Source organism: Platalea leucorodia (genome assembly GCF_965183815.1).
Source record: "Platalea leucorodia genome assembly, chromosome: 2".
NCBI classification, from domain to species: domain Eukaryota; kingdom Metazoa; phylum Chordata; class Aves; order Pelecaniformes; family Threskiornithidae; genus Platalea; species Platalea leucorodia.
Window position 1 is genome coordinate 27,585,879 of NC_138824.1, and position 144,179 is coordinate 27,730,057.

The 144,179-nt window shown below is 39.1% G+C and overlaps 1 protein-coding gene across 1 annotated transcript; it reads right to left on the reverse strand.

Moving 5' to 3' along the window:
* Positions 1-17,969: 17,969 nt before the first annotated feature.
* On the reverse strand, positions 17,970-113,471 carry TRPC4 (transient receptor potential cation channel subfamily C member 4; the record flags this gene model as incomplete). The annotated part of the gene is made up of 10 exons (XM_082337954.1): positions 17,970-18,686; positions 21,251-21,340; positions 23,163-23,204; positions 30,761-30,955; positions 32,411-32,606; positions 34,800-35,113; positions 42,662-42,801; positions 60,196-60,532; positions 89,552-90,070; positions 113,094-113,471. 10 exons carry the CDS (start codon positions 113,469-113,471, stop codon positions 17,970-17,972), a joined length of 2,928 nt encoding a protein of 975 aa, XP_082194080.1.
* Positions 113,472-144,179: the final 30,708 nt, after the last annotated feature.

Below are 144,179 nucleotides of genomic sequence, written 5' to 3' on the forward strand. Positions count from 1 at the left end.
GAGCTTCCTGTCCACCAGGACCCCCAGGTCCCTTTCCACAGAGCTGCTCTCTAGCCAGGTGGATCCCAGCCTGAGCTGCACTCCTGGATTATGTTTTCCCAAGTGCAAGACCTTACACTTGTCTTTGTCAAACTTCATAAGGTTCTTGTTAGCCCACTCTTCCAGCCTATCCAGATCTTCCTGCAGGATGGCCCTCCCTTCCAGAGTGTCTACTTCCCCACTCGGTTTGGTGACATCTGCAAACTTCATCAGGCCTACACTTGATCACGTTATCCAGATCACTTATGAAGATATTGAATAGCGTTGGGCCCTATATTGATCCCTGGGGGACCTCACTTGTGACGGGTTGCCAGTTTGAAAAAGAGCCATTTACCACCACCCTTTGGGTGCGTCCCGCCAGCCAATTCCTCACCCATTGCACAGACCACTTGTCCAGGCCATAACGCGTCAATTTCTCCAGGAAGAGGCTGTGGGGAACCGTATTGAAAGCCTTGGAGAAGTCCAGGTAGACAATGTCGACGGCTCTCCCCATGTCAAAGCTTACTGGCTAGGTAAATAACCCCTATTCTGAGTGAATGACCCCTAAAATGCAAAGATGTTTGACAGCAAAATAAAGTAAATAAAAGATAGAAGATTATTTGTGGTATTCTTACTATTCAAGACTAACCGCAGTCTTACCAGCATCAAAAGAAAACACAAACTAAAGTTAATGAGTTCTTCTATTCAATAAGAAGTGTTGATGTGGTTGCAACAAGTTCACCTCCTTGTGTGACTAAAACATTTTTGTCTTCTTATACTAGATATAGAATTGGAGGTGCTAAATGGAGCTCACTGTCTGAGTTCAAAGTCAGTTCTTCCAGGGATGGCCAAACATTCCTGTCCTAGGAAGCATCAAGGGACTGCAAAGAACAGCAACCAGACAGATCTGCTGCCATTACTCTTACTGCCCTCAGAATAAAAGCTGTGGCTGAGGAGCTATGTCTGTGGCGAGCTGTATTCAGATTATGTTGCTTAGCCCTTTGGGACTACTGAGAACTGATGAAGCTGCCCTTCCTTGAGTCTGGGCCAGTGTTATGGCTTGGGATCAGGAAATTATAAATGGAAACTGAATGCAACAGTTCAATCAGATGTCTTGCATTTACCCTTTATCTAACTGCTGTCATTCATAAGTGTTGATAAGTGTCATGGAAAGAAGGATACAAATCTGAAGATGAACCTAATACACAAACCAAAAGGGTTTGTGAGAGAAGTGAGAGGAGTTCCTTTTGTCATTACCAAAAAATTAAGTCTAGCGGCAGTTTGATATGAGTTGAATGGAAAATAAGGAAGCCTCATGGTTAAATATTTTATGCTTGAGTATTTTTAAATTATTTTCAGATAAACACCCCTAAATTTAGCAAAAAGTTTTTTTTAAATATAAACTAACTTATTTTGCTCTTCAGCTTTATATCTGAGTCGTAGTTTACTCAGATTAAAAATAAGTGACCACACATAAACATTAAAAAGTAATTTCAAACCTACTCTACTAAAGAAAGTTATGTTCCAGAACAGACAGTTTTCCTTCATTTGTTTTATACATTATAGCCTTAACAAGTTACTGATTGGCTAAGTAAACATTTCTCTAAGGACTGCAGACACTGGAATGAGAGTAATGACTCAAAGAAAAGCTACAGTTAACTGTGGCAGGGGTCCTCTAGAAAGTGAATAAGTGTCCTCTGACATAATAAATAGTAAGAGTTTTAAATGAGTCATTGCACTTTTTGTAAAGTAAATAATAGTTACTTTAACAAACATGTTACTATATAATTGTCCATGGCAATGATTACAGATTATCTGGAAAATATAGTCTGTTGCAATAGAAATACCACGGAGTTTAAAACCTTTGTATGCATCTTAACCTCCTCAGATGCACAAAATTGTTTCTATGCCCACCCTCCTTATCATAAAAAGCACATGTCAATCTAAAAGAGGATCCCACAGGACAGAGGAATCAGGTACTTTTCTACCCTCCCTTCCTCCCTCCCCCATCTCCAGTATTCAGGGCTTGTTCTCAGGGAGGGAGAGTTGTTCACATTGGATAAAGACCTCTCAAGGATGGATGGGTTTCAGCATGTGGAGAAGCTTAGGACTGGTCATGTGGCTTCCCTGACCTGAGAGGTACATTCTGTATACTCTGTTCAGGGGTACATTGCAAGCTTTACCCCCTGGTGTCGTTTGCCACAAAGTAGTCTGCATCGCCAGGCTTTATCCAGTTCTCATTGCAGGTGGACAAATGATGTGAGAACTTAACTCCCAGGCGGTCTACAAGCAAACTCCTCAATTTTTCAAGTTTTCCTTCTTGGAGACTTCCAGGAACTCACTGCATTGCAAATCTAAAAAATCAGTAATGAAATTGTCAGTGGAGTGGATATATTCATGTAGCAGTACTTCCAGCTGTAGTGTTCAAATTTCAAGCTCTTCATATTTAAAAGAATAGAGCTAGAAAAGAATGAGGCAGGAAAGCACCTCTGGAGATTGCCTCATCCAGTCCCTTGACCAGAGCAGAGTCAGCTAGAGCAGGTTGCTCAGACCTGCGTCCAGTCAGGTTTTGAGTACATCCAGGAATGGAGACTCCACAACGTCTCTGGGAAACCTGTTCCAGTGTTTGACCACCCTCACAGTGAAATGTTTTTTTCTTATGTTTAAATGGAACTTCCTCTATTTCAGTTTTTGCTCATTGCCTCTTGTCTATTCACTAGATATCACTGAATATCTGTTGTCTTTACGCCCTCCCATTAGATATATGGCTTTTTAAAAAATAGTTATCTAAGTTCTTTCCAAAAATATCTATAGAGACTCAGCTGACTCTCGTGTAGAGGAGAATGTGATTTTTCTTGTTTCTGTGAACTGATGAGCCAGGGATGTAAAAGTTCAACGATCATTTTGTTATTAAATAAATGGCAACAGAACCCCAGAGATTTGAGCATGATAACTTATCTGCGTGAAGCATTTCAGCCATTATTCTTGGTGCTTGGCAGCTTTAAGCCCAATGCCATATTGCTATAAGGCCTGTAATGGACCTTTTATTCCCCCTTACAGATGTAGCAAAGGGCACTTCACATAAAACTCCCTTTGAACTCTGGATATAAAAACATAAACCTTCAGCTAGGATAATTGATCCTATAATGGTTCAATTTCAAGTGTTTTAAATTGGCCTTCTGTTATTGCAGACTCCAGCTTCTTACATACAGAGTCGGTCAAAATGAAATTGTGTTTTAAGCAAGTTTAATTTGTGGTGGCTTTTTTTTGTGTTACTTCTACATAATCTTTTTCTAAACCCAAAGAGCAGGCATGGATCTTAAGCTAAACCAAAATACATTCCAATAAATAAGTACTAGAATGATCTGAACACTTTTTTGAAAAACAAAATCAAAGCCAACAAAGTTAAAAGAATTTGTTTCCAATGAACTATTAAAACAGACTCACTAAAATACTTTGTAGATGTGAACGAACTTTAAAAGCTGCTTGGAACACTTTGACTGCTTTTCCTTAGATAGGTGAAAGCTTAACAAGGATCAACCACTATGAATCTTGTGTGATTCATCAAAGCTAATAAAGATCAGACAGTTCAGCTTTGGATATTGAGTACACAGAAGAAACTGCTTATATACAATCTACAGCCCAAACTGTGTTCACCAGATTTAGTAACCTGGTTAATTTTAAATAAGTTAACAGGAAATGTATGTCCTGAGCAATAAGGGAAATAGTCACGTAAGTATGTGTTATGAATTATAATTACAAGGTAAATTAATACGCCCATGTTAAAAAGCTCATGTAAACTGGTAAAAGCTCAATTCAAAGTCCATGTTATGTTTTAAAAAACAAATCCTATGGAGTCATCTAAATCTGTCTTTCTTCTCAACTCAGTACTTTTAGAGGGTGTATTTTTAAACTAGGATCTCACCTGCTCTGGCTTTCTAGGGCATGGTTGTCCCAAAAACTTATAACAGTTCAGACAGTGCCTGATGAACAGACAGTAATATTTTAACTGTATCACTCAGAAACACTATAGATTCCTTTTTTTCCCTTACCACTGTCATACAGGGGAACTGATAGTCTAATAGATTCCTACAAAAATTCCCTGAAATCCTTTTCCTGACTGTAATGACTTTTTCCACACCTATGACATGTAATGACTGTCATGGAGACATTATTGTAATAATGTCTTCTTGTTCTCCTCATTTTAACAGTAGGATCAGCCTGTGGTAAGCCCTATATTTGGCAGTTACAGGGTTGTACTCATGTCTTTACTCACAATGGGAACCAAATATAATTAAAATATACAAGGGTGATTGTTTGGTGTGCATAGTATAGTGTAGTTTTCTCTGCAATCTCTTACACAAAACTAAATCAGTGATCAGAAGAAAGCAAATAACAAACAAAAAAGAACCCAACTGGGAAATTTCACCAACTTGCTTTTCTTATACGTAAGGAAAGCTGTAAATGTTATCATAACATGTGAGGATTATTGGAAATACTTATTCCAGAAGAAGAGGTAGATGCTGAGCTCAAATCTAGAGTCATCCTTAATATTGTCCCAATATTGGTGTCCCAGATAATTTCCTTGTAAGCTGAGAGGGAAGTATAAATAGAGAAGAAGGAAATGGATAAAAAAATAGTGTTGCTAAAAGCTGAAATATTGCATCTATGTATTTGCAACATAGAGCAGTACAGGGCATTCACACTGTTGATATTATTTTCGATGCACAGCATATTGGATCTAAAGATGAATTCCGAGCAGGGACTGTGGATGGATCTTGTTTTACTTTAACAGCTACCTAAAAGTAGGCCCTGAGGAAGAAGCAGAATTCTGTGCAACGCAACATAAACAAAAAAGAGCCCAAATCACCGTCATTCTAGACACCTACATGTCCCTAGGGATATGAGACCTACCTAATACATTATGAAGAATTTCGTTGTAAAGGTACATGTGCTAGTTTTGACAGGGATAGAGTTAATTTTTTCCATAGTAGCTTCTATGGGACTATGTTTTGGATTTGTGCCGAAAACAGTGTGGATAATTCAGGGATGTTTTAGTTACTGCTGAGCAATGCTTGCACAGAGTCAAGGCCTTTTCTACTTCTCACACCACCTCGCCAGCGAGCAGGCTGGGAGTGCACAAGAAGCTGGGAGGGGACACAACCGGGACAGCTGACACCAACTGACCAAGGGGATATTCCATACCATATGATGTCAGGCTCAGTATATAAAGTTGGGGGAAAAACAAGGAAGGGAGGGACATTCAGAGTGATGGCATTTGTCTTCCCAAGTAACCATTAAGTGTGATGGAGCCCTGGTTTCCTGGAGATGGCTGAACGCCTGCCCGCCAATGGGAAGTAGTGAATGAATTCCTTGTTTTGCTTTGCTTGTGTGTGTGGCTTTTGCTTTACCTATTAAACTGTCTTTATCTCAACCCACGAGTTTTCTCCCTTTTACTGTTCTGATTCTCTCCCCTGTCCCACTGTGAGGGAGTGAGCGAGCAGCTGTGTGGTGCTTAGTTGCTGGCTGGGGTTAAACCACAACAGTAGAATCAAGTCCTTGTAGTCAGAAAGTACAAATAGAACAGCATTCAGAAACTTCTGCAGCCTTTTCTGTAAAGATTGACTATATTTCACATTCCTGACTTTCCTCAGAGGCTTGGGGAGCACTTTGTGCTAAAGGAAAAAACTCAGAAACATCACAACAAACTAGCACAAATCCATGACAGCCTCTGAGTGTCAGAGCTGAAGCCTCTAGCTTTCTATCAAAACTCTGGGCAATTTTTGAGGGGAAATATTCCCTCTGAGTTTCGTAAAGCAAAGTATTTTTGAGATTTAAAGTGTTCTGTGTTTGAGTACATGAGGCTAAATCATGTTACTCTCTTGACATGAGAAACTAATAATAATGTACTGCCCTTTTCTTGAAGATTCTAGTATTTTTCAAGCCAATCAGCTGAGCAGTTGATACCACCCTGCATCAGAGTGCAGAGAGACTTCTGTTGCTTCATTGACTGATTAGTGTCACCATACCAATATAAAAATGAAAGAAGATCAGCCATTATGCAAGGGGAAGCTGCATGTATACATTTAATCCATAGTTCAATCCAGCTTCAGTTTCAGTGGGAGTACTTGTATGTGCAAAGCTAAGCACAGTGGTGTTTGTAGATTAAGGACTGTTTACTCTTGGTAAGAGTAAGCTCCTTTCAAGAACAGAAAAAAAACTTTTTACCAAAAGTTTTTTGAAATAACAGAGCTCTCTGAAATAAATGTGAGTCAGTAAGAGTAGAAGTTACAAATTTTTTTTTTTTTTTTTTTTAATAAAGAGAAGACATATTTTCCAAGTTAAGTTATTCCAAGTATGGAAAGTCAAACTTATTTTTCTGTTTGTGTCCTAAAACTGTTTTGGAAATAGGTCTTAGACTTCCAAGTTTGTTGGCCTCAGACCTATAAAGCTACTCCAATGCTTCAGTTTTTGTTTTTGTTTTTGTTTTTGTTTTATTTTTTCCCCTGGAGCTGCCATTTTAGGTATGTAAAAAACATTTATTTGAATTTATAACCTTTTTTATCCTATCTGATTTTAAAGATTTCCTCTATTGTGAACATACTCAAGACTGTTAGATGTTCTCAAAGGTTTCCTTATTTACCATAATGTTACCTGGGGTCTGTACATTCTCTACGAAGGTCTGAAAATTCAGTCTGAGCTTTTACAACACTGAAGTGATAAAAATAGGTAAGAAGTAGTTCTTGATAAGCATCAAGACTAAATAAGTCATCAAAAACTAATGGAAAACTGAAAAATGAATGAAGCAGTAGCTAGTCACCAAAATCTCTTCCTAGATTTGTTTTTTTCAAGGCAAGTTCAAGCCAATAATATAATACTGCAAACACCAGCTCCTTCTGTCTCACAGAATATTAGACATCAATCCCTTGAATTTGTTCAAGACAGAAACAAGGACAAGGGAGAAATGATTTTAAGCCACCACTTAGCTTTTTTGCTATGGGATTCAAATCAATGCTCAGCATCTGACATATTTGTGTTCCCAGGGATTTAGTGGGTGGGGCTGGGAGGCTTCCAGAAATACTTGCGGGCTCAAGTTCATGGTGGAGGTGCTGCTGACGAAGTCAGAGCAGCTGTTTTGTGGCTGCCTTTCTTTGCAAAGGAAGAATCCTCTGCAGTCTGGGCTAAGGTGCAGCTTCAAGTCCATTGTGCCAGAGGGACACAAGCACTTGGCAAGCCAAGAATTTTCCCTGCTAGGTCTGGGTTACACTTAGCCTTTCATACGAGAATAGGTTAATGCTGAGAAAACTCCAGTAGTCTGGGGGGACACCTGGATACTTGATGATGATGATACCATGATAAAGTCTCAACAGAGACAGTGTATTGTAGCCGGGACGAATGACGGGACGACCAGACTATTTTATATTAATAAGCATCTTTCTTAGGTTCTCCTGTTAGACTTGTTCTAATTTATAAGTATCTTTTTTTGATAAGAAGAAATGGAGAAACTGTTCAGGGTGCTTAGCTGGGATTTGGGACATCTAGGCTTCTTTTACAGTATATATTTCACCTAAGAGTGGGAAGCTTCCTCCAGGCTACCTAAGATCCTTGAGATATGGACAATCTTTTTGTAGATGTGCACCTCAGAGACAGCAAGAATTGGAACATGTTCTTCTGAGCTGAGTGTCCTTTAAAATAGGTCTATCAATATTTTGGAAAGAGGACCAGTTCTCTTCTCACCTAGGAGTCTAAGCCAGAGGGAAAAAACTCCTTCCCTTTTGCCTCCTCAGTTTTCCCCAGAGTAGCTGAAGTGACTTGATACTTAGAGTTTTTTTTTTTTCTAATCCTCAAAAATTATGAAGGAAGCTTTGGTGCTAAACAAAGGGATAGCAAAGTATCTACATTTTTAATAGAAATGCCTAAGTCTGCTTCCAGGTATAGCAGTGAAGTATTTAATTATAAATATTTAGTTAACAAGGTCATAGTGCAATAAAGCAAATGTTAGCTTCTCCTCTTGTGATCATTTCAAGAACCTCTGTGAAAAGAGATGGTCTAGGCATTAGGAAGCATGCTTGGACATTAAAAATATATGCTTGTTCACTGCCTTGATGCCAAATCAAAAGCACATCCTAAACATGTCCAAACTGGAAAAATACAAAGATCACAAGGTCACGATTAGCAAACAAAACATGATTAAGAGCAGAAAATACACTACTAAAATACAAGACATTCCCAGGGAGTGGAAGGATAGAACATTTCTGGGAAAGAGCTGAAAAACAAAAACTTTGTTTCATAGCCAATAAACAAAGTACGAAACTTAAAAAAAAGAGTAGGTTATTTCAATTCATTTTTTCAAATTTGTTTGTATTTAAAAAGGTTAAAAAAGAAACAAAGATCAGTTAGCAGATTTTCCTGCAAATGGTGGGAATGCTTTAGTCATCTCCATGTTCACTTCCTCCTTCCATTAACTGAAATGCTTCTGACTGAAAGCATCAGTATGAACCTCAGATAGGAAGGCATAAAACACAAAATAGGCCCCAAGCTGGAAATTAGAATGATGAAATATAATCCTAAATCCTCATTGCTTATCATCATTAAAAACCAGATGTCCTTATTGTGTGAGTAGGCGTATTAGACTAATGTCTTAACCAAACTGTGTTGGAGGTAAATTCCAACTGCAGTTTCAGCTGAATATGGTTTTCACTCTCAGCTTAAGATTTTAGAGTACTCTTCAGTATTTGCGGTGTCAGTTTAATGCATCATGATCCAAAGTCAGCTGAAAAAAGGTCATGTGGTATGATGATCCCTTGACACAAAAAGCATTCTTTGGTGTTCTGCCTCATGCTTAATACTGATAAACGATTAAAAAAATTGTTTTGGGTTACACAACATGTGAGACAAAGAAGAGATTAATCAGGTTAAAAGACTAGTTGCATTTTTTTGTGATATATGAAGAGTAAATATACTAGTTCAGAAATTGTGTGTGATTGAATGACTTGACTGAGTGAAAATCAAGAACAGAGGAAGGAAAGAAAGTATGCAAAAAGACTAGGAGATGTGAGAACAGGGAAAAGAATGATGGAAGAGGAAGACATACTGAAGGACTGAATTTAGAAGGATGGAAAGTCAATAGTAAATACAGATAGAAACAGAAGGGAATTTGGAATATCAGAGAGAAGCCTGGAAAAGAAGGAACCAAAGTGAACATAGACGTATGTATGTTGTTCATCTATGTCATTTATTGATTGATTTGATTTTGAAGAATCATTGACTGAATGATTTTGTGTGATTCCTGAAGCAGGTGCTGAGGACATGACTTAGCATGCTGTGTTTTCATCATAAATTCTGTTCATTATGTCTATTCCCACTCACATGGCATGGGAACTGAGGTATAGCCCTCCTATTCACACCATGCAGTTCAGCCTTGCATCAGACTGCAGCAGCTGCAGATATAAATATTTCCAATAGGCAGCAGTCTTGGCCTGTAGATGCAGCAATAATACATAGTAATATTGTCGTAATTTACTTCTAAAGTTTCCAGCACATGTATTAGCTTACACAGATGTAGAGAGAGAAGTTATTCCATCTTGCTCTGCAACGTACCTGTCTCTGGGATGAATCATTATCTCTGTTTAATGGGATAGTTACTCTCGTCTGAAGTATAAGGATGTGAACTAAATAAAGTCTTTCTTCCAATTGTATTCCTCCTCTGTTTTTCAAACTAAGAAACAGAGTAGAGAGGAAATAAGCCAAAATAAAGCCTGAAATGTTGCTCCTAGTTTGAAGAATCACTTTGAAACAGTCAGGAGGTAACACAGGTCAATGTTATTATGCTTTCTCTGACACTGATGACAGTGTCATGGAAGATCAGTAAGAAAATCCCAGGTGAGGTTTCAGAAGCTGACTAATGTGAATACTTCAAATGAGATTTTTAATACTGTCTTTATGTGGAAAATTGATTTCCCAGGGAAATTGTGTTTTTCCTAGTTTCTTATAAAAACTTTTGTATTTTGCAATACTAACAGCCAGTTTCAGGTTTATAATTGCTTTCACTTGGTCTTTCACCACTTACTTATCCTGACCATGCTGGATAAATCTTGGCTCAGTATCATACATCTGGTTATCTCTTCATCAGCCCCAGGGTGTGAGTGTGTGGGAATATTTCAGGTTTCAGAGGTTATTCATGTTCAGCAGAAATAGAAAATAAACAAAAAAACAAAGAAGTAGCTCCCAAAATGAAGTGCTCTTTCCCCACCATACATGGTCCTTAATGAATAAACTTTTTCAGTATTCATTTCTCTGGGGAAACTTGGGCCAGATTTGGGTTTGAGTGTGACTTTCTAAAGTCTGGATGTTTGGACTGATGTTTTGAGTTGGCCTGTTTTAGACAGAAGTCAGCTGCTTAAATACTGAAACGTGGATTATTCTCTCTGTTTTTCCAACATATATTGTGTGCTTCTATTTTTTGTATTATTGTTATTATTCTTTAGACATGACTGGTAAATGACTATAAATCATACCCAATGGGCCTCTCTCCTGAAAGCAAATAATTATTGCAGACTCTTAAAATGAGCAGAGCATGTTTCTCTGAGGCTGAAATCCTGACGCTTCCTCCATGTGGATCTGATTTCAGACCAAAGCCATGTAATTCAAGGACTGTAAATTCCTTTGGGAAATTGTTAGGGAGTTTTATATCTTGGGAAGTTACAATCCTGTAAAAATAAAATCAGTAGAACCAGTCCTCAGATGAGGTCTCCCTTAATAGTCTCCCGATTTACAGTCTCTCAGTTAATGAAATTCTTATTAATTATTAAATACAAAGTCTGGGTGTCTTGCGAAACAAACCAAGGAGGCAACTCTATAATTTAAAAAATGGATGCTGAAAACCTGAAACCTTTAATTTTGCTTAAGAAAAGTGAAGGGAACTAAGGGTAACAACAAACACTACACTAAGCCTAAATTAATAAAAAAGTATCTCGTTCAATTTTCTTTTTTTCTGCTTACTTCTTTTTCTTGGGGTAGAACTGGATGCAGTTAAATTAGTCATGGAGAAAGATTACTTCCATGCATTGGTAGCTGGATATGGGTATTCATGTTTGTGATATGGCTGAATGATATCTCTCAGTACCACATGCAATTCATGCAAACAAAACTATTTATAGTATTCCCTAGTAAACTATCCTGTAATCCTAGGGACACAAGGTCCCAGGTTATACTCCAGATGATGCAACATAAAATATTGCACTATTGGGTCTTACTGTCTAATTTTAGAAACACATAGGAGAAAAGTGCAAGATATCTGTCTTTATTGGGGAAGCAACACATTCTCTGTAAAAACAAATAATCAAATAGGCAAGACAAGAGGAAGAAAAAGGAATGAAAATTATTGCGGAAATGAGCATTTGTGTAGGACTTTATGAGTTTCTCTGAATGTGTATGAATACTGACTATATTTGTTTTAAGACATATTTGACACTTTCAGAAAATGGTGATGTATGCATCTCCCATCTTGTAAATTGCATTTTGTGTACTAAAAACATTAGTCATTAATGAGAATGAGTTATTTTGTCGTTACTATTCTCACTTGGCCACATTTAAAGAGCAATCTATGCTGTCCATTAAATTTACGAAAGGTAAGCTCAATGCTTTCAGATATTCTTAGGGAACTAATTATACTAAGAAAACCCATGAATCTCCGAAGTTTGAAAAATCTGTGTATTTTTGTTTGGTATTTTGGGGTTTGTTTTGTTTTGTTTTGTTTTGTTTTAAATGGGGACTGGAGTTTTAGGATACAGTATTTCAATCTGTAAAAATTTTCTATTACAGGAGAAAAAAGTCTTTTCATTAAGCTTCTAAATTGAAACACATGGATTTCTAGAAGGTTATTTTATCTTCCTCACTAACCATGGACTTTTATTGCCTGTTTAAACATTCATGGAATAATTTTATTGTGAATGCCTTTTTAAAAAAAAAAAAAAAGTTGAGCACATGAAACAAATACAGATGGGGCTATTCTTGCTTTTTCAGTTCCATTTAATAAAACGTACGCAAGCTCTTATGAATTAGCTCTTGATTCCATGCAGTGGAAGAGTTTCCCATGAGTTCTGCATGTGTGAGGTTCCATTACTAATTTCCAGACTAGAAAGCATTAGTAATGGTAATTAGTAATTAATAATTAGAAAGCATTAGCATCTTTAGAGGCTCAGTCTTTCTGAAAGCTCTTATTTTACATCTTGAATACTTCCTCTGTCCCTGTTGCAAGCACAGCTCTGATACTCGTAAATGAAGTAGTGAGTATGTTGCCTTAAAGAGACTGCATTCTCAACAAGGTCATCATCAATTGCATTATCAAAGAAGAGAGGTGAGAGAAAAGATACTGAAGAAGCACCATGTGGAACTGGTATTCATTTCATCTATCAGCTATTGGAAAGCTAGGTTTCTACTCATAGATAGCTATCGAAACTCCCTCTAAAATGTACAAAGGAGGTAAGGATCTCCGTCAAAGACAATCTAATGGTGACAGCGTTTGAAATGGAAAGATGCATTGGCCTCTGAATGTACCAATTTAGTTCCACAGTAGAAGGGTATTGGATTACAAAGAACTAAAGGTCAGACTGACAAGGCCATAGCAGTACTTAACAGTGCAACACCTAATGCTACACAGCACTTGACTGTAACTATGACAGTCAACTAAAGAGAGCAGACAGTTTTAGCTAAAGTAGAAATAGCATAATTGGTTTAGACTCCACCCAAAGAAACCCAAGGCTGAAGGAGGAAGCTTACAGTCAGAAGAACAAACATTAGTCAGAGAAAAGCTATAGAGTTAAAAGATAGTGACTGCCCAAAGGATACAAATGTAAACAGTTGAAATGATTCGTGTGTACAAACTTTTCATAACTATATTTAACAACAGCAGAGGATTTGATTGATTTAGGAAGAGAATTATGTGATGGAGGGACCTCTGATAAAACCGAGGTATATTGTATGACTGAGTTCTCTTTGTTCATGAAGGCTGAAGGCTGCAACTTTTTTTGGTTGTTTTAATGTTAACAAGAAGCCATCTCTGCTCCATTTTTTACACGTATACAAATAAGGCAACTTCTCAAGTACTAAATCAGTGGTTAGTGAACTTGATTTGTTGTCGTTCAATGGGTTCAATTCCTTTTCATATCTGGAGGGTTCAAACTCATCCTTAACTGCAGCATTTTATTTTGGAGTACGTCCAACTACTTAACCATAAACTGTCTCAAAGGATCTCTAATCTGCTCCTGCTGCAGTGAATGTAGGGTCCATAACTAAAGCGTCAGCTAGTCAAAGAGTTGAAATACAGAGAAGTAAGATTTTTAGTCTAGAGATTAGAGTACTTACATTGGAGGACAGCTGTCCCCAAGGATAGCTTACTGGTGTTATTGAATGGTTGCTCGACATGGAAAACAAGCAAACTTTAGAGCAGGGATTAGAACTGAGGAGTTCTACTTCCCAGGGGTAAATGCATAGGATTGCTATTATTACACTTACATTTACTACTATTACTACTACTACTACTACTACTATTACTGCAGTCATTACCACTACCATTACCATTACCAGTACTATTGTTTTTGTGAGGTTGCCCTACTCACTAAAGCTGTTGGTATCTCTTAAGAGACTTTAAAATGAAGATGGATTATGTCATTGTCCAAGTTGTACCTCTATATTCCCAGAAGAAAAATTGATACCAAATGCTTGGAACTGTATTTGAAAGTTCATTGCCTCATCACAACCTTTAAGCATGATCTGCTTCTTTTCTCTTTCATGCTACTTCCCAGAACCTGATTAAATATTCATCTGAGGTTTAGAGAGGAAATGGGATGTTATAGCCTGCAATACATATACAGCAGGATTTGAGACAGACATATAATAATTTCTTTGTGTCTTCTGTCTATGCTTTATTCCTGTGAGGAAGATATACACAAAAATTGTCCTCCTGACAGATCAGTCCAAGGATGCTGTGAAGGAAGACATTCTTGTTTCAAACATTCTGTTGAAGAACTTTTGGGTGCCCAAATACCAGAAATTTCTTCAGCTTTTACAGCTCTCAACAGTTATAGCTATGATGAAGATATACATTCTCCTGGAACTAGACACTACTTATTCACAGAGAAACTCAGATTAGGAAAGTCGTAGAATTTCTCATTAAATCCTGACCTATCAAAAAAAAAAAAAAAGTGCTGTGTTCCAAATGCCTCATACAAACAGTATGTGTGAGGTGTCTGGCCCACACAAGTCAAAATGTAATGGTCTCAATCTACAGACCAAAAAAAAAAAAATTAAAACCAGTTGCAGAGCCATGGTTCCTCCCTGAAAGGCACCTGCCTGGCTCACTCTCTGGTGATATTGTACCACATACAAGTAGCACAGCGGCCTGTGGCCAGCTCACAGGGTCCTGCAGTCTGAACTCTCTGAAGGATGGCTCTCACCTCTGCAGTGCCTTTGAGGGCCAGCAAGCATGCAGAGTCAGAAGTAGTTTTTGCAATTTTCTTTTGAATATATAGCACACAGTTCTTGCATCACTGACCTGTGACTGTGAATCAATGTGTAGCCTCAGGAGAGTGGAAGTCAAACCAACCTTTATAAAGATACTCACTATCCAGTCTGTTTTGGCTCAGACCCGCTGTGCTTGCAAGGACTGGGTTGCAAGAATTCAAGCAGGCTCCTGCCCAGCTGTGCCAGGGTAGAAGAGTCCTGCACTCCTTCTGTTTTTCCAGGAGCTGATGAAAATGCAAAGGGCAGTCAGGTTTTGTCCTTAATACAAAAAAAAAAAAAAAAAAAAAAAAAAAAAAGTTTAAATTTAAAAAATGTTTTCTGAATGATTTGAACAACCTAATATTGGGATTAAACCCCTTTGTATTTAGACAATTTTCTAACTAACTCCTTGAAACATTTCATGACTTTAAGCTCTGCTTCAAAAGACTGTCTTTTATAGGGGTTTATATCCTGGGTTTTTTGTGTTCCTCCTATATTGATGCTAATGAAAGCTGCAGGCAGGGATGGGTAAGTTTGAACCTTTTATTTCTCTTGAGGAGAAAGTGTGCTCAGCTTTGCAAAGCTTAATAACACCTCCGCTGTGGTGTTACAAATCTTGCTCTGTGCACCTCTAAATCTTTCTTGGCACAGATGTCCTCTTGGAAGCATCCAATGAGAAGGGTTTTTTTGGCTATCATCTGCAAAGCAATAAAAGTCCACCACCATTTCAAATTTGGACATATTTTGGGCTTTTATCTGTTTTCACAGCATGAGGTGCTTATTTACCATTAAATTTAAATGGAACGGGATCAGGTCCTTATTGGTGTCAGGCTTCGATGCCTAAGAATCACATAAAAATAGAGCAAATGTTGATTTGAAGTCAGCTTTATTTAATAGACCTTCATTTCAATATTTGGTTGTAAAAGAAAGAAAAAAGACAGCAAAAGACTGACCACCTATTGCTATGCAATACAATGTCATGGTCCTGTGCCTAAGTATCTTGCCCACTTGCGCTGTCTTTGCTTTTCTATCTTGTATCTATTCCAAGACTTAGACTGACTCCCAGCACAGGGGGGTCATGATGTGACGGCATGGCTGATGTTTCAGGTTAACTGTCCTGTGTTTTTGCCCTGCTGGGGGGAGAAACAGGCTCTTATGATGGCAGAATAATATGCAGAGCTCTTAGACCTGTGGCGGTTAACTTGTTCTGATAATGGTGCTGGTGGCATTATAAATACCCTGCTCAGGCACGTTTTGTCTAGAATGAAAATGCGTGGCTGGAATGCACTGAAAGCTCTTTGGACCAAGGACTGTTTGTTTTGAATTTGGTTAGTGAAAGGGAAGTAAGCTTAGGACTCCAAAATGTTACAAACCATGATGAAGAATGAGAAAGTGAAGTCAGTGGTGGAGAAGGACTGTTAACTGGGATACAGAGAATTTTGTAAAAACATGTGACACATTGGCTTTATGTCATTCTTAGCACACATGTTAGTAGAAAAGAGAACTCTCTAAAAGAGTTGACCTAGTAAAAATGATATGAAGGTATTACACCATTATTATTATTATTTATTTCTTGTTATGCTTGTAATAACTCAGGTGCTTTCCAAACAGAAAAGCTACAGGCCCTGCCCCGAGGAGCTCACAATCTAAAGGTGGACAAGGAGAGAGACGTGAAGGAGAGGGGGTCCACAGAGAAGTCAAGAGGCCAAGATAGAAATCAACCATATCTTATCAATCAAATGTGGTTTGTACACATTGTTGCAAAGCTATACAAACTATTTTCCAATTACTGCTCATATGTTCCACTTTGGTTCAACTAATTCACTCCTAGCTGCCATGGCACAGATAGATGTGCAGGAAGGAAGCTTTAAATATGTGAGCTCAGAGAGACTAGCAGATGTGTGAAGTAGAGCTGGAAAACCCACCTAGAAGTATAGAGATGACAGGGGTTTATCTGGATTTTCAAAACTCAGTTCAGTACCAGGATAGTTTAGATCCAGAATGGTATGGCTTTTGGTCAGGTCCTACAAGGTGGGAGTTACATGTGATGGATTCTGTCTGGAATGTAAGTGTATTCTGTGCCTCTGGAGGTTCCTTAATACAGGCTAATATGAACTACAAAATCTATCATGGCAGAGCTAGGGAAATTAAGAATGAAATGACCACACTCATGTGGTATATTCATGTGTTTCCAAGGGAGGAGAAGGATGGTCCTGAGAATTCGAGGGTGGTCATTCTTAGGTCAGTTGTAAAATTACATTTTTAATAATGTAGGACACCAGTCACTGATTAAAAAGAAACAGACTGTTTAATTTAAAAAATACTGGTTTTGACTAAGACAATAAGTCACTCATCAATTATGAAAAATACTATTAGGTTTTCTTTATACATTTAAATGTCTAAGTATTTTTTTATAAAACCTCCAATCAGGTTCCCCCAAACTCTGAAATTGTCAAAGAAACTCTCTTAAGGCTGGCCTTTAAAAATATCTCAACAAATTGCCATATTTTTCCAAGTACTCAGGGGATCATTGTATGTTTTTTTATTCCTGAAGTATCTGTCTCTTAGCAAACATGAGTGTATCGTGAAGGCAAAAGCTAATAAGCAGTTGAATATTAAAGTGCATAGGTTGTCCACATTTGGAAAAATAAATGGTTAAAGAAGCAGTAGGTGGTGTGATTACACATTTCCAGGGAGCAATCCATCATCAGTTTTTAGCAAGCCACAGGTATTTCTTTTACTATAAGAATAATTTTTTTACAGTCTTCAAATCCTGCAAATGCATGTCTAACAATGGTATCAGGACAGTGATAATCCTCTTGCTGGGAGGGAGAAGCTGCAATTAAATAATCAAATAGACTGATCTTTCATAATTTACAGGTATTCATATTCATTCAATAAATAAAAGAATATACTTTATCTTTTGATTGTGTATAGCTTTTGAAACAAATCAAGTTTCTAGCAATTTAAATAAATTATTCTAATAGCTTGACATGAATTACGCTGACAGGAGCCGCTTGTGATTATTATGGTGCCCAGAACCTTTTAAGAACCTACAAAGTTAAATAAAGGCTTACAAGTCTCTTAAGCTACTTTTATTTGCATAGAAAAATATTTATCATAGGAGTCAACTATCATATGAGAGAAATTGCATTTGTTGTAATTGAAAAAGATAGCTAAAAAGTTTCTGTGGGTTATTGCAACAGTACAAGAATACAAGATGCTTCCATTTATTAAAAAATGTAAAACAAATCGTGAAAGCTAAAGCAGGCTACAAAACAGAAGGTTCCCGTATTATCTTTCTGTTGACTACTATGTTACAAGATCATGTGCCACAGTTGAGTACTATAAAGTGTAATTCTGCATTTGCTAATATAATTCTTAAAACATTCCCCCCAAAAAGCACTATGCAAAATATATATATTTGTAAATGCTTCCTCCTGTAAGCATCACAACCTTGTTATCACATAATCACCCTGATCAATTGTTTCCTGTTTCCCATCACAGTCAATGCTAATGTCCAAATCCTTGTCCAGATGATCCTGCGGTGTGGCTGGTTCTGAGTTCTGTAACTCCATTTTCTCCATTTCTGAAGCACAAATACTTCCCTCTTCCTGTGAATCTGAAGAGTTGCCATTATTTTGTGACTCAGCTAACACACATTTTTCATCAGGACTTTGGATGTTTAATTCACAGTTCATGGTCAGTTCTCCCTCTTCCAGTTCAGCAGTTTTCTCACATTGTTCTTCTGCCTGTTGACGGGAAACTTCTTCAGAAACGGTGTATATTTTATTTGTACTCTGCTCCACAGAGTTTGTTTTTGATCGTCTGTGAAATAACCCAAAATTTTTTATGTCTGTTACAAAATTCACACGCTTTTGTTTCTCCTTAGTGGACTCTGACACCATCATTGCTGAGCCATTGCTTACATTATGTGCTTCAGAGGCAATAGTGGCTGATCTTGGGTGAATCATCGTTGTTATGTCAAAAAGGCTGAAGGTCTTTTTCTTTCCTTTCTTGTTTCCTTCACTATCACTATTTTCTTCATTTTCTGACAGAGAGGCAGCATCTTTGTTCATCTTTGCGGTCTGCAAATTAGATAGCTTGCTTCCTTTTAACAAACCCAGGACTTCAAAACGAAAGCTGGAAATATCTTGTTTTAACTCCTAAAAATTAGGAGGAAAGATGAAACATCAGATCATGAAAGCTAATTTGACTTTTCCTCTTGTAATTAAAAAAAGAAAAAAAAAGGCTTATGCTAGGGATCAGTAATAAACTTCACCATCTGGATAATACCTGGCATCTTCAAGGTGCTTTGCAGGCTGTCTAATGGACTTTCCAGGTGAGACAGAAAAGTGATCAGCAATTTTGTCAGAGGAAACATCAGAGGAAATGTGCCTTAGCCTAGACTACTCATAGAAATCACTGACAGTGGTGGTGGAAGGAGCATGGACAACTTGAAGACCTACAGCCAATCTGCTAGACAGTAGTATCCCATCATAATAACAGCATTTTGATCAGCCCTTAACATCATCCCTTGCACACGCACACATGGGGACACATGCACGCGCAAGACACACATGTGTGAACACTTCCCTGTGAGTAGCAGTGCAGGTAGGACTTCATGCATTTCCACCAAATGTTTGGCAGCTGGCAGCTGAGTCAGAGCTAATCATTGCAGGCTGCTTTCAGCCAGTGCAACCTCTGTCTCCTAAAGGCCTGTCACAGCAGAAGACACCTTGCCTTCAGGAGGTCCCTGTTTCTCTTCATTTTCTCTACAGGGATAATCATAGAATCATAGAATCATTTGGGATGGAAAAGACCTTTAAGATCATCAAGTCCGACTGTTAACCTAGCACTACCAAGTCCACCACTAAACCATGTCCCTAAGCACCACATCTACATGTCTTTTAAATACCTCCAGGGATGGGGACTTCACCACTTCCCTGGGAAGCCTGTTCCAGCAGTTGACAACCCTTTTGGTGAAGAAATTTTTCCTAATATCCAATCTAAACCTCCCCTGGCACAACTTGAGGCCATTTCCTCTCGTCCTGTCACCTGTTACTTCAGAGAAGAGACTGACCTCCATCTTGCTACAACCTCTTTTTAGGTAGTTCAATATAGCAATAAAGTCTCCCCTCAGCCTCCTTTTCTCCAGGCTAAACAAACAACCCCACTTCCCTCAGCTGCTCCTCATAAGACTTGCACTCTAGACCCTTCACCAGCTTCGTTGCTCTTCTTTGGACACACTCCAGCACCTCAATGTCTTTCCTGAAGTGAGGGGCCCAACACTGAATACAGTATTTGAGCTGTGGCCTCACCAGTGCCAAGTACAGGGGGACAAGCACTTCACAAGTCCTGCTGGCCATACTATTTCAGATATAGCCAGGATGCTATTGGCCTTCTTGGCCACCTGGGCACACTGCTTGCTCATATTCAGCCAGCTGTCAACAAACACCCACAGGTCCTTTTCTGTCGGGCAGCTTTGCCACCACTCCTCCCCAAGCCTGTAGCATTGCATGGGGTTGTTGTGACCCAAGTGCAGGACCCGGCACTTGGCCTTGTTGAACCTCATACAGTTGGCCTCAGACCATGGATCCAGCCTGTCCAGATCCCTCTGTAGAGCCTTCCTACCCTCCAGCAGATCAACACTCCCGCCCAACTTGGTGTTGCCTGCAAACTTCTTGAGGGTGCACTCAATCCCCTTGTCCAGATCATTGATTAAGCTAATGATAATGATAAGATGATAAACAGAACTGGCCCCAATACTGAGCCCTGGGGAACACCACTTGTGACCAGCCGCCAACTGCATTTAATTACATTCACCACAACTCTTTGGGCCAGGCCATCCAGCCAGTTTTTTACCCAGTGAAACGTATGCCCGTCCAAGACATGAGCAGCCAGTTTCCCCAGGAGAATGCTGTGGGAAACTGTCAAAGGCTTTACTAAAATCCAGGTAGACAACATCCACAGCCTTCACCTCATCCACTAAGTGGGTCACCTTGTCATAGAAGGAGACCAGGTTAGTCAAGCAGGACGTGCCTTTCATAAACCCATGCTGACTGGGCCTGTTCACTGGTTGCCCTGTATGTGCCATGTGATAGCACTCAAAATGATCTAAATGAAGCAATAATGAATCAGTTAACTCAGGTTCTAGCTGTATCTTCTGCATGTGTAAGCTAAGGCAGATGAATATCATTTTGAATGTTTGGAGTTTGAGGTGCCAATAGTAACAAAAATGTTTGATGCTAGAAATACACATTGATGGATGTAAGCATTATAATATACATGGCCCTGTTCACTTCATCTGTGTCAAAGGATTTTAATATTTGACGGCTTATTTAAGTTTTCCATCTTTTAAGTCATATAAAAGGTGTTCTGTACACAAATAAATGAACAACACTCTATAGCAGAAAAGTTCTGTTTCCTAAGGTGCTGAAATTATTTGCATCTTGCTTTAGCAAATATGTTATTATACACACTTAATCCCACTTTGGTGTCCCCTTACATGGGCACAATTCAAACTAGCTGATAAAACTCCATCTAAAGAAAGAAGGAGACTTGCTGGAGTCCATGTACAATACTATCTGTGTGTGGTCCATCGGGACACAGACACCGCTCTAGAAAGCAAGTTATATGCTACCTGAACAACTGGAGATTTTGAAAAACATGCTTCACAGGCTTATAATATCTTACTAAAACACCTATAAATATATAAATTATCACATACCTTAAAATTTTCTTCTGTCAGTCCTTCCTCAGTTTTGGCATCCCTTATCATTGCTGCAACATATCTCTTAACCAGATTTCTCATAACTTCCTAAAAATATAAAATACCGTGTTAGCTTTCTTGGTATTAGTTACTAAACCTACACTCACTGGGCCTGCTTGGACTTCTTTGTGCTTTAGGAACATGACAAAAAAATGTATAAACTTCAGATCTGGCTGAAAATTTGTTCTGCTTTTCAGTGGAAAGTGGTGATATTAATTATCCTGAGAACGGTTGTATTGGGTTTCACCAAAGGTATGTCTCATGCTGGTAGCATGACAGTGAGCAGTTGCTGATGCCTCATAAGGAGTGTAAGTCTAGTGCAATTGTATAATGTTATTTCCAGCTATACTCTCCCAAGCCTCCTGCAATGTGAGATTTGGAGAATTTCTGAATCAGAAATGATAGCTCTAGGTTTAATGCGCTGTGACAGATTTTCCTATGTGTTTTGAACTCATGTAAACTTTCAGCATCCACAAATCCGCTGCCAATGAATTCCACAGTATAGCTGGAATAATATTCCATCTGTGGTTTTGTTTGTTTTTAACTTGCTTTCTGATGATAGTTTCCATTGTTGCTTTCTAAGGATCCTAAAATTGTTTAGGTTGGAAGGGATGCCTGGAGGCTGGCTGATCTAGCTCAGGGCCATGTCCAGTCAAGTGCTGAATATGTTGAAGGGTGAAGATGTTGCAGCCTCCCTGAGCAACTTTTTCCAGTTCTTTACTACCCTCACTGTGATGATGATTTTCCTTACAGAATTTCTGTTCCTACAACTTGTGTCCATTAACTCATGTTCTTTTGCTGTGCACCTCCAAGAAAAATCTATCTCCTCCTTCTCTCTAACCACCCACTATGTTATTGATGACAGCAATTAGATCCCCCTTAACCTACTCCAGGCTGAAATCCAAGCTTCTCCTTTTATGTCAGCCCTCTAACCATCCTGGTGGCCCTTTACTGGATCCCTTCCAGTTTGTTAACCTCTCTCTTGTAGTGGGGGGCCCAAAACAGGACACACTGCTCCAGATAGAGTCTTACAAGTGTGGGCTGGAGGAGAATAATCACTTCCCTCAAAACGCTACCTACAGCCTTACTAATGCAGCCTAATATGTGTCTGGTATTCAGTTTGCGGATAGATGGTGAACAGCTGCTCTGTGTTCACCTTCCCCATGATTTTATAGATCCCTGTTGTATTTCCCACAGCTGTCTCTTTTGCAGGTTGGAAAAGTCCTAGTTTACCTAGTCATTTCCCATACGGAATCCATTAATTACCAAACCTACAAGTGTACAGCCCACGTCTTGTTTAACTTGCAGCCCTTTTAACACAACAAAAATTGAAAATAAATCTGCAAATTATTCCTTGTGCTACAATAATCTCAAAAAATCAGAGGCTGAAGCAGGAAGGATGGAGAAGAACAGCTTACAGGGGATCTAGGTAGAGGGGTTATTAAGGGACAGGAAGTTATCTACTGGGGACTAGAACTGGAGAGATGGAGAGCAGGATCTGGTGGAGCATGTCAGTGAGGTGCACATATGATCCTGATGAAACCCAGCAGGGAGGTGGGACTATGTGCTTGCTTTTCTAAAGGCAATCCATATTACAGTGGGCAAAATACTGGTTAATATATTATTGCTCTAGGAAATATCCTTTTGCACCCCAAAAAGTAGACAACCCTACTTCTCAAATGCTGTTGTTTGAATACCAAAAATACTATGTTCGTTTGCTGAGGATGAAATGAGTATGCATTTTGTCGTTTTTTCCTTTCTTTTTTAATTTTTTTTTCCTGCTTTCTCATGAAATTCTTCCTTTTCTTCCATCTTGACCTTTTGGAGGCATAGAGAAATAATTTCTCAAAAAATAAACATGGGCCTGTACCTGGTATTGATGATGTCTTCTCAGATTGTCAGCTGCACGCCTCTGAAAAAAGAAAAGAACAAAAAAACATGAATCCCTGTCTGGTAGTAAAATACTTACAGCATAGCAAAACAGCAGGTCTGTGCAATATGTGGTATCTAGCAAGCTGAGAGAGATGGTTTAAAGTCTGTTGAAAAATGGTAGTGTTGGAGCAAAGTCTGTCATTAGCTTCCCAGAAGGAAGAATGTTGTAATTGGGAAGGCAAAATGGATTTTCTACATTTTTATCAATGTGCTGCTATTCCAGCATTAGCATGGATGTGGTGGGGCAGCCAGGTCTCTGCTTGTAGAGCCTCAAGTCACTGATCTGAGACAGAAGGAGAACAATGTGATCGTGTCACTCGCTTGCCCAGACTGAAGTGTATTTTACTGAATTGAGAAAAGCTTGACATATATAAATATGGTGTTAGCGAGACACTTGCTGCGGTTCCTAATGTCTCATTTAAGATAGAGCTAACCAAAACCTCCACTATAAAAACATATTAAAGAGAAAATTTCTTGCTTAGTTCCCTGTTAAAAACACTTGGTCACATAGAGGGGTATGGAAGAAAGAAACTCAGCTTGCAATGCAGAGTTTGGTGTTGATAAGGAGGGAGGGTACGAGGGATAGTAACTCTGAAGAGGAACAGCAAAAAGAAGCGTGGTAGGATGATAGCATGGTACAGGCTTCAAGCAAGTGCTGCATTAGATTATACTGCCATATCTAAGGCTGTCCAGAAGAAGATGTGGAGAAAAAAGGCCTGAATTACTTAGTCCTTGAATTACTGTTGTCCTCAATAGCATACTGAGTCACATCTCCTTATTCTCTACTTTAATTAACCCTGACTGGTAAAAGAAAGACTTACAAATTTAACTTAGGTTCTTATATCTGCTGCTGGTGAGAAAAGAAGGTGTCTGACCATTGACTGAATTTCTACAAAACAGAACACTTACAGTATCTTAAAACAGGATAAAAGGACATCTAAGGGACTTGTTAAAATTGACCTCAGTTGCATAATGAGGCAGGCACAGTAAGGTATTTTGTCATCTTCTTTTACTTGAAACCGATTCGCAATTTATGATTAAAAATTTCCCTGTACTCAGAATCAGTTTACACTTTAGGGTTGATTTCTTGTTTCTAATTAATTTGAGGGATGCAGTAGCTGTGTGGTTGGGCTTGGCAAAAAATAATAGAAAGGGGAAAATCATTATTTCCTAATTACTCTGAACAGACACTGTGGGGTAGGGCTTTATACATAAGCATCTTCTATTCAGTCTTTTTCCAGATTGTGTTTCTGTATCTATGCCTCATCCAAAGAGAAGATGGAAATTCCTTGTGTTTAAGGGTGGAGGGATGGGTGAGCCTGCCCACGGCTGGGGCCAGAGGGGGCAAGGCAGCTGTGGGAAGGCCAATACCCTCCCACCACCTGTCTTTAGATGTTTTTTAGAAAAAAAAAAAAAAAAAAAGTACTGATTTTTCACAGTTGACCACATGATGGAGCTGTTTCATTCCTCCTGAGAGAGCACTACAGGAGTCCGTGGCAGAGAGCTCTCAACAACAGATCTGACTCACAGGTAAAGGGAAAAACACTTTAAGGTGTAACTGAAAGGCACTTCAGTTCAGGTAAAGGTAATAACTTCTATAAATAAAACAAATGTTGGACCTTGTTTCACAGACTACTTTCTGCAGTTGCTGTCTGCTCTGCATTATTTTACAGCGAAATGAGAAATAAATGCATAGGTTTAATTCTGTACCCATAACAAGAAATAGCTAAATCAGGTTTATTCTTTTTTTTGCAACCGATTCAGAAACTCCCAGAAACAGGGATTGTGGCTTTTCCACTCAATCCAATGTCAAAAAGTGCAATTTGGGATGACCATGTAAACAAATTTATTTGTGTAGTAACATGTCCAGAACAGTTCTACTGCACTTAACAACAGTTTTCAATCCATACCACTGAGAAGCTGAAAGATAATGCATTTAATGGTGTGTTTTTATACACAGACACATACATACTGCACAGGCATATATACATACACATAACCTATCAAAGTTATTAACCCCATCAGTTCTCTATCTCCTGTTTAAATGTTTGCATTCAGTTTCCAGTTCATAATCGCCTTTTGATTCCTTCTGAAAGCAGAATGAATCTTTGCTTAAACACATCTGAAAATCAAGCTATTCACTATAAATAAAATGGCATTAACACTCATATTGTCCATCCTTAGTTCTCAGCCAGCCTGCTTTTCTCTACCTGGCTGTAGTCTAATTTGTGGTTGTTCAAAATTTGTTTCAAGTAACTGCTGTGCTATGTGCATGAAGAAGTGTTGAAAACTATGGCGGGCAAAGGGTTAAAAGTTAAATATGACTAAAAATAGCAACAGGAGAAGAAACACTCTTCTAATGACAATGTTGTATGAGATCATGAAATTGAAGGGGATAGTTTTATCACTTTCCAAAGAGAGCACCAATATCCTCTAGGAAGCTTTAATAATAGTTCTACTAGTAGTGATAAACATTTTGGTCTTCCTGCTTATTCCATTCCTACTAATTTGCATTGTTTGGAAGAAAAATCTTTTTAGCAATCAAAAATTTGATAGTGTTAAATTACTTCTTTTGAACTGTTTTATCAAAATTATATCTTTTATAAAGCAGGAATTCAAATTTGTTTAGTGATAAAAGTCTAATACATAACGGTTGTCTGAAGTCATGGGATATATTCCTTATTTTGAATAGAAGCATCCCATAAAAAGGGTAAGAACTTATCTGTGTTGACAAAGAGGTTTCCCCATGAGATGGTCCTTGGCTATAAAACAAACAATCCAGATTACTGATGTCCATTCCAGGTGGAAGGTGTTATTTCTTTGCTCAACTTTCAATAACACACATTACAGAGAAAATACAAAATACTTATATTGACTTAGGAGTTGCATCATTTTCCACTTGGAGAACAAAGACTAGGAGAAGGGGAAGGAGATTTTCTCTGACAAATATCATGTAGGTTGCTTGGAAAAATGGCATAAAAATCTGGATAACTAGAAAAGAGGTAACTTTTTTTCTAAACATCAGATGCACAAAAAAAACCCCTGAAGATCGCCCTGACAATTCTTTCCATTTTCTCCTCTGAAATACTTAAAATTATAGGTAAAACGCTTTTTGGTGACTGACCAGCCATAAAGTGGAACGTAATTTGAGGAAAATAGTACAATTTATTCCAGTGGGATTGGGGTTTCTTTTCTTACATCTCTTCTATTTTGAAATAGCAATGGATTTCAGATGGCCAACAGGAATATCCTTGAGACACCCAAAAGCCTTGGGCAGTCAGAAAAACTTCAGCGTAATCAATAGAGTTACATTACTAATCTGGCTTTTGCAAAGGCAAGCTGACAACGTTAACAGAACTGCTATATATATATATAAAGAGCAGTTCACACTGTTATTTCAGTTTTAAGTGTAGGAGATACTTTGTGATAATAGCTAAAGAGAATGCTGCATACCTGGTTTATGTCAAAATGACAGAAAATTAAAATGTGCTGAAGTCTGAAAGGTAAAAGATCTTTGTCTGATTGATAGCAGAGCTGAAGTACTAGTAAACCACATGTAAGCATCCTGGCCTTCCTTCAGGTGTAGCTGTGGCTAGAGAAGCTGCCACCAGCATGGCTGATCACCATGTTGCTTTGGAGAAAAATCCAGTCCCTTGAAAAAGCTCCCCTTGACTCCACCATCCACTGTTTCAGCTGTCCCAGTACAACAAAGGACAGCAGAGCCACAAAACTGACATTCAAGGAGAAGCAAATTAATCATCACTCTTCAGAGGCACCTCACTTCCCTGCAGACCCTGCTCTTTCCCATGATAGCTTTGTTATAAGCAGCACAGTAGATGGTCCTCCCAAACAACCATGCCATACTTATTTCTACTGACATTTTTGTTCTTCATATGAGCCAGATAAATCCTTTCACTAGCACATCTGCTGTAAGCTATCCTGACCCTGAACCCTTTCTTTATGACTTCTGCCTGCATATAATGAACTTTCAAGTGTACACGTATATATATTTTTACAGTGGATTGTTGGTGACACATTTAACACATCCTTGATTCATTCATAGTTCATAATTCCTGGCTTTTTGGTACTAAGGCTTCTTATGCAGATATCATGCCTGATCCTTGAAAAATGCTGGCTTTAACAAGCCGGCTGCATTCTGTCTATCATCTGTTTTGTATCCTCTAACACTGACTCAGGCTTTGGATGCACACTATCCCTTTTTCTACTGGAAAACACCATAGTACGTCACCGCTGATTAGAGCTTCCTAATAAGAAAGTTAGCATTTAGAGGTTTCAGAACAAAATATTTTGAAATGTGAGTTCTGCCTTATAGACAACATGGCATCCATACATTCATACAGCCAAGAAAATAAGCCTGAAACTGAGTGTATAGTGTTTTTTTCCCCATTACTGGTCATAGAGAAGGAATCAGAGTTCGTAATGCAGTACTCAGTGACAAGAAGTAGGTCCCAACAAAGCTCATAGTTTTCTGAGATGCCCAGATGTGTGGACTCAATCTGCCTGGTCAGCCACAGCCACTCACTTTTTCCAGACAGCTGGAAGTGTTGTTGCCATGATGGCTCTGCTGGTGAGCCCTCTGCTTCAGAGGGGTTCCAGCTATACTTGCAGCTAAGTGCCTATTCTGTAGTGGAAACTAGTGATGGATATGGCCCTGTTGTCTCACAGACTTTGGGATTTCCACTTTTTCTCATCAAACATTTTCTTTTAATTTACTCTACAGAAATTAACTAAAAATATCCTACATCTCTTCCTCACTTATGTCCTCCACTCCCAAACAGTTCAGTAATTAGTGGTTCATATTCAAATTATAGGGAAGCCAGGTTCAGCTCCTTCTCTTCTGTTCTCCCAAGAGAGCACTTTCCCTGCCCCGCCCCCCCACCCCCCCCAGGGTCTTAATGATTTTGAGATGGAAATCTCTTCTGTCAGAGCTGTTCTGCTTGGGGTAAATAATTAAATATCCACTGGAGAAGAGAAGTGAACCTGGGTTTCCCTTAGCCCAAGCTATTTGCTTTACTTGGCACCTGCTGCTTCTCTCTCCAAACAGAAATTCCATCCTGAAGCTGAAAAGTCTTTCCCAACAAAAGCTTCTTTGAAACTGGTATATATTAATGAAAAATTTGGGGGTTTAAGGAATTTGGTTTTTTTTCATTAAAAAAAGAAAATAAAATTCTATTTGGAAAAATTCCCAACGAGCTCTGTGTATAGACTCCCTGCCCTTCGACCTTTTGCTGCACCAGTTTTCCAAAACCCAAGCTGCTAATTTCTAAAAGCTGATATTTATGTACCCCAGCAGGAGCTAGCCACAGGAACCAGGGGGTGATCATTCTGAATCCCTTCCCTCACCATGTCATTCAGCACGGGGCTGAGAGCACCTTGTCTCTTTCTTTATTATTCCACAGAGCTAGGAATGAGTTTACTCCCAGAGCTGCAGTTTGAGAGGGGGAAAAAAAGGAAAAAAAATCCCTTATCCTGGATAGAAAGTCTGACAGAAAATATTTTCCTGAAGGTTTTCCTGGGATGCATAAGCGTATTCTGGATCTGTGTCAGTCAAACAGGGATACTGTGTTAACCAACCCTAGATCCTCAGCTGCTATACACTGGCATCACTCCATTAATTTTAATATCACTCCACCAGTTTACACTAGCTAATCATCCCTACCAAATGTTTAACAAATGCCTAAAAGCATTGCCCACTCTCCCCCACACACAAGTACATCACCCTCTTGATTTTCTCCTTCTAACAAAATCACAGTTTTTCCTCTTGTTGGTCTCTACATTTACTTCTTTCCCCTGCTAGGTTAAACAGTGATGTTTTATTCCTGAAATTTTTCACCATCCATGCAAGTTCATGTCTTTTATTTTTACTTCTATATCTGAATCACTGTTTGTTTCTTTTCACTGCTTTTCTAATATTAATTTTATAACATTTTTTTCAGTGTTTCTTTCTTGCAGTCTATTATTGGTTTGTTTCAATGTCATTCTCATGCTTATAAGCTTCTTTTTCTGGCTGTTTCTTGCCTGTCTACAAGTTTGACAGCTAAAAGTGAAGCATATTTTTCTTTCAGGATCAGGATATTGCAATAAGCCTGATTAGAAGCTTTCCACAAAAAGGACAAAATCCATTCATCAGCTTAGGAATTGTGAATTAGTTTTATATGTCACTCTTCCTCTTTATCGTATATCTGTACACCTGTGTGAACTTGTTCCTTCAAGTATATCTGGTGATTAAACTGAATGCCACGATATGACAGGAGAATATGTGGGAAAAGCCTATCCTTATTACTCACTTCTCAAGAAACTGGAAAGAAACACAAAGAAATGGTTTATAGAGTAATGGTCCAGCAAAGAATTGTATAGTATGTCCTGGCTTCTTTAAAATGAATGGATGTTTTGCTACCATGGTCAACAGCATGAGGACTATAATAACCCTTTCTTCTTCCCCTTACCCACACATGACACTCTCATACTCTCATAATGCTTTGCTATCTGAGTTCCTAACAGACTTGAAAACATTTATACTCACCAAATCCCTATGCTATAGGGAAAATGCCATTATCCACATTTTACCCACAACAGTTTTCTTTATGTTGGAGTTGGCTAAATGCAGTCTAGTTACTGAGGTACTGACTCAATCATTATGGGAAATGCAGAAAACATAACTAGAGAGATTTAATTGTTGCCGGGTTAGGTTGTTGCCTGACTATTCCCTCTGACAATATAGAAAAACTGTGCTGATGACTGAGGCATCTCAACTGGATAAAGCCAGGAGGGACAAATTCAAATCTGCTTTGCCCACTGAAGCTACCAGAGAAAGTCTGTGGCTGAGTTATTACACAGGCGTCTGCTGTATCCAGGTGCAAGACTATTCTTGTTCCCCTTGTGTGTCTTTTCTCCTCTTTTTTTCTAGAAATGTCACTGCTGATCAGCACTATTAGAATATGGTACCAATGAAATAACTCTACCTGTAAATTAAAGCAAGCAATTCCAAGTAAATGCTGTTACCTTTCAAAACATTTTATTTAGTGGGAAGAGCTTTTGGTAAGAATGCTTTTAGTGTAAACCCATTTCATTAGATGTAGAGAGAGAGACAGAAAGACAGAGAATATCCCATGGTGAATGCTTTATCCACAATTCTGTGTTTCATGATATGTTAGCGATACTTGAACTGTGACACTTGAGCTGGAGATCATCAACCACACTTCTGGGACTCGTAGACAAGTATGCATATTTGATCTCTGATATTTTTATTGCTTTTTATCTTTCTTGCATTATCTGTAGATGAGGCACCGTCATAGTTCATATTGTCATTGTACAGGAATATGATGATGCTTTCTCTTTAGCCAAATACACTGACATGAATGTAAAAAAACCCCCATCATTCTCTGCTAGAATTATTCTGTAACTCATATGCACATTATCTGACAGTTCAGATGCTTCCCTGCTCTGTAAGGCTGAGAAAGACTCATCTATACAGCAAAGAGGAGAACTACAGGCAGAGTAAAACACAGGACTTACCCCTATTGTTCCAAAACTTTCAGGTTTTCTTCTAATTTTTTTCTTGCACAGATGTCTCCATAACCATCTGATCAGATACCAGAGAGACTTTGGGCTTGGTATGACATTGAAAGGAGTGGGCAGAGTTCCTCCTTCTTCAAAGTAACTCATCCAGAGTTTTGTTCGAGCAAACTTCCACTCAATGTCTGCATGATCCTGCACACAAGAAACACAACACCAGCACAGATTTTGCTGTAATTAAGGAGGTGAAACAAACCTCTACAAAAATCTGAAAACCTAAAACTAGAACAACCCTGAAATACTAATGAATTTTCTTGTTAAAATACTGGCATCTTCTTTTGACAGAAGGTCTTTAACATAAAGCAAAGCTAAGCTGCTTTACTTCAGTAAAGAGATGTTAGATATATACAGCATATATCCACTTTCAACCATTCTTTCCTTGCTACAGGTAATAATTAAAAGTGTCTCAAACAACACAGGATAATTACAAGCAAAAAAATGCTGCTTTTCTGGAAGAGATGTTTTGTTATAATAGCAGCTCATCATTAATCCACATAGATCACTCTAATTACTCTGCTCTGTAGCAGCTTCAATAAATCTGTAAGTCTCATGCACTCTCTCAGTAATTGCCGGCCCCAGAAATTCACAAATAAGTTATCCCACAAATCATGAGGCTACTTAAAACTGTTGAGTCTAGTATCTTTTTTTCCTCCTACTTCAGAATTATATATTTGGAATAGGTTGTGTTGGTTTTTTTTTTAATTTATTTTTATTTGAAATGTTATTTATTTTGGTTTCTATATAATATTGCATAATTTTGAAAAGTTTGAAAAAAATCAAAACTAAAGCCCACAGAAAGATTACTAAATCCTATCAGCTGAACAAGTTTAAATCACTAATATTAGATTTGGACAACAAGTTTAGTGGCCAAGAACTTAAACTACAGATCCAGCCCTAACCTTTAATATTTAGCCAGATATATAGTAATCAAACCAGTAATTTAGGAGTTCTAGTAGGAAAAGTATTCTACCTGCAATCTGAATTTTGCTGAATGTTAGTCTATTGTGTACTAGACTTTGCCAACTACCATTATATAAACACAGGTAGTCAGTATTTCTTTTGTGGAAATACTTGTAATTTCCAGATTAGAAAGAAGGCACATTTTAAAATCTTAAGACTGTGAAGCTTCCTTTTATTTGTTTGCTTTCTGCATGATCATATTTGAATTACCATATGATGAATCAGTGTTTATTTTCATTAGTCTCCTTGACAGACAGTTAAGCAATAAAAATAAGCCAATAGCTCTGATAAGGATAAAGACAGTTTCCATTAAATAAGAAATCAGGACAGTACTGAATGAGAAGTCATGACCTTCTGTTCAAATTGCTGATGAGTCCAAAACTGTACATGAAACACGGGCATCCAACTTCTATTAACTGTGCATTCACACCATATAAAAACCTTGGGAAATTCCCCTCTGCCCAGTCCAGCTGGGGTCTGGTTTCTGTGTCCTTCCAGAACAGTGTAAAAGAATTAGAGAATTTGTCCCAACATACTGGCTGTAAAAAAGATTTACTGACAGAAAAATGGGATGTAGGAACAGAGAGAAGGTATATATTAGAAATGATCTAAGGATAAGGAACAACTTACAGCAATAAGTTGGTAAGAATTATTCATCATGGCTATTAGCATGTTGAGTAGAACAACCAGAGAGATTACATTATAGGTACCAAACATGGTGGCTCCAACAAATTCAGTAAATTCATGCCTTGCTTTCACATTGGTCACATAGAGATTGATGAGTCCAAATATAGACCAGAATAATGACTGCAGTGTTTCAAATAATCTGAAAAACAAAACCCGAAAGGAATAACTGTAAAATAACAACACATTTACTTTTCAGATTGTTCAGTTTTTCCCCAAACACACAAAAGTCCTTGACTTGATTGAGCTGGATGATCACAATATAGGCAACATATATGGAATATCTTTCTAGGTAAACAATGGCTTAATGTTTCAAATCTGAGCCTCTAGATACACAATACTGAATCTATAAGTAAGCCTGCGAGTAAAACACTGATTTTGTTCAAACTTCTGAGGGATAAATATAATTTTAGAGATCTGATTTTGGACAGCTGCCTTTGAAGTATTTTGACCCTTTGCCTTGACTGTAGAGGGTAGAACAAGGATCCAAAAGTAACTCAATTATTGTGATTCACCAAGATGCTAAAACAATTATGGTATCCTCATACCTACTTGGTGTTGTCAGCTTATGCAATTTCTAGTTTGTGTTGAGAGCCATTTAGATAAAAGGTGTTGTATAATTAGAAGGACATTATTATCATTAGCATATGTTTTGTTTTGCAAAGAATGGAGACATTAAAAAGAAAAAACTGCCGCTCTCAAATGAAACTTGTGCTTCTACAACTAAATGACATGATATTCCTTTAGAGAAGTTCGGGACAACAGCTAGGAAGCTAAATAACAATAACCAACTTCAAAAAAATCTTCTGCAACTAGATAGCTTGACATAATTTCACTTTTGTACAATGTTCAGCTACACTATAGCATCACAAGCATGGGTCCTGGTTAGCCCAGTTGCTCCTGAAAAGTTTGGAACATAATTTCCTGCTTGTCTGGTCCCACATCTTGAGATTAATTGGAGTGAGTTTTCCCCATGGCCTCTCTCTTGCTCCTTCACCATGACACCAGGAGCAGGTTACCCGGATAGGATGTGAGGGCCACCAGGGCTGTCCCCACTGCACCTGGAGCAGGGAGGCTGCTGAACTGTGGGGACTTGTAGCACCCTGGGCAGTCTTGCATGCTGTGACATGCTGCCCAGAATTGGGCAAAACTTAACCCCTCATCCCCTTTCCCACCATGCGGTATCATCTCTGAAACATAACTTTGTCATGCAACCCAGTACAGTCCTGTCCTACAGAGATACCTGAGAGAGCTGTATGCTTTTATTTCTAGAAACTCTAGGTCCTGAATGTCTGCTACTGTTATACAGTGTATATGAGTGGTAAAGTACTGCTTTGGAGTCTCTTGTATGGTTTACACTTGTCTGAGCACAAATTGAACAACCACTATTCTCCCCTGCTCACAGCTGCAGAAAAGGCTCATAAGGCATCACAGTTTGCCTTGACACCTTCTTCTGGCACTAGTACCAGTAGTCGCCACTATTTCCCAGATGAATAATATTGCTTCCCTCAATGTTCAGCTCTGAAAAATTTCCCTGTGCTTTTCTGTTCAGATCACACAAAGTTTAGACTTGCATAAGTTGTTATTAATATGCAAGATAAATACGCTGTGCCTGAGCAAAGGTACTTGATTAAGATGATATAAAAGGTGTTATTTTTATAAAATTATTTACTTTGAGAAGGAAGCCATTGGTAATAAATATATTTTAAAAACAGCCTAGATATAATTCATAGAAGGTAATAGGGAACAGGTATTTATAGCAGGAGTTTGATTCAGATTGGAAGTTGAAAGGTAAGATAGAGTATTCACTTGGTACTGGTTTGGTACTATAGATGAATACAGTATTAGAATACAGTGTTTGATTGTGTGGAGTAGACTCTGGGTCAGTAGAAGCCCGGACTGAGTGTTTTTTCCTGCATCAGTTTATCACATCTACATGTTTTAGAACACCAAACTTATTTAATGCCCACAAGTAGCCAGAAAGAAATGCAGAGTGACAGCTGCCTGGATAAGCAAGCTCTGATCTCGTGACTTTTTTCCCCTTAATTCTAAATATGTACTTTCTAATCTCATATTATCTCCCCCTTCTCTTTATTTTATCTTTATATCTCTTGAGATATCTTGAATTGTACGGACTTCACTCTGGTACGGATGAACATTATTACAGAGTGACGTAATGTTAATATTTTTTTTTATTGGGGTAACTTTAGATGTGTCTGTCAGGACACCACTGTAATACCAACAGAAAACAGACAGCCTCTTGCCTGTAAACAACATCTAAGTGATTAAAACATCGGGGGCAGAGGGCGAGGATAGAAATAGATCAGCCACTTACGTTGAAAATGCATTATTCTGCTTTTCACATCGTATTCCTTTGCAGTTGCCGGGTTCATTTGTCTCATAGTAGAAGTACAGCTGGTTCAATCCATTTGCAAAAGCTAGCAGCACAAGGCAGTATATGAAGAGAAACTTCAAAATGTCCAGCAACATTCTTCCTAGAGATATCTGCAGAGGTCCCAGGTGAGAATTCGCAGTGAATAATGAGATCAAGCGTAGGGAGCTAAAGATGTTTGCAATTGCAAACAGGGCCTCAGCCACCAGGGTTGGATGCCACATGTCCCAGCTCTCCCGTGGAACTAACCCACTATACTGGAAAAAAGCAGAAGGGAAGAAATTACTCCTCTATTTTTATGCATAAACAAGTGTATCAGTTTCTTTATAAGCTGTTCAATTAATTTGCAGATAGGACAATAAAAGTAAACATCATTTGGAAAGCAACATTTCTTCAGGAGAGTTTTTTATTTTAGCAAAACAAAAAATGGGCAGTTCCCATGTACTTGTCCTTCATTTTTATCCGCAGGGTGGTCTATGCTTTCTAGTTTTTTGCCTGTGTTTTGCATTTGGTTATAATTTTCACAGTAGCAAAAGCAAGTCTAACAATTCTGACAGAGTAAAGGAACAGTTTTTGAACACCTGGGTTTTTAGAATTATAGAAGCTTTCAGTTGTAAAATCAGGTAAATTAGGTCTTTGGAGAAAAGCGCAGATATGACAATGATGGATAGAAACCCACAAGAACTTTGGCAAGTTGGAAGAAAACATTTAATCAAGGAATAAGTATATCGCTTAATCACTAACACTGGACCAATGATGAAAAAACTGTTTATTAATGAACCATGGCAAACTGCTTGTGTGTCTCATTATCAAACAGTCCGATCCCTGGAACTGTGACTCTTTACGTTCCAGCTCTACCAAAAATTTCTTGAAGATGAAAGATGTTACTTTGAACTGAGGCTTAAGTACTGTGGCAGACTCATTATTATTTATTTGGTCTCATTAATCTGTTTTACAGAACGAATCAGAAGACAGATTCAATGCTATGAAGCACTCTGAAATGATGGGATAATATAATATGAAGCAGATTTTAAAACAGGACAATGGTGCAGTCTGTATTTACCTAATCTAGGCCATCCAGATGCATCCTTCAGAGCTGCTGAGCATGCCTTCAGTAGTAAGGAAAGCTACTATTCTGTGTCACCGGAGCCAGATGGAACAACATAGCCAGGCATAACAACATTTCCACATCACACACACCCTCCAAAGAAGGTGACTGCTCTCAAAGTGGTTCGAGACCACCTGAGGAATCTGAACATACATAAGTCCATGGGACCTGATGAGATGCATCCCAGGGCCCTGAGGGAATTGGCTGACGTAGTTGCCAAGCCACTCTCCATGATATCTGAAAAGTCACGGCAGTCAGGTGAAGTTCCTGCTGACTGGGAAAAGGGAAATATTGCAGCCATTTTTAAAAAACGGTAAAAAGGAGGACCCTGGGAACTACCAACCTGTCAGCCTCACTTCTGTGCCTGGAAAGATCATGGAACTCATCCTGCTAGAAGATATGCTAAGGCACATGGAGGACAGGGAGGTGATTCGAGACATGGCTTCACCAAGGGCAAGTCCTTTGTGACCAACCTAGTGACCTTCTATGATGGAATGACTACATCAGTGGACAAGGGAAGAACTACAGATGTCATCTATCTGGACTTCTGTAAGGCCTTTGGCATGGTCCCCCACAACATCCTTCTCTCTACATTGGAGAGATATGGATTTGACGGGTGCACTATTTTGTGGATAAGGAATTGGCTGGATGGTTGCATCCATAGAGTAGTGGTCAATGTCAATACCTAAAGAGGGCTTTTAAGAAAGACGAGGACAGACTTGTTAGCAGGGCCTGTTGCGCTAAGAAAAGGGGTAATGGTTTTAAACTAAAAGAGGGTAGATTCAGACTAGATCTAAGGAAGAAATTTTTTACAATGAGGGTGGTGAAACACTGGAACAGTTTGCCCAGAGAGGTTGTACATGCCCCATTCCTGGAAACATTCAAGGTCAGGCTGGATGGGGCTCTGAGCAACCTTATCTAGTTGAAGATGTCCCTGCTTATTGCAGGAGGGCTGGACTAGATGATGTTTAAAGGTCCCTTCCAACCCAAACCATTCTATGATTCTGTGATTCTATGATTCAAATTGCGGCATTATTTTGGACAGTGCTAGTTGGCACAGGACCTCACCATGCCGGGCTTGCTCTAACTGACTGGCAGTGCAAGTGAGACAGTCCCAGTGCCTGACAGCAATCCCTGGCACATTTTTATTTACTCAGATACAAACAGCCATAGCATCTGACAGTCTTGTTGATTTGGGAATGAGAACTGCAAAACTGGAGGATAGTAGTCCATTGAAGAGTTAAGAATTACTTAGCCTTACATTTCAACCACCAGTGATATTTGTTCTCTACAGAGTAGGGAATTAAATCCAGACCTGCTGGAGTCATAGGTCAGTAGTCTCTTCATTAGACTATCTCCCCTAATGATCATGTTGTAAAATCAAGTCTTGCTGCATTTGACATTGTAGCTCCAAGAGGGATGCTTTTCTGTCTCATTCGCTATTGCCCTTCAGTCCAATTCTGATTGATTCAAGACTGGTGACGAAGTAACAGGCAACAGAAAACAGAACTGAGCTACCAGAGAGATCAGCTAAGAGATAAAAGGAAGAAGAAAATGAAGAAAAAATTTTCAGTGTTTATTGAGAAAAGAGGTGAGAATTTCTCAGCATGTTTTCTAGAATGTCTTTCATTGATTAATATTATACAGTATATTACTGTGAATTCTGATGGCACTTTGCAACCCTGGTATGTGAAAACTTGCACCTATTAAATAAGTAGGAACAATTGTCGTTACCAGCAAAGATTAGGTGCTGAACAGTGCAGTAGATGCTCAGATTAGGGAAAAGCACACAAGGTGTATTGAGGGAATAAGGTAAAATATATTCTTGAAAAGATTTTAAGAAGATATTTGAAACTAGGAAGAGATGGAGCTTTTGGTAGAGAATCAAAAGCATCCAACTGCAGACATATTTTAGGTGAAGGCAAGTAGTGGCAGATTCCAAGGAAGTTAAAAAAGCAGGGGAAAAAAAACCTAAGGAAATAACCTTCTGAGAAAAACATGGAACTACAGGATACTAAATAAGGATAGCATATGATATAGTAAGAGAGCAACGGTGAGGTTAAACCCATCAGGTGTGGACAGCCACATCTGTGCTCTCTGTCACCTCCTTTTACAGTCAGCAGAGAAAAAGAGTAGTAGGAAAGCAGATATCCCAAACAGGTCAGATGAGTTGCTCTTTAACTTTCTGTTTCTCCTCATTGATTATTGGGGTAGGGGGAGAGGCTATCTTACAGTTGTAGTCTGACGAGATGTATCCAATGTCACCTTTTCTAGAAGAGATGAGGTTAAGGAGAAAGGTGAAAAGAAAGGACTTTATCTATGATGTTCTGGATTGAGACACAAAACTGGTGTGTTAAAACAGTCAGAAAAGATCAAATGACCTCTTATTTGTAAAAAAGGCACAACTGTGTTATTTCAGCTTAACTGACTCTGTCTCTCTTGGGCCCAAGTGCTTCCTGCATGTGCAGATACAATGCAAAAAGTTTCATGGTTGTAAGCAGACAGTGAGGGCTGTTGTATTAGTTTTGAAGAGACATGATTTAAAAGACTGGAAATACTTGGCTGAAAAATAGTGAGAAAGGTGAAGGCCTGAAAAGTAAGTTTGGAAATGATCTGTGAAATATACTAGCTGAAAGAAGACAGCAAATAATATAAAGAAAATCATGAGTACAAGAGGCCTCGGACGACAAAACCCTATTGATTCCACTAACTAAAGGATGCTTAAAAGAAATCTAGAAATATAAAAGAAGAACCAGGAGAACAAAGAAGCTCACATGTGAAAAGGAAAAGAAAGCAGAGGAGCGAAAAGACTAGGCATATTAAAACCAGAAACAGTGAAAATAATACGAAAAAACTGTATTTTAGGACGAAACAACCCAAAACATGCAGAAGGGAAGTATTTATTCTCTCACTCATGCTTGTTGATGTTCTTCTGTTCTATATAGAATAAATAAATGGTTATTGTTCTAGGGAATGGAAAACAGTAAAAGCAAATATAACAACACTGAGCTTGCTGTAAATTATGATGTTGACGCTTCACGGTCTTTATTATTTTGTGACCCTGCTGAATTTCTGTCCCCACTTCAAATGCAAACACAACCTTTTGACGTGTAACAAAGCCAACCATCATTTAACATGATTAAATAATAATACCTATCATTGGCTCACTGGTTGAAGGAAATGTACATGGCACATCAATGGAAAATTAAGAAAAGCAGAAAACAAATTGAGCAGGATATAAACAGTAGAGTTTCAAGGCAAATATATGATGATTGTGCAATGGCACCCAGGGAATACAAGATTCTTAATCGTTACTCAAAGGAATTCAAATGCAAAACTAATATCAGAACCATTTGTGAGAAAAAAGCTGGGCGATCACTGTTTTCCCATGAAAACAAAAGTCATGAACTGTAGATCTCATGAAAGCACCAAGAGAGATCAAATAGACGTGTAGATCAGGCTACCTGAATGTTTAACGGGCTGTTGGACCTTGGTCAAATGTGACCCCTTTTTCTGATAACAAAAAGAAAGGTTAAATAATATCCATTTCAGGAAAAGGACTTTACGTCATTTTCTGAGAGGCCATATGTGAATGTGAACTCTTCCTGTTTTCAAATGTACGTCCCAATCTTTGCATTCATTATTCTGAATTTCAGAGCAGCAGTAGGAAGATGGCAGGGGAATGGCCTAGCAAAGAGCTTTAAAACAGTAATTACACTGAGGAATTCAGTCTATAACTTTTTGGGGGGGGAGGAGGGTTAATACTCCAATGTAAATGGACATTTGGTCTGTGAATCTGGTGAAATATCAATCAAAACCATTTTACAATGCAAACATGTAAGAAGAAGATGTTAGCTTCTGCAGAAGTGGTGGCAGAAGAGAAATATAATCTTATTTACTACTGAACAGAGCAGACCTGACACAGTGATCATTAGGCCAGTAAATATTGAGACAAATAATATATTTTTAGTTACTTTTCAGAGTTCTTACCTTGAATAGGAACCTGTTTCCCTACTAGATTTTCATGTCAGTAGCTGAGGCATATAATCAGTAATATGAACTTGCATGCAATCTCTAGCAGAACTGGAAGCAAGCAGCACTAGGTCCAATGCTCAGGTTTAACAAATATTTAAGATAAAGCAAGCAGGGTCTGCACATAACTTGGCACTGTACCTAACTTTATGCATCAGTACAAAATAAATTATCTTCCAAAAACATAAAAAGAACCATTTTTCTTAGAGCACATTGATTTCTATTTATATTTATAACCCTTCAACAAAACAGATGTGTTGCTTAAAATCAGTCATCTTGTACTCTCATAAAACATGTGACAATGCACTATTTATAATCACATTATTTATCAGGGAGAGAGCATTTTCAGTGGATATACTGGGTAATTTAAAAAGACCTCACATGTTGATATACAATCAGAGACAAAAAGCATAGCCCTTTGAAAAATATGAGATGTACTCATTTTATCTGAATACTGGCAGTGAAACAGATAACTTTGAGCTATCTTAGCAGTTCTCTCATCCTGAAATTACACTCTTTGGTGTATTTTACACTATCCCATCAGCTGCTGTAACTAATATCCATCTGCTTAACTACTGTGTCAGTCAGAGAGCCTTGAATGGGCAACAAACACTACATTTTTCTCTGAGAAAAATCTATCACACAGGAGAGTAGTATGAGGGCACTCTCATAATTTCATTCAAGGAAGTTGGTTAAAATGTTTTCTTAGGTGGCTTGAGCTGATTCATAGAAGGTAGAATACATCTAAGAACTGCTCATATATTTGATTCAATAAATACAGAAAAGCTGTATTTTAGAAAAACCTGTCTTGCAAGGTTTAGGAAGTGAAAATAAAAGCTTTACATCACAACGTACTGGTTACATTTGGCATCCTCTCAATCTCATCTGGCACAGAGGTGGGGAACTCTGTTGTAGGTATTTGAAGGAAATGTGGCTGGATGGATATTAAATTACACTTGTATTACTCTGTTCATTATGTCATCACGTGTTTCAATTGGCTCCACAACTGAGGCTCTTTTAAGGAACAAAAAGGTATTTGGCTGCAACATTGCACATGCAGTAAAAAAATAATAGCCGCAGAACCAAAGATAGTGCTTTATGCAGTGTTGATTATGATTGGCATGCAAGCGCTAATTTGGAGAGTAATGGATGCATATTATCCCAGATACTGTCACCTTGGAATCTGATTACCGCACACAGAAGCTGTCTGGGAGATGAAGGGATTATAATGTCTTCTAATTAATATTATTCCAAAGTGAATAATTGTCCATCTCCAACGCTTTGGAAACATGCATTTTCAATGAACTGCTCACTTTGTTACATGGGACAGTGAAATGACTATTTGTTTTCCAGTCACTTTATGATAAGGCATCCTTGTGTATAAAAAGACATTTCATCAGCTTTAAATGACAGCTCTCCTCGCACTTTTGAGCATCTTGCTCTTTCAGGCAACAGCTCCAAATTTCTTTGAGTGAGAAGACTCCCAAAGGTTTGCAGCCAGAGATCCAGCATGCCAGAAACCTTTTGTCACAGGAGGAGGCTGGTGTGTCAACAGATCACAGGTCTTTGCTCATCCCTGCCCCTGATCAGCTGACATGTGGACCCTTGTGAATAGACACAAGATGATGTAAATTAGAGGTTCCTATACACTTATGGCAGGGCTGCAGCAGGAACAGCTGCTCTTTGAGGATAAGGAGGTGTAACCAGCTACTTGACGGTTGTCTCCTCTTCTTTTCCCAGCCAAAAGGATCTTGGCAGAGGAGAGACTCTCCTTCCATGCATACAGGGTAGCTGGTGGCAGAGAACTTGAAACAGCTGAAATACAATGCTGATCACAGTGGCCAGTAAAAATGGGCTGCTCGTCTTTACTTGGATGTCATAAGAGCTCCATAACAGATGCTAAGAAATGCTTTCATTTCCTTTCAGATGTGGTTTCCTTGCTTTTGAGACCATTTTTTGATTAAAATATGTCATTTTATGAGGAATTTATATCATACTATGTATTCATGTTGAATACATACAAAATGCAACATGTTCCATGGCTTTGGAAAGAAGGGCTGTTTTGCTGGAAGATACTGCAAACAGTGGAAATATAAAACTATTCATAAAAAGTCCATGAAAAGGATGAGAAAATGAACATACCCAGCCTGAAGTGATCATTTTATCACCTTCAGCTTTACTTTTTCATGTTGCACTTATCATAAATTTTCAAAACAAAATTAAAATCTTGGTCTTTAGCTCCCCCCTCCCCTTAATTTTGAGTAAATATTTTTCTTGTAGTCTTGTCTGGATGTTTTGCATGGTGTGTAAAATTGCCTTAGGGGCAATAATTTCTTACTGAAAAATAGGCAAAGACTAACACAAAACATAATTTTGTGCAAACATTATTAAATATGACCAGTGATTTTGCTTTTCCAAGAAAATGACAGTATGACTGATGAGGATCAAATAACAAAAGATTGCTTGGGCCAAGAACAAAAAATAAATCACAATGTTTTGTTAGCTCTTATCCTGGTCTAGCTTCTTGTCATAGCTGCAGAAGATTGAATGAGAACATCATACACCTCTTGTATTGCTAAGTCTGAGAACCTCCAGATACAGAAGTCTGAAGAAGCCTAATTTCATTTATCTTAAATATTTTGCTGAATTTTTTAAAAAAGTTTACCTTTGAAAATGCAACAATTTTCAAAGAGATTGTTGCTAAGTACAAGGAGTTCATTACAAAATCCATGAGGTTCCACCAATCATGAATGTAGTCTTGTAGTCCACCATCCCACATCTGTTTAATTTCACCCCAGATAAAACCTGTAAATAGAACATAATTCATTAAGCATGAATATAAAATAAAAGACTGTGACTGTTCTAGACACTTATCTCACAATGGATTGATTCTCCTTACATTAATTATAAAGGGAAGGTGGATAAGTGCTCTAAATTACACATCTAGTTAGGTGAAATTTTATCTTGTCATTAATGTTTCCGGAATTAATTTGTCAGGCAAAACTAAAAAAAAAATCATCTGCTTGTACAAGGGCAATTTCTATGGCTTTCTTCAATCTCCTTTCCCATTGTATCCTAATAAGTATAAAAAAGGTCTTAAAAGCAGTCACCACTGCCAAGTCTGTCCTTGGTATCTACTGCAACATAATTCAAACTGGAAAATTTATTACTGCCGGAGTCAATCCAATGCATTCATTTATTTTAATTGGAACCCACACAATAAGGAAGAGAATTTCTATTGTTGTTGTCAACGCTGAACTAGAGTCTCTCTTTTCTATAGGAAAGAGTAGTGTCTCCAGCAGAATATTTTGTGTTGATTCCTTTCTTTGGGACATGAAGAAATGGAAACTGTTCACAGGTGAGCAGAGCATGCATTGCACTGGACACAAAGTGATACAGAAATATTCAGTCTCAATGGGAAATTTTGCAAGTTGTTTGACATGAACTTGGTTTAACAGCTCCAGAGACAACTGTGTGGAGACTCTTTAATGTCATAAACATTAAAACTTCTCTGAAGAAGATACTCCACAATATTATATAATATGGTATGATAAAACAACATGAAACATTTAGATGCATATTTCACATTATTATCTACAGAGCTTTTTTGATAACAATACCAACAGAACTTTTAATTTTTCACAGTTAATTATTTTCTTAAAGGAATTTCTTACTTTTGTGCTCATTAAAGGGACAAAATTAACCACAGAATAGACCAGTATCTCACATATAGATGTTGAGATACACTTAATTCAACATGGCTTTTCTCCACACCTGCTTATCACGTGTTCCTTTACAAAATGTTGAACAGATTTTGTGCAGGGGCCTATAGGCTCCTGCATCACTCTAGTCTGGGCTTAATTCACCTTAAATCTTAACATTTTGTCTCAATGGTCTTCTAGTTGACTGCATGGGAAACTTGTGTCTTCTCTCAAACATGATCCCTAAGAAGTAATTCCTGGTTTATTCCTGTTTGTGCCAGGTAGGCTTTTGAGTTATTTGGAAGGCAGCAGGGGGATAGATGGGAGGAGTTTAATTTCATTTTGTAGTGTTTAGGCTTGAGTCTTTCTGTCTCCTGACTGCTTTCAAAATGAAAAGTTCCCTTCCTCACTACCTTTTCCCCTCAAATCTCAGCCACATGTTCCTATCTTGTTTCTGTGTGTCATCATCAGTAATCATGAGCCTCAGGAGTATCTGAATCATATGACTGATCCAGCAGCTTTTATTTTCATAGGGTTCAATTTCAGCCATATCACCATCACTATTTCACCATTCTGCAGAGCTTGGGGAACACATTCTGAGAAAGGACCATGGTGGGAACATGTAGACAGGAAAGTGGGATATGCCCATTTTAGTGTCTACAACAGCCTAGACAGGCTGACTGCAACTCTACCTTTAGGTTATCAGATAAAACTAATACAGAAAATATAACACTGTTAAGAAGCTAACACTTATTTTCAAGCTGCAATCAATTGTGATGAGTCACAGTGAGAAAACAGTTGAACATTATTGCATGACAGGGGTCAATATCCACTAACAGCATCCACTGCTGTTGTTAACTGCCCAAGTGCCATCACAAAGGGAATACACCTTCACAGGGCTACTAGGCAGGCTCCTAAATGCCTGCCTATTTCAGCCTGTGAAATGATTTAACCACTTACTCTTCAAAGAGCTGGTTACTCCTGACACACAGTATGAACGTGACAACTGCAGGTCTGGTTCCCCCTTCCCTCCACAGTCCCCTCCAACCTTCAACACGCAGTTGATGTACTTGCAAATATCCCTGCTTGCTCTTCCACTACCTTCCACAACCTTTTAGTTATAACATGCTAAGCATCATCAGGTCATAAAAACAGCTGTTTTGTGGGGTGCAATATACCCCTCACATTTCAGACACTGCTCTGAATCACCCCTGCTCCAACTGCAGAATGGCACACAAAATTAACCATTGTGCCACAGGAGTCTGAGGAGACCTGGCTGAAGGCTCAGAGGAGACCTGGAGCCGAAGGCTGTGCAACATAGATATGGCCCCTAAGCCTCAGCGTTAGAGAACAGTTCTTTAGTCTTTTTTATTTAATAATACAGATATAGCCAAGATCTTGACATTGGGAATACTGCTATGGCACAGAAAGCAGACAGTTGCATTGACAGAAAATCCCCAAATAAAAAGGCTTTAGAGAAATCAATACACATTCATAGAATTAAATAAAGGCTTTTGTAATTCATCACAGTTAAGCATTCACTTTAAAATACACTTTAAAAAGAGAGCAGAAATAGGTTGGGATGATTAATAAGATGAATGCTTAAGCAAGAGGCTGTAGGTTCATTAGTATCTTCTGCCGAGATATTCCATGATTCACAAACAGCCAAAGACATGAACTGACATAAATGCAACAAGGCTGTTCTCTATAAGACTGTTGTTCAGCATCATACGCTTTGATAGCACTGACTAAAATATAATAGAATTATGTACAGGTTGAAAAAGAAGTGCTGACTAACGCCGCTGCATTTGATCTGTTTTGTGAGTGAAAAGCCAGACTGTTCTTCCAAGCACTTCCTGGGCTTCAGAAAATGAAATGTAATTGTAAAGTTGACACTAGCAGAGAAATACTGACCTGTTATAGAATAGTGGAAGAAAGTATATGGCTATTGTAAACTTTATCATTTTGAATTAGAACCACAACTAATCCAAACTACCAGTAAAGTTAAAGTCGTTTGGCAGCTGAAAGGTCTGAGTATACTTTGACATTGTAATGGTGGTGGTTCTAAATTTTTTTCTTGGTTCAAGACAACTTTTATGTGCATCCTGATGCAGGGCTTGTTCTTTTCAAGCAAATGATTATGGAAAACTGGAAATCCTACTTTTTTATTGGCTGTACTGGAGATGTGATAGTTTAGTCTTTCTTGCCAGCCAAAGCATCTAAGTGCAAACTCCATAGATAAATATATTTACTGAGATCTTATGGGACTCCAGAGAACTTGAAGCTAGGCTGACTGATGGATGCAGTTTGTGACAGACACACAATCAATGCATGCACAGTAGAGCTTCCCAGACATGTCTTTGTGAAGGCAAATCTTTGAAGGTACAAAATCCTAAGGCTGATCGCCAAAATCCACAACTCCAGGGTAATCTCACCATGAAAGCTGAGATCAGTGTCTTTGGAGGTACCAGGTCTCTACAGCTAGGTATCCTGAAGGGTGCTCAATTAGAGCAATGAATGCTGCAAGAACTCTGTTCTCTGGAGTTCTGTAAATCCTCCCAGGCATACCTGAAGGGTTATCCTAGAAAAGTGTACTCTGAAATCTCAGGGCCTTTCTGCCAAGCGGAAGACTTGTCTAAGGCCTGGTGAGCTTACATGATGGAGCTATTTTGAGCAACGAACCTCAGGGATTCCAAGTTGTGCTGTTTAGGATTAATTTACGGTCACATAGCCAGAGGTCTTGAAATCTTGTTGTAGACCATAACTATATCTTTTTGCAAGACGGAAGGGTCAGGGAGGAGAAGTCAGCCAGCTCTTATCTTCACAGGGTCTGATGCAATATGCCAATTTTGTTCTGTTACATTCATTGGGAGAACGAGGAAAAAGCTAGGAAAATCTATGTATTTTTAAAAAAAAAGAAAAAGACATCCAGAGATCATGGCAGCATTATCTCTGTGACCTTGCACACTTCCCTTTTCTATTTAGAAGACTGGACACAACCTGACTTTAGTATCTAAGGAGACATCTGGGCAATTCCAAAACATGACCTGACATGATAGAAGAGGAGAAGACATGTAGCAACAAGAATGTCTAATGGGTGCATTATTACAGGTAGGAAAGAGATCTAGAGTCCAGGCATTGTTTGCTTATTAATGTGCCAAAGCAGCAATATTATCACATGGTGATCACATGGCTCATGTCAGAGCTATGTGTTCAGCAGCAAGAAAGACATCTCAACAAAGCAGAGGGGACATCACCAGCCTCCACACAGGTACTGGGGAAAAACTGCTAAGAGAAACCAGCCAAATACAAGGGGCAGATCTAAAAGCAAGAGCCTTTAGACAATCAGGTTGGGGACAAGTTCATTGCCCAAAGCTCTCTTTACCTCCCTGGGAGGAAACAAACATCTTCAAGGCAATAATCCCGTCATCTGCAGGTGACTCAATCTTTCCATTGACTGAAAAAGGAGCCATGGGGGATTAGGCCAAATTAAAACAGATGTCTAACTTACAGGTGCCTGTATTTAGCTGAAATAATTCCACTCAGAGCAGATTTCACTGTTTAGCTGGATAATCTTTGCTATATTCTTGTTGTCTCTATGCTCCATGTCCTTCCTATCTCTTCACACCACCTAGATTTCACACCTGCCTCTTATACCATCACCTATCTATTCCCCATCAACCTGCTTTTATAATGTATTGCTACTTGAAAGGAAATTATCAACATTATGCAGCTCTTCCACCTCATTAATCAAGGACTTAAATTGAAAAGTTGAAGGTGAGGCTTTCAAGCATTTGTTGCATTGTTTATAACTAGATACTGGAGCAGTAAAAGAGAAATAACAGCATGGATATTTTGGAACAGGCTGAGATGATAGAAACAAATTTCATTAAACACCCCGTGGTTTTAATGGGATCAAATAGACATAAATTCAGGGCAAGAATCCCACAGACCACATGAGGCCCTAGGAATGACAGACATCATGGAGAGATTTTGTATAGCACTGTGAAGTATTATACATGCAAGCAGATCAATGCAACCATTTGACTGAAGTCCAGTTTGCCTGATGCAAAAAAGGAACTGAAATAAATCAGATAAATTTGGAGAAAAAAATGGAATCTGTGTGCTAAATATATTTTCTTTTTGCAGTAAAAATTTCTGAACATTGATGAAAAACGTTCTTTCTTCTAAAATAAACCCTACATATTGTAAAAATAAATTTTATCCAAGAAAACAAAATGGATAGAAATTAAAATGCTTCTTACTGAAGAACAAAAGGCACTGAAATAAAATAAGAACTTTCTTAGATAAATACCATCTTTCATAATAATTATCTCATAGGACTTTTAAAAATCCTTAATAATTGAGTAATGGTTATCACATACTACAGATCAATCTATAGATTTTTGTATATGTAGATACATCAATACATATACACTGATAAGACTGGCTTTTATTTTATATATTTATCTATAGACTCAAATTTTGAAGGTATATTTCCAGTCTTGAAATCTTTGGATGCTAGACACTGAAATGCCTTTTAAAAAATCTGGATCTACTTTTCTGTTCATAAAGTAAGTCTCAGTTTGCACACTTACACCTTGCAACTTTAAGCAGGGCAGCAGCTCAATACTTTCATGAATGTTCCCTGTCCCTTTGGATAAAGCCTTTGCTTAGACACAATATCTTTTTGTGCAGGCTGGCAGAAAACTTTCAGATGGTAAAAATTCTGGATCTACCCTGACTGATCTCGTTATCAATTCGCAGCTACCTGGACCTGTGATTTTACTCCTAAGGAACATGTTTCTCATTCCCACGCACAAGAAACAAACAACAAAAAAATAACTCCCCTAAGAAATCCATTCAAAAGTGTATTAAGTAGTAAGACAAAAAATTCTAGGTATACCTTGTCTAAATTCCTTTCTTGTACTGAATCTTGAGCAGCTACAAAAATACATTTTCCATCAGCTGTAAAAATTCACAAAAATGTTATGCCATCTCCACAACACTGACTTTTGTTGTTTATAAATATAATTATGGTTAAAGTCTCACTGTGAATGATAACATCAACATTTGTCAAAGAAAGATATGAAAGGCAGTGTGCTGAACTATTTTTGGTTTTAAAAAGGTTTGTGGATCCCTAGCTAATTTTGTCCTTACCTTTCCCACAAAAGGTTGGTTGCTCTGTGCTATTTTTGTTCCTTACCATTAAGTGATGGGAAGCAAGAGGTTCCTCAGGGTCAACCTCCGCATGCCAAGTTCAACAACAACCTTTTAGTATGCTTCTTGGAGAACATATTTTCACTGGATTGTGAAACCATTTAACTGACAAACTCAACTTTGCTCTATTGTGCGATGTAGAGTTTTTCACAGATAGAACAAGAAGTGAGACAAGCTGCTAATGATCTCTGAAGCAAAGGAAAGTCATTCCAGGGAATTCAGTGAGCATTGATAAGGCTTGAAATATCTCTTCTGTTGTACACCTGGGCTGATGAACTGCTCTCTGCTGAAGGTATATGAAGGTAGCAAGAGGAACAGAGAGGCATGCTGGCATAGTTCAGGGGCTCCCAGTCTCTGGGGCATATTTTGTTAACAGAATACAGCTGTTTTCAAAGGAACATGCGCAGAATCAAAAGCATACCTTCTGCTTTCTCTTGGGGACAGCGAAACAGGTGTTTGGGAGGGGAATAACTGTGCACAGTGTCTGGGTCCTGTGGCAGGTCAGGGAAAAAGCTGGGAATGACATGGCCAGAGGCACCATTTATGTCCCAGCTCTCTTCTCAGGCCAGTTATACTCAAGCAAGATGAGTCTGGGAATTGCTGGTTTAAATTATCTATGCACACAACTCAACACTGAGAATACTTAATATCTAACCTCAATTCACTCTTTGTCTTCATTTTCTTATCTGTACAATTGAATTTAATTCCTTCCCCCACAGAAGCAGTGAAGATGAGTTTAGTAATGCCTCTGGAGTGCAGTGAAAAGGTAATGAACAATACAAGGATTATGGAGAATTCAAGCTTTTTGGATGAACTATGCTCTATCAGAGCTGAGAGCATTCAGTGCTGATTATGTACCAGCAGTGCGTTTACTCTTGCGTTCAAGGAAAAATATAATTTCTAAGAAACAGTGATCAGCTGCAAATGAAACTGGTCTAGGCATGGCATTATGAATTATGGTGCTATATATATGTATTTCACCCACTACGGAATGGCAGGTGCAAAGGGTTTGGACAATCAGCATTGAACAGCCCCTCAAATATTTATGGCTTAGTTTCACCACCTAGTCCAATAGCATCAGATTGTTCAGTTGCTTGAGTATTTATGCAGTAAGGCATCCATGTAAGTGGGATAGCTGTTCCCTGAACCCAGTATCTTTAGAAAGGAGAGTAGCCAGTATCTTTAGACCACACACTTTCTTTCATAACTTGAATAGCAAGAAGTCTGACTTTCACAGTATTCCTATAAATGCCAAAAGCAAATATATGTAATTAGCAGTTATTTTTTTTAAGCAGTCTTTTGAATTTCCTTTGCAAAATGTTCTGAAATGCAAATGAATTGTAGTTCATTATGATAGTGGAAGGTTAAAGGAGATTTAACTTACTACATCTATCTTAACATTATTGGCCCTTTTTCGTCTCCTATTTTTTTTGCTTTTGGTAAAGAACAGGAATATAAGCCAAGAAAAAAAATGTTTAATGTCCTGGAGTGTATGGGAAAATAAATTGTAACCCTGTATTGACTGTCATGTTCAATATGAGTTGGCTAGTGGGGTTAATAAAGTTCAAATTAATCAAAGATGCTCATCCAAGCCATTTCAGGTTCATGCACCTAAGCCTTCCATACCACCTAGAGAAACATGAAAAATACTGTATTTTTAGAATGTATCATGTGCTTAAACAGAAGTGTCTAGTATCATTTTAGATGCTCTATGTATCCAAGCTAGGCACCCCATGCATTGCCAAGAAAGGTACAGGTTTCCTGTAGGGTATTTATCATAGGTACAACCTCTCTGTGAGTATATCAGACTTCAAAAATGGGACCAGGTGCCTCTTTGTAGGCACCTGAATTGCTTTCTTTATGTTTACTTTGATTTAATCTCCTAATTCATAACAACCAAACTTGCTAAATGCCTGAGGTTGGGATAAGGGGCTATGGACAGGTAACTAAATATGGAGACAGAGTACAGAAATTCTGCACATTTCTGCTTTTGAACTCTGCTCTACAATAATGTTGTATATAGAAATTTAGCCAACCAAAAGTATTGGTCCATTCTCTCAGGTACTTTTGCACAGGAGTCTATAAATCTCTTTAAAGAAAAAGTATATCCTCATTTACTGCTTGTAAATCTCTATTAAGCTCAGCAGGTTTACACGATGAATGGAGCATGCATAATTTTACTCATTATCCTTTAATCTCCATGACTTCATTGAAACTGTTTCTGGCATGTATTTATCAAAATTGATTTAATACAGAAAATAGTTTCTTGCTTTCACAAAAATATTATGGAGAAGGAGCAGGGCTGATATCCTAACTATTACCACAGACAGCTTTAATTTATAAAGCAATACGTATCCAATGTGTACAGTACCGCAATCTAATATTCATTACAATGTTGTATCTCCAAACATCTGTGTGTTCCTTATCTTTGCCAGCACTTACTACATTCTCTCAGTGTTGCTAGAACAATATAATGAAGTTATTCTTATCAGTTAGTTAATAGTAAGAAATACAGTTTTCAAGTGTGCACAAGGCTTAGATCCACAAAGGGATACAAGACCTGCAGGCAGAATAAATGAATGGTACCTTGTCTATGAAACACAGAAAGGCTTTTATAGCATTGCTCAAAAGCTCTGAGTCCTGCACAGAACAGCTCAGCATTGCATGTGCAGCTCTAGGCAAGGCCAGAAGTGGATATTTAGGGATGCAGGAAACTGCTCATCCCCTTCTCTCCTATTAACAGGCATGTGAGGATTTGAAAATCTCAATACTGAGGATCCAAACTTCATATTTGGGAGCCCAGGGGCTTAGTCATTGAAATTTTCCGTGATTCAATGTCTAAATTAAGTGCACAGTGCTGAAAGTAAAATCACCGTGCAAGAGACCTAATTTCCCCATAAATTGCATTTTATGCTCAGTTTGAGCCTCAAGTGCCTTGCTGAGGTCCACAGTCTGAATACTGAATGCTAAGCCAGCCTGGACAACAGGAATGACAGGAACTGAAAAGAGGAATGAGTCTCAAACACTGCATCTCACCAGCATGTAGAAGCCTATCTCAGGGCTTCACTTAGATGTTTACATGAGACTGAGTTTCAGCATCCAAAACATCTTCCTTTCCTGCAATGCTTAAACTATACCCCCAAAGCAGTGTGAACATTTGGCACTGCCGCTTTATGGCTAAAATTCTTGCCCAGGGAACAGGAAACCTGCCTTTTATTAGCCTGAGGGAAGACTGAACCTCTATCCCAGGAGAGTACTAGGGCAGGAATAACGGTGTGGGGGTGAAACATTCATCACTCCTGCTAAAAATGGGAGAAAGGGAAATTTAAGGAGAGAGAATTAAAGACAAAAAACCCAAAAGACGTCTTTAGCCTCTTTACTGAGGGCCTCTACCAGGAAGCAAAGGCATCAAAGCTACGCTTTGCACACACACTGAAAGCCTTTTCTGTTTTCTTTCTCCTCAAGCTATACGATTGTAATGTTAAAATGTGAAATATTTGAATGCTAGAGGAGCAAGCACAATGGTACTCAATTGAAAACAGGACTGAAGTCAAAAAAGTATCTCAGGATCCTGCCAAAACCTGCTTCCATCAGAAAATACTGTGATTGCAAGAAAACATCTGATTGCACTGAATACTTGTCTATCTATGATTATTTTATATTATCTTCTAAAAGCACAGTCCTTGTTTGCAGCTTTAAGGCATTGCCTGTGGGAGGAAAGTTTTCCATAGCTAATAAAAGTGTATGATGTAAAATGAACATTCAGACAGTCGTTGTTAAGGAAGAGAACTCCCTTTATTTTTTGTACTCTAGTTAAACACTGTAAAAGGCCATTAAAGATAGGCAGAGCACTGTTCCATCTAGCCTAAATTGTGGCTGATCCTGAATGCTTCGGGAAAGGATTTGAAGACAGAATAAAAGTAAAACCTTCCAGGTTTGCTAAGTGCAGGGGTATCCTTGTCCAGAGATCACATCTCTGCCACTGTGACAAGGGGCCACTGATTATGGCTGGTTTGACACTATGGATGGGATTCAGAAACCAAAGCATGTAGCTCCATTTTCGATGGAAAACACATTTATGAAGCTTTTCAAATTTAGGATAGATTTTTACTGGAATAGCAAAAAATACATATGGCTACCCATATTTAACTGGAGGTCATGGCACCATTGAAAGTGTTTTCCCAAAGAAAAAGTGTCCTGACTTTTTCATCATAATCAAAACAAGACATTTTTCTTCGGCCTCAGTTTTGGAAATGGCAACGCTATTCTAGATTAAATCTTAAACACAGAAAGACACATATCAGCCAACACCACCAACAACCAAAGAATAAAATAAAATAATCTACATACAAAATGTTAATCTTAAATATTTAAAACCCAATAAACCTACAAGTAACTGAGTAAAAGGTCCTGTTACGGCAAAAGTCAGGCAGTCCTGACAAGAAGTGGGTCTCCTGATGTTTAAATAAATAATTTAATTAGTGTGTTCAGTTTTGGGATCCTCAACAAAAAAGAGATATTAACTGACTGAAGTGAACCTAGCAAAAGGCCATCAAGATGACCGGGGGCTGGACCACATGATGTACAAGAAGAGGCTGAGGGAGCTGGGCTTGTTCAGCCTAGAGAAGAGGACACTAATGGGGGGATATTACTGCTGTCATCCACTAATGAAATTGCTGCTTATGAATAACTGGAGCCAGACTTGTCCTAGAGGTGCACACTGGAAGGAGAAGAGGTAATGGTTGCACATTGTGGCATGGGATATTCCACCAGGAAGAAAGCTCACCAATGGATAGACACAGGCACAGGTTGCTGAGAGGGGTGGTGGAATATCCATCCCTGGAGAAATTCAAGATTTGACTGGACAAGGATGTGAGCAATCTGATCTACCTTTGTAGTTAGCCTGTGTTGAGCACTAGTTTGGACTGAATGGCCTTGAGTGGTCATTATGTGCATTATCCTTCTTTCTGACTGAAGCTGTGTTCCAGCTTTGTCTGGGATTATTTTTCTCTTCTGCACTTTATTTGTCACTGCTGGTTATGTACTGTTTCATCTTGCTGTTTTTATATTTATTTTTATATTATTTATTTATATTATGCTTTATATCTGCTCCCTGGAACACATCAATTTGTACTAACTGTTTAATTTTTTACACAACACTTTCTCGACCAAATTTAGAAGATTATGCACAGTGTACTTGCCACCTCTATGACCACTTCATCTGAAGCATCTTGCTGTGCCATCAGTTTGGATGTACGTTGTGCTAAGTACCGACAAGCCTGTACACTCCCATACATCCCACCAGCAGTTTGTTGACCACAAATGTTTTCAGTTTGCACAGTTCCCAAATATCCACATTCTCTATAGATTCACATACTCCAATAGTATAAACCAGTCTGACAGAAAGGATGGGGAATGCATTGTTAAAGAGATTTAGTAAGACTGCATTCCTGCTCCAGGCACTATTCTGGACAACATAATTACGATGAGCATTTAAAGATGCCCATAAAAGAGCAAAAAACTCATCAAAACAAATTTGCCTCAGAAATGTTCTTTTTGCTGCAGTCACCCTGAACAACTGGCAGGGAGCTTTTTAACCACATCTACTAAGCACCAAGTTTGACTAGTTGTTGGCCTTCTCCTCTGCATTTTGTAGCATCTCCTGGTGAGCCAAAGGCCCAGTGTGTGAACATTTAGCATGGTCACTGCTAGGTTTGAGACTAGGCTTATAGAGCAGAACAGGTATGCCAAGTCTATAGGGATCAATCTGATCCTTATGAGACCTGCAGTCAAGGCATATAGAGGGTGAGGCTGGGACTTATTTAATTCCCCCTTTGCATTACTGAGTCCACTCAGCAACTGGATGGGGAATTTGATGATGGAAAATATTATTCTTCCTCACTTTTTTCCACAATATGGGGTTCTTGTTTTTCTGTCTTTTTTTCAGTGGTGATGGATTCTCAAGTATAGGAAACAGGCCTATGTTTCTGTAGTGTGAAGCATGCGGCATGCTTGGGATATCTGAATTGACAGCTAATATAAAGAACAAAATTAGTTTTCCTTACTAGCAAAAGCTTGTTTCTTATTTGTTTAAATGCAAGGACAGGAGATTCTGACTCTTCTTATCAAGATATTTTTCCATAACTGCTTCTTAAAGCTATAACACTAGCCTTGTTATGCTGATTTATTGTTCCACGGATAATCACCATATAGTGTAACACCACTCGTGTAATCATCTAATCATGTAAAAGACAAAATTAATGCAGAAGTTTCCTTAAGAGACTTTTTAAATGTAAAATTTATAGTCTCCATGGAGATGTAGCCCAATACAGGTTTTTCCACTGAGCCTCCTACTCTAGTGACACTTTTAATATGTGCTAATTATGCACATTCAGCTCTCTATTACATAGTAGTAGGCAAATATTAATTAATGTTTAATTGTTGGAGAGCTGAGATCACTTTGGACAATCCTGAAACTTCTTAAGGTCTACGAAATATATGCATACTCCATTCTCCTGGAGAAACTGGCTCTCATTGCCTGGATTGCCATACCCTTTGCTGGGTGAAAAACTGGCCAGGCCAGTTGTGGTGAACGGAGTCAAATCCAGTTGGCGGCTGGTCACAAGTGGTGTTCCCCAGGGCTCAGTATTGGGGCCAGTTCTGTTTAATATCTTTATCAACGATCTGGATGAGGGGATCGAGTGCACCCTCAGTAAGTTTGCAGATGACACCAAGTTGGGTGGGAGTGTTGATCTGCTGGAGGGTAGGAAGGCCCTACAGAGGGACCTGGACAGGCTGGATTGATGGGCTGAGGCCAACTGCATGAGATTCAACAGGGCTAAGTGCCGGGTCCTGCACTTGGGTCACAACAACCCCATGCAATGCTACAAGCTAGGGAGGAGTGGCTGGAGAGCTGCCTGGCGCAAAAAGACTTGGGGGTGTTGGCTGACAGCTTCCTGAACATGAGTCAGCAGTGTGCCCAGGTGGCCAAGAAGGCCAATGGCATCCTGGCTATATCAGAAATAGTGTGGCCAGCAGGACCAGGGAAGAGATTGTCCCTTTGTACTCAGCACTGGTGAGGCCGCACCTCGAATACTGTGTTCAGTTTTGGGCCCCTCACTTCAAGAAGGACATTGAGGTGCTGGAGCATGTCCAAAGAAGGGCAACGAAGTTGGTGAAGGGTCTAGAGCACAAATCTTATGAGGAGCAGCTGAGGGAAGTGGGGTTGTTTAGCCTGCAGAAGGGGAGGCTGAGGGGAGACTTTATTGCTATATTGAACTACCTAAAAAGAGGTTGTAGCAAGATGGAGGTCAGTCTCTTCTCTGAAGTAACAGGTGACAGGACGAGAGGAAATGGCCTCAAGTTGTGCCAGGGGAGGTTTAGATTGGATATTAGGAAAAATTTCTTCACCAAAAGGGTTGTCAACTGCTGGAACAGGCTACCCAGGGAAGTGGTGGAGTCCCCATCCCTGGAGGTATTTAAAAGACATGTAGATGTGGTGCTTAGGGACATGGTTTAGTGGTGGACTTGGCAGTGTTGGGTTAACAGTTGGACTTGGTGATCATAGATAGAATCATAGAATCATAGAATCGTCAAGGCTGGAAAAGACCCTTAAGATCATCGAGTCCAACCGTTAACTTATCACTGCCAAGTCCATCTATACCATGTCTTCAAGCACCATATCTATCCGTTCTTTAAATACCTCCAGGGATGGAGACTCAACCACTTCCCTGGGCAGCCTGTTCCAATGCTTGACCACCCTCTCGGTGAAGAATTTTTTCCTAATATCTAACCTAAACCTCCCCTGGCGCAGCTTGAGGCCATTTCCTCTCGTTCTATCACTCGTTACTAGGGAGAAGAGACCGACCCCCACCTCACTACAACCTCCTTTCAGGATCTTAAAGGTCCTTTCCAACCTAAATAATTTTATGATTCTATGCTGAAATTCATGTCAATGAGAAGCCTGGATAGTAGAGCTTGTCTTTCTCTCTTCATTTTAAGGGAGGTAGCTATTAAAATGCAAACTACATGCAGAGCTATTTGAATTAAAAGAAAGACAAACAAAGAATTCTACTGTTTAAAATGTTAATAGTTTTGACACGCTGTAGCTGCTCCAGGATAACCTCTGCTTTGGGAAAAGGGTTTACTTGGTCATGTTTCCAATTTCAAAGAAAAACTACAACCCTAGAGCCACAGTAGTTTTGTCTCAGGCATCAACATTTTTTGTCTACATTCAGGAAATGCAAAGATGTATTTATGTACCTCAGATTTAGGCTCCCTTGTGTAATTCAGGAGTGCTGCATTTACTCTTTTTAAGGATACTGCATAACTGTATAGTTTGAAGAGATGAGATGACAGACTAAATTGTGGCCTGGAAACTAACCTTAGCTTATTGATAAGAACTTAATAAAACTATTATTTACTTTATTAGAAGATTACTAGACCACAGTTTGTATGTATGTGAATATGAAAACAGCAGGTTTGGGCTGAGATTCATTCCTTTAAAAAAAAAAAAAAAAAAACAACAAAAAAAGCTGCAATAGACACATTCATCACACACTGTGAGCTGATGTGTCCTGTGGAGATGTGTGTCTGTCTCCTTCAATGACAGCGGGAACTGAGGTGCCCAATGAATTGCCTGAGATTACAATGGGTGAATCTGGGGCCTTATTATTTGGGTGGACTAAGGCACCACAGCAACCTAAATCTGAAAGGTGAACCCAGGAAACGTGAAACTGTAACTACAGGAAACTACTAGTTAGGAACCACTAGAGATCAGTGTGTAAAATACCTCATTTTAGATGCAAGAGATTTTGGAAGGCACAGTTTCTCTGAACATTACAGTCTAGATTAACCACAAGCTATCTGACCACATGGTATCTGATTATTGATCTTTATTCATGCTCATGAATATTTGTTTATGAAAGCAGTTCCCTTGACTTGACCTGTACTGCTTGCAGAGGAAGGGCTTATTCAGCACAGGCAGTACTGGCATAATCTGGCCATATGAGTCTATACTGCAAATATTAATGATGCTTTTAGAAATGATAGTCATCTTGATAGTCATAATTCTCAGGGTTAATGGCTTCTTCAAACAAATGCTTTGGGATGCTGAGCTACTGAAGCCTTTCCTAAGTAAACAGCAGTGTCAGAGGTTGAGGGCAACGGAGGTTCTTCCTCTTCCCACTGCACATTTTCTGAAGAGCAGTTAGTCACCAAAATTTGAAAACTGCCTTTAGCTGAAACTAGCCCTTGCGCTTCTCAGATTGCACCTTTTTCTCTGGGGTTTAATTTCTTTCTTTAAAAATATAGGTTAATGATAAAACCCACTTTGGCGTGTCAAGGTCTATGTGTCAGCTATGCATTTGTTCTTATTATCCTTCAGCCTCAGGATACTGTGAGAATTGGGCAGATACGGACCACCTGCTATTTTGAAGGCTGGACAGAAAAGCTACTAAAAAAGCTCCTCTAGGCATGGGACAGCACAGAAGATCCCCTTGCTCCTCCTCAGCATTGTAGCATTTATTTCTAAGAAAGTAATATATCAAACTAATGATTTTTGTATTGGTTTCTTATTTCTTGATGGTACGAAACTGGGAAAATTTACTTGAGGATTTTTTTTAATATTTAAACGTGAATCTCACCCACTGAAGTTAGTCTGACTTGTCTGTAGGAAATGTCATTCTAAGCAGCCTGTCAGATTGATTAATTCCTTTGCAATAATAATAGATATTGGCTTTTTAATGTTAGTAGCAATATTTACCCAGTGAAGGACAACACACCTTACAGTGAAGGCTGGTGGTGCGGACTGTTTTATGCTGTGCTATCATGGGGGAAATCTAAGAAAGCAGTTCATCTGTGGAAGGCAGGTCCTTCTGAGAGGTTCCTGACAAATAAGTGTACACAGGGTTTTCAGTCATGCATGCTTGTTTGCTTAAGTTAAAGACAGATGTAGCCCTGCCTCCTGCTTTCCACAGTGCTCTACCAAGGAACATACAGAGGAAAAGCCACTGACTCATCCTTCTCTGGAATATTAGGCACTGCCAATTAGTGTATTAGAAATTCAACACTGCATTGTAGATTATATATGATCAATGATGCCAAAGGTCTTGTCAGTTTGGTTGTGCTAAAAAAAGCCAGGTGTTTGGGACAAGTTGCAAAAGTCAAGAGAAACTGCATCTTCATGGGGAGCTCTGAGAGAGGTAACAGTATCAAAACCCCACCAAAACATTTCAGAAAAGTTTGTGCATGAATTTGTCTATGTGATGACAGTTTAAATGAAGATATCAAACAAATTTTTGCAGTTAAGGCTACTAAGTCCCTCCTTCTACAATTTCATTTAAATCAAGATCAAGTATATTTGGCCTGACCTTATCCAACTTGTGTTGGTTCCTAAAATAAGAAACACAGAAGAGACCACGGCATACCAGGAGAGATACCATCTAGCAGAGGAGACATGCAAACGTAGGGAGGACCTAGGATAGTCCAATCCGATAGGATTGAGCAATCACTCAGGAAGACATTTAAGGCTGACGTGGCCCACACGAAGCAGGCTTTCAACAACCGCAGACTGAAATTTTTATTTTAAACTGTCAGGACAGAGTGGAAATCTTTTCCCCCAAAATGCTAGGGGATTTTCTTATTCCTTCTGATGTAAAATATTTTGTTTGAAGTTGAGTGACAATTTCTCATCAAGGGTTTTGCATAGAAAAAATACTCTGCATGCCTATTTTAATGAAAATACCCGCTTGAAAATGCTGGTCAGCACTATTTGCAGTAGGTGGGTCTGTCATATTAGAAAGAAGCACACTTTAGGTAACTAAGGTTTGTGATAACACTTCAGAAATGACACAGTGCCTCATTCTAAAACATGAAAAATTATCATGGCAAAGGGATAATTTTTAAAAAGTAGACTAAGAAAGAAAAAAAATGGACACTTAGAAGAATCAGAACAATTTCTGGCCTGGAGAAAATAGACATTACAAAGAATATTAATATGCATTTTTCAGGGCACTGCTTAATCACAGGAAGGAACCCCCAATATCTTTTCTTTTCCCTCACTGTAATATATCAGGTGGTGACACTTTGGATTTTTAAACTCTTCCCAAGTTGTCTACTACTTTTGCTAGGTATTGAAGGAGATGGACCATTTGCCTGTTTTTGTAGGTCAATAATTCATGACAGAACTCTCTACTGTATCTTCCTGCCTCAGGAATGCTTGGCAAAACCACAGGGGTTAAAACACTTTTCACTGTATTTTCTTTAGTAATACATTTACCCAGGACCCACGGTAATATCATCCACTCGACGATGGTTGGTGGTGGTCCCTGCATGCTCAAGTCTGACCTGTCAATGTGCTGAGAGGCAAGCAACAGCAGGAACAGAAAAGTCAAGTAGGATGCAGTATGGCAGATAAATTTGATAAATGGCTTTCTGATGAACAGCCCTAATGGGCTTTTGGGAGCTATCAGGTAGCACACAGAGAAGACCGGGAAAAGTAGTCCTATCACAACACATGTCAACATCTTCACAGCCCAGTGTCGCCTCCTCCATCCAGGGAACTCGTCGTACCAGCGGGATGCAAGCAGCTGCTGGCAGTTGGGCTGAGCAACAAACTACAGAGAGAAGAAGAAAGGAAGATGGTTAGTTGCCTGTTACCTCTGTAAAGTTATTTCCATACCATAAGTAACATTTGGATAGTGACTAAAAAAAAAAAAAATCCACAGCCTGTGCAAGCCCACTCATACTGATAATCCCAGTAAGACAGGGCTGGGTCAGCCTGCCCTTCTTTCAATGCAAAAAATATAATACAAAGCCATCAAAATTCACTTTTCACAATAAAGCTTGAGTTCCCTGTCAGTTGAGTACACAAGGAGCCAACAGACTGTAACACACATGTACCTCAAAAGCTGATTTCAAACTGAAAAAGATCACAAATACTTCCATTATTCAACCAGCAATATTTGTGGAGAATTCACAGAACGTGAGGTGGAAGTCACTATGAACATGAAAAGCATGACTGAGATCTGTAAGTAGTGAAACTGAATTCCACCACCATGAATGAACTAGTCTCAGTATGTACCCTTCTAATTCTCTAAAAATCAGGCTTACATGCTTTTATACTGACAAAACTCTTACAGATACATTACATAATGCTTGCACAATACAAACTAAGCACTAACATTCCCCAGTGCTTCACTAATTCTTGTCAGGATATATTTCCATCCTATAACATATTTTATGGTCTGTCTGTTCTCCATGATGTGATTTCAGTTTTTAAAATATGATCCTTAAATTGAATTTCATAAAAAAACCCCAAACCCAGTAAATATTTAATATTTTTCAGACAGCTTTTCAAAGAAGCTTTAAGTATATTCCAGGGTTTTGTGTCATATTTTTATTTGATCACTAGTTCCTATTTTCCCTAATGCTTTCTTTTATAAAGGGGACATAGAGTTGCAACATGCTAGACTTGACATAAGAAATATAAAATAGAAGCAACATATGCATCAAAGAGAGCCAGAGCTGTTGCACTTTGTTAAAAAAAAAAAAAAAAAAAAGAAGCATTTTCCTTATGTTACTGTGGTGGGTTGACCTTGGCTAGATGTCAGGTGCCCACCAAAGCCACTCTATCACTCCCGCTCCTCATCTGGATAGGGGAGAGAAAATATAACAAAAGGCTCATGAGTCGAGATAAGGACAGGGAGATCACTCACCAATTACCGTCATGGGCAAAACAGACTTGACACAGAAAAAAATTAATTTAATTTATTGCCAATCAAATCAGACTATGGTAGTGAGAAATAAAACCTAATCTTGAAACACCTTCCCTCCACCCCTCCCTTCTTCCTGGACTCAACTTCACTCCCCATTTCCTCTACCTCCTTCCCCCGAGTGGCACAGGAGGATGGGGAATGGGGGTTGCGGTCAGTTCTTCACACGTTGTGTCTGCTGCTCCTTCCTGCTCACACTCTTCCCCTGCATCAGCGTGGGGTCCCTCCCACGGGAGACTCTGCTCCATGAACTTTTTCAACATGGGTCCTGCCCATGGGCTGCAGTTCTTCACGAACTGCTCCAGTTTGGGTCCTTTCCACAGGGTGCAGTCCTTCAGACTGCTCCAGCATGGGCTTCCCACAGGGTCACAGCCTCCTTTGGGTGCATCCACCTGCTCTGGCGTGGGGTCCTCCCAGGCTTCAGGTGGATATCTGCTCTACCGTTAACCTCCATGGGGACAACCTGCCTCATGATGGTCTTCACCACGAGCTGCAGGGGAATCTCTGCTCTGGCATCTGGAGCACCTCTGCTCCTCCTTCTTCACTGACCTTGGTGTCTGCAGAGTTGTTTCTCACTCCTCTCTCCAGCTGTTGTTGCTGTTGCACAGCAGTTTTTCCCCTTTCTTAAATACGTTATCCCAGAGGTGCTACCACCATCACTGATGGACTCAGCCTTGGCCAGCAGCAGCTCTGTCTTGGAGCCGGCTGGCATTGGCTCTATTGGACATGGGGGAAGCTTCTAGCAGCTTCTCACAGAAGCCACCCCTGTAGCCCTCCGCTACCAAAAACCTCGCCACACAAACCCCATACAGTTACATGCATGCATATATACATACATTGGATTAAATCATTAGCTGAAGTCTTAATAAAGCTATGCAGAAACTTCTTTATCTTATTAAAAAATAAAATTGTTAATTTATAGCAAATAATTTCAGATTTGAATTCTAATCAGATGCACCTAGTTTGGGATTTTACATTATTTTGATAATACTTATAACCACAGGAGCCAAGTTCCTTTGGGGATGAATAACAGGTAACTTTTCAAACAGTTTCTGAAATCACTGGGATTACTACTGGTGGAAAATGCTGTTTAGTTTGGAATGAAACGAGAGTCAGCATGAATCTTTCTATATATGTCTGGATCTTGTCAGAAATGTTAAACTGAGCCAAATTCAAACGTGGTATATGTTAATGAAATGTCAGTGTCCCTAGCAGAGACATATTTGCCTACCAGACACCAGCACTGAAGCTGCTTCTGACTGTTGTGAAAATTTACTCATACCATAAGCATCTTGAAAATAGCCTTTAAGGAGAGTAACAGTGTCCTCTTCCATTAGGAAAAATGCATTCGCAAGGTTTCAGGGTGTTTGTTTCAAGATACAAATGTCTGGAGTAATACTGCATGCAATCAGAGCAGATGGTTTCAAAGTTATGCTTTTACTAAGTTTTTAACAGGGGTCTCCCTACAAAATTTTTCACCTCAGTTTGCTTGGATAGGTACAGATTAGTGCTTTGCTTGACTAGTGAAAAAGTATTACTCGTGGACTAATTCCTGAGTAAAATATTTTCCTTTTTTTTCCCCAAAGTGTGCCAGATCTATGTTAGTTTCCCCTTCTTCATAGTATCTTCCCATTACATAACCTCTCACCTAAAAGTAATCAGTTCCTGAGTCTTGCCTGTGTTCCCTTTCTCAACACCTTTGGGCCACCCTTATTGTGTTGGGAACCCGGGTGAAGAAACAACTTCCAGTGGCCAGCAAAGGCTGGTGGTAGACATACGGGGCCTATTCCTTCCCAAGCATGCCTAAAAAGGAATGAATTGCCCTTGTTGTAATGTGGAGGGAATTAGGTAAAGGAGGTTTTTTTCCAATGTTCACCAAGTATTGGGCTGCCCTGGGGCTGGGTAGAGCAGAACTGATGCAGAGGTACCTCATGCCATGAGGAGATACTTGCTGACTGCACCATCTGGAGGGTGCTCCAGACTGGGTGGGCAGTAGCTGCTTAGTTCTAATCTTTAAACAGATTAATATGCAAAACTTTCCATATTAATACAGAAAGCATTTCTGAACAGGCTTGAAAAATTGTTTCTTGTCTCCTAATACCCATATTAGATTTTGTCATATTGTGACTGTATTGCTAAAGGTACGATGTGTTAAAGACAAGGATTGCTTTCTGAGGTACAGGAAGTAAGTAAGTGCAGAAAATTTTCAAATCCCAGACACTGAAGAGCCAATTTTTAAAACTGTAATTTTTAAAGAAACTAGCTCTTATCTTTTTCTTCAAATTACGACTATGAGAGGACAGTTTTAGCACTGATTGGATCCTCTGACTATAGGAGAAAACTAACATAGGCTATACATTTGATGTGGCTAGAGTTAGGGGGAGCACCATTGGTAATGTGCTTTAAATGACTCACTAGACATAAAACACCTAAGAAGCAACTAATAGTGTAGTATGGAGCAAGCATATAAAACACTATGTCAGCATTTTAAGAGCTACATGCATAGGGAAGCAGTTCTAGTACTGCAGGCAAGTACTTCTGTTCTGTAACAGAAACCACAACACAGTGTGTACAGATGATATACTGCATTTCTGAGAGGTACAGATATCCAGTTTCATGCTGTCATTTTTACCTAACAACACTGTTGGCAAGGTTAGTTAACAACGTCCTGAAGCAACAAAAATATCTGTCTCTTCACTGCAGCCTTTTCTTTATGGTTTTGAGCTCCATTGGCCATATAACATACACTGTGAACCAGCCCAAAGTGTCTTCTTCAGACAACTGGAAAATTACCCTGCATCTCTTGCTGACACTTCTTCTATAGTTACAGTTTTATGCTTCATTTATCAAAGAATTGTATTACATTATTAAAAATGTCCAAATTAATTTTCACAAATTTGACTACTTGCTCCATTTTTATGGTTGAGAGATTTTCATCATATGTTGTGAAATATGTTCTATAGTGATACCTACATTTATTACATTAGCTGAATAATGAGGGAAGTTCTTGAAAGGGGAACAGTTGGGGTACCCTGCTGGCAAGAAAAATGCACTCAATGGTGAACCCTACGGTCCTGTTCCTCAGCTACCCAGAGAGGGGGAGCTTGTTACTGCACACTGCATCTCCCCCATTGTCCTTGTGGACCTGTTTCCTCCAGAGGAAATGAGGGGAAAATGTTGTGTACCCACACCTTGTCCTCGTGTGTAATAAGTAAGTATTTGAGCGCATACAGGAACTGCGGGTGGGGAAGTCTTCCTGGGACCCACAGTGTAAATGGCTCCTGTATAGGCTGTCTCAAGCATTACTTATAGGTCACATATGGTTATACAAGTCAAGTAAGTTTATCTGTGATTAATATATTTTATTACTGATCCTGAATGCTTATTACACTTGACTTTTTAATTTATCCACTAAAAAACCCTTCTCTGCAGAAAAAAGAAAAAAAAAAAGTCTTTGCAAAATTCTCTGGTCAAACGAGATTTATACTCTAACTATTATAAACCCTTCTATTAGAAAGGAACAGTAGAAGTGGATGGCAAAAAGACATGCTCCAAGCCATAAGAGACTGCCTGTAGAAATGGATGGGACTGCATCTAGGATGATTAGACAGTAAAGCTAAGTAGACATGTAAGTCCTCTGCTGAACTGGGAGTAAAATTTTTTTTTTAAATATTTTACGCAAATATTTTAAAACTAGCAGAAATAGAAATACTTTGTGACATTAATTTGCCAGTTCTGCATTGCCTATGCCAAAATATTTTCACTGTAGTATATTTTTTCTTCCTTAATTGGAGATATTACATTCTGAGGTATTCAAAGTATCTTTTGTACTGTCAGTATTATGTTGTATGTTATTTGACTTTGACATTGTCTCCATATAATTAGCAATCAGCAAGTTTATATTTTCACATTACAATGGCTTCCAATAGCTTCCAGCAGTTTGTAATTATGCGAGGGATTTTTCTGTAATGATTATTCCTGGTTGCACATCTTTAGTTCCTTCATAAGAGTCTGCCCGTCTGAAAATGTTTTGGTGTTCATTCTCTTAGTTGTCACGCTGGGAATTGGCTCTTCCCCGAGACTGGTGAAAATCAGAAATTATTCACAGTGCCAGCAAAAATAATCTGGTATGAATAATAGCAGAGCCTGATTCTAGTGATATCCAAGCATATACAGAGCCCAGAATTTCATTTTCACTGCTGATTAAATATGATCTCTAGTTTTGCTATAATACATATCCTCCAGTGAATACAAATGATGAAGAAATAACACAAGTGATACTATTAACTATATATTGTCTTTATAGAAATAATATTTTTATAAAAATGATTTTCATAAATAATATCTCATCATAATAAGTCAAGCTCTTGCCTATAGAATGATAATATGTCTAAGTATTTATTTCATTGTATTAGGAAATACACAAAAATATAAAAAAACCCCACTTGTAATAGAGAGCTCAGTTTTGCACTTACAAAGCAGTCTAACAAAATCTGAGGTCCAAATTAAAGTCTCATTCTGAGATCAGTAGATGGTTTAGTGTATGTAACATAGAAAAAGAATGTGATTTGTCATCTAGAAATGAAAGCTGTCAAAGGAAAGTAATTTCCTTTTTGACTTATGTACGTGAGTTATGCTGTAACACAAAGAACTATCCCTGATACCATTCTCTGATAGATGAATGTTAAGGATCTTTTTGGTGGAGAAAGCAGAAAGAAATTATTGTCATAAAGTTTTTCAGTAATGCTTTTTATAAAGCCATGGCCAGATTCTCTGTTGTGCTGTTTTGTACTGCCATTACAGCCAATCTGGTAGGAAATGTTAGCTCTGAGGTCTGCTACTTTGTCCCACACATTTTCCAGTGATTGTACTCCAGTTCAACAAGAATTAAGCCCAATTATTTTTTCGTTCTCTATAACATTTTACTTTTTATATTTTACATATTTTCCCAGATATTTCATGAAAACCCAAGCTCTCCTAGTTATTTTAACTTCAAACTTAGATGTCAAAATTCTCTATCTACTGGGTGTGAAAAGTATATTTGCTTGGCACTAATGACAGATTCAAGTCCCAACCTCATTAAGTAAACTCTGAAATTTTGTAGATTGTTTCTCCCTCTAGAGACATCACTGCATATTATTTTCTATATCTTCCCCCAAAGATTATATTTGTGGATTTTGGCACTTACTCTGTGAGGACTGGTTCATTAAGAAAAATAACATTTAATTGCAATTTAAATGCTTTAATGTTATTGACTGGATCACCACTACGTTTTCCTTTCTAAAAGCTAGGGACCATGTTCTGGACTACTTTGGGTATAGTTATACCGTCTGTTTTCTGCCTCAGGCCAGAAACCCTGATTCCTGTGAATCACCTCATGTCCATCCTGTCTAAGTCTAGGGCTGACTGGAATGGACTATCGTTAAGATCATGATTCTTGCTGGACCCAAACCACTGGGACAACTTTTCCTCAGCGCTGTCTGCAGCTTCGTCATTAAGGGAACTAGCCAGCTCACTCGGGATCAGAGCACCAGAACACACCAGCTTGTATATCTTCAGGGCAATCAGCTTCAGATCAGGTCCCTGTAGTGAAAACAAATTCACAGCATAGATGCCTTCATCATAAAATCCAGAGTTTACACTGCTCTCACCGAGAACAGAATACAATGTCAGTTGTTTTTTTTTTATTGTAATTATCCTATTATTTAACTTCAAATATGAGGAGGAAGAAAAAAGAAGGAAAACATAAAAGTGAAGACTGAAAAAAAAAAAGTGAAGACTGAAATGCTTCATAAAAGCATTATTAGATAAACAATGACATTGCAGTTTTTAATTTAAACATTTTAAATTTCCTTCCTTCAACACAAGCAGAAGCTCTTCATTTGATTCAGTGCTCCTTCTCAGTAAAATGAATCAGCACACAGAAAACTATTAAATATCTATTAAATAAGTCAAGACTTATCTATAATTGCAGTGATTCTGATTAATTACTTAGAAAAGGCAATGGCAACTGAAACTAGAATGCAGTTCTTAGGAACAAGCTACGCATGAATAGCCTTGTTAGACTTCCCTGTGATAAAGAAAAGTGAATCAGTTGTTGGGCTTTGGGATGAGTGTGTAAAATAGCTCCAAATTTCAGAACTGGGATGCTGGTAAAATACTTCTGGTTCACATTCTAGGCAAGTGTTAGACTCACCATAGTTTAAACCATTTTTCTAGGGAAAATTAATTAAAGAACTTCTGTAAGTATCTGCAGGGATAATGAAACACGAATTTACTCTTATTATATTAGATCCCTGTTTTTACACACCTAGCTGGTGTATTTCCATGCATAGCAAACAAAAAATAAGAGTGATATTTATATGCAAAGTCCTACACTTGGGACAGAATAACCCCCTGCAACAGTACAGGCTGGAATTCACTGTCTAGGGAGTAGCTTTGCAGAAAAGACCTGGAGACATTGGTAAGCAAGAAGCTGGGTATGACTTGGCCTATGCAGTGCAAAAGTACAGCCTGGACCACAGTAGCAAGAGTACAGCCAGCATGTCAAGGAAGGTGATAATTCCCCTCTCTTTGGCACTTGTGAGACTACACCTGGAGTGCAGTGTCTTGTTTTGGCTCCCCCACTGTAACAGAGACATGGGCAAACTGAAGTGAGTCCAACAGAACACCTCCAAGAGGTTATGGGGCTGCCTCCCATGATGTATAGGGAGAGAAGAAGGTAGTTGGGCATGCTCAACCTCAAAAAGAGAAGAACCAAGTTTGAGATTCACTGTCTTGCAAAAATGAAAGGAAGATTATGGACAGAAGCAGGCTTTTCTCAGGAGCACAATGAAAGGATGAGGATGGTCACAACCTGCATCAAGGGAATTTCTGTTTTGATCTACGGAAAATATTCTTCACTACAAGAGTATTTGAGCACTGGCACGGGCTATCCAGGGAAGATGCAGAATCTCCATCCTTGCTGCATCCTCCATTCAAAACTTGGTTGGGCAAGTTCCTTAGCAACCTGATTTAACTTCAATGTTAGCCTGGTTTTGAGCAGGAGGTTGGACCAGATGACCTTGAGAGATATCTTTCAACCAAGCATTTTTTATGATCCCACATACTTACCGCATTAAGCCAAGCAGTGCTTTCTGGGGCAACAAAATTCTTAGTAAGAGCCATAGTAATTGTTTTTATAGGTTTGAATTTATTTATTTAGGTTTGAATTACTTTTCTAGGAATACAAGGTATTATTAAGATCTTTTTCACCATTGGTTATTCCCTTTCAAAAGAGGCAGAGCCTGTCTCTCTTATATCATTGAACCACATTATTGCCAAACAATACCTAAAAGCATTTCAACTGTTCCAAACACTTGTGCTGTAATAATCTGTGCATCATGTGTGTAGAAAAAGACATTCTAGTCAAAATATTTGCTTCAATCCTATTATTCCCAAAGCAGTCTTCAGATACCTCGACACCCAAGTTTGCTGTCTGCACCAATAGTTTCTACAAAATAAACTAACTGATAAGAGAATAGAAATACTGGCTGGTCATTCTCCCAGTATTAATTCTAACACTGAATAAATTGAGACTATATAGACATTTTGTTTATAGTCTCAAAGTTCCTTTTAGGAGACCAAAATCAATATATATTGTAAGCAACTTCATATATTAACACAGGTAGAAATAACATGTACTGCTAATAGCATACAGTTCCTGTAAATCATATTATTGCCTCAAACTGATTTGGAAACAAATAGCCACTTGTATAAAGAATAGTCTGTTGTCAGCCCCAGGGGCTGTAAAAAGAAAAAAAACGCCATACCTCTGAACCAGTCAGCAATTACCAGTAGCATGTTTCTTACATCCAAGCTGATTTTGTGTCCTGTATTGGTAAGGCTTCTAAGCATTAACCGGTCAGCCAGAAGGGGTTAGGATTTAAGTTAGTTACAGTCCCACTATATGACAGAAGCAATGAATTCCCTCACATCCAGCTCATTGTACCATTTTGTCTACTTTTTGTAGCTTCCATGTTGCCAGAAGGAAAAGTTACAAATTAATAAACCAGCCTTTCAAAATTTGTGAGGGAGCTGCAAATATGTTGAAAGCAACTGAAACACAGAATGCAGTGTGAGTTTAGTTGGAGAAAAATTAGCTAAGAAAAGCTTTAAGTGAGGGAAGGGTAGGAAAGGGACTAGAAAAGCTAGGTTCTTCCGCTGGGCATTGCTTGCTTATCTGAGAATTTCTGTGGGCATCTCTGGAGACCACCCTGCTCTTCGTTTGTGCAGTTTGTTGCAGAAGCCAAAACAAGGTAGTGAGATATTCTTAGCTTCAGTTTCCCTTTTTGAACGTCCTTTCAGATTTGAGCAGGGTCTTGAGCTATTTGGAAGAAACCTGACTACAAAATTTTTTATTCCTTCTTTTCTCCATTTTCAGGCTCTTTGCCTGTTTCTGTGAAGAGAAACCTTCTTGGAGCAGTGATATTTACCTTCCATTAGCACCAGGCAAATTTAGGTTTCACTCCGTTAGCTTAGCTTTATGAGGTGTCATCCTTCATTCTGATGTGAAAAATGGATATGAGCAGAACTGTTCTTGACTCCAAGCTTATGCTGTTCTAGCCAAGTGATAAGAGAGCCAGCAACAGAATCATGCAGAACTCCAAGGTTTCCCACTTTCTTTAGAACTGTCTGTTTATTATGTGAAGCTTGTGTGGAACTGAAGATGCCAAAGTTTCCCAAAATCAGTGTGAATCCAGTTTTTGGAAAGCATAACACTCATTTGAAGGCTGACTGAATACAGAATTAGAAGGATGAGGGAAAAATAAAAACACAGACTTATTACAAAGGCACTCAAACTAAATAAAGGAATAAACTGCATATTTTTCCCTTGAAAGTTCTCTATTAACATGTTGTAGGGAGGTCTGGCTTTGTAGTTTCATTAATACTTAGGAACAGAATGTATATATCACTCAATCTGCTTTTCTTTCTCTTCAAATACTTTAATGTTTTTCATCTTCAAGTTCCTCTTGTTTAACTTGGCTGTGTGTTTATCTGAGAATGTTAAAGGCTGAGAAATCAGATTAATCACCCAATTCCTGCATAAAGACTAAGCTGAAATGATAGGTCTTTGGCAATGATGCTCAGTGAGTATTATTCTGAGACCATTTGCAGGAGAAATGCATGTGAGCCTGTAGCAGATGCATCAATTATATCAGACAAGTGTGGCTTTCATGAACCTTCCTTCTGGCCTTCAGAGATGATGTTTTTCAATTTTTTCGTTATCTGTACAATTCACCTTTCTTCCCAGTTTTGCCTTAAATGAGTTCAGAAGCACTTCTCTTGAATGGCCGGTTGACAGCCACCATGTGCAGCTGCTGCAGTTTAAACACAGAATATGAATCTTGGAAAGAACTGCAGGGAGTATAATTGCTTGCTCAAAAGCCTTGCTCTCCAAAAGCTCCTTTACACTTAAGAATAGATGGTGGTTGAATAAAATTACCTTCTCTTGTGAACAGACCCAAGAAATATTGTGCTTTCCCATAATGGGAAGATACCTACAATAGTTGTTAATGAAATTCTGTGTACCCAGCATCTGCCAGCCTGGAGAAATAATGACAGTCTTTGGGTAGTGGATTACCCTTACGAAGCTCTGCTATTTGTGGCAAATAGCAGATTAGGGTTTGGTATCTCAAATGAAAACCTGGAGCTACTCTCACTGTTCTCATACACAGAGGTGTCTGAACACTGCTGGTTTCTTTCATGGTGAAGAACCAGAGCAATGAAGGAACCAGTAAAGAGCCTGTTTCACTTGAGTTTTCACATACGCATCACTTTTAGGGATGTTCAGGCTACATCTACACTGAGAAATCAAACAGTGACTGAATTTGAGCACTGTACCCCAGTCATCCCAACTACCATTTGCTCTTGCATGGTTCTAGTTTTGACCTCTCTCCAGATGGCTTTATGAAAGGCAAATCTGCAACTTGCTGCAGCCTGTTTTCATACAAATCCCTTAGTATCACTCAGTCTTAGGGTCATGCTATGGTCTGCTTTCCTTTAGCAGTACGGACAAAGTCTCAAAGACCAGTTGCTTGTACAATATTTTACCAATTTACATGATATACATTTCTGTGTTAGACTGGTGTTTCTAAAATTCATTGCATGCTCCTAGAAAGTGGGTAACTGAGGAGATGTTATGTTTGCCCAACTTCCATAGCTATTTCTTATGGAGATGGAGTAAAACACATCATTGACTTACAGTTCCAGGTAAAGGAATAAATTTTATTTAAAAATGTGGAGGAAAATGACCATTTGCAAAAAGCTAGAGGTGGAAGAGGCATATGTGGAATGATATAAGCAAAGGCTGTGTTTCAGTCCATGAAGGTCTGAGGCTACATTCTTCCTCGACAAATCACAGTCAATTTATTCACTGACAGAGAAATACACTCTATAGGCTGTTGTCACTGCCTCATGACATGCATGTCCTAGCTTCTGCTCCAGCAAGTTAGAAAGGGTACATTTCTAAGAAAGAGCTGCTCTTTAACCCTTGTGAAAGATAGCTTACTGGTACTCTGAAGGAATATTTCCTTCTGCTTCCTTTGCACTGTTCTGTGGTGTTAAGCAGATGTATCCTGATCATATGTATGAAATCATGATTCCCTAAACTGAAATTTATTTGAGAATCAGAGATATGTTGTAATTAAGAATAAAGAAACTTACTGTATAGTAAGAGATAAGTGACAACAGAGCAAAAATCCAAAGCAAACCTGCAAAAACATTGAAGTTACTATGTGAAGTGCAATTTAAATTTAGATTGCACGTGTACCTTTCCCATGTCCTGCACTTATGTATAACATACAGACTTTAACAAAATCAGCCAGCTGGAGGACTTCTGCATTGACCCACAGGCAGGCTAGGTGATGCCTCCTGAGCTAGAGTCATGTTCAGTTTCTATTTTTCTCCACAATATCCAGCCTGCAGCTGTAAAGGTCTCATGCTAATACCATCAAATACTGCAACCAGGGAAGCCAACACCTCTTCTTTAACAAATACCCCTCTCAAATTTACTCCCGAAATGCCACCTTGCTGAAGTGACGGTGGTGGGACCCTCATTCCTCTCTATTCCTTACCGCTGCCTACTCTGTGCCAGTCAGCTCCAAACCTGACAGAAGCTGTAGTGCTCCTGACTCCAGCCTCCATCACCACAACAAAATTGTGATTTCTTCAGCATCCAAACACTTCAGTGAGAGGCAGAGAGGATGGCGGCCAAAACACTCCATACTCGGTAACTGAACTATAACGTCAACTAAATTACATTGTAATTGGGTGGGGAAACAGCAGCAGCACTCTTAACTGCAAGTTCTTTTAGTGCTTCATTTCAGAACTTCAAAGATAATCTAACATCAGGGTTTTTTGTGGGGAATTTTAGAAACACCAACAAGGGATCTGACACAGCAAACCCTTAATTCTCTAACCTTGACAGCCTACAAAGGCAAAACCAAAGGAGACTTGACGGCAGATATACTCACTACTGCTCTGGTGAAATGATTTTCTTTTCCTGAAGTACCGAACTTGATGGACCTGTTACAAAAATCCAGCTTTTCCACAGAAATTGAGGGAGGATAGAAGTCAAAGGACCCAAGGCTGAGAGAATCATATTTATGTTTGTATTGGCAGAATATTTGTATTGGCAGTGTTACGACCATGATCAATTTACATTAATTGCAGTTGTGAAAGAAGGAAAGCAGAAAAGAAGGGAACTTCTTGGCCTTAATCTTCCTTTAGAAAATTACAAGATAAAAATTTTCACCTAAATGTTTTGAGGTAGTATCATATTTTTTGAAAAGTTGGTAGAAGAAGAATAATATACTATTGCTAAATAGTCCACTGTTTTAATTTTTTGTTGTTACTACTTTTACTTCTAATACTAAGTATCTGTGTTTCATTCCTGGGGAAAAAACCTGTCAATTGAACATTTTCATATTCTATTTTCTGATGTAACAAATAATTTTATATTGATCTACCCCTTTCCTTAATCATTTGAAAATTCATATTGCTTGGTTATTTCAAATTTGTTGAACTATATGTAAAGTTAAATGTACCTGGAGTATTTCTACAATATTAATAACAACAGCAGGATTCTTTCTGTACCCTTAAAAGGCATTAAGGGTTCAGAAGATACAAAAATGTTCCTCTCCTTATGATTTCAGCTGAAATGTCAGGGCATATACCAGCAAACATGCATGTGAAAGACTAGAGCTGTCAGATTTCTTAATACCACAGAAGAAGGGAGAGGTGAGTATCTGTCATCCTCTGTACACTTAATGACAGCTTCACAGAGACTTTCAAGCACATTGGCTACAATGAATACGGCTCCTCAGTTCCTGTCATCAGATCATAGGATAATTCAGGCTGGAAAGGAGCTCAGGAGGTCTCTTGGCCAACCTCTTGTGCTCAAACCAGGGTCTCCAAGAATGGAGACAGCACAACCTGTCTAGGAAACCTGTTCCATTGCTTAACTGTTCTTAAGAGGAAAGCTCTTTTTTCTTTATATTCAGTCCAAATTTTTCTTCTTGCAACTGATGCCCATTGTTCATTGTCCTTCCACTGTGCACCACTGTGAAGAGCCTGGCTCCGTATCCTCAATGACTTCCCTGTAGTCACTGGGGGGTGATGTTGGTTCCCCCTGAAGTCATCTCTGCTCCAGGCTGAACCAGCCCTGCTCCGTTGATTCCTCCTCAGAGGGTAAGTGCTCCAGCCCCCGACCATCTCTGTGGCCCTTTGCTGAACTCACTCCAGTTTATCCATGCATCTTTTGTATTGAGGGACCCAAAGCTGGATGCAGTATCCAGATGTGGTCGAATGAGTGCTGATTAGAGGGTAGCAATCACTTACCTCGGCTATGTTCCTGTTAATACAGCCCAGGTTATTGTTAGCCTTCTTTGCTGCTGGCCCTTGTTCAGCTAGAGGTGCTCATACCTCCATCTCCTTTTCTCCATAGCTGCCAGGCAGTCGGTCTCCAGCTTGTGTCACTGCAGGGGCTTCCTCCTTCCCAGGTTCAGGACTTTGCATTTGTCCTTGTTGAATTTCACTAGGCTCCTGTCAGCCTGTTCCTCCAGCCTGTCTTGGTCTCTCTAAATGGCAGCCCTGTCTTGAGCGTATCAGCTGGTCTCTTTAACTTAGTGTCATCTGCAAACTTTTTAATAGTGGACTTCATCTTCTCCAGGTCACTGATAAATCTGGGCCATATAGATCCCTGCAGAACTGCAGTTTTTACCTGTCTTCAGGTAGAGTATGACCCATTAACCACAACCCTCTGAGCTTGATCATCCAACCAGTGTTTTACCTACCTTGTTCTTCCATCCAGACTGTAACACTCTAACTTGGATACAATATAGTGAGAAATGGTGTCAAAAGCCTTGCTAAATTAAATGTAAATGACATCTCTTTGGCCACAAATCTAGTTAGAGTGCAAGTGGTGTTTGTGTGGTCAGTACGTATACTCTAACTGAAAAAGCTGCAACAGAAAGCAAGCCAACTTCAAATCAATGTAGTCTTCAGTATTGACAAGGTCTTCTTTAACCATCATTTGCACACTGTAATTTGCAATAATTATAACTGGAAAGATCTGTCACTGGTATCAAAAAGTGCTCCTACTCCCAGACTACTTTTGCCGAAGTTTAGTACAGAGCAAAGAGCAATTTTTCACAGCCAGGTTAGGAAGACCTAACCTTAATTTAGTGTAATGAAAATGATGATCTCTCTTCATTCAAGTGTGATTATGCTACTGAACTTTAATGTGATTTGACTGATGCATTTGTATTGAGAATAGGGCCACAGGCAGTGAAAGAAAATATTTTTTCAATGCATGTAAAAGCTTTGTCTTTTTATTTCAAGATTTTGACTTTGATTTTGAATAAGTTCACTGCAGGTTTCCAGTTTTTGAAATAATGATGAAGAAATGGCTTAACATAAGTGGAGTCTTGCAGGCTGTCATAGCTCTAACAACAGTTATCTCTTGCAATACTTTCCAGCTAATCTTGGGAATCTCCATGTAAAATTGAGGATTTTTCCCTCAGACCAAACCTCTGAAATGCAGCTTTGTGTGATGCTTACTTCTGCAGCCAAAATCTAAAATCATGACCCAGTCTCTGTATGCTGGTGAAAGAAAGTCCCAGTGTGGCATGATGGAGGCTCCCAAACACCTGATTTTGATAGGAGGAAGGTGCCGCCTGTGCAAACAGTACAATTCCTATAAAGCTATCTTCCAAGGACACATTTCCAGCTCCTCTGTAAGGTGGATACATGGATCATGGTGGTCAAAGAGAAGTTATGTTTCTTTAAAAAGTGAAGAACGGGTTCAAGAACATTGGTTCTTGACATTAATGCATTGAACTCTGAGGCTCCCATATTTCTGTTCAAATTGTTGGCTCTTAATCTGTATGTAGCTCAGGTCTGGGAACATTAATCTGCTTAGGAAGAGCTGATCTGAGACTGTTTGACCATTTCTATAACTCAAACATGACCTGTGAGACTGCTTGAGTGAAGCCTTGTCCCTAAAGTAAAACAGACTTTTAATCTAGAGTCATAGAATCATAGAATGGTTTGGGTTGGAAGGGACCTTAAAGTTCACCTGTTTAGGCTTTTCCCCTCCAACAAACTCTAGAGTGAGTCTAAGCCCGCTAAGTCTAAATATGTAACTGTGTATAAACAATGTAAATAAGTCTTTGTGGTAAACTTGTTTCTCATTGAACTTACCTGCGAAGGCAGACCCTTAGATCAGATGGTGCATTAGAAGGGAAGCTGCACCTTAGATTGCCAAAGGGATTCCAGTAAATAGGCCCTCAACGTTCATCTGCCTCAGTTTAAGGGGCTTTTCCAGTTCTCAGAATGACAGAATATCAAGACTTAAAAAAATTAGCTTAAGCCCACTGTCACCTACCTTCCAGAAATTACATGCTATTCTTCTTAAAGGATTTTACCTTCTTTTTAGCCTGTACAACACATATAGTTATCCCACATCTCTTCTGCAATAAGTGCAAGTAATGTAGGTGGTGACAAAAATGATTTTGTTCTTAGACGGCCTGAGTTGCTGTCTGGAGATGTGTGTCTCTTGCCATCGACTATGAAGGGACCCGAGGCTAGGCTGCTGACATAGGTACCTTAGTTAAATACCTGAGGTTATGTGGAATGAGTCAGGGACTCAAAGCACAAACACACTACAGGAATGGCTATTTCTAGTTTCTCTCTACATGCTATTAAGAGGGCAGAAAAAAAGAGTCCAAGCCTTGAACTAATTTTATTAATAATGTTTCAAACCTTTTTTACCTTCTGTAACACTTTCAGCTTGTCTTAATGTCAAATGCTGCGTAACTGAGTCATGTCTTTTTGTGAACCATAACAGGGCTGCTAATGAAGCCCTTAAGGTTAGATATTTAGAACAACCTCTAATATAAATGACTACATTACCCTGGTAATTAAATATTATTATCTTTTCTGCACAGCAGGCAGAGCAAAATGTTTCCTTTTCCTCTTCATCCACCTAAAAAAATAATGAGCCAGATCCTATACTTGGGCAACAGAGCATAAGCATGTTGCACTTTGTAGACCTTCAGCAATTTCTGCTTGCTGATCTGTATTGGTCCTTCTCTCCCACAAATGTTAAGGACCCTCACATTTTTACAGCATTACTCAGGAATGAAACACATTCAAAGCATAAAAGCCACGATTTGATGTAATGAAGAACATGCCAGAGGATGTTCAGCTCTGGATTTGTTTCTTCTCTTATTCATACGCATTCACCTTTCGCTTTCCCCTGTTCTTCAAAACATTCTGTAAAATCCTTCCTTATCAAGTCCTTGCTTGTTTGCAAGTGCTCACCAATAACTGAGCCTATTCTCCTCCTAGAAAAAGAGTTTTCACTTTTAAAATAATCTTTCCTCAGAACGTCTTATTTTTGCCAAGTATCTCAACAAGTTAAGGAACATAGAAGCAGAAGAAAGACTGGTTATATTCTATATTCATTAGTGATATTAGTGAAATAAAACTGATTTCTTTAAGCAACAAAACTAGCAAGCTTTTCACAATCTTTCAGTAAAAACTCAGCATCCTTCCTTCCATCCCCACAACAGTACTTAGCAGATATTGATATGTTTTTTTCCAGATAACTGAAGCTGTAACTAACAACAGCAATTTCTTCTGGAGTTTTGCCCTCAAAAGGCATAATCTTTACTTTGTTGCCATGTTTTAAAAGAAAGTTAAGATTTTGTTTTAAGGTGAAGAAATGGATGATAGTCTATTCACAGAAGCAAACAAAGAAAAATCCCCTTTCTTGGCCCAAGAAGACATTCTCTTAGGCAGAAACTTTAAAAAGTCCTAAAAATTTCACAAGCATAAGAAATAGAGGAGTTCTGTGGCGGGTCTAAGCAGGAGCTTTATCAAGTAACACAAAGGCAGAAGCTGAGTCAATGAGTACCATAGGCTGCTCTAACCATACCCTCTTTCTGCTGAGGGAGGTTGGATTAGTTTCATTCATTAAGCAGAAATGAACCATCAGATTATTCGTTTTGCCAGTGTCACGAGTGCATTATCCACAAAACAAATAAAATACAAGCTTTAAGAAATGAAAAAAGAAAGTGATTCCTGCTGTATTTACTTCACCCTTCGTCACTCGGAGCTGCAGTCAGCCTTACAACATAATTACTGCTCTAAAGGTGTTACAATAACACAAAGAGGCCCTATCTGTAACTAAGGCCTGATTGTGCTGAGCACAGAACAAAACCCATTAACAACAGGCAAGACATATCCTGAAGATCCTATAATCCCAATATGTAATAGAGGGTGGTAAGTGGTTGAAGGGACACCGCATGTAGATGAAAGCACTGGCTTCTTGTGGAAAGACAAGACCAAAGATCCACCCAGTGGGACTGACGTGGAAACTGATATTGAAGCTATGTACAGACTGTGGGCGAGCTGTGCCCAAAAGTCCACCTTACAAGCTGATCTGAAGCACACTTGTCAACTTCATCAGAAAGGGCTGAGACAACCCCAAGGCAGGGTAAACTGGGGCGCTCTCCATGGTTATGGCACTCTCAGGGAGCACTCCTTCAGACAGAGGAAGGAGTTCATGTCCCCCTTTGGGAATCCTTTTGGGGCTAAGTTATGAATAAGGCACCAGGAAACTCAACATACATGGATTTCAGTGACTGGATGAACAGCCAGCAGGCACAGATAGTGACCCAAGTGATTATTCCACTAAATCTTTAAGTGATTAGGGAGTATATGTACTTACAAAGTTAGACAGAAGCTGCAGATACCTATACTTTATTTTTTAATCTAACTTGCAATCATTTTACCAAAATCACTAAGCAAACTGGTGGCAAAGAAAGGACTAAAATCCACTGTTCTGTCTACTTAACCATACTGTCTCTTCTATAACTGAGCCTGGGAAACAAGAGAAGACTCCTTTCATGACCTATGTGTCTTTACAGGGGTTTTTGGTCCTAGGAGTCCTGTTTGATCTGCTCTGTCTTCCAAGATGGAGTCACTTAATTAGGGAAAACAAGATTCAACAGAAATGTGTGAGACTGCATGGGTATGAGACACTGTTTTCCCGGTGTTCAGCCTAGGGAATGATTGTCTCTAAGCCTCAAGCTCCTTCTATCTCCTGCTGCCATGGGTCTGTAGCCTCCCTGTTTGGGAGGCAAAAGCAGCGGCAGTGGATGGGGCCCAGGAATATTTGTAATAGTATCACCCTGCGGATAGGGCAATAAAGAATGGGCAATGGGTAATGGTCTCTGCAATTCAGTAAGAAAAGGGGAGGAGTTTTAGAAAAAAGAGGAGACAAAGGGTGATGAAGAAATAAATATGGATCTTGAGATTCTTGGAGTGTGCCAATGAAAAGGAGAAAGGATGTTTAAATGTATCACAAGGGAAAGCTACTGAGACGGTATCAAAAGAATATAGTCTCCCAGTATATTGTATGTGTCCAAATAACCACCAAGGGAGTTCCTAATTTTCTCAGCTGTCTCATTCAATCCAAACTATTGACTGAAAGCTATTTTAGTATTTGGACTAACTATGAAATAATAGACTGTGAAAGCTCAAAGTTCAAATGAGCATTATCAGAGTGCTGGCAAATTCCCTTTACTTGTGATACTTCTACTGCGCATCAGAATTTATCAAGTCTTGGGCTAGATGGAAGTGGGTCAAAGGAGAATGGGAGACGCTGCTGGACCATACCAAAGGAGATGGCCTGAGGATGATATGATGAAGAAGGAATGGAGTGGGGAAGAATGTAATCCTATTATTTGCAGAAGAAAGCCAAGTGTCTCTGTAAGGAGGACTTATTAATAGTTTCGTGCGAACATTTTCTTTTCAGTATGAAAAATACCCTAGAAGTTCAAATGCCAATAGTCAAACTTGAGAGCCATATGATTTTCACAAACATAAGCTCCTGTTTGTCATACCAGTGCCATACTGAACACCTCTCTTCATTTTTCTACTTTAACTCCTGGAGTTGTAAAGTTTAGAAAGTTTTATACTCCACTAAAAATTTGAATAAAGATCTCACCTCTTTGGAGGCGCAAGAGTGAGATCATATAATAAGAGTTTGTTTTTCTCATAAATCTTTTGTTTGATGATGGATGTACATATTGATGGAGGCAATCGATGAAGAAACCCTTTACTATTTTAATCTTGATAGCTAAGGCCTACAGTAAAAACAAGGGTTAAGGAGGGAAGAGAAGAATGCCCTGTGGACATCTGGTGGAGAAAAGAGGAGGCAGATTAAAAGAACCAACAGACAGGCCTAAAATAAGTTTGCTTTGGCTGTCTTGTTTTATTGTTCAATAAACATTTATCTTAATGGAGGGAGTCGCGCCAAGCAGTAGAAAAATTCATACTGCAACAGCATGCAGAAGTTTCAGCCAGGATGTTCAAATGTGCCTTGGTTAAGCAGTCACTCTATCTTAGGCCAATTGTACCTAGCACAGGCATGGAAGAGGTTAGATCTTGGACAGGAGGATGGAAGGCTTTGTGTAAGAGATTCCTACAAGATATATGAGAGAGGAGGGGTTGCTTAAGAGTGGCCTGGGAGCTATGAAACAGAAAAAAATAGAAAGGAGTTAAATACTCCTCTATGAGTTAAGTGCCTGTATGAGCTGTTCATGCTACAAGGGTGGTTACTAGAGTTGAAATAATACAAATTATTTGAAGCTTTTGGGATTTTCCAAAATGACTTGCAGTAAGGAGTGAAGCATAGCTGCTGGTGCAGCTATGGAAGAAGGTATGGGGAGCACAAAGGAGAAGCTGCACAAGGGAGGGGGTGGCTGCAGTCAGGAATGGCTGATGGAGGCCATGGGAGGAATGGAGGCAGCTGGCAGATGCAAATCCCACCACAGCTCAGTCTGGGGCTCATCATCCAGCAAAACTAACCAACCTGAGCTGTGGGTTAGGTGCTCTTGCAGGGGTGGGAGGAAGAACAGCCAGATGCCCAGCAAGTATACAGAGGGAGGAAAGAAGGATGTAAATTCCTATAGTTATAGGTTTACATTCAAAATTAAATCCTGTGCACTACCTTATTTATTCACCTTGTTAAAGATTTTTTTCCTCTAAAATTTTGTTTGTTAAGCAAATGTTTTGTTATTGTAAGTAGAAAAAAATAACTCACAGTGCTAAATCTACCCCAGGTTTGTAGGGAAGCTTGTAGGTGCCTTAGTAGTGACTCCTTCAAACCAAAAGCCAACCTCTGTTGCTGCCAGTCACATCTGAACAGAAGGTTTGTGCGCTGCTGGTTAGGGATATGCACTACTGGTTGTTCCTGCTTGAGGCAGACATCCCAGCAACGTTTCTTTTAAGGAAGATGCAGAAAAGGAACTGAAATGAGAGATTTCCACTGTACTTCATTAATAGCAAGTCTCCTCCCCTTTGAGTTAATTACTTCTAGCAAGTGTTCAAAATAAAAAGACGTTGGTGTCAGTTCATGAATAGTTTAACTAGAACTGTGATGAGAGGGTTGCAACTTATGTGAGGCATATAGCATTCAAAGGTTATTGATGCCTTCTGAGACATCATTAAAAAGTTAGTGCTGAGATTCATTTCGCCTTATGTGGGCTCTGAGCCTTCAGAATCTGAAATCTCTGTTACCACAGCGTAGAAATTGCAGTTGATGCAGTAAGTTGTCTAACTTGTATCTACATTTTCAATGCCTAGTGAAGTAATTCTTCTAATTGAAGTGCCCTGTTTCCTTACTCAGCCAAGAGAGCAGAGAGAGCTGTCTCTGGAATTAACTTAGATGTCTTATCTTGAGCAGACGGGATCTCCCTCTGTGCATACCTCTGTCTTTTGACTGTATAAGGAAATTGCTCACATACTTTAGGAGGATTGCTTCACTATGCATTTAAAATGTAGGCACAATTAAATGCTGTATTAAGCAGATGTGCTCCCACCCTGTGATTAAAGAACATTTTTTTCTGGCAGCAATAAGTACAGCTTCCACAGGGACACCTATACTTCATTCAGTTCTGAGGTAATACATAACCAATTAGAGTAAGACTTTAAGTATGTGTAGCAGATAAGCTAATTACATAATTTATGATATTTAACAATCTGTGGAGTCTTTATCTATAAACACAGAGACTTTTACATGATTTACAAAGCAAACATATGACCTGTTTTAGAGTACCTGGCTCTTGCCTGGAAAAATGTTTATCAAACTTTTTGAATACTATGGCTGAGAGTCTGCAGAAATGGGTCTTTTGGAGACATGGACCCAAACATGCATACATCATTCCCCTCAGTTATGTGATTCATAGACTAAACACAACTTCCTTCCTTTGGTGTTAAAAATGTCCAAATATTATCAGAGTCTTTTTTCGTGGGGTTTTGTTATGTTTTACATGGAGACTTCTGACTGCACCTTTCCAGTCTTTTGACAAATATTCACATACACAGTGACTTGCTAACACATGGCTGCTGTGTTTCTGTTTATTTTTCAGGTATGTTTTTTTTTTTTTTAAACACAGAATAATTCTTAGATGTTGTGTTTCCAAAGTCATTCCTGCTTACAGAGTCAATAATTCAGGCTTTTGCATCTGAAAGATTTTTAATGAGAAATTAATTATAATGGCTACTAAAATTACTCAAAATCAATCTGTGGTTCCAAAGGAAAATTCTACTCTCTGAGACAGTCACAAAGCTTGACTTAGACTCCTAAAATGTATTGCTGCCAGAGGAGCTCTATGGAAATTTCCAGCATTTCCAGACATATTTTATATTCCATATCTAAATAAAAAGCCAATGTTCTCCAAAAGAATGGCAGTTTAAACATTAAAAAACATTACTAAGAACATGGCAACTTTTCATTTCAGTACTTTAAAAGTATTTTCTCTAGGCATTGTTGAGATATTAAATTTTGATAAGGAATAATTTTTGCTTTCTAGCATATTTATACTGCTTTGTTTAATAATATGATACAGATGATATTAGGTATAAGCATTACATTGTCAAAAATGTTGAAGTCCAAGTGAAGTAAGAAGAAACTTCAGTCAAACAAAATGCTTTATTGAAATGAAGTGTTTAGACATCGACATGAAATGACAGATTTGAAATGATTTGACATGTTTTCATTGAAAATTTCACTGAATTTGTGACATTATTGTGAAACATTTCCATTTCACTGAGGCTGTATTTTGCACAGAAAACTAGTGAAGAACTGGTGATTGCATTTATAAAAGTCCTCTTTTGAGCAGTAGCAAACAGATGGCTTTTATTATCAGTAACAACTTTTTTTATCCTGCAGCACTATTTTCCTAGAAAACAAGAACTGATCTATGAAATGTGAATATCATACTATTGTATTTAAGATTTAATTAATCAATTAATAATTTAGTGATATTGCTCATATCAGTAATCTTTGGTGTGTGTTTTATGGGAATATTCAGGTTTATGTTAAAAACAGTTGATCCATGATGTGTGTTTCCTATGTGGGAGAGTCCTGTCTCACTTCTTGTCTGTCTGCAAATAATTGAGTAAGCTAGTCTACAGATGATTTTCCTGAAATATTTTCCATTAAATTCTTGTTAATGAAGATAAAGCCTGTACTCTTGTTAAAGCTAAATGTCTTTAACTGTGTTAAATTCTTAAAACTCACTCCTTCTTTCACTCTTTCTCTGCCTCGTTGCCAGGTGAGGCTCTGCAGGTGGTAACAATTCAGAAAACCAGGGCCTGCCCCTGGGAAGTTGGAACTGTTACAAGGCCAACTAGAGGCATTTGGGAGAGTTTTAGTAGTTAAGCAGCTGAATTTTTGGTAAATGTTGATTATTCAGCTCTATAGAAATGTATTTAAAAGACAAAATGAAAATTTAGAAATGGTTCTATGTTTTAAATCAATCCTTTATAAAAGTTAATTCAGGATCAGGAAAAACGTCCCTCCTGAATGTATCTTTTAGCAAATTTAGTTCTTGCTTTTTTATCTACACCTCAACACGATACATAACCATGCATGTATGCTATAATTATGTATTTATTTTATTGTTTAAAGATAAAGGCAGAAAAAAGCTTATTAAAATGTTTCAAGAGTGTCAAACTGAAATGTGTGGAATTTAACCTACTTTACATCCTGCTAATATCAAGTATTCCAAATTTTCTAATGATCTTGTATTTGCAAAGGAAGTGAAAGATGATCAGAGTAAACTAAGAATGGATAAGAAAAAGAAAAAAAAATCAATAAAACTGCAGTTAGTCTTTATTCATTTGAAAAGTGAAAGAGGAAAGGTTAACAGCTATATACTTCAAAATTCATATTTCCTCTCTGTTGATATCAGACTGTTTAATAACAAAACAAAATGAGACAATGCTGCCAATAATTATAACCTCACCCTGCTTGAGCTTATACAGCTACAGCTTAAATGACATGGGCCAGTTAGTATGGGGCAAAATGAGACAGAGATATAAATTACTAGTTTAAGTACTTGAATTGCACTAATTAAATTTACTGTGAAACCAGAGGATATTGATTCAGTTTATTAATCCCCCCCTCCCTTCTTTATTTCACATATATGGGAAAATGGGTAAGCATTTCAGTAAGCACTCTTTCACATATGTACAGATATACGCATAAGACCTAAACAGAACCAAAGCTAAAACAAAGCTAACGGATGAGTGAGAGACACTGGGGATTTGCTGTGATTTCTCTATTAAAAACTCTCAATATATATGAGACAGAACATGCATTTTGCAATTAGTGGCAAAGATGACAGTCTACTAAATATTATAGACTGCTACTATTCTCTGCTACTTAATTGCATTGTTGCACTAGTGTTTTGCAAATTACTTAAACTCAGAATAACATTATAATTACAGGCTGAATAACTTCTGCTTGTGAATCATACATAGAATCAGGGATTCCCCTTCTACATCCTTGAATGAAACTGCAGTTGAATCAGATAACATATTTATTTGGTTCAGGAAAACAGGAAACTATTTCTCATTGATCATTGTGTGCTTAGAATCTAGCACAACAAAATTTTAAATGACAGCCTTCATAAAACCAAACTGTCCCTTACTTGAGATAATATTATACAGTAGATAATTAGACAACAAAATGTTTGTGCCCAATGCAGACTGGCTGCATGACTTCAGGGAATCTCGTCTGCTGCTAGTTGCAGCCCAGGCAACAGTAGGTGTCAGAAACACGTACCATAAGCATCAGCAACGTGTCTTTGCTTATAATCAAACAGAGTCAGTGGTGCAAAATGAACAGAAAAAAAACGGTGCCTTGGATGTTCTGTCCCATGTGCTATGCTAAAAAAAATTGTGGGTGAGCACACAAAACATACATGCTGGCAGATACTCTCTGGTTCTACCACCTAACTCAGATATTATCCATAGTCTTGCCAGACATTATTCTGCAGCGTAAACTTGAAACTATAAATCTCTTTCAACCTCATTCATTACTAATGAAAGAAGACAGATGTATTATCAGGGAAGTTTCTTCCTCAGCAATACATAGTAGGTTCCCTCTGACATGACTCCATGGACTGAGAACTGATACCAGAGATGTCTTTTGACAGTATGTGAATGAGGATCACAGTATTATGGCAAGTGTGAAACAAAAGGAAATGCAGAAGATAAGCACGTTTCACTGTGCAGAACCTCAAATCCAATTGGCAGAAACTTTTTGCTTTTGTGGAGACGGTCCACTTCAGGAGCAATCTGGTGACCACAGACAACGCAGACAGCTCTGAGGATGAACGTGCTTTCTTTATTTCCATAGATGATAATACAGAGGTGGTACCAGGGGCTTGCAGACCACTACACCAAGCACTGCTTAATCACTTCACTTTTAAAAGCCTTTCTCTGTTACAAGGTATTTCTAGATCTACATTTGATCAAACACTATGTCATTTTGAAGCTCCTCAACAACTCCCAGATTGATAACTATCTTTTCTCATGTTTGTCAATTTTCCTTTCCTGACATAATGAAAATTCTTCACCATCCACTCATCGTCTTCTCCTACAAGTACCCTCAATCTGCTGTTCTACCCAATCTTATGTCTTTGGGATTAAACCACATTATATTATCCAAAGCCTACTCCAGGCCTTTACAAGGCTTTGTTCTAATGTATTTCATACTCACTTGCTTATGAATGCCAAGATGAATTACTCCTAATAATTTTTGGTGTTATTTTCAACTTGAAAGAAAAAAAGAAATCTTTAACTCCTGAGCAATTAATTGTAAAAGCAATGTAAAGGACACATGTTCCTATTTTACTTGTCCTCATTCTTCATTATTTTGTTACTTTTAGCTGCGATTTCTGGATGTAGACTGGATGTTCTGAACAACTAGACCTGATTGCTTACTCATGGAGCTCTGACCTCAGCCTCAATATAACATTACAATATCCTTGGTAACAGCGTGAATAAAGGTTGAGAAGTTACGGATGCATGGTAAGATAAGAAGGGAAGACAATGCATTCTATCTGTTTTGCTGTTTTGATGGGGGGGGGGGGGGGTTGGGTTGGGTTTTTTTGTGTTATAATTTTGCAGGATAGCAGGCAAGTTAAGAGAAAGAAAGTCAATGACCAGAACTGATAGCATCAAAAAAACACAAATCCATGTTTGCTCCTGTCATAATAGAAAAGTCTTTGGTGGAAAACTGACTCTTGGTGCTTCAGACACATAGGGCAGAGAAAGCTGATGTATCACCCCAAACCAGTATTTTTAAACAGGTTAAATCCAAAATAATGTATTAATGGGCTAGTTAAAATCCAGCCCACACTTTTTTCCTTCCATTTTTAAAATAAGATTTATAAGTTGCCTCTGCTGCTTGCCATCAAGCTTACCTTGGATAGTTGTAGTGTAAGGGTATATGAAATGTGAGAGCATCTGGTTCATTGAATTATTTGTTCATTTAATTATCTGGTTAAGGGCTAATTAGTATAACAGAAACAGAAAATAACAAGAAAAGTGATACGTTCAACACAGAAACCAAGGTATAATAGAGACAATGACGAAGACCAAGACCCTTCAGTCTCTGATGAATGGGCCATTAAAGGACTGGTTGCAACTGCTTCTAGGAGGGTCAACCTCAACTTTGTAACTGATCATAAGGAGGGGAAAACATCATTATCACGAGTATTATGGGATGTTTGAGGGGGTTCATGGGACTCATGGGAAATTCAAAGTTATGGGATAGCAGAGAGGTCTTGTGGGATTATGTAAAATTTATTATGGGATGTTTAGGGGAAGGCTAAAGGGTGGGGAAGGATCCAGAAGGAACAAGCATGGTAAAATGGAGAGGAGAAGGCAATCAAGGGGCCGGTCTTGTGTAAGCAGGGCCAGTCAGTATGCTTGTGCTGGGGATAGAGATCCCGGGGTCTCCAGGTGCTCCTGGCTGGGCTTCAGTGCCTGGGCTGAAAGAATCCCCAGACCCTGGAGGCTGCTGGATTCAGTGGCTCCTGTAACATCCTTAACACAAGAAATAGAAAGACCCATCTGATCTATTTTCATCATGATCCATATGCATCAGGACAGCCAGAATCCAAGCATTTGTTATGCCTGAGGTAAGTTTCTTGACCTTGGACCTGTACCTACCAGAATACTGTTGTAATAATCAGAAATAAAATGACTGATCAGTTACAGTGGCTACTATTTGCTCCAGCATCTAGTAGGGAATACATTTACGAACACAGCAAAACAATCTAATAAAACTTGATTTTACTTCAGGAAGACTCAAATAGTAGGGATAGTAGGAAATATTTATAGAAATGAAAAATGTGTGTAAAATATAAAAGATCCACTGATTTGGAATTGTTGCACTAAATCAGTATTGCTTTAATGTTTGCTATTATGAAGAATCAATGAAGTATAATCAGCTGTATTACTGCAGTTTAATTAGGCACAGGAATAAGATGCAACTATGAAAAACATTTCACTCTACAGATGCCTCTCACTGTCTCTATCTCAAATTAAGAAAATTCAAGTTTTGTATTTACGTTTAAAAAATAAAACCATGAGAGGTCAGAATTTTACTTCAGTGCATGAATCCTTTGGAAAAAAGAAGTCCAAGCTAGAATTTCTTTAATGACTGTAGGATAGGATTGGCATTTCAAGAAACAGAAATAGTAGTTGTTAAGGAAAGTCTGCAATAGTACCATCTGAAAATAATTTACAAAGGCAGTGAATATGTTGCCTAAAACATTATACTATCAAATATAAAATTATGCAATACATTTCCTGAAGGAAAAAAATGCTTATTAGAAGACTTATGAAGTCAGAGACCAATTGAGATATTTTTCCAGCAGTACTTCAGTAGGTCCCTACCTTCATGAAAACTTTTTAGCATTACTAAATTATATTTCAAATGGACAACAGAATCATTATGTTTTGTTATTGTTCCTGCAAACCCTTCTAACATACATAATATATTAATGCATTTACTATTATATTTTGCAGAACAGACATTGAGCAGTGATAGATAGACTAGTTCAATATAAAACATAAGTTTCTTAAGCATTTGCCATATTTTATATGAACAAGTAACATTTAATTATTAATGGCATTTGTCTTGCCTATACACTTCCACAGTTCAGATGATTTTAGATGTACAGGTTCCAAATGAGACGATGAAACACGTTCTGACATGATGATGAGCAGGGATCAAGTGAAGTTTTGGAAATATCAGGGGAATTGTCTTCCTAACTCATTTTTCTGTCTTTATTCTTTTGCTTTTGCACACACATAAGAACTTGAGTATTTTTAAAAGAAATGCAGACATCCTCTGATTCCAATTGAATATCTGTATCAGTGAAGCAAATTCATGAATTTTTAACTGTCATGGAAACCAATACCCAGATATCTCCATTTTGTATTCTTTATGAAAAAGAACCGGAATGTCAAAGTTTTGGGGAGTCATGCATTGCTATTAATCTTATGTTTCAGTATCTATTTATAATAGCTATTTTTTGAAGAACCCTCTCTATAGAGGTACCTGTAGTATTTTATATGTGTTTAAACACATAGCCTCCTTTTCCTGTCATACGCAATTAATGCTAATTTGAAGTATGCTATATATATTTCTCATCCTGTTATTGAAGAGCTCTTCAGAGCACAACTACTGGACACTATGTCTATTCAGGTGCAAAAGAAAAAAAGGTTTCTTTGGATCTCTGCTATAACAGAACATTTTAAATTCTGATACTATCAAACTATAACAGCTACTCAAATTCATCTAATTAAAAATATAAAAAAAGAAGAGAACCTGTAGAACAAAAAAAGATAAGCAGCAATTTGTCTCGGTTAAAAGGATGTATTTCAGGCTATTATCTATCACATTACTATTACTAAATATGCTTAAATATTCTCCAGCACACTCACCTCTTTTTGACGGTACTTAATTGCCAGTTTCAGTCTTGCAAGATCATTACCACTTTGTTCTTCTATCAAGCTATTATCATCTCTGTAATTAAGAATAATTTCCAATTCCCTGGAACTCCGTGTCTGATCCAGGAGATCTTTTGCAAATTGCTTGCATTGCCTTGACAGTTCCTCATACTCTGACTTAAATTCATTTTCAACTTTACTCAGTTCCTGCAGCTCCCAGCTCAGTTGAAAAGCGGTAAGGAAAGGATCCTCACTGGACAAAGCAATCAAAGATGGGCTTGCCAGAGCCTTGTAGATATTGAGTCTGGATCGAGAGTGGCGGAGGCTGTCCACATCTGAACTCGAGACACATTCGACACAGTTACAGCGGACCTCATGTGGCCTGGGCACAGAGACCCCTTTCTGCACAAGGAGCTTTATGATTTCATAATTGTTGGTGTGGGCAGCCAGAATAATGGGTGTGATATCCGGCGTAAATTCTGAAAACTGCTTGTCCAGAAGCACGGGTGGCACCTGTGAAAAGAGGCAAAAACCCTTACAGGTCTCTTCATTCAACAAGAGCTATAGAAAATTAAGCTACAAGTAGTTTACCAGGTAGTACACTTACTGATGGATCTTTGCTTCTGGCCAGAGTCGAAGGAAACACTTTAAACATAGCAATTCAATTAGCTAAGATAGCCTATTTCCAGTTAATAACTTGCTATAAATAGGGTGTGATTTTTCATAAAACCTCTTTGTACATAAACAGCCTATGGGCAACGATTTGTTAGAGAAAATGATGAGATGAACAAGGAAGACGCAGACACAAACGCTCCTGTTGGGTTCCTTGAAGCGCCAGCTGTGAGCAAGATGGAAATGCTTTCTTGTTTCTCACTGGTTAAGCTCAGTTTTATAGGGAAGAGAGAACCATGGGGGCATAACTGTGATTCTCTGAAGGAAGCAGTGAACAGCACACAGACAAGTTAGAGTTATAAAATAAAATGGGCAAGTAAATGAGAAAGAAAAGATATGTTTTCTTAAAGAGAAGGTTGGAAATATTACTCTGTAGAGAAACAGATACCTGCTGCAAAGAGCTTAATGTCTTGAGGCTCAGTTCTACATTCACATGTGCAAACAAACATACTTTCTTTATAGGAAAATGGGAGAGTTGGTAAAACAAGGGTTCCAAGAGAGCATTTTTAAAGCCTCTTCTGATGTATATTTATGTATTTTCAGTCTTCTGGTGTGTTTCTGTATTTTCTCAGAAGACTGTAAGGTCTTTCATTTTAAGCTTGTTTCTTTATTCTACAATACCAGACTCTAAAGTCTTTCCCAGATCAAGACAGTTCATTAGACTAGTATGATGAAGCCATATAAGTGTAATTAGCCAATATGTCAATCGAAAAAATGGTATTGGCATCACTTATGGACGGCCTTTGGTCCATAGCTCAATAACGAAGTACAAACTCAATCCACATCAGTGAGGTGCTCTGAGTGATGCTCCTTTAGAAGGAGGAAAAAGGGAAAACATTTGACTACAAGTTATCTGAAGGCTAGGGAAATAGATGGCCACCGGAGGGAGGAAAAAAGTTTGACAGAAGTCATGACAGAAGAATGATCTTGTTGCCAGGTGGAAAAAACACAAATACCTATGAAGAGAAGTTAATAGGAAACAGGTAAAGCATGTGAGAACAGTGTAAGAATGAGTTGAAATGAGCTATGTTTAGAGCCTTGGGAGGGAAGGAAGCTGAGCAAAAAATGAAATGCACAGAATCAGGAAGAAACTCAGTGGAAAAGAAAACTAGAATTAAATTAAGCTGAAAAGAAATGGTAGTCTGTGGATCTAAGTCCATAAATAAAATGTGTTGTGCTCTTACAGCATCTACCACAACTAGTGAGACTCCGCCTTGGCCCTGGGGTCAGGGTACCAGGGAGTAGAGGAGAGAGCTGCAAGGGCAGAAGACTCAAGGATACAAAGCTATGACTCCAAACTCACCAACTGCTCAGAGTATTCCTCTGTCACTTAGCATGTTATTATCTTTGTACTTTCTGACAGTAATAAACTAATATTTTATCCAAGCCCGGCCAGAAGTGAAGGCTATCTTAACATGTCATTAACCACAATCTTCTCTAAAAAAATTAACAGAGACACAGCTTCAAACAACATGGCATTACAATGATTGACTTGTACATAGGGTCCATTAAGTCAAAAGCTGCTTGTTTTTCTCATAGCTTATCAAAACCTTTCATCTTAAGGTAACTCAGCTATAAGGCTAATGCACACATTTTGGAATTCATACCATCAGAATTTACCCAAATATAGAACAGTGTATTAAACAATGTCAGCCTTAACTTACAGAAACATTTAAACTGAAAGGGCAAACCCTAAGACTGCAACTTTAATTACATCATGAGTTTAACCCCTGACCCTTTACCTCCTATTTTAAGATTTCCTACTCATTTAAACCAAAGATATACAGAATGCCAAAGCAATAAGGTCAAATTATTCCCTATCTGCAGCATAATGAAGTACTTATCTTTTGAAGTTCTGAGTGCTCTCATGGCACTCAAAATATTTCAACATTTAACTGTTGACCCAGAATACTTGCTCTGAAGTCACCAGACTTATGACGAATTTTCCTTTCAAACTACTGAAAAATCATTCTCTTTAAAGAAGCCAAAACAAATAACCAGTACACACTGATGTTAGGCACACAATCTAAATCTTTGACAGAACACTCACAGAAAACATATGAATCTTCCTTAAATCCTGGGCGGATGGAAAGCTACTAGGTCTTACAGTCACTGACTATGACTCCCCAAGGCTTAGCAGTGGTGTGAATATATTTATACACTTTGGAGTTAATATGTCAAGTGTGAGGCTGCTTAAACTTAGAAAGGTCAAATGATTTTTGCCTTCTTATATTTTGTTGAAAATGTTCTACTTCAACAGTATTTATAGGGCTGAGCAAAGCAGTTTGGTGACTGTGTATACTTGTATGCATATCTGTACGGGGATGAGTAGGCAAAAAGAAAACAAAACAAAAGAGAAGAAAGTATAGCTCAAAGTCTGTGCACTTCTGTGCTCAAGGACATGAGATTTTTTGTTGCATTCCTCTTCCCTGCACTTACTGTAAGTGGGAATGAGTCTGTCCGACTTAGATATCTAACAATTTTTTTAGATACCAAGTGGAACAGCCCTCTTCAATATGTGTTTAAGTTCCCAGTATCGTCTGTGTGAAGAGAAGCCCTTTGCTATGACAGAAAGAGAAATCTAGGCTAAATTAATGCCAGTTAGGTCTGAGACATTTGCTGTCCCTATGACATCAAGGTACAGAGATCCAATTGTTGATGATCTGTTAGATATCGAGGAAACAGAAAAAGATAACAGTCAGTTTGGAAAAGGAGGAACCGATACTCCAGGTGCATCCATGTGTCCATCTAGATGTCTCATAATGGCTCTCATTACTGCAATAACTTAACAGAGAGACTGAAAACTGCGCTGCCCATTTACCTACTTTTTAAGTGCAAGAGCTCAGAATCTATGTAAAGCAACCTATTTCTTTGGGCAAATGGATAGCTTGCTTGGTTCTTGTCTTTATTTATTTATAATTATTTTGCCTTTTGCTTGTAAAGAAGACCAAATCCTGCAATGGCTGCAAGTAGTTAGGTGAATAAATTTCTGAGTCATGTCAGTCATGACAGCATGATTGGAGGAAAAATGTAAAGGAAAGAAAAAAAGGATATATGTCAGATAACAAGATGAATATATATGTCATCTCATGCAGTATCACATTATATAAGGAAATTAATATTATAAAGGTGTGTCCTCAAGCTCATCAGTTGCTTCAGCACTATTGCTTTATAGCTGTCTTCAGCCAATCACCTTGAAAATGCTGAACTCTACATTTCAGTACAACCCACAGTGTACAAGTTACCCCTATGCATATATAGTTTTCTGATTTACATTTTGGTTTGTTGAGTTCTTCTCTTCTTTGGTTTCAAATTATTATGTCAGTTGAAGTACATCCTTATTATGATGATGGAAGTAGTTCCACCAGGAAGGATTAAAAAAATCCTCCTACCCCCAACTCCCTTCACATGCACTAAGTCACTGATAAAGTACCAGATAACTTGAATAACTTGAAGATATAACTTCAAGATAACTTGAATTCAGTTGTCACACCACTGAAGAGGTCTGTACACAGTCTATCCTGAAAGTCGTGCTGAAACTGTCCTCACAAGAGTGCACAAACTACAGGCCTGCAACGGTGGCCCCAGATTTAGCCTAAAGTCCTTTTCCCTGTCCCAGGTGCTTGCTGTATGTTGCACAGCTGGCATGTTGTTTGGCCATCGAGCGTGTAAGGCAGGCAAGTGGATGGAAATTGCCAAGCTGAGCTCAGGGACAACATCATTTCAGAGCAGTGTGTGTGATACCAGCCATGCAACACCCATCTGGTATATTGTAATTTTCTGCTTTCCTTAGGCAGCTCCCATGGCCTTCCCAGAAAGTGTTCAACTTGTTTACTGTCCTTGGACTCATTACATTTCCTAAAGGTAAGCACCAAACTCTTAATGTGCTACTGAAGCATTTTCTTTTCTTTTATAAAATTCTGTCTCCACACCTACTCTTTTTTGTAGTGAACAGATGTATCCACAAACCTCACCCTTGCTCTAAGGCACTGTAAGTTAACTGACAACAGTCTGAGGACTAAATGTAAATGTATGAATTTACAATAAAATTTTTTAGAGATATTGTAACTTCTTAAGAATGCAGACTTTGAATACTAATTAAACATCTGAAATGCTGCCTGTCTAAGATTTCATTATGTCCATTCATTCAATTATGTCCTTTAACACTTTCACACCCACAGTTCAGCTCAATGCTGCCAAACTGTTTAAAGCTTGTCTTCCGGCTTTCTTTTCTCTGGAGTCTAACCACAAGCAACAGAGATGATAAAAATGAGGCAGTACATATTTGAGGTTAAGTGATGCTTATATTTTTGGGTCTTAAATAAAATATTGAATCTTAAACAAAGTGTGTCTAAAATAACCAAAATATTATTTTTTATATAAAATATATTAAGAACTCAAATTAAAATTCTAAATGCTAGACACATAAGGCCATAAAACCTCCCTCTTGTGCAAAATTATAGGATGTGGTTCACAGCAGAATGAAAGGATTGACTAGCCAAAATGAAATCCTAACCACAAGTTGAGACTTTGTGGTGGGAAGGTTTCTTCAGGCTGCAGCTTTGAGATGGAAGCATCTTCTGTCAAATTCCAAATGATATTATGAATGGAAAAAGTGGTGGATTCTTGAGGGTAAGAAAACACATAAATCTGACTTCAGGCAGTAACAGCTGGACGACTTATCTGGACCTCAGGACACGGGTTTTGTTACCAGTTCTGCCAGTAACTCTAGGTTGCTTAGGCAGACCAACTCTTTCTGCTTCTTTTCTCAGCTGGGTACACTTTTTTGAGCAAATGTTTTCTCAACCCAGGATATAATTCCTGCTATGAATTAATATCAGGAAGATATAGAAAAAATAATATTTAAAAAAACAGATATTTCTGTGTGGACATTTTTGAACAAAAGAGTCTGGATTTTTTAAAATTTTGAAACCTTACTTTATTCCAAAATTTGCACATAATTTAACAATGAAAAGGACCAATTCCCACATTTTTTTTCAGATTAAATTATTGTGATCATACTATTTTATTATTATAATTCTAGCTGTTAATTTTATAAAAAATTAGGTAAGGTAAACACTTCCCTTAGCATACAGCCCAACAGAAATTATTCAACACACACAAACCATATGCTGAACTAGCTCAAAACTTGATGGCTGTGCTATCTCATGCTAATACTAACACTAACCCACAGCTAACTATAGCTCATGCCTCCTAACCTGCACTGCTGGGATACAAGATGGATATTTTTCAAAAGAATTGGCCAATTCTGGCCAATTTTCCAGGGTTTGTCAGAAGAAGGTATGAACAGTAAATTCTGAATGTGTTCCCTTTAGGAGTTTGCTTTTTGTCTTGTCTCCTATTGGTAGGGCAGGGAGCTGCCATTTTTGCCTCCTTGCAAGCCCTTCTCAGTGTATACCACATGGACCATAAATATTTCTGAGGATCAGGCCTAAATGTCCTTATTTGCTGCTAATATGCATTATTGTTAGCAAAGGATAACTTCGCCCCAGTTAGTCAGAATAGTGTTTTATGTAATATCATGTCCATTTATTCTGCTGAAAATTTACTTTCAGCTTTGCTGGGACATGACTAGGAACAGGGATGTTACCATAGCTAATACAAAATCCCTGTTACATTTAAGGAGGCTTCAGTGCTTGTCTTTTTGTGTATATGGGAATTTTGCAAAGTTAAAGCTACAAGGTTGAGTTATTTTCATTCTATTTTTTCCAAGAACAAGCTGAGTTTTCAAAACCTCAGAGTTTTTTATCTTTTTTTTATGTTACACTTAACCTACCCTAAGATGTGAGCCAATGGTTTTCCAATGCTTTTTCATGCTCATCCTCTTACAGCTGAATCAATTTGTGTGTCACAATAGTCACAGCATGGACTGATGACTTCCAGTCTCTGTGCCAGCCACATTGCACAAAAGGCATTAATGTTATATAGTAAGAAAAAGAATTACAATAGCATTTAGTAATTCACTGAAACCAGCATCACTTTTCTAAACAATGAGGTTCACTTGCATAACTGCATGATACAAATAATGGTATATACTTAACACATCTGCAGAACATTTGAGCCAAACAGTGCAAAAGAATAGAAGCACTGGATGGCAGGAAGGAACTTGTTAGAAGGTCTTGTTTGCACCCTTGAACCCAAACTATGGTAACTACACCTAGATCAATTCCCACAGATATTTGACCAATCTGTTCTTAAAGCCCTGCAGTGGTGGGTGAATACATTGCGCCATTTCCAGACAATGCTTCTGATACTGAACTTGTTTTACCTTTTTGCAGTTTAAGCCTATAATGTCTTGTTCTATAAAATGTGGACACAGAGAATAAATTATTTCTTTACTATAGCTTCAGTTTTCTCTTTTAAACACACTTATTCCTTCAGACTTTCCTTATGGGGAATAGTTCCTAATTTTCTGAATCTTATTTCTTTCTGCATATTCCTTACCACTTCGGAGTATAACAGAGGACAAATTCACGTATATCTTACCATCTGTGCTCATTCTGATGTGACCAAATACTATACTGACTTTTGCACAGTAATATGATATTGTCCAGTCTTTTTCTGTTAGTCTTGTTTTAATCCCCCCTGCAGAACTGTTATCTTAATTGTTTTCAATTCCAATATATGCTTAGTTGATTATTTCTGCTTCCTTTGAACCTTACACTTTTTCTTACTGAACTGTTTTATTTGTTACAGAAATAATTTTTCTTGTTTGCCAAAACCATCCTGAATTCTAATTGTGTCCTGCAATAGCCTTGTGATCCCCCCAGCTTTGTGTTGTCTACAGATTTAACATGCCCTCTCGCTAGTTCATCCCAAATGTCATGACTTAATATACTGATTGGGATAGACACCTGCAGAATTGCTCATTTCATCCCTCTGTTTTATTCACTTGTCCTGTTTCACCAAGTACTATTAGCAACTACTCTGAGTGTGGTTTTCTTAGACTGTATTTTGAGTGACAGTTTCTGAAATCTTATAAAACTCAAGCTATACGATATGTACTGCTTTTCCCCAATATACAGAGCTTGCTATCTGGTGATGAATGAAAATTATATTGTTATGACAAGATTTGTTCTTGACAAATCCTGGTAGGCTGCTATTCATGTCTATGTTTTCTTCTAGGTGCTTACAAGCAGAATGTTTGATTATTTTCTTTGGATCCTCCTTGGTGTGAAAAAGCATAGATTTCTTTTATTTGAAGAAGGAGAATAGAGAATGGAAAGGAAATGCTGTAAAATGAATTGATATCAGTTTCCAGATAGAATCAGAGGAAGAGATATTTGATTTGATAGATTTGGGACATGCGCTTGTTGGGTGTGACTGATGACAAAAGGCTTCAGCACTTTATTTCTCTTTTTTTCTTTATTTCTCCTTTTTTTCCTCCTCCCTATATCTCTGGGAGCTGATCCAAAATACAGCCTGTACACAAAAGTGGTCATTTTCAATCAATGTTTTCCTGTGAGCATTATTAGTGGATGGATATTCCCTTCCTTCAGTCAATGTCAATAGCTTGAGCAAGGGTGGGAAATGACTTAAAAGCAGACGCTCAATAAAAGACTGTCAGGACATTTTGAATTTGTTTCCAGCTCTGAAACTCATATCTTCTCTCTCACCACATATCTTTTTGAAACTAGGTAGAGAAGAGTTTTTCAAATAAGAATTCTGGGCATTGCTTGAGTGCTCATAATGAAAAATGACAAGCAAACAGTGTTGTTTTCACTCAGGGACAGTGAAAGAAGAAAACGAAAATGGTTTGGAAAAATATGAGAGCTAAGAAAGAAAAAAGATCTTGTTATGGAAATGATTAAAGGAGAACTCGGATTATTTCTGTCGCATCATAATAAAGCTCATATACACCTCTCTCAAAGTTTGCATGAGCGAAGCCAATATTTAAACTTCCTGAGTGTTCAAATCAGACCTAGTGGGGTCCTTCCCAGCTGAATGTTTTTAAATGGATGCATAGATACTTTTCTCAAACACAGAATGGTTCACAAAGGCAAAATAATTTTAGTGAAGTTTATGTCTGACATTCCATTTTCTGAGAACCTGTGTCTCTGGTCTGATTAGAAAAATGTGGAAAAGCTCTTGCTTTTCCCTGTTTTTTTACCTTCTCCCAAAATGGCTCCAATAGATAGCTGAGGAGGCAGGAGGAAATTGGCTTGCTTCTCCATTGAGGTCTTGAGAGAAATGTTAGTAAAAAGAGTTATTAGAATCTGAGCTGGATCCTTTGTTTTTCCCTGGGCTTCATGGATCTAGAAACAAGAAAAGGTGTCCCACTGGCTAAGGAATGAGAAAGATGGTTTTTGAAAAGGAGCTTTTGCAGAAAGAACAGTAACAGATTGGTGGCTTCTCTAGGTATCAACAAACTGTTTAAGAGACATGAGTGTCTCAGAGGGAAGGGTGGGAATTAGCTAAACTTCTTTACAGCTGATTGCAATTATTTAGCATTGCAAAGTAATTTAAGATATCTTCACGGCTGGGAAGTAAATTTCATTTCTGAGAAAATTAAAAGGGTTATACTCTCAAAGAACAAAGTGGGAATCAGGCAAATTTGCAAAACACTTAAAGAAAAATGCTTTATATATTTTCAAAATATTATGAGAAAGGAATACAAGTGTATGGCAGGGACATAGATACCCCATGAATCTGCAGAGGGTGCAGAGAAATGTCATAGTAAGCTGTTTCATAAGTACGTTATTCCTGATATGTTATTCAGTGGTTTGTTATTTAGCAGCAGCTCTAGTTTTTGAACCATACTGTAGGTTTTCCAGCTTTCACAGATGAAAATGAAGGACTCATTTCTAAAGTAGATAGAGGAGACCAAGGCTCATGCAACTATGCTAGCAGTGAAAAATGGAACTTCCTTTGAGAGGTCAAGGATTGACAACTGAATATTATTACAGCTTAATAATGTTCTCAGCTGTGTTCAATGCCTTAACGATAGACACTTTAAGATCCTCCCTGCATGTAAGAATAAATAGAATAATCCTACTGCATATGAGGTTTTGGGATGATGTACTGCTGAATGATAGAAGATTGCTAGAAATCAAAAATTTCCTTTTGAATTTTCATTGCAAAGAGATCAATGGAAAAATGGGAGACATGTATTATTATAACTTGTCCTACGCAGTGAAAGACCAGGAGCAGAATAGTTAGTTAGAGGTAGTTTAGGGTAGATTGCTAGAAAGAAGCTTTTGAAACTGGTGCCAAGGAGAATGGATTGGTTCAAACCCTTTAATACTGTGAGTTCTTGTTTCAGGTTAGTCTGATCTTAGTGTTGTACTCCTCTTGAGCTTAGCGATTGACTGCAGATCTTCATCTGTACGCATCTTATGTACACAGTGCATCCTAGTAATGAATGGCCAAAGAGGTATTCCTAATATGCTTTAGGATATGGAAAGTTTTTTCTTTGAGTATATGTAAGTTTGTTTTTAATCAATTCAGTGCACGGTAGTAACAGAGGCTTAATAAGCATAGGTTTAAATGAGCAGGGAAGACAAATGTCATCTTGTCAGCCAGCTTGTTTGTACTTAGAGTTGATGTCACAAAGCTAGTTGGTAGCAAATAAAATGGTGTCAGACTTTTTTGCATTTTCGGCAAATATTGAGTTGCATCTATGCAATACACAATATGAAATGTAAGGCTTTGATGGTGGATATTTCAGGTTTCCTTTTTTTTTCTGCCAGAAGGCCTCACAGATTGTGGCAAGCCTGTAAATTTAGATAACATTTTATTACCAACCCTCATTAATGTTTTAGTAGCTGAATTGAAAGGGGAAATAATTTTGTCTCCTGCCAGTCTGGGGTGAAGGTGTGGAAGATCCGGATCCTGGCACTGGCATAAAGGACAATTAAAACACTTCTGTCAGTACAATATGTGATGTGTATCCTCCATCCAGAAAACAGCTGGTAAATTGATAGGCTAAATTGGTAGTCTTCTAAGAAAAGTAAGCCTCTGTAATCACGTTAATGGACTCTGTCAATCACCCCATTGTGACTTTTGAATTTGTTGGGCTGTTCCAACTGGATATTAACCGGAAGGAATATTAGAGATACTAAATTCCTGTAGATTTCCTAAAAGAGATGGATGATTGAGATCTGAAGAAAATTCTGGAGTATGTGCTCAACAATATTACTAGATATCAGAGAACTCATACAAAAAGAGGATATTACGAGTGCATCACCCTCTTAAAAAGCTTTGATGAACATTCATAACATTAAGAACAGAGGAAATTCAATCATGATGCACATAGTTGGGTAGAAATCAGATTTTATAAATTTCACTGCTCAGAGAACAATTTGGCAAGGGATGCCCTATGACAAGAGCAAAGTTGATGGTGGAGTGTTAAGGGCCATATATGTGCAAGCTTCTTGACAGTGGCAAGTTTCTGTTTCTTAAATTTTCATAGGGTTTTCCCATGGTGGAAGGTTTGGAAAGCCATTAATTTTAAAGATTATTAGGTATGATTGCATGTTTGACTCTCAAAGACTAATGTTCACTTTCTAAAAGTCTTTAGAATTTTACTCTCCCTTGCATATGACTTCTTTAAGAGGTATCTCCACAGACAAGTTCCAGGTAACTGCATTTCAGCACAGTGGCTCACAGACAAGGAAGAACTCTAGAATGGCTCTACGAAAATACTTTTCAGTGGACCACTTTGCAGCATTGGATTGTCTGGAAGATTGTATCCATCAGGAACTGCTCTGCCTTTGAAAGAGTTTATTCCAACAATAGGGCTCTGGTGGTTCTGTTCCTAAAATCTTCCCTGGGTTTCTACACTGGACACAGTCAGAAAGAGGATATGCTGTAGATGAACCTACAGGATGGGATTTATCTCCAGATTTAAACACCTAATTTTAGGTGTTTAATTTATATGTGAATTATATGTGAATAATTTATATGTGAATTAGGTTTTTAAGCTCCTGTTATACCCAGTGCAAATCTACAGCTCATCTCAATTGCCTCCATGTAGGTGTCTAGTGCTATTTCAGATGCCTCTAGGTGTCCTGTGTGAACTCCAGTCACGACATCACACAGGCACAGGTCTCGCACAGGTCCTGTGTCATAACTGCCAGGCCCACACGTCTCATAGATATACTAGGATGCTTCATATTTCACTTAGCCACTACATGTGAGCCTCCGAGCTGGGCCCCTTATTGATGTAGTCTGTAGAGTCCAGAGAACTATTTTTCTTAGCTCACAGTAGATGCTTGCATTTGGTCAGCAGACCATCTAGCTCTTCACTGAACTTACTGGGAGCTCAGGTGTCTGGCTTATATGTGAGCACTAAAGGAGTGATTCAGGTATGTAGACATAGGCATCCAGTACCATTTAAGATACCCTAGAGAATCAAAGAGCTTTGCACAGATATGACACAAAACCTACCAGAGGGTCTCACCCCTTTGCAGTGCAGGTGGAGGACAGGCAGGCCGCCCTGACGCAGGAGACATCCCTGCATAGAGATCTGGCTCTACTGCTACATTGCATTCAGCTTCAGGCATCTGAATCGGGAGCTGACTCCCACCCCTTACATACATATATCTGTATACATATATTTATATATAGCGCAGATCTTCTCAATCTGTTTTATCAAGGGCAAAACCATTAATTGTCCCCTGAGAGGCTGCTCTAGGCAGAGAAGATACTGGTTTGTTTATATCGCTCCTTTAATGTTTATGTATTTGTTAACTTCATAAATTAAATTGCATAGCCAAATGTAAAAATAATTGATTATGGGGATTTCTAGACCTTAGAAAACAAGACTACCTCAATTAAAAAAGGTTCTATTTGTTGAACCTCTCAGTCTTCTTAATAGATTTATACTACTGGCCTCAGAGCTGATTCTTAACCTGTTTTCCAGCACTGAAAGGCTGCTAAAATTTTTAGTTGAAACTATCTGTGTAGTTGTTGAGTTGTCAGGAAGTGAAAGCGGGTAGGTTTGACAAAAGGATTCCAGGCATGGAGGGCTATGGAGATGACACAACAGGACCATTAATTGTAGAAGACAGAGATTTTGGACTTTTTTTTTTTTTTTAATTTGTATGCTGTCATTATTCTGATTGTAAACTTGCGTGAGTGCTGTAAAGTGAGGCTCAATAAATATAAAAAGAAGGGAAAGTAAAGCAGCACTGAAAATACGACCTCTTGAAGAGAAATCTGACTTTTCCACAGACCTCATTTTTGCATTAACCTTCTAAAGATCTTGATTTATTTTAGATTTTCTAAAGATTTTGGAAAAGTGCTTTCATTTGCAGCCTGAGCTGAAAACAAGTGTGAAAAAGCCAGCAAATAATGACAGAAAAGCACTTCATTTTAAAGCTATAACACTTAAAGTTTGCGTAGAAGTTTGTTTCACCAATTGTCTTTGAACTAAATCTATATTTATTATCATCAACGTTTTCTGAACTTCTGCAAACTGCTAAAACGGAGGATTAGCTTCACAGCTGGTGTAAGTCATCATCAATAACAGTACCTGCCAGGAACCTATCCACAAGGATCCTCCTAGTCAGATTTTTTTTATGTTGCCCATAAAAAATGGCTCATCATTTTGTACAGATCAACAAACTATCACGTTCCCCCATACTTTGGTGTGCTTCTTTGGCCACTGCTTCAACTTTGGAATATTACGATTTAGCATTTGTTACAAGGTGATGGGTGCATATTGTAGAACACATTGCCTACCTCAATATTGAAATTGCCAGCAGCTCTATTTATGGCACCAGCATACCAGCTTCTGGAGTCTTTCTTTAGTAATTGTTGAAGGTTTTTCTACACAGCCACCCACCCTACCTCTGATGCATATAAACACAGACAATTTGGGTTTATTGCCAAGACGTAATGACACTTAGGTGCAGCTTTTCTTGAATTTGAAAACAATCAGCATCCCTCTCAAACATCAAAGAACAATACTTTTGTAAATCCATATCTCCATCTCATACGCGATTAGTTATCTCCACCTTTATGGTACACCTCTCCTTAAGAGCTACATGTTGTTTTCTTGTGCCCAAATGATTATACGAAAGACTGAACATGTGGATAGGCTAGTATATCTATTTCATCTATAAACTGAAATATCCCCTATGTGGCCCCTTGCATTCATCTCTGTCTATCAATATTTTAAAACCTGTCAGAAAATTCTAATTAATCAGATGCCACTGGGAAAAAAAATACTCAGCTACCCACTCAGGCAGCTAGGAGTGGGAAGAACCAACTTCGTGCCCTCACATTTCACTTCAAGACTGTGTACTTCAAGCCCAACAAAATTGCTTTGCATTGCCTCCTCCATACTCATTACTAGCTAGACTGTCATTAATCAGAACATTCAAAAAAGGCACTTAGTTCATGAACTTCTGTGGGAGACATTTTCAAAACAAAAATGATGCTTTAATCTCAACAGACGAAGAGCATTACACAAGTGATTGTGACTGATATTTTCCAAAGTTACTGGAGAAAGAGTTTTAGATAAGAAAAACTACAAGGCATCATACAGTGCTCATAAAATCTTTCTCTTTCTTTCTGCCCCTGCTTCACCAATATAAGTCCCAGTTGTGTAACTAGGTGAAAATTCAAAATAACATCTTAAAACAACAGGTCCAACATCTTTGTAGTTAAAGTCTATTGCAGGTTGGGCTATAAGCCCAGCTCCAGAGAAGAGCACTGGCTTCATCTCAGGACCCTGGGACTCCTCAAAGGGCAATTTCAAGAAGTACAAAAATACTAAGAGACATGAAAGCATGATGAGGCCACACGTGGGGAATTTCCTAGGAGATAGGAGCTCTGTCAGACCTGATAGCAGCTCTGTCAGAAGTGCACAATCTAGGCTGCCAGCATCTCAGGAATGGAAAATGACTCCTTAGGCTCTGTGCTGCTTTCATGCTGTTTCCTGACTTTCCACCTTTAGACTTTTTATCTATTTCTGGGAATGCTGCCAGACTGAAGGTACTTTGCCTGCAAAACTGTCTAGCCTTGCTGTCTGTGTCCTTTCCCAGCTAGTTTAGGTGAGTGCCTGAACATCCACATAGCAGCCTGCCCCAGTGGCCTAGAAATTATACTGTACAACATCCTTGACACATCCTCACACAGGACCATTCCCTCCTTCTGGCTGTTCTTCTACATCCTTGCATTCTCTCCAAAACTACATGGTAACACTGCTAAAAAAAATCAGATGCTATGACACATTTTGGCATAAAATCAATCATTGTTTATTCTGATGAGAATTGCATGCAGTAGATTCAAGTGAAAGACAACTTGTATTGTCAACACCTCCTCTTCTCTTCTTCCTTCCCCTGCTCCAAATAATTATCAATCAATCAGCTAAATGCATCAAGATTTATAAAATACAACGTTAGCTTGTGACAGAAAAATAATGCCCCCTCTCTCCCCACCTCCCCAAAGACCCAAGATAGCAAATTTTCCTACTGATCCACCTGGATAACTCTTCCTGTGCAGGAGTTCACAGTGGCTGCTAATACACTGAGTAGCACATAAATGCCAGAGCAAGCTCCGGGGTGCTGGCCTACCAGATCAGGGAGCTGGCCAGACCTCCCTGTAGCTTTCTGTTAGTTCTTTCAACACCCAGATGTGGGATGATGTACTGGTGCCTCCCTGGGAGAAGATGCTGCCACCACATGATCTGGGACCCGGGAACTCCAAAATGTCCTGGATCCTCTTGTTCACACATGGCTAAAATGTCCATGGCAAGCACTGTGTATGTGGCATACAGCAGCATTAGGATATGTTTGGCTGGGTTAGATTCCTGGGTTCACATCTGGTGTGCAAAGTATCAGAGATGCCATCTTCTTACATACCACTTCTCACCTCACCCATCTCTTCCAGATGCCATTTACTTTATAACATAAAGGCATATAATCACAGCTTGCTGTCCTTACCCCCTACATCAAACTTTTCATCTCTTTGATTCCAGTCCTTTCCTTCGGAGATAAAGGCTAAAACATACCATCCCTTTTACCCAGCTTCTCAGGAATATCCCAGTTGTAAAGCCTACCATGACCAGAGAGGCTACTAAAGAGGCCCTTAAATATTGATGAAGAAGGGTTGCTCACCGTCTGCCTGGAGAGCAAATGGTAACTATCCTTATGCTTTTCTTGAGGGAGTCTCAGAACCTGGTAGTGAAATAAGAAATTTAAATCCATAGCGTTGAGTGCAACCCAAATGGTAGCTAACCAGGTTTGTAAAAGCATGGGAATTATGGGGAGAATCGAGGTGGTGGAAGAGGACTCTGCAAAGTGAATATATCTTACTTTGGGGTGGGTGGACATTTCCAGGTCCACTGTAACCAGGTGGCATTGGCAATCCCTGCTGTGATCATCTCCATCTGTCCTGGTTTCGGCTGGGATAGAGTTAATTTTCTTCCTAGTAGCTGGTATAGTGCAGTGGTTTGGATTTAGTATGAGAATAATGTTGATAACATACTGATGTTTTAGTTGTTGCTAAGTAGTGCTTACACTAGTCAAGGACGTTTCAGCTTCCCATGCTCTGCCAGGTGCACAAGAAGCTGAGAGCGGGCACAGCCAAGACAGCTGATCCAAACTGGCCAAAGGGATATTCCATGCCATATGACATTATGCTCAGTATATAAACTGGGGGGAGTTGGCTGGGGGGCAGCGATTGCTACTTGGGGACTAGCTGAGCATTGGTCGGTGGGTGGTGAGCAGCTGCATCACTTGTTTTTCCTGGGTTTTATTCTTCTCTCTCTCTCTCATTTTCCTTTTCATTACAATTTATTACTACTACTACTATTACTATTATTATATCTTATGTCAATTATTAAATTGTTCTTAGCTCAACCCATGAGTTTTCTTACTTTTGCTCTTCAGATTATCTTCCCTATCCCACTGGGGGGGGAGGGTGAGCAAGCAGCTGTGTGGTGCTTGATTGCCAACTGGGGCTAACCCATGACACCATCTCAACATCATAGCATCATAAAATGGTTTGGGTTGGAAGGGACCTTTAAAGATCATCTAGTCCAACCTCATCTTAATTAACTTCTAGCCTTGAAAAGGCAACAAAAATTCATGAAGGTGCTGAGATGCTAATTCAGGTATCAGTATCTTCTACCACTTCCTAACCATATGCCAGACTCTTTTACCCTGTCTCTGGTACCCAGGCTCTTCACCAAGGAATATGCTGTATGTCCTTCTGACCTTCAGATATGTCTGTCTTTTAAGTTTCGGATGTTTGGGTTTTGTCTGTTCTAACAAATACTTTTTTCCCGAATACTTAGCCAATGTGTTGAACTTATCCTTTCTTGGGCCTTTGAGACACTGCCAGGCAAATGCACGAAAACTGATGAAATAAAGCTGTCTATACCATGGACTTGTATTTTCAGAGGCCAACAATGTCTGAAGTCCACTTCGAAGAAGCTGAGGCCTGGCTTCCTGGTTTGCCTTTGACTTTGGCAGGGACTGTGACTGAGTCTGTGGGGGTGAGCAAGCAGCAGATACAGAGGTTGCAAGTATGAGATGGAGAAATTCAATATGTATAACATTTCTTAGCACAACAAGTAGAAGACAGGGATTTTTCATAAAGTAGTTTATGATGTGACCTTACTGGTTGTCCCAGGAGAGCAAACAAGCTATGAAAGGTGCAGGAGGTGGCTATGGTTTCTTTTCAGCTTCCAACTTCCAGCCCTCGCCAGCAATTTCTTCTTTTCTCTGCGCATGATGTGACAGCACAGCACACAAAAGAAAGAGGAGTCAAGCTGATCCCAGAGACCTTCTGTCTCCCCTTCAGGAAATGAAATGCACATTTCACAGTATTCTTGCAGAGGTGGAGTTAACTGAAGCAATTCTTACAAGCGTTTCCTAAGCCAGGGCATCAGAAAGTATGCGCTGACTCTTGTGCATTGACTGTTCTGCTAATGTTGACCAAACAAGAGATGAGAAAAATTTAGATATCATGGACCTTGCTGGGACACGCTGGAAATGCAGAGGTGATGTACAAGGAACTGATGTACCACAGGCAGAAAGATCTTCCTGTTAATATAGAAACCTGCCTGGACAGTGGACAGGAGACAGGGATAGAAGTCTCACTGAGGCCACCAGCACCTCTGGGGAAGGCAGTGTGACATTTGATCTGTGTATTCAAAGCACCCACAGACTGGGTAATCTGCTATATAAGAGATCTACCTCCCAAACCGCCTTGATGGCTACTACCTTTTCGGTTCCAAAGTGACTGGAGGAAAGCTGCAGGGGCTGGAATCTGCCAGCTTCCAGCTTCTTACCATGACCCTCCCTCCGTGCTCAGCAGTGTTTTCACATTAATTGACTTTCACATCACAGAAGGAGTGAACCAGGGACATATCACTGTGATCACTTCCCTCCCTGTTCTAAAGTTCTCGCTCCTCTAACTATTCCTTTATGTTTACAAATGCCAGTCTGGCATTAGCACGGTATTTTTTTCAGAAATCTGCAGAAAGCTGTCCCTAGGGTGTCCACCTATAAAAATACTCACAGTGTCACAAGACTGACATATAATAGTGAACAGGGAGGCATAAAAGCACTACCATGTCCTTTTATTAGCCAGGCGATGCCTGTAAACATTGCAGTCAGGTTCCCATGCCCTAAATCCAGACTGTCAGTTAATACAATGCTACACAGATTCAAATTAAATAACTGAGACTTCAGCTTCACTTCTGTGCTTTGTAGCATCCTTAGAAGACAGGAAGACCTCTCCTTCAGTCTTCCCTAAATATACATGCATATCTAGGCAGTCAACTACCCAGCTAGGGATCAATGCCTGGGTTCCTCAAGCAGTAGAGCGTACTGTGATTTAGAGAAAGGTATTCTACTCATTTTTTTATGCTACCCAACCCCCCTCCCACCTGTGGATGCTGCATGCAATTCAACAAGATAAAAACATTTACTGCAGATACTAAATTTTAAAGAACAGCTTTTTTTCCCTCTTAATCTGGCATTCAGCTATCCATCAGGGTAAGCAACAAGTGACTTGGCAGACAATTCAGGACATATGGCTTTGAAGAACTGATAATTTAAAAGTATTTGGATAAGTTTCCTCAACTCATCCACCTTAATTTGTGTTATTCTCTTTTACATGGGCTCTAGCAGCTAGTCCAGCTAAAAAAGTGTAGAAAATATAACGCAAGTGACAAAATAACCTTTTCCTGAGTTGTATTAATGTATATCACAAAACCCCACTCACAAACTGAGTAACGGAAGGTGTCAAATACGATTCAAAGCTGTTAAGCATACATGCCTCATCTGTAGTCACCAGGTGGCACCAGATGTATCCATATATTGATAATCAGCTTAAAACCACTATAACCCATGTGGTCTTTGAAATGCAAAGCACATCATGTATGGATATTAGGTGGGGCTCAATAGCTGAGTGGTCAGTGGACTAGAGAGTTTAGATATAACTTTAATAAGATCTAACTGTTGTTTTTCAGGTTGGTTTTCTTTTTTTTGAGGAGGAAGTATTAAAGAGCAAGATTCAGTGGCATCTCCCAATTTTGAAGATATTGGTTGGAAAACTTTCCAAAAATGCAAAAACTGTATTATTTTAACTGAATGCATTGGTTCTTGGTCAGAATTAACATGTTTTTACATTCTTCTCCTTTTCTTTTTAAACATTTAAATGTTTAAAGAATTAAATTTTGGAGAAAAAACAGTTCTTTTAAATGATACATTTCAGCTGTCCTGAAGAACTGTAGCTTTCTATCGATATAAAAGGATATTTTTTTTCTGGCTTTCTGGCATTGTCAATGAGCTCTTGAATTATATAGGAAATGCTATGCTTAAAAATTCTGTTGTTTTACAAATATAATCACATTATTGTATGAGGGTGAAGCTGAAATTAGCTATGCATCATACATAGTATATTTTCTTGTGAATATAAAAAATAGTGAGAGCTAATTCATTTACTTGTAAATCATGAGTCGTATTGGGTTTTTTCTGCATTTGAATGCTTAGAACATTCATCACTAATGAAATATTTGGGAATCTAAACTGGTTCTTGAGCTTGGCAGTATTTAACACAAGCAATTTTCTTATTCCTTATTTTCTGTCTCCTCTGTGAATAACTTTTCATCAGGGGCAAAAAAAAAAAACAGCAAAAGGGTGAAATCTTGACCTCACTGTATCAATGGCAAAACTCCCACTAACTTCAAGGGGCCAGAATTATACCACGCATGACCAGCTTTACATAAAGAAGGAAAACCAAAGAGGCAAAGATACCATGTTATTAAAAACACAAGAGTCTGAAAATGAATCACCATCTAAACAATATGGCAAATGTTTACAAATAAAAAGTAATCAAAAAAAGTCAAGCTGTAGTTTGAAATGGAGTTCCAAAAGGAACTTGATCCTCCAGGGAAAAAAAACGTATCTTTCTGTCTAAACACTGAAAATATCAATTTTAGTATATAATTCTAAGCATCCGAATTTCATATCTTTAGCCTATTGGAATGATTTTTCAGCCAGCATGTACTTTTGATTATATTAAATATTCACAGTTGTATCTGCTTCATTGCAGGAAAACACTTACTACAAAAATGCAATCCACATTTACATTCACTTCAGCATGATCTGTTCCAAAAAATGAACCAACGTGATTATCTACATATACGACACCCATAGAAGCTTAATGGTTGTTGGGATCCCCAGTGCAAACAATGGCATGCACGTTTAAATAATCGATTTGTTTAAAGGCCATTTTTTGCATCCACTGGCTTGCAAGCAATATTTGCATTTGCAATGGGCAAGCCTAGCCTTATACAGACACAAAAGGAGATGTCTTTGTTTCAAATGATTCATGATTATTCTTCATGCTTTACAGTAGTGGGCAGACTATCAGCAAGTGCAGGTGTGAAAACAGAATATAACTTAGCTTTTGTAAAACACTTTGCTACATTAAATCTGAGAAGGATGTTAACACTATTATCCCACAGGGAAAACAAAAAAGAGAAGGAGAAGCAGTACTCTTCATACCAGCCAACAGTGGAGTGTGGCACTGAAACAACACACTTAAGCTCCAGCAAAGAGAATTAACCTCCAGTTTGGAGTAAAGCAGTTTGTGGCTAACTTAACACTGTAGTATGCACCAGAAAGTAAGCCCATCTTTTGTCTGCTATAGCATGCAGCTTACCTAAAACAAGTTTTACTATTTGTATTCAAGCGTTTCCACTACAGTAGCTGTGGCATATACCAAAAAGTAGTTCTGAAAGTCTAAAGAACAGTCTGGAATTAAGGCACCTAGTGTAAGGTAAATTTGTAGACTCTCTCTCTAGCTAGTCCAAGAAGTGGTTTATACCATTTTAAGACAAGTAATTGAGAAAGACAGCAGGAGTTGCTCTCCAGGGATCTCAATTTTTCTCCACTGGTAAGGGGAGCCCAGGCAGCCAGATCAGAGATAAGACACAGCTTTGGATGGCTACCATCAAGTGAGATTAACTCCACTCTGCAAATGGCAACTTCCACTACAGAGGCTGGAGAATGGAGACATGGGTCATTTAACTGGCTTGGCACAGGGCCGTGCGCCGAGTCTTCCGGGTCCTGGTACACTGCATTGAGAAATTCCCATGCATAGTATTCTCATCTGCACTACCAGCTGAAAAATAATGAAACAAGCCAAACATAAAGTGAATCTAGTTTTCTTTCCTTTCTCTGACATAAATCTGTTGTCATTATAAAGGAGCTCTGCTTTTACTGCCTAGAAGAGAAGGCAGATGCACACATTTGTACAAAGACCTACTATATTTCTTTCTTTCCATAACAAAAAAAAGCATAGAATTCGTGTTATTTTATCAGCAACAATTATACTCTTTTCCTATTACCTGAAATTCTATCCATAGAAAGTACATTATACTGTAATTATATTGTATGCATTATCTGTGAAAGGGCTGTAATCATTTCAACATACTATTCATTGAAATACATTAATACAGTACCTATAATACATGAAAATTGAAATAGATGAAAATACAATACAATATTATAACTATTTTTAAGGTTTTTCTTCCTGGAAGAGTCCTAGGAATATCAGAATTTATGGGCTATGTTATCCTGTCTCTGCTAGTTTCTTAAAATGAGAAGGATATTTAAGAGCCTAGCAACCTCCTAGAGATTTCTCAAGGCAGTGCAAAGGGAAGCAGAGTAGGTATCACATTTATCATGAATGAGACTGTATGTAACGATTTTTTCCTTTGAGAGAAGACAGGAAGAAAGGGAGGGGAGTTTGTAACTTTTCAGCTGTACTTCATAGGATGGACGACTATTGGAGACAGGGCTGAAGTTCTGATCAATTGGGTCATGTCTCCCAGTGTTGCCTTGCTGAGCTGGGAGATGGTGACCTCCACATGGAGGGGCTGAAACCTTCATTGACTTTAAAGGGAGCTTCATAATTAATTCAAATGGACCACACCTTATCACTACTATTCTCTTTGAAATGATTTGCATCTTTGAATGATTAAGGATTTCCCACTAATATCCACAGGAATAATGTTACCATGTCAGAGGTCTCACAAGCAAAACCTAAATGTTTTATCAACTTCCAGATTTTCCTGAGTGAGTTCATAATGGACGTAAAGCGGACTTGAAGAAGTTTGACTTTTCTTACTGCATAGTCTTCCAAGAAGGGGGGTTTGTACATGATCAGTTAAATGTGAGCCCAATTCTGGCTTTATACAGAAAGCAGTTAACAATTCACTCAGCTGTAAGGGGAAAACCTTGTTATTCAGGCTGGGGATAAGAAGGATGCAGGATGTTTTTACCCTTTCTTACTGGAAGCTAGATGTCATGTGACTTAAGTAAATTAAACTTATAAGCCTTGTGGACCTGTGCAGATTTGATTGAATGACAGAGATGACCTTGACAAGCTTGAGAAGTGGGCACTATGTGAACCTCATGAAGTTCAACGGGGACAAGTGAAAGGCCCTACACCCGGGCTGGGGCAATCCGCACTATCAGTACAGACTGGGGGATGAATGGATTGAGTGCAGCCCTGTGGAGAAGGACCTGGGGGCGCTGGTGGATGAAAAACTGGCCATAAGCCAGCAATGTGCATTTGCAGCTCAGAAAGCCAACCATATCCTGGGCTGCATAAAAAGAAGAGTGGCCAGCAGGTTGAGGGAGGTGATTCTCCCCCTCTAATCTGCTCTGGTGAGACTCCAGCTGGAGTACTACAGCCAGCTCTGGGGTCCCCAGCACAAGAAAGGCATGCACCTTTTGGAGAGGGTCCAGAGGAGGGCCATGAAAATGATCAGAAGGCTGGAACACCTCTCCTAAGAGGAAAGGCTGAGAGAGTTGGGGTTGTTCAGCCTGGAGAAGAGAAGGCTCTGGGGAGATCTTATGGTGGCCACTCATTATACAGAGGGGGTTTATGAGAAAGACGGAGGGAGACTTTTTACCAAGGCCTGTAGTGACAGGACAAGGGGCAACTGTTTTAAACTGGAAGAGGGTAGGTTTACATTGGACAGAAGGAAGACATTTTTTACAATGAGCCTGGTGAGAGGCTGGAACAGGTTGCCTAGAGAACTTGTGGATGCCCCATCCCTGAAAGTGTTCAAGGTAAGGCTGGATGGGGCTTTGTGCAACGTGGTCTAGTGAAAGATGTCACTGCCCATGGCAGGGAGTTGGACTAGATGATCTTTAAAGGTCCCTTCTGACCCAAACCATTCCATGATTCTATGATGTCTAAACACGAATACAATGCATACAGCATCAAAGTAATTGATCTTCTGATTTGAAATACTTGTGTGCAAGGATGATGGTTGGTTTTGTTATTCTTTTTGCTTACTCCCTTTGCACAATTCTTCTCTTTTCATTAGAGCAGACTACAAACCTAGAGAAAATCCTGCACATACCTGTTTCTCCCCACTGGGCCTCTTGTGGTTTAACAGCAGCTCCACGGCACCAACTACCTCCTTTCGTATGGCATGCAACAGAGCGTCTCCCACATATACATTAAAACTTAAGAGCAGCTCAATGAGCTCAAGGTTCTCATTTTCAATTGCAATAAGGAGTGCAGTTCTTCCCAGGGGATCAATGCAATTAATATTGATCTTGAAATAAATTTCTGCTTCCTCCAAAGCTTTCTTTACACTGGCATAATCTCCTTTCTCCACGGCGTTCAGATAGGCTTTCTCTGAATGAGACAGTTCAGATTCTGCCCGTACAATACGAAGAGGGATACGATCTCTGTAGGGAGCATTGACACTTCTTTTGTAGTAGAACTGGGCCATATTTTATGCCATTCTAATACTTTGTCTCTGCAATATGAAAAGAAAGATTAAATCAATAATATATTTTGGGGGTACAGTGCACCAAAATAATATTTGCAATATATAAGTATTTAAAACCCATACTAAAAAGGGATGTTGAGACAAGTACAAATGGTCTCTATCAATAGAACTTGTAAGATCACCAGCAAAACATGTAAACTATAGCATGTAACCAAGTTGTTGCAACTTACCAAATCAAAACATATCTGTCAGCACACCATTTGCTGGTATGTATTCCTTAAACCTGTGGCAAGCATGAGGTGATATGATACAATGTAGTTTGCACCAAATATGTAGCTCCACTTCATCCTTGAATGAAGAAATCTTAAGTTCCGCTACCTCACGTTTCCCACTGTTTAAGAGTATGCTCATACACAGTTGCTGCTGCTCAGTAGACTACAGAGCACTTACACCTTTTAAGCTTGATTGTGGTAGTGAGATTGGTTCAGTTGCCCATCTAAGGTACCTAGGCCTCTTTGAGATGCACTAGTTATCTCATCTGCACTCCAGCATGGCTTCGGTCTTTCACAACGCCTGTGCACCTTTGGTACCTTCATGCAAATGTCTCTGATATCCTACACAACCCAGGCATCACTCAATGCTTGTGTGTGGACAACTAAATACAGCCCTCCTTATCTGTTTCTTTAGCTTGGGCAGAAAGAACATGTTAGAGTTGCTGAAATACCCTGACTTATCTGCGGCAGGCACAGATTGTACAGTTCAGTGGTGAGCTTTCCTACTAAGATTTTGATCCAATCTCATATGCTATTAGAAAAACATTCATATAAAATGCTTTTCCAACCAGCCCTTACTAACATATAAATTAGAATTCAGAGTTTAAAAGGGAAAACAAAATCCATATGAGATCAATTCCCAAGGACTGGTAGATAATAATCATGGTTTTGATTCTGAACTATTCAATTCTAAACTAGAATTAATACTGAAACACTGCAACTATAAAACAACTCTAAAGTCTTACATATAATAAAGCATTTAATGCCTCTGCTTTTACTCTTTGTGCATACTTTGCAAAAATAATTCCTTTTAACAGGATGATTTTCTCCTGTCTCTATCTTCTACCTGAAAAAAAAAAAAAAAAAAAAAAAAAGGAAAAGACGGAAGAGTGAAGAGAATAATTTGGCTTAAAAGAACAGGGTACACAAAAAATATTTCTTTCTGCAGTTCAGTTAGAGTTTGAACAGCTTATTAGTCAAAGAACTGTAGTTTCTTGTCATTTTCTCAGCTGACAATGCAAGTTGAACTAACGCACTGCCTTTTCCTCTATTTTCTTCAGGCATTAAAAAAAAGAAAATCTCTGTTGAGATCCTAATTTGGAAAAGATAATATGTATTTTTATCACTGTAAGGTTTTGATTCATCAAAAATTTCACTAAACACTGTGAGGAACATAGTAATTCATCTGTTCCAGTCTCCTTCTGCAGTGTGATGAGACGTAAATACAAAGGCTGTTACTAAGTTGTTTTCTTTGTTTTCCAGAGCAGATCAATAGGGCTTGAGGCAGGCAGAAGACAGCAAAGGAGACACATTACGAAGACTTCCCCTCCAGATCCACATACAGGACCCGAGCAATTGCAATGCTTTGCAAGATGTTTCCCAGTTCTCCTTCCAAGATGGTATTGGTCTGCAGTCTGGGCTACTAGAAGTTGCACAGTCTGTGGATTATGTTCTGTTAATCTCACTTTAAGTAGAATAAAGTACATATCCATTGCACAGTTTTGTACCCTTGGAATAGAGTTATCGCATTCTTATTCTTAATGCACTGTATTTTACCAATTTGCTTTTCATTCTTGTTTTTCAAAATTGCAAGTTCAATTCAAGAAGAAAAAAAGTGTCATGTATGTTCAACTCCAAATTAACAGACTTAAATGTAGACCTTCACAAGTAGGTGTTTACAAGAAAGGTGGGTTGCTATATTCCCATTACAGCCATGGAGATTTAGGGCTCCATTCCACTGCTCACAAATTGTTATCTGGTGCTGGATGCTAAAGGGCTTCCTGCCTGACTCCAGCTGCCACCTCAGAATGACTTAGGTTTCACAAGGGGTCTATTTCATATCTGTCAGGCAGATGTTGGGTTAACCCACAACAATGTACAACCATTATTCAGTTTCTTAATATCTACAAAGAGTTCCTCAAGACCCCTGGAAAAAAATGAGTGACTGCAACTGAGAGGTTATGGCTAAAAGCTCCTCTCTCTTGAAAGCACAGGAATGAATAAATGGATCATTGTCTCCCCGTTTCCTGGGAGTTAAACCAGCAACTGACTTGGATCAATGAAACTGGGCATCACAGAGATGCTTATGGTAGAAGAAAAGTACAGCGATTTACAGATGGGATCTATTATGATTTCATTAGGATGATTTTGGGGTTTTTTGTTTCTTTGTTTTTATGATGAGTCTGGGGAAAGTCTATTATTGCTTTATTGTAAGCCATAAAGAAAACACTTGCTGGAACCTCTTGTATTTAGCTCTTCGTGATTCTTGAATGGGGAAAATTAGATCTAAGCTTAGTTTATGTCTTTCAGAAGAGATACATTAAACACACATTGTCATTCTTCTAAACAGCTGTCCTCTGCTAGTCTTTCTCCCTTGCCTGTACCACTTCCTGAAAATAATCAGCTGTAAATAAAGCTTTGTCATAACTAAAAATATATGTTTACATACAATTAGAAAGTAGAGACTGATTGCTGATACAGTGCACTCCTGGAAGATGATATATACATCAAAGATGGTTTATGGGTGTTTACAAAAATAACACCTTTATTTTGATTTTACGTACAGGTGTTGCGTGACAACTGATACTGTTTTGTCACACATAAATGTATGCATATCACAGATTTACATAGAATCATAGAATCATTTAGGTTGGAAAAGACCTTCAAGACCATCAAGTCCAACCGTTAACCTAGCACTGCCAAGTCCGCCACTAAACCATGTCCCTAGGCATCACATCTACACATCTTTTAAATACCTCCAGGGATGGGGACTAAACCACTTCCCTAGGCAGCCTGTTCCAGTGCCTGACTACCTTTTCAGTGAAGATACTTTTCCTAATATTCAATCTAAACCTCCGCTGGCACAACTTTCCTCTTGTCCAATCGCTTCTTACTTGGGAGAAGAGACCAACCCCCACCTCACTACAACCTCCTTCCAGGTAGTTGTAGAGAGCAATAACGTCTCCTCCGAGCCTCCTTTTCTGCAGACTAAACAACCTCAGTTCCCTCAGCCGCTCCTCATAGGACTTGTGCTCTAGACCCTTCACCAGCTTCATTACTCTTCTTTGGACATGCTCCAGCACCTCAATGTCTTTCTTGTAGTGAGGGGCCCAAAACTGAACACAAGAGCTGTAAGAGCTAGGAGTACCCAACAGCAGTAAGGAAGTCTCCATTTGCTTTGAGTTCTTCTGCAGAAACAAGAGCCTAGAGGTCCAGTACACTAGACCAGTGTGAGGGGAATTAAATAAAACATAAAATTTATGGTGCAAAACTTAGCAAAAGCAGAATTATAGTTTCCACAGAGTCGACACACCTGACATAGAATAATAATACTTCAGAGAAGAGATAAAGACAAAATAATTTGCCCTGAAAATAGGAATATAACCACCCATCAGAAACGCCTTACAACCAGAAGCCAATAGCCACCGTGTGACAGATTGTACCTGAGCTATCCGAGTATTGAGACTCATGGGGCTCAAATCTGTATCCTGGAGTCATTCTTTACGTCTTGTGTCTCTTTATTGTAATTGAGGGGAACTAGTGAGTGAGAAAGAAGTTCAAGAAAAAGAGAGGAACTGATCTTCAATATTCATTCTGCTCTTGTCTGTCATCCCCATAATCCTGACTGGTTATATTTAAGATGTGCCATAACTAATTCAATATATTCAACATTTAGAGGAACCCTCTCTGACTTGACGAAGAACATATAATAGGCTTGGTAAAGCAAAATAAATTAATTTGATCAGTTTGGAGAAATATCACAATATCCTCTTTCTATATAATCCGTGGGCTGGTTTGTACTTTTGATAGGAAAAACAAGCTATTACAACTGACTTTGCAAGACATTTGATGATTCCTCTGACCCAACTGATAGCACTGAAAATTACTACTGCTTTAAGAAGTAACAGTACATTGATCAGTATTCTGATCTACTAATCCATGCTCTACTAATCCAGGTAAGGGACTTAGTTATAGCACTTACAATAAAAGAGCTAAAACTTAATAACATCAAGCTGTGTAAGGATGAAACTTACTCTTTAAAACACTTTGTATGAAGAGATTATATAAGATACTATGTCTCTGGAACACCTGAAAAACTAGGCCCCAACATGCACAGAATATTTTGAAATTGTGGTGACTAACTGTAAACACAGCTGTGAAAAGTTTTAGGATTAAGATTTATGCTAGAAAAAAAGCCTCTCAGGGTGCAAAATGAAGATGTATTCACTTCAAAATAATTTTTACTAGATAATTATGTCATAGCTGAAAATATATCTGTTTGAAAGTGTATGTTTCTTCAAACACAGTTAAAAACCAATAAAATATTTAGCTTAACTTTTCCACAACTAGAAAAAATGAGCATCAAACAGGGTCAGATGATAGTTGGGTGATGAAGGGATTGAGAGCAGCCCTGTGGAGAAGGACTTGGGGGCGCTGGTGGATGAAAAACTGGCCATAAGCCAGCAATGTGCATTTGCAGCTCAGAAAGCCAACCATATCCTGGGCTGCATAAAAAGAAGAGTGGCCAGCAGGTTGAGGGAGGTGATTCTCCCCCTCTAATCTGCTCTGGTGAGACTCCAGCTGGAGTACTACAGCCAGCTCTGGGGTCCCCAGCACAAGAAAGGCATGCACCTTTTGGAGAGGGTCCAGAGGAGGGCCATGAAAATGATCAGAAGGCTGGAACACCTCTCCTAAGAGGAAAGGCTGAGAGAGTTGGGGTTGTTCAGCCTGGAGAAGAGAAGGCTCTGGGGAGATCTTATGGTGGCCACTCATTATACAGAGGGGGTTTATGAGAAAGACGGAGAGAGACTTTTTACCAAGGCCTGTAGTGACAGGACAAGGGGCAACTGTTTTAAACTGGAAGAGGGTAGGTTTACATTGGACAGAAGGAAGACATTTTTTACAATGAGCCTGGTGAGAGACTGGAACAGGTTGCCTAGAGAACTTGTGGATGCCCCATCCCTGAAAGTGTTCAAGGTAAGGCTGGATGGGGCTTTGTGCAACGTGGTCTAGTGAAAGATGTCGCTGCCCATGGCAGGGGGTTGGACTAGATGATCTTTAAAGGTCCCTTCTGACCCAAACCATTCCATGATTTTATGTTGTCTTTATGATTTTCTTTATCAGTATTTGCAAATGCGCTGTTCATCACCAAGCTAGCTGTAGAAATGATAGAACAAATATTAAAAAAAAATTGAATAATTTTATATACATTTGTATAAAAAATATTCAATGACTTTCATGCCAGTAGTCTGACCACATTATATACTATATATTTAAGATACACTTTAAGAACTTAAAGGAAGTCTTTGAAAATACAATACTAAATCTACAAAACATTGCAGCTTGGCATTGGTAAAATTTTTACCTATAATCTAACTAATTATAACACATGAAATGTAATGGATCTATTGACACCTAGAGTCAAGCCATTTGCAGTGACAGGAAACCTGATAGAATGCTTTAGTGCCTCTCCAATGGCATGAGATGTGTCCAAATGGGGCACAGAGACAACCTCCTGTGGAAGATTCATCTCACTTAATTTTAGGAGCACAGCTGATTTATTTAAATATTAACATTTATCATCATGTTTTCACATTGTCTAGGCTATCTCACCCCACCTTCCACTGTTTATACAGAAGGGCACAGGTTTCCTTGGCAGGTCCCATGTCACACCTGCCAGCTCTGAGAAAATGCAAGCCCTGTGCCGGTGTCCTGGGCATCTCAAACGTCCCAAACACCCAGATTCTGCTTTAGCAACTGACTCCTGCCCTCAGAGTTTACAGCTGAGAGTAAGGCACTTCTTAAGTGTAATTCGTCTGGCTTGTTTTAGACAGCTACATTAGGATGAGAAAAGTCATACCCTTCTGTTAATGTGGTTAAAAATTAATTTGGTTTTAATTTCCCTTTCAAGGGCCTCCTCAGCTTGATTTATGGCTACTCTCACATTATTGGACTTTGTGACCTCTAAAACCTAGCTTACTGTATTGATCAGCCCTTTCTCCCTTGTTTGTAGGCCCCCAGTTACTCCTAATTCCCTTTCTAAACTGAAGACTCAGTCAATTACATTTAGAATCCTTTTCCATACACTTAAAAAAATCTTTTTGGAAGCAAAAGTCGCAATTACATTTTGTGCTAAAAAAGGTCTAAGACACATTTGCATTAACCTTTATTCCAAATTAAATTTGCGTTGGATTTTAGATGAAAGTAAGCAAACCAGTGTCAGAGAGCATACTGAGGTTCGGAAAGCTTAGATTTTCATATACACTGGTAATTATAAATAGTGAATAGGCTCTGCAATACAGCCAGTTTTTCAGCAGTTCAGCATTATTTCCAGCAGAAAAATTTTCATTTATCAGAAAATTTCCACAGACCTGGAATAGCCAGTAGCTTAGAGCTCAGAATAGTCACTTGAAAAAGGGGAATCTTAGTTAAATCTTTTCTCTGGAAGGTCTGGTGTTGGATTTTCCAGCATCTTTCCCTCTCTCAGAAATCCAGCATTAAGAGAAAAAAAAAAAAACAAAACAAAGAACTACGATGCTTGAAGACAAGATATTGGCTAAGATAGTCAGCTATCATTGGCCTACAGCAGCTGTACCCACCAAAGCACACGCGCATACACAGACACACACACACTATATATATAAATAGTGCTTCCTGCCCTCTACAGATGTCAGGGAAATATCATCAGCACCCGAGCAGGAGGAATATATAAAAGAAGAAAACCATAATACTTTGTCAGACAACTAATTCTTATGAGAAAAGATTTCTTTCTTACCAGGCAGTTTCATTTACACCTGCTACAGACCACTATTTCAAATTATAATGGGACTGTATTTTTCATACATTTGTTTTTCAGGGAGGAATGGCAACAATCTGCCTTCTTTGCAAACCTTTAACTTTTCCACTCTATTTATCATTATTTGATAATTTGATATTTCTTAAGAAAAGCTGATATTATTAACTTTACTGATGCTAAAATAAATCATTGGAAATTGCCCTCTGCTGCTATATCATGTGTATATATATATATGCATATTATAACCACAGGTACACAGAAGTTTCCCCACCAAAGTTAAAGCTCAAAAAAAATGCAATCAGAATTCCTTGGCTTTTATTCAGCCTCTGCTTTTGCCTTATTTGCTGCCCCTAAATATATGATCATATTCTCACTATTTTTCCAGGGGACCCTGACTTGCATTCCCTTGCATGCTGTCTTCTACCCCAAAACACTATCATAGCCAGGTGCGACGGAGAGAGAAGAGTATTAGAGTGACCCACTAGCAGGCACTAAGGGCCTCTGTGATAAGCCACTTTTATTGCTGGCCACAGTGCTTACATATTGTAACCCTTTCAGAGACAAGAAGAGACACCCAATGACAACACATCTCCTTCAGCAGATGGGCAGCTGGATGGACACAGATGTGCTCCATAGTAACCACATGTGCAACTTCCGAAATCCTCATTGACACTACCCTTCTAAAGATACTTTATTTCCATCACTGATCACTAAGTTAGACTTACTATAGCATTATTATACTATAGAGTTTCTTCCATGATGTCACCAAAAGTACACTTCTGATTTTGCTCATGAGTTTCCTTTTCAGACTATTTGCATGAAAAAAAAGTGAAACTTCATAAGAAGTAATTATGGAAGCACCCTGCTCAGGAAGCCAGAACATTTATGACAAGTGAATAACATGCTGATTTCTCTGTGATCTTCTGAAACTATTTTATACGCACTTTTCATGGCAAAGGAAAGTTCCTGACATTTGTTATATTCATGAAAGTATGAAATTTTCTTTCTAAAATAGATCTGTGACATACCAGCTTTAATCTGACAGAGAATCCTATTCGGTACACAGTAAAAATGATGTTCAAAGGGAATTTTTGAAAGAAAGACTCTAGCTCTGATAAATCCCAGTCCAAAAGAAGCATGAAGTTCCTTCACTTTCAGTCATCAGGACAGACTGTTTCATTTGAACAAGAACAAAAGAAATGCAGATAAACCTTTGATTTCTGAACCCAGCATCAGTCCAGATACTGGTGTATAACCAAATGTCTAGACAAGTAACTTAAACATGCCTCTAGCACTGAGGTCAACTGGATAGGCTGTGCCCATACTGTCATACTCTCTTGGTCACAGAACAGGACAGCTGAATGAGAACTGTTTATTTGGAATAATTTGGGGTCCATGTTAACTCCTAAACGTTGCCTGGAAATTGCGTAGGAAGACGTTAATTGGCTTGAGCCAACACCATCCAGGGACTGTTCTAACAACTTCAGCTGCAGGTGATGGAGTTCCACTACCCATGCGTGCCTTCTAGCACTGTTTACATTACAATTGTTATTGTAATACAGCTGGCAATACAGTATATGGAGTCCTCACTTGAAAGCTAACAATAGCAAACGTAGCAATTTGGACAACACTGAGTCATGCATGCAGGAGATAAACTGAATAGCACGATATGGTATATGTTCCCTATGATGCTGTTGATTAATTTGGAATAGACCTAAACCTCTTGTTTGTGCTCTGGTTTAAAGTACCATATAAGCCAAGTTGCAGTAAAGCAAAGAACATGACATAGTATACAGCTGTCAGTGGACAATGGGAGGCAGGCTGTCATGTTGTCTGCTTATCCGTGTTCTGGCTTCACAGTCAGCAAGGCAGGACATCAGCTAGAAAAAACAACTTTCAGGGGCCAACACACAATGGATATATGACGGATTAAATTCTACCAGCGTCTTACATTAGCAGCTTAAGAGATTGACTCCCAGGGGAGTGCAAATGCTGACACTGAATGTGATAAGCCTTTAATGCAGTGACATGGATTACTTGCTTAGATTTTTATTTTTTTTGTCGATTTTAAGACAGGATACAATTTCATAGCAATTTTTGGGGTTTAAAGCATAGTGCTTCATATATAGTGTAGGGATGTTCTGTAAATTCACTTAGCCTATGCTGAATGGGAGTAAACTTTCATCTTCTAGGGCTGACATCACATCAGATCTTAGTTGAGAATGACAAGTTCTTCTTGTAACAGTGACCTTTAAGGTCAGGACTGGTATCAGCCTGAGGTTTGAGAAATATCAAAAGATCAGTTTTAGGAGATTATGGAAAAAACACTGTTGAGAGATATTAGAAATTATTAACAGATCATATAGGGGTATGATGATTTGGGGCCAGGCACGCAGCATTGCAAATCTGCATAATTGTTAGTCAGATGTATTCAAGAACTTGCTTCTTCAAATACAGCTAAAACTAAGCCTAATTTCACTTACCTTATGGGTGAAAAATCAGATAGCTCCCCACATGAAAAAAAATGAGCACCACAAGCTCACAGAATTATCATTAGATGATAATAGCTCTCTAGTATGTATTAAATTAGTTCATCTTCGCAGTTTTATTTAAACTAGACAGAGGCACTCTTTGGAAAAAACAACATGCACGGTTACCTCTTGCTGATGGGTAGCAGTACACAAATATCCTTGGGAAAGTGTGGGAATGACCCTGAAGCCTGAACTATTTGTTCTTGCTCAGAGGGGAATACTGAAGTGTGTAAACCTGCTACCGGAGTAAAGGAGAGAAAGACTGCTTTCCACTGACTGACATGAACTTGTTCTTTGAAATGATGAAGCTTGAACAATATCAGCCCAGCCTATATGCAGTAGGCAGCCAGTTTGGGGTAGGAAGGACAGAGAAGGCTATAACACAGATAATCATCTTAATGAATGACTGCACCATCCAGCTGAGCTGACCTCCCCGTCTCCTTGGCTGGTGTTATTCTCCTGGGTAAATTTAAGGATCTGTCCAAAATAATTTTCAAGAGAAAGTACTTCAGTGTCATCTGGCTACACAGAAGGCCTTCTTCCAGCATTTCCAACAGTAGTGCTAACCTTATGCTCTGTGGACGTGATCCTGCAGCATTCATACAGCACAGCAACATTTCTCAGGAGACATGGGGAGTGGGCTGTCCCCTTCTCATGGAGACAGTGGGTGATCTTCCTCCAAATGAGGAAAGCATGGAAGAAGAAACATGTACATAATTTCTGCTGAGAAATCAAACTATGGTTGGGCAGAAAGGGTCTGACTGTACAAGTTCACTTGAGGAGGAAAGGGGAGGGGAGGCAGAGTAGCTTGGGAAATACAGGCCAGGAGCATTACTTGTGGGAGTTATGCTACAAGCGGCAGTGACTTTTCTACACTTCGGGATATGTTTACATACAGATCCACATGTCTTCCCATGCTTCACATGATGAAGCTCCAGGCAGCATACAGTTTGGCCAGAAAAGGGAGGTTTTGGGCAGACTGCCCAAATACCTTTAGTAAAGACTTGCTAATAAAAACACTCCAATGTGGGTCCATTTTCAGACGTACAAGCTAAGCCACCCCGAGGATAAATTAAAACATTTTCTAGTGTTTAGGGCCAATAGAGAGCCAGCTGTGAAGAGATCTGTGTACAAACGTATATGCTCACGTAAACATTTTAGTACTGGCTGCTGCCCACAGAGTGGTATGTGTATTTTGCGGGGAGCCTCGAAAGAGGATGAACTAAAATAAAACAAAAGCTGGCAAATAAAAACCAGTTAGGGGGAACTGTTCAGTCGTTGGAATTTTTTGGCCTGTTTCCACCCAGATCCTTAATGGTTCTGCCCTCACACTGCTTATTCAGAGACACATGAGTCAGTGCATTTTAACATATTTTACCAAAAGACTTCATAAAAAAATAAAATCACGAAAACTTATTACCTAAGCTCAGCTACCAATAATAACTCAAATAAAAAGAATCAAATCAGTCAAATCAAAATTAAATTGATATCAAAGCAAACCAATTAGACTCAATAGTAGACAATGTTCCACAATCTAATTAGTTAGATAACACAAAATGTAGTTATACAAGTCTAGAAAAGATGGTTACCGATTGGCTATAAACCCCAACAAAAGAATTTGATTGAAATTTGGTTAGTTAACTACTTTAACACCAAAACCTAATTACTATCTGGACCAAAGCCTGACAAAAATAATGATATTTTTTTTCTCAGGAACTTCTATTCTTATGTGATGACTAACCCCTTCCTGCCCTTGTAGTAATAAAGACTTCAAAGAATAGACTAGAAAACCAGAAGTCTGACAACTCCTATTTACCAGAAGTCATAAAATGACAGCTTCATGTCACTCAGGACCTTTAAATGTATAGCACAGAACATGCCCTAATGAATAGCTTGATGAGGTATTATATAAGTCTGCTTAAATCCAGGGGAACATTTCTTTCCAGAAATTTGCCTGAATGGCCAAATTGTCATTTATGCGTATGCCCAAATCACAACTCAGGATTAAAAGTCTCCTGCTAAATGAGAACAAGAGTGAAAAATGTAAATAGTAACAATAAGAGAATTCTCATTGCTAGGAAGTGGTGAAACAGAAAGCTGTCATGTGGATTCCCTGGCGTACAATGGCATGTCTATTACAGTGCTCTATAGATTCCTGACTTAGCAGTAATTACGTGAGCTTGGTAATAGCTGAAATACTTCGAGCACCTTTCAGGAAGTTTGTATTTTCTTCTTTGGGTGGGAAAAGGTCAGAAGAACGTACATCACCATATTACAACACCAAAACTTTAAAAACAGATCACCTAAAAATCTTAACAACAAATCTAGCTCCTCAACACTCACTTATGAGCTGCTTTCTTAAGTATTATGTAAAGTCTTTTCTCCTAAGTAATGACTCCTCTCCCAAACATATAATTATTCTAGCATGCTATTCACAGGAAAAATATATTTGACAGAGATGGAAATAGGAAATAATTGATACAGAAAACCTTCACTGTGGAAAATGCATCTTGTCATGATTTCCAACTGGCAGAGGATTAATTCTGCACTCTTTTAGGTCGGGTTTTCAGTCATCTAGTTTAAAAAGTAATCATTCAGATTTATCTCTGGAACTAGGGAGTAAGCAACTTCATTTTGAAGCATCTGTGGTGTGTTTCCTGCACCTAGAGCCAGAGGGGACAAGTTCATCGAAACACAAACTAGCCTAACTTAGAGCTGCAACCAGTTCTCGATTTGAGAATACTTGCTTGGCACGACAATCAAATAAAAGCTGAAGAGAACAGTGAGTGCTATTAAAATTTCAGCAAAATGAAACTTGGTTACCAAGAACTCTTTGAAACATTATTTTAGCTATCAAGAAGCTCAGATGTCTTGAGAGATTCACAGATTTAAGGATTACTACAAATACCTCATCTGAACTCTGTCATAATGCAGGCCAAGAGAAAATCAGCATTGTTTCCTGGTCCTGAGAAGCCAGAACTGGAAGAGGCTTCCTGGGTCACCAAACCTAGCCTCTTCATCACAGGCAGCTCTCTCAGACAATCTTTCCTTTAATAGATCAGACTCTCTGTTAGAAGTAGTTGGAGTCCCCCTGCTTCACCCACCTTCCCCTCCACTGCTTCTGTGAGTGGTGGTGAACAGAGCCTCATTTCTCTGTCAAGATAATTTCCTCAATCCTAAACGAGGTTCAGCTGTTGAGGACTGCTGACAGGATTATCCTTCCTCCACAGTATGTGGAGAAAAAGCTGCCCTTTCTTTAGACTTCATTTTGCCAGGCTGCACAAACCTGGGTTCTTTGCAGCTCCAGCCTGTTGCTCACACATTGATGCCACCTGAAATGCCCCAGGGTGCCCAACTTGTCACCCAGCTGCTGCCCTGAAAGGGCATGGGTCCCCTCCAGCTCTTGTGTCACACCCCAAACCCTGGGTAACCTCAAGCATTCAACAGGTAATAGGTGTGTACAAGTGGGCAACTGAGCTGAATATTCAGTCTCCTTCCGTGTTTGCACTATTTCTTTGCCATGCACACCTTTTCTGAGTGATCTGAAGTGTACATGTTACTCCAAGACATGCTTCTCATACAATTGTTTTAGTACTTCTCTATTTCATGCTTAGATATTTTGCTTGATTAAGTTCTAGACCTACGATCGCCTTGTTCAAGGCTGTATCACAATCATCATCTTCAATCTGCTGATAAACCATGTTCTTCTCCTCCTCAGCTGTTTTCAGTCAATAAGCTTGCAGTGTATGGAAAAAAAAAAACAAACAAACTTTTTTTTTAAATTATTCTATAAATGCTTAATCTTTTAATTTGCACTTCTAGATAGATTAAACTTTTGTAATTTGTTCAAGGGCAAAGCAAAAGAAACCTCATGATGCATGTACTTAATTCTCCAATGATGCATTTTTTCCAGCCTTTCAGCAATCAGCTTCCTCCCCTCTGCTTGAGTTTTACTCAGTTTTCTCTTTACTTACATGTATCACACAGTTCTCTGCCTCTGTTAGTGCTCAGTAAGTCTCTGACTTTGTGACCTCTTGTAGTTATGAATGTCAAATATTCCCTGTGAACTGCATGAACTTCATTCTTGAAAACTTTCTTCTAAATATACCTGCCACTATTTTATTTTATCAGGTAAGATCGGTAGAACATAAATATGAGCCATTGTTTTGTTCTTTATTTTATTTTATTTATCAGATTTGCCAGTGAGGCAAAACAGAGGCCATCATCAAGTGGTTAAAAAGTGAAGTTTGTAGCGTTTACTGTTTTTTTTTTCAAGTAAATAAAATGACATCCATCTCATACTAGTGAATGTAAGGGATAAATACTGTAGATACTAACCACATTCAGTGGTGCTGTACCTAGATTCAACCTACCTAAATTTAGACAGCTTGCTAAGGTTTCTAAGTTGGAATGTGTTTATCTTGGACTTCTTCTAAAGTTAGTGCAGAAAGAGAAGGAAAGTCGCTGCAAGAAATTCAGTCAAATCTCCATTTCTTTCTTTTGACTGGGTATGATTCTAGGCCTGAATGCCTGCATTTGAAGAAGCTTCTGAACCAAAGATGTTCAGAAAGTTCATTTTGAAAAGGAAAAATTGCAAATAAGAAATTGCATTTGGTCAAAAACAAAGGAAGACAAATATACTAAGGAAGACATGCCCCTACCTTGATTAGGAATATCCCCTGATATGCAGGTGTCTGTCACTACTGCAAATCAGATACAGCAACAACCTAACCGCAGGCTATGGGCCAATCTTGTTTTGGAAAGATTTCCCTTTGCAAGAAACCTATTTCTTACTCTAATTCCTTTCTAAGTATGAACACATATAGTAGCAGGTGATGGCCTGCAGCATGAGTTGTGGCACATGTCCCCTTTCAGATACTGTGCTAAACCAACATACCAAATCATTGGTGCCCACTGGAAATCTCATTAAATGTCCTAAAAGATTAAAGAAGCTCACGCATATTCAAGGGATATATCTGTACAATCCACTACATCTGGCAAGAGAAGCAATACCTACTTTTCCTTGAAATTAGTTTTCTAAGAGGTGAAACTGACCTTAAACTACATAAAGAAGATGACCTTCGAATACACACATGCAAGCTATTACAATTAATCATCATTGTGCAGGTGTATCCTACATTCTCCACAGTCCCCTGCCTGCTAACATTGCACAGTTACATACTGAATGTATGAATGTCTTTCAAATTCAGTTGCTAGTGATGAAGTTTCCATTTGCAACTTTTTTTTTCTTCTAAAGATGAAAGTTTAATATATGAAGCTGAGCACAATCCACATAAACCAAAGGAAAATCCAGCTATTAGTAACACTGCTATATGCTTCTGCTAAGTAATCTTCATGCTCTGTCTTGAAAGTAGTTAGTTTCTTGACTCCATGCATCTATTTGAATATCACTGCAAAATATATTTTTTTAAAATCCTAATTTTCAGTCTGAAATTATGCATAGACAATTCATACTCATTTTTTCTTGTTCTAGCACCTGTTTATAGAACGACTTTTCTAACTGCCCAAGATATACCTTCATGATGCATTTGTAGAAAACAATAATATCTTAGGCTCTTTGACTGGGTTTCTGAGTCACTCTGGGATTCATCTTAAATGAAGGATTAAAGTCATTAAAGAAATGGATAGATTACCTGCATTGTCATTTTCCCTTTAAGAAGGAATTTAGCTTTCTTTCTGACATCAGGGAATAGGAAGAAATTGAAATAATGCTATTTTGATACTGAACTTCTGAAATAAACTTACTCCTGTGAGCAAGGAACAAAGTAATATTGCTAATATGAATGAGAACAGTTTGGTGTAGCTACAAAAAACAATGAGTTTGTAAAGACAATGTATGTTCAGATAGTGTCTAATAGCTGCAGCATTTTATATTTCATCTTCTCACTTATTAGATTGTCATGCTAATATGAGATCAGGCCAATATTTTGAATAATCAGCACATTGTTCCAAAACATCATGGGTCTAAACATTCATTTAAGCACCTTTTAACATTACTTTTCAAAAATAACATCAGGTTCCATCCAAGTCAGTGCAGGCTCTCAGAAAATTGTATTTTATGAAATCAGAACACATCTCAAAGTGTTTACAAATAGATTTTGGAATGTAGGAGATCAACACCAAATAAATTGGTTTCAGGTTCCAAGTAAGTGCAAGAGAGAAGACAAAGACCTAGGCCAAAATGCATTTTAGTTTCCAGGAAAACTTGCTGGAATAAAAGAGAGGCAAAGCAAGAGAGAAAATTGTCTATGAAGTTGATAAGAGTGAACATTTCAGGACATGATGAAGGAAAAACATGTATGCAGCATAGATATATAGGGAGAACAGCAGGGCACAAATGAAACTGAAAAGAAAATGCTGAAAAACTAACAATTACTCTGTTAGAAATTCCATGTGCAGGGGGTGCATTGACTAAATGAGGAACAGATTATTTTTACCTGACAGTCACATCTTCCCTTAAAGCACAGCTAGGACATTTCATCATAGCCACATACCCTCCAGCCATTGCTTCCCTACAGCTGAACCAGTGTCCTCAGCAGGGATCTCCATCGGTCCCTGCTGGGCTGTGCAGGGGCACACATGACACACATCACCACCAGGCCAGCCACAGCCAGCTATGCTGAACACTGCACACCACTGAACTGAGTTAGTGCCTGATGTCCTGGCCAACACCACTGGTTTCTATTCGAGGAAATCTAAAATTATGTAATTACATTCTTTCCATCAAGAGCTACAGCTCCAGACATGCAATAGACCTTGACAAATAACGAGGAACTGTTAACGTAACATCATCCACCATAAAAACAGTTGATACTGTTTCACCAGAGCTCTGAGGAGAAAAGCAGACAAATAACTTCAAATCATCCCATTTAAAATGAAGGCTTGTGAATGGAAAGAAGATTCCCTTTGGGAAAGACTGCGAATTGAAATGTTCAAAGTGATTTTTTTACAGCAGCAAAAATTTAAGGCTATCAGATGCCTAGGATACCATGTTACTGAAGCATGCATCCCTCAGTCCTCTACACTCACTGCTTGGAACAAGGGGGAAAATTAAATTGCCATTGGTACGTGCTCTACTTGAGTGCTTACTCAACACTGGTTGAGTAAGGAAATGCTGGAAGAAGTTTTAATGTTGTTCGCAGTAACCATTCTCATGGTAAAAATCACCAACTTTGTTTTTCAGAGGCCAAACTGTTTCTAGACTAATCACACTCAGTTGCTTAGATAGTGAGACAAGCGGGACTAATTCAAGGGTAGTATAATTTAGACATCACCTTTGCAGATAGTTCCACTGCTCATTGCACAGTGGCATGTCAGGAAGAACTTAATCAAGCTAATTGTCTGAAAACATAAGATCAACCTCAAGGTAGAAAAAACAGCTGGTAATAAAACCCTGTTCTTCTCAGAAAGAATTATTTGGTTTGACTGAACAAGGGTATCTTGATCCTGCATATTGTGGAGATCAGTCAGAGCAAAAAAGGTTCGCCATTTTTAGCAGTGCCTTAGCAACTGACAGGACTAGGCCAGAAAAGAAATTGTAGCAAAACAACAACAACAAAAATGGGCAGTGGATCAAGCAACAGAACATGTCCCCCTGAATATGGTAAATTACACAGAGCTGAGAATCACACCTAGTGGCAGTGGACCCTAAAAGTATACTCATATTTATTTCTGAAAAGCAACCAACTGTTTGGATGAGAGCTATGTCACAGTGCTGCATATATTTGACAATCATTTACTGGCAAGTTCTTGGCATTTTGCTTCAGGCAATCTTATGTCCTTAGACGACTACTTCTTGGAGGATAAAGCTGTGGGTGGGATTCAGTTCAGGGTTAAGACACGTACGTTAAATGTCTACATTTAGACATTGGCATTTGAGGTAAGTCCCTAAACTCTCTCTGTAGTCAGTGGATAGCCAGGATGGGATTAGATTCCCTAAACAGAGAGTCTAATGACCTTTAAGATATCCTACATGTCTGAGACATCCCTGGGCACTGGCCAAAAAGAGTATACCCTTTGTCCACAGGTAGAAGGTAGCACCATGTAAGATGCCACTAGACATCTATTTTTAGGCAAATTTATCACAGCTTTAGTCAACAGAGTTAGCAGCACTTACAAAGTGACTTAACTCATTTTAGGTATCTAAACACTGGTCACCTGCAATACTTTTTACGCTACACTCTCACCTAGCATACATACGGACACCTGCATATAGTCTGTGTGGGTCTGGAGATAAATCCCACATGCTGAGCAGAATTCAGCTGTCTGAATATTGGTGTGTACAGGCGTAAGATGATACATTAGGGTATCAGAGATGTCCACAGGGACATCAGGGACATAGTTATGACACAAACCCAGTGGAAGACCCATGCCCTTCTGGCGTGACAGGCAAGGCATGTTTCTGCCCCACACACATCTGCAGTGTGGCTCTGCCCAAAAACCAGTGATGCTGGTAATCCATCCTGTGCCTCAGATCAGCAGTGCAAGCTCCAGCTCACAGACTCCCTGTAGCTGCCCACAGTCACCTCTAATTAATGGTAGCTGGACACAAAAGGACAGTAGGGAAAGAAGAGTCAGTTCACCTGAACTGGGTCAGGTGAAAATCATGACAGGCAGGACACTGTCTGCCTCTGCAGCAGCTATCATCTGCCAGATTACTCATTTGGAAGAGCCAAGGAGCACACTGAGTTTAGATGTCTACTGGGGAAGAAGGAATGCACACCATGTGCAGCAAGGCAGCTGCAACACTAGGGGTGTTACTGTTAAACTGCTCCCTGGCTGTGCAGTCTATAAAAAGCCACATGCTGGGTCAGAGGGATGGAAAGGAACATGTCTTTTCTCCCCATGGTGTCAGGTCAGCAAAGACTGAGACTTCAAAGATGCTGGCAACATACTGGAGTGGACAGGGGATGCCCGTGCTGTTGCACCTCATTGCATGATCTAGAGTTTGCCATGCACCTGTTGCTAATAGTGAAGTCGAGAATGTCTCCCATTAAATCCATATCTGATGAGAAAATGAAGAGATAATACATTAGCAGTCATAATTTGGCACTTATGAGTCTGTTGCAGGCACTGCTCCACTTTTGGGGCAATTAAAGTTTTTGCCTTGACACAGAGTGCTAGCAGGCAACAGGGTGTCATCATCCCACAGTTTGGTACTCTGTTACTCCACATTTGAGCAGACGTCAGAGCCCTTCTGGGCTGCCATCTGGTTATTTCTGATCTATGATATTTGGCTCACTATTTGCCTCACTAGAGATGTATACTGCTAGGATTAAATCAGAGGCACCAAGATTTCCCAATAATTTTCATAGATACATGGTTATCATATCACATTAGAAAGGCAAAACAGCACAGAATATAAATGATGAATGCACATGCAAGTATTTCAACACCAGGAGAGAAAGTTTCACAGTCCAACACACTTCACTATTCAAAATGCTTTCTAGATATTGAGCTGATATTTCACTTTGCCAACTTTGACTCCATTACTTCTAATTATACTCACAATGACCTACTTAAGTAAATTTTACTAACACCCTGCTTATTGACAACCATTCAGCCAAGTTGTTTTCATCTCCAACATCTATTAATGAGAAAGATTTGGGGTATATGGTTATATGTCTGCCTTTTGCTAGGGGACAATGGGCAAAGCTTTCCAGTGCATGCACAACTTGTTGCTGTCATATTTTCAGGGGTGACAGCGTAAGATGACTTCAGTATTGTGTGCCACCTGTGAAGCAAGATTCTTTATCCTTACCTTTACCTTCACACTTTTTCAATCAACTTTTCATTTCATCCACACCTCTCCTCCAAAAAAAACCCAAAACCAGACTAAACCAAAAATAGCAAGTGTAAAGGAAAACAAGACAGGCTTCTTGAGAAAACTGTTAGCAGCCTATCTGCCAAATTTCAGTTTGTGTCAGGTGAGAAGGTCGAAGTGAAGAATCAAATTGGCTGGTGACCAGCTCTACTTCTACTCTACAAGTCCAGTCTGATTTGATGAGAGCATTTGAGCAATTGCTAAAATAGCTAAACACTGCAATATTGCTTTTAACTGTGCAAAGCAAGCCTGATCAAGAGCAACCACCAATGAGGAAGCAGGAGCAGGTGTACCTGTACCTACCATGACAAGAGCCCTGCTGTCTCAGCTATATTCAGAAAACCACCTGCTACTGCAGATCCGTGTGTGACAGAACTAAGACATAAGAAAGGCACCAGTTTGCTTATCAAGACTTGCTTTGCACTCCTTAAAAGCATCTGTAAGCCTTCAGTGGGTCATGGCAGTGCACTGGAGCTTGAGCATTATTTTTTCTTGTTGTGATGCCTAGAGGAATAGACACTCTAAGACTGCATCTGCCTCAGCAAATAACACTGTGCAACAGGAGTAGACCTCTAGAGTCACACAAAAATTGCTGAGGTGCCTGTATTTCAGGAGATTTACCTCATGTGAGCTCTATCCTGGTCCTGTGAGCTGAATGGTAGTAGCTGGAGTGTAGTAGGCATGCTCCTGGAGTGCATGCTCTGGCTTTGGGACCTGTGAAGTAATCTAGTCCACATGCTCCAGGCTACTCTGCAGTGCCAAACAAAGCGTGGTAGGAGAAGGAAAATCAGGAGATTCACTTAGAGGGTACCCTGCTGATATGATACCAGACTAATATAGACGCAGCTACAATAAATCAATCTATCATTTTCAGAGCTGAAACTCTAGCACTGACATAACTTGCTTAAATACAGAATCACAGAAAAGTTCAGGTTGGAAGGGACCTCTGGAGGTCATCTGGTCCAACCACCCTGCTCAAGCTGGGCCACCTGCAGCTGGTTGCCCAGGACTGTGCCCAGATGGCTTTTGAATATCTTCAAGGATGGCGATTCCACAACCTCCTGTTCCAGTTCTGCGTTTAATAATGTATATGTTCATATTCATACTAAGTTTAGCGCATTTCTTACATTTTATAAAATTAGGTGAGCACTCATACACACAGAAGAAAAAAAAGTGTAATATGAAATTAGTATTCAAAATTCTGAGTATGAAGCAATAGTGCCTGAGAAAATCTGGCCTTTGTTCTCATGTAACCATACAGTGAAAAAGCTGTACAGAGCTGAGTATGATATGAGGGATTACTATTAATGCCATCCTCTCTTAGATGATCTCCCAGGGCTATTTTCTTAGAAGGAGTGATCTAGCACTCAGTTATTTCTTGAAGGTTCCTTAATAGGTGATTAGGTGTAAAAAGTTTCCCCTGGCTCATTGGTACTTCAGAGTATTGCAGTTATTTGCATAGGTTCTGGTGGCTGGTACATGGAGTTGATTTTTTTTTAAGAAGCACTTGGCTTGTATCAAGGGAAGGGTTCAGTTACCTATATGACAGCATGATCTTTAGTCCATTAATAGGTACTTACTCTAGGCATTGAAATGCTTAAATCCTTCAGGATGGGGTCTCAAAGTGACTCCATTTCAAAAAGGTATAGCCAAGGAGAGCACATACATGGAAGGGCGTGCAGGAAGGGCATTGTCACCCTACCAGCTCAAAAGGTGAGTTCAATTGGTGGCCATCACCCTCCCAGAAGGAGCTTAGATATGGTATCCACCCGGCAGAAAGCTATGTCCTCTGCACTCACCAGAATGGATGTGGCTACCCACACACAGCTCCCATGAAAACACGCAGCCATCCAGATCTCAGGCTGCAGGGAGTGCCAGAGCCTTTCACTAGAACCTGATGGCACTAGTGAGAACACCTGTGTGAGGTGTGACCAAGTGGATAATCCGCTCAGCTTGGTGGCAGAGCTTCAAGAGGAAGTGGACAGGTTAAGGAGCACAGGGAATCTGAGAAAGAGATAGACTGGTGGAACCATGCTCTGCCCTCCCCGAGACAGAAACAGGAACAGCCACCAGAAAAAAACAAAAGATCAAGGGGATCCTGTATCCACCCCCCACCAGACAGAAGGAAGTAACTTAAAGGAAAAGAGTGAATGGAGGCAAGTTCATGCTTAGGGTGGCAGGCGAACCCCTTCCTTGCCCACCTCGCCTTGCAGGTGCCTCTATACCACAGTAAGTCAACTGATGATGCGGATGATGGTCCATCTACACCAGAGATGTTGTCAAGGTCAGAAAGGCCTACCCCCTGTATCATGACCACCTCCACGAGGAAGAAAAGATGAGTTATGGTTGCAGGTGACTCCCTTCTGAGGAGAACAGAGAGACCAATATGCCGGACAGACCCGCCTCTTAGGGAAGTCTGCTGCCTCCCTGAGACTTGGGTTAAGGACATCACTAGGAAACTTCCTAGTCTGGTACGGTCCTCGGACTATTACTCATTGTTGCTCTTCTGTGTGGGTGACGATGAAGCCGCAACACATTGTCCAAGGGCAATCGAAAGAGACTTCAGGGCCTTGGGATGGTTGGTAAGGGAATCCAGAGTAAAGGTAATTTTTTCCTCTATCCTTCCAGTTGCAGGCAGCGATACTGCAAGAAACAGATGGACCCAGTCTATTAATACACGGCTCCGTGGCTGGTGTCAACACCAGAATTTGGGGTTTTTCGATAATGGGATGGTCTACATGGCACCAGGACTGCTGACGTCAGATGGGATTCACCTTTCTCAAAGGGGGAAGAGGGTCTTTGCTCACGAGCTGGCAGGGCTCATTGACAGAGCTCTAAACTAGACTTCAAGGGGGAGGGGGATAATATCAGGCTCACCTGTGACAAGCTGTGAGATGACACGCCAAGGTTAGAGGGATGGAGTAGTAGCAAGTGCCCTCAGCCTGTTGCTCTGAGACTTGCTGGGTACACTGCAGCACACTTGAAGTCTTACAGAGATGAGTCAGGGGCTCCTGAGGTAATAGGAGCCAACAGGGGAACACTGGTGAAACACGTCAGTGGAATTAAGGGGTGTTCCTCTGAGAAGGTGACATGGCCGACAGCCCAGCTGAAGTGCCTCTACACCAATGCACGTAGCATGGGCAACAAACAGGAGGAGCTGGAAGCCACCATGCTGCTAGAAAGCTACAACCTAGTTGCCATTACTGAAACTTGGTGGGACAAATCCCATGACTGGAGTGCAGCTATCAATGGCTACAGGCTGTTCAGAAGGAACAGGCAAGGAAAGAGGGGTGGAGGGGTTGCCCTCTATGTCAAGAAATGGATAGATTGTAAAGAGCTGTCTCTGAAGAACAGCCACGAGCAGGTTGAAAGCTTGTGGGTAAGAATTAGAGACCAAGGCAACAAAGGGAACCTTGTGGTTAGTGTCTACGACAGGCCACCTGATGAAGGGGAGCCTATTGATGAAGCCTTCTTACTCCAGCTACAGGAGGCATCACACTTGCAGGCTCTCGTCCTGCTGGGGGACTCCAACCACCCTGACATCTAGTAGAAAAGTAGCACGGTCAGCTGTAGGCAATCCAGGAGACTCCTGGGGTGCATGGAGGATAACTTCTTAGGCCAGGTAATAGACAACCTTAACAGAGGGGATGCGTTACTGGACCTGTTGATCACCAATGCAAGTGAACTAATTGATGACATCAAGAGTGGAGGCAGCCTGGGCTGCAGCGATCATGAGCTGGTGGAGTTCACAGTCCTGAGGGATATCAGACAGACGAAGAGTAAAGTCAGGACTCCGAATCTTAGGAAAGCAAAATTCCAGCTGTTCAAGGAGTTAGTTAACAGGATCCCCTGGGAAATTGCCCTCAGGGACAAGGGAGCAGAACAGAGCTGGCAGATCTTTAAGGGCGCTTTCCATAGAGCGCAAGAGCTGTCGATCCCCAGGTGTAAGAAATCAGGAAACGAAGGCAAGAGACTGGCGTGGATGAGTCAAGACCTGCCGGTCAAACTAATGGGCAAGTGCAGGGACAGGTATCCTGCAAAGAGTATAGGGATGCTGCCCCATTGTGTAGGGATGGAGTCAGGAAGGTCAAGACACGGCTGGAACTGAACTTGGCAAGGGACGCAGAGAATAAGAAGGGCTTCTATAGGTATGCCAGCCAGAAAAGGAAGGTCAAAGGAAGTGTATGCCCCCTGATGAACAAAACTGGCAAACTTGTAACAACAGATGAGGAGAAGACTGAGGTACACAACATCTTTTTTGCCTCAGTCTTCACTGGCAACGTCTCTTCCCACACCTCTCAAGTGGATGGACCTCAAGGCAAGGACTGGAGGAGCAAAGTCCCTCCCACTGTAAGAGAAGATGAGGTTCGAGACCACCTGAGGAACCTGGACATTCATAAATCTATGGGACCTGACGAGGTGCATCCCAGAGCCCTGAGGAAATTGGATGATGTGGTTGCCAAGCCACTCTCCATGATATCTGAAAAGTCATGGCAGTCAGGTGAAGTCCCTGGGGACTGGAAAAAGGGAAACATTACACCCATTTTTAAAAAACGGTAAAAAGGAGGACCCTGGGAACTACCAACCTGTCAGCCTCACCTCTGTGCCTGGAAAGATCATGGAACTGATCCTGCTAGAAGCTATGCTAAGGCACATGGAGGACAGGGAGGTGATTCGAGACAGCCAGCATGGCTTCACCAAAGGCAAGTCCTTCGTGACCAACCTAGTGGCCTTCTATGATGGAGTGAATGCATCAGTGGACAAGGCAAGAGCTACAGATGTCATCTATCTGGAGTTCTGTCAGGCCTTTGGCATGGTCCCCCGCAACATCCTTCTCTCTAAGTTGGAGAGATATGGATTCGATAGGTGGTCTGTTTGATGGATGAGGAATTGATTGGATGCTTATATCCATAGAGTAGTGGTCAACAGCTCAATGTCCGGATGGAGATCAGTGACGAATGGTGTCCCTCAGGGGTCTGTACTGGGACCAGTACTGTTTAATATCTTCATCAATGACATAGACAGTGGGATAGAGTGTACCCTCACCAAGTTTGCAGATCACACGAAGCCGAGTGGTGCATTTGACACATCTGAGCGATGGGATGCCATCCAGAGGGATCTGGACAAGCTCTAGAAGTGGACCCATGTGAACCTCATGAAGTTCAACAAGGCCAAGTGCAAGGTCCTGCACCTGGGTCGGGGCAACCCCCGGTATCAATACAGGCTAGGGAATAAACGGATTGAGAGCAGCCCTGAGGAGAAGGACTTGGGGGTCCTGGTGGATGAAAAACCGGACATGAGCTGGCAATGTGTGCTCACAGCCCAGGCGGCCAGCCATATCCTGGGCTGCAGAAAAGGAAGTGTGACCAGCAGGTCGAGGGAGGTGATTCTGTGCCTCTCCTCCTCTCTGGTGAGACCCCACCTGGAGTATTGCATCTAGCTCTGGAGCCCTCAGCAGAGGAAAGCCATGGACCTGTTGGAGCAAGTCCAGAGGAGGGCCACAGTGATGATCAGAGGGATAGAACACCTCTCCCATGAGGAAAGGGTGAGAGAGTTAGGGTTGTTTAGCCTGGAGAAGAAAAAGCTCCACAGAGACTTTACTGCAGCCTTTCAGTTCTTAAAGAGAGCTTATAAGAAAGATGGGGACAGACTTTTTAATAGGGCCTGTAGTGTTAGGACAAGGAGTAATGGCTTTAAACTAAAAGAAGATAGATTCAGACTAGATCTAAGGAAGAAATTTTTTACAATGAGGGTGGTGAAACACTGGAACAGTTTGCCCAGAGAGGTTGTACATGCCCCATCCCTGGAAACATTCAACGTCAGGCTGGATGGGGCTCTGAGCAACCTTATCTAGTTGAAGATGTTCCTGCTCATTGCAGGGAGGTTGGACTAGATGACATTTAAAGGTCTCTTCCAACCCAAACCATTCTATGATTCTATGATTTAAACCCACTTCTTTGTCAGAAGATAGTTGCTCCCCCATTCACAGATCTAGAGGAAATCATTCTTCTTCAGGGAAGACTCTCAGTCTTTCTCTTGAAGGTAAGACATTATAATCTCTTGTTTTTCAGGAAAATGAGCTGAGATCATTGCTTTCAGGCCAGAAAGACATGTGATTTTTCCTTTTCACAAAATGGTTCAGTGTTCAGAGTGCTGGGCCAAATCTTGAAAGTAGCATCCTGAAATGGTCCTAATCACAACTTTGTTCTGAAGGATCATATTTTTCAGTATTCCTTCTGAATATTGCCACTGAAGAAGAGATTCAAAATTGACTAGACTAGGGAGAAGGGACGAGATCGTGATGCCAAAGACTATTTCTTATAGCACTTCGTCAGTGTTCAGTTCTGCATTCAGTACTGGTTAGTACTAAAGGGTCAGGAGATAAAATACAAACCTTCAGGGAGGAGAGGATTTCAAGACATGCCTTTTACCAAGCACAATGTTAGAATTACAGCAGGACTGTAATAAGAATATGTTCAAATTTATGACATGGTCTACAAATAGCGAAAATGAACTGAAAATTATAAAGTAATTTTTGCCCTATAAACTCTTTGGTTATAACTGGCCATAGCAAAATGTTGCTCTGCCATTCTCTGCAATCTATTGCCCTGTAATCTTGATTCTGAACATGCATTGAAAAGAATTTGGATTTATGCTTTATATGCATTCTATAGGACAGATCAAATAAGCAGAATATAATCATTAAACAAGGAAAAGTCACTCTATTTTGGATGGCGCTACAGACTTTTAAAATTATAGTTCTTAAACTCTATCCACGATTTGTACTGACCTCCAGAACAAGTCGAGAGTGATTTGTCTCTAGCTACCTCTTTTTTTTTTTTCCTTCTTGATTGAAAACAAACCTCTCCAGATGTTTTTTTAAATTTTGTGAAATGGTTATATAGAATGGAACAACATGGACAGAATACTATGAAAGATTCATTGGCTTTTTTAACTATTCTTCATAAAGTCTGCAAATCAACCTTGGTAGGCAAATATTGCTTCAGATGGTAAGACAAGGCAAAACTATTTTATGTTTAAAAATATCTCCAGAAAAGTGTCCTAGAAACACTAATTGAAGGATTTCCAATCCCTTATGTTCATTTGCAGGTCAGAACCAACACTGTCATCTAGAAAACCATAAGAGTTGCTGGATTAATTACCATGTGGCCTTTTTAGAAGCAAATCTGCTTGGTTGTTACCACTATGTTGAGTCTGAAAAAAGATGCTTTGTATATTCTTTTTCTTAAGCGAATGTTCTCTACACACCACCTACAAATGCCTAAATGGAGCTACATTGTATTGTGATACTATTTCTGATTATTACTAAAAGAAATCTAAAAAAAGCTCCCCACATGAGAGAGCTTTGTTCTTTTTTAATGTTTGCTTCAGTAGACATGGCAGTATTCTAAATTACAGGGATTGTATGGATCAAATACATCTTCAGCATGGATGTTTCCTCTGAAAATACATTTATATGACTTGCATCTTCCACTTGCATAGTTTGCAAAATGCAGTTGGAGGCTGGAGACAGAGATGTCAAGCAGTCTAGTAGGTTGCCAGGTAAAGGGGATGTGAGATGTTTCCTGCTGCTTAAACAACCTTTAAAGTGGATCCAGCTATGACTTTTTTAATAGCTGGACATTTGCAGAATAATGAAACTCCAAGGACTATTCCATCAAACTTGCAATATAGCGTTAAAGAGAAAAGGCTGTCATCTTACATCAAGTTAATGCACTACAGATAATTACCACTCCTGTAAGACCATCACTCTCCATCTCAAACAGCTCAGTTGCCAAGTGCAAAATTCTAAGCTTTTGTCAGCCAACTGGTGAATATTTCTCTCCCCTCTATCCTGAGCTTGTAAGTCAAGAAAAAATGTAGCTAAAATAAGATGTTCTGAACTACACCTTCCACAGTGGTCTAGTTGACACATAAAAAATACCTCATTACTTATATAAATACATAATTTGTCTTATTGGAATACCTAGAAGCTAATACCAGAAATGCAACGCCATCATGTTAATTATTACAAAAGTTACTTTGGAATGTAATAGAGGATGTATGAAAAAGGAAACAGAGTTACAAATGCCCAGTATCACATACTATGCCAGAAACATATTTGGAAAAAAAGAAACTGAGATTTTTCTGTAGTTTTCCTGATCCCTGACCACTAATTCACACTGCAAGTGTACCCAGGGCTGCACAGTTTAAGAGTATAACAAACTATTTAACCCTGACTGAGAGGATGAAGGCAAAGAAAATCACCTAATCATGACAAGATGACAATGAAAAGATTATCAATCAGTTTTAAAGTGAATTGCATGAAGAACATACTGGAGTGACTAATGCCTGTCTCCAGTAGCTTCTCAAAACAGACACAGAATGGGCCAATAGTGAAAGTTTCCCCATGTCCTGATAGTACGCCTTCACTCTCACCAAGACAAACAGCCAGTTTCATCTTTGCCCACGATAGTGAGATCATCGTTTCTAACTGGCATGTAAACTGTTGTGGAGGAATTCCTCCCACCTAAGTTTAGTTGTCTAAATTTAGTTGTCTACAGTAGGCTTAGTTAAATTTAGTTGATTAACGAAGGGGAGCCCTCCTTTACAGTCAGTGTAGTGAAACAGGCCACTACAGAGGGAGACTCCTCATACATATCTTAGATACTTCCTTTGGGATCAGATTAATTCCTCCTGGAGATCTTGGGGACTACAAGGGAGGCTGATGTTGATTTGCTTAGATATAGACATGCCTAAATGAACTAGAAAGACTCTTAGCATGTTATCCAGAAAATGGATTTAGAAACTCTTTCCATGTGGGCGACAGAAGGGTTATGAAAGGCAGCAGGAGAAGGCTTAATAATATATTAAAATGTGGCTTTGATAGATGGTTATTTAGAATTGTAGTACACATTTTTATACATTTAGAGTTGTTTTGCATAGTGGAATTAATATTAACCTTTATAACAACTTATTATTTGCAATTGTTTATAACAATTATATCTGTAAAAAAAAAAGTGTGGCATGCCTAATTTTAACACTTGATAAATTATTTGTAACTTAAACCTTCATTAAAATAGAATCATAGAATCATAGAAGGGTTTAGGTTGGAAGGGACCTTTAAAGGTCATCTAGTCCAACCCCCCTGCAATGGGCAGGGACATCTTCAACTAGATCAGGTTGCTCAGAGCCCCATCTAGCCTGTCCTTGAATGTTTCCAAGGAAAACAGGTCTTAGTTTAATTCATGTTTCGAAGCAGTTACTCTGAAGCTTGACAAGTTTTATCAGTTTTGGAAGACTGTACTATAGTATCTTTAAGACGACTTTTAATTTTCATCTATTATAAAAATAAAATGAACTTCTTTGACCCAAATCACTGTAGCCATTTATATACTTGCTATATAAAAGGAATGATGACCCTTTATAAAACTTCTTTTTCCCTTTCTTGTTAGGTGAACACAATGTCCCTGGTACAACTTGTAACTTAAAGTTATGGAGTCACCATATGACAATGCCAGGCACACTGGAGAACTCAGATCTAAAACGGTACAATTCTTGCATTTTGAATCTTTCATTCATGCCACTGTGTGAAGGTCAGATGTTGATGTTTGAGTTGGTTAAAGACTGTGGAATGTTTTGCTTCTCAGCTGAGAATATTCTTCCCAAGCAGCCGCAGGGCTCGTTCCTGGGCCTAAATCAAGACTCAAAACATTCCACGACCCTTCACCCTGTAAACTGAAACATCAACATCTGCCCCACATACCACCCCTCCAGAAAGAGGACATACTCTCTGAAATGTCATTAGAAGTATTCTTACACACTATTTAGGAAGAGCCACCTTCAAGCCACGACGGTGGTTGTAAATAATTAATTGGATTAAAAACACCATACATTTATTAATAGGATTTTCAGCTGGTATAGCTTTGAAAGAGCAAATTCCAGGAGATGTCAGCTTCTGAAGATTTTGCTTTTATTTTTTGTAAATAATTTGGTCATGAGAGTAGCCAGAAGGAAGCATTCTCCAGACTTTCTGCTGTAATGGAGTGTGCACTACAGCTTTTAAAACCTGGTGGTGGGAAACTTTAATTTACTGCCTTCAGTTTCACAGCTTTCCATAGTTTCTCCAGGACACTTATCTTACTGGAGACAGAACAAATAAGCTGTTACTAGAAATGAATACTTCAGTAGCATTTCTACCACCATTTCCTATTTTTAATAGTGATATTCATCATTAGGCTTTGTACTTCAGATGGTTGCTTATGTTCAGAACTATTTCTTTTCTATTTTTGGATCTGATCCTTCAGCACTAAACATTTCATTCCCACACAACAGCCTTAAAGAGACACTAAGGCCACATAGGAAACTACCAAAAAAAATGTTTAGAAACAACTACCCTTGCAGCATGTACACAAAAGGTAGCTGCCATGTAACAGAACCTCAACTTCTCTAATATTTCTTCAGTTTCTTCCTTGTGGTTCCAAAAAAAGGTCACGGTCGCCCAGATGACATCTGCACCCTAACAGAAAGCTGTGAAAATCCTTGCTTATTACTTAATCCACTGCATATTTCCTGTTTGATTTTAAGCACAGAAAGCTCTTCCACAAAGACAGCCACTTTGTTGTGAGAAGCATCTACCACTACTAAATCAGGACGCAACAAAACCTTTGATTTTATGATGAACTTCTACTGAACAGCTAGTTTAAATTACAATATATTCAGTAATGGATTGGGATCAGGCAATGATCAGGATGAGTTCAAACTGAGAAAAGGAAATGTGCTCATGTGGGAAGCTGTCGCTAATTCAGGTCTGCAAGGGGCTGGGGAGTGATCCAGGAGACCTGCAAAGAGGGAAGCAGGTGATCCAGTACAATGGCTTGGGAAGTTCAGATGTCAGTACCCAGGAAAACCAGCTGCAGAAAGCTGGCAGAAAAAGGGTGCAATCCACTGAAGACTGGAGAAAGCATGGAGAAAGAAAATGTTCATTATTGGGAAAGAGGAAGATGATGGTTTAGGGGGAGAGCGCCAGAACCATCATCAGCTTCCCTTGGAAGACTGCACCCTGGATAGAAATATGCTACATGAAGACCGAGATGTGGGATAAGTCTCACGTTTCAGGGAACTCTTCATCCAAAGTAATTCCAGTACCTCCCTAAATGACATAATCTATGCTAACAAAAGTGCTTGTCCGTTGCCATAGCATTTTTACAAGTATAGCTGTGTTTTCTGGTGAGTATGGCCTTTCTTATCCAACTAAATGACATA